Source organism: Moschus berezovskii, chromosome 4, assembly GCF_049115385.1.
Source record: "Moschus berezovskii isolate FMDL1 chromosome 4, NW_MosBer_1.0, whole genome shotgun sequence".
Lineage (NCBI taxonomy): Eukaryota > Metazoa > Chordata > Mammalia > Artiodactyla > Moschidae > Moschus > Moschus berezovskii.
In genome coordinates this window covers 43539475-43683653 of record NC_142463.1, presented here as the reverse complement: position 1 = coordinate 43683653, position 144179 = coordinate 43539475, and the positions used below count along the sequence as shown (strand labels likewise).

Genomic DNA, 144179 nt, shown 5'->3' with positions numbered 1-144179 from the left:
CGCCCCAAATATATAGGGGAATCAAATGAAGTGAAAGTTGCTCAGTTGTGTCCAACTCTTTGTGACCCAGGCCAGAGTACTGGAGTGGGTAGACTTTCCCTTTTCCAGGGATTGATCAGGGGTCTCTTGCATTGCATATTCTTTACCAACTGAGCTATGAAGGAAGCTTATCAAGAGCTGACCTAAAAGAACCAGTACATACTCTGCTACTCATTTCCCTTTTCTTGTGGATACATTTTCACTGGGCTCTGATCGAGAAAGTTAATTGGGAAAATTTTACTGTGGTACTCTGTCTTGTCTTTTACTGAAGTTATAGGGGGAAGTTGGTAGCAATGCCTAGAAGGTAGAGTGGGTGGAACTGGGAAATTGCTCTGTAAGATTCAGGCTGGTGACAATGGGGTTCTTGATTCCACCAGTTTATTATTCACTAGGCACTAGAATTAAATGTAATAATAGCTTGCATTTGTATAGTATATTCTAATTTACAAAGGGCTTTTATGACATTATCTCATTTGATCCCACTGACAACCCCTTAAGGTAGACAAGACAGGTATAATTATCCCACTTTATGGATGAGAAAACTGAGACTTGGAGAAACCAAATGACTTGACCAAGCAAACTCAGTTACTAAACTGGAGTCTGGGCTGGAAAGTGGGTGGGTGTTCTTACTTAAGAGACCTTCAACTTTGCAAAGGTCACACAGCTAAGTAGGACTTGAATCCCAGTGAGGCTGCCTCCAGAGGTTATGATTTTGACCACCATGTTCTACTAGTCATTCAACAGACATATTTTGAGTGTCTCTTTTCTTAGTTCCCTACTTACTGTCAATAGAATCCATGTACTCCTGCTAAGACTGGGATTCATGAGTGAAGGCATGCTTGGAAAAGACTTCCAGAACCCCCTCCATACCTCAACAAATATAAGCCTGTGTCCTAATCTCAGAATCCGCATTAGACCTAACTTCAGGGAAGATGAGTTAGGAGGAGTGATGGCCGAAGTCTCCAGGCCCTGGGCTAAGTCCAGCAGGAAGTAAGGAAGCCAGATGAAGGCTCTTCTTCTTAAGAGTCTTCTGTGTTGTCCTCTCCCTTGTCCTGTTAGCAGCTTGCAGCAGCTGCTGGCTAGTCTTAAAAATTGCCCAACCTGAGAAGAACGTGTCACAGAGTACACAGGGCTTCCTTGGGCCTGTACCCCTGGGACAGGCAGCTCAGCCAAGCAGCTCCATAAATAGCACTGTCATATGTGAAAGGGGAGGCAGGTCAGGAAAACATGCTGGCTCTCCTCGGTGACTGTAAACCACTGAGTCTAAGTGATGAGTCTGAGCGAAAAAGACAATTCCTATTATGCAGGTTTAACACTGAGGAGCCCCGCTGAGAACTAATTCGTGTTATAAGTTGTTTACAACTTTCTATTCCTCATTCCTTCCCTCCCTTTTCTTTGGTCAGTCCCTGACTAACATGCCTTTTCCATCTTGTCTGTCAGATGATATTGTATAAGAATCTAGACTGAGTTTTTCTATTTATAGAAGACAGTTGTGCTGCTTTAGCACAGGAACTAAAGTTTGGTTCCGGGTTATGTTACATGTAAAAAACTTACAGAAATGTGTTTGTTCTCAAATGTTCTCTCCCATTCCTATTTTATCACATCAAAGAGGCCTCTTTGAGTAACATATCCCTTTCCCATGTCCTTTTGAATTACAAAAAAATTTTCTTTTCTGATTGCAAAAGCAGTTCATGCCAGTAATAGGTTTCAAGGACTATATAAATGTATAGTTAAAAACATAAAAGTGCCTCTTAGTCTCCTGCCCAGAGATAACCACTGTTAACAGGCGATGTCTCTTTTAGCATGAAGGCTTTCACAATGATACATGGGAAATGTCAAGAATGCTGATAGTAGGTTTTGATAGAAGAGGGGGTAAGGTGCAAAGGCAGTTTCAAAAAAGGTTCAAAAGCAAAATGAAGAGGAGGTGGGAAAAGAAAAAAAAGTGAAGAAAATAAGCCCCAGTTTTTCAGCCTGGGTGACTGGGAAGAAGGTGTTGCTGAGGGAAAAAACAGGAAAGTTGTTTAGTCTGTTAGGCCTGGGGGGCCATTCTGGGTAAATTATTATCATCATTCTAGGAGCCACTTTCATACACACTTCAGAGCCCGTACTTAGCTTCCCAGATGTTTGTGTGCTGCTTGGTATTCCAAATCTAGACCAGTTAAGCATCTCAATAGGACTTAAAAACTGAGAGGGAGGGAGAAAATTCAAATGTAGAAAAGACAGAGCCACCTATATGAGGAACTTCAAATTTTCAATCATCACCTCTAAGCAGTTGCTTGGAACATTTTAGCACTGTCATTCACAATTTCTATAAACTTACTCATAACTTTCTCAAAGTTTAAATACTCTCTAATTAATGCAAAATCATCTTCAACAAAATGTAATTTGAGCCAAACAGATATCTTAAGGCCAGGGTAAGAGGTACACTGTTCTTAATTAAAAATGTGAATTCTGCCAGCCTACTTTGGGGATACAGTTCAGTTCATTCACTCAGTCGTGTCTGACTCTTTGCGGTCCCATGGATTGCAGCACGCCAGGCCTCCCTGTCCAACACAAACTTCCGAAGTTTATTCAAACCCATATCCATTGAGTCGGTGATGCCATCCAACCATCTCATCCTCTGTTGTCCCCTTCTCCTCCTGCCCTCAATCTTTCCCAGCATCAGGGTCTTTTCAAATTGGAGTTTCAGCTTCAACATCAGTCCTTCCAATGAATATTCAGGACTCATTTCCTTTAGGATGGACTGGTTGGATCTCCTTACAGTCCAAGGGACTCTCAAGAGTCTTCTTCAACACCACAGTTCAAAAGCATCAATGCTTCAGTGCTCAGCTTTCTTTACAGTCCAACTCTCACATCCATACATGACTACTGGAAAAACCATAGCTTTGACTAGACAGACCTTTGTTGGTAAAGTAACGTCTCTCCTTTTAAATATGCTGTCTAGGTTAGTCATAACTTTCCTTCCAAGGAGCAAGTGTCTTTTAATTTCAAGGCTGCAGTTACCATCTGCAGTGATTTTGGAGCTCAAAAAAATAGTCTGTCACTGTTTCCATTGTTTCCCTATCTATTTGCCATGAAGGGATGAGACCAGATGATATGATCTTAGTTTTCTGAATGTTGAGTTTTAAGCCAGCTTTTTCACTCTCCTCTTTCACTTTTATCAAGGGGCTCTTTAGTTCTTCTTCGCTTTCTGCCATAAGGGTTATTGATATTTCTCCCAGCAATCTTGATTCCAGCTTGTGCTTCATCCAGTCCAGCATTTCTCATGATGTACTCTGAATAGAAGTTAAATAAACAGGGTGATAATATACAGCCTTGACGTACTCCTTTCCCAATGTGCAACCAGTCTGTTGTTCCACGTCCGGTTCTAATTGTTGCTTCTCGACCTGCATACAGATTTCTCAGGAGGCAGGTCAGGTGGCCTGGTATTCCCATCTCTTCAAGAATTTTCCACTTTGGGGGTACATCATCTAATAATTACAGCAGACCAAGAGTCAAGCTTTTGATTCCATCACTCTTGCCACTATTAATGTTGCTGGTACTCATTGCTGTGTGTACAACTAGGCAAGTTCCCAATTTAGGATCTTGACAAACAGGTCTCACTGGTTCTTCCCTTCTTAATCCAGTATCCCCACAGGTAGTGTGTGTTATTAAGTAGGCTGTACCGATGCCAGTTCCTATGCACCTTGAATGAGGCTGGTGAGGATAAAGTCAGAGCTTGGCCCTGCTGACTGGACAGTGGGAGGGTAATTGCTGCTGACTTGCAGCAATCCTGGGAGACTCCTAGATCCTAGGAGACTCCTACTCCCTGGATTGCTCCCCTGGTGAGGTTTTCAGTGGGGCTGATGATTGAACTTGTCCTACCTTTTAATTATCACAAAAGAAAAATAAGAGCGCAGAGATAATATTGTTGCTGTTACTGGTTATTTAATTTAACTTTACTTTGTTATTTTAGGTTTGTATCATTGGCTTAACTAAACCAAAGCTTAAATTGTCTCCTCATAGCCCCAAGGGATAGAACAAGGATCAAAGAGAAGAAACGGAAAAGGAGGCAAGCTTTAGCATTTCTAAAGGCACCAATCAAAGAGTGAAGAAGCAACTTCCTGTAAACAAAGTTCCCTCTCTCTAATAGACGTCAAGTACTAGCAGAAGGAGCTTCTATGAGGATTTTGTTATCATCTGCACGGAAAGATCTGGGGTAAAGTCAGACATGACTTGGGCCGCAGAGCTAGTTGGCTAACTAGAGCGTTTACCAGAAGGTGGCACTAATTAAGTATAATCACCAGATTTCCAGGAAGGGTTATACTCTTTAAAAGCTCATAAATTGAATTATAAGAGCACCAAGATATGATTGAAAGCTGAGAGACATATACATGAAAACTAGTGTGCCATACACTCATTCCCTATGGGAAATGTAACTGCACAACATATTGGATATGTCAACCAATTGACTGCATTATCAGTTGTGGGGGCAAACACACACACATTTAGACACATCTACAGAATCCTAGAAATACACTGTCAAGATTGTGTATAATTAGGGATTTTATCACACTCCTAGTTCTCTAGGAATAGAACCATCCTCATAACATGTAAGACTATTGAGCGATTTTAGCATAGTCACCTTCTGGAATGTGTTTCCAACTTTCAACTCCAGTTAACTTTCAAGAATAGGCCTGCCTTTATGTGTGTAGTAGAAACATTTGTTTTGAAAGAGGTGGGTTCACAGTCTCTCTCTTAGGTCATTTCCTCAGTTCCTGAGCTTATGCCTCACATTTTGATTCTTGCTAATGCTCTTCTCAGACAGTTCTGAGTTGAGTCAACTTGTGAGAAAAACTGGCAGCTCACCCGCGTATTGACTGTAGGGTGTGTGTGTGCTTGGTCACTCAGTCATGTTCAACTCTTTGTGATCCCATGGACTGTAGCCTGCCAGGCTCCTCTGTCCATGGGGATTCTCCAGGCAAGAATACTGGAGTGGGTTACCATGCCCTCCTCCAGGGGATCTTCCCAACCCAGAGATAGAACCCAGGTCTCCACATCGCAGTCGGATTCATTACTGTTTGAGCCACGAGGGAAGCCCACTGACTATAGGGTAGTACTCAGTTGTTGAACGGGAACCTGTACAAATGATCTCTGTGGTCCTTCTCAACCCTGTGGTTTTACAGCTTCATGGACCTATTCATAGGGGAATGGAGGAAGGGATAGGAAAGTTTACAGTTGAGGCAGGGGACTAGGGAGAGGGTTGAATCTGATTTAACTAAAAAAAACTGTTTTTACTGAGGGCAGAGATATGGGATTATGTGTGTTGAATTTTCTCTACTTTCATTGCTCACAGGCACTTCCACATTTGGCAGCTAAAATCCAAGGAGGGTTTCCTATGGGACAAGCTAGGCAGCAGCTCAAGAACCGTTGTCTGTGCAGCAGCCCCACTGTGTAAGGGCCCACATACCTTGCACTGAATTATTGTAAACACTCTAATTCCACACAAAAATTGGTTTGGATACAGTTTCACTCAGCTAACCACCTTGCTCTATCTAGTCATTCCTTTGTTCAAACAGCTTTTACTAAGCACTAACCCAGATGCTGGCAGAGAGAAATAAGTTAGATACTGTCTACTCACAATCTAACGAAGAAGTAAGATATGGAAGGAATGGTTTTAAAACAAAAAAGTTTTGTGTTTTGTTAAAGGAACATGCAAAGTACTGGGGTAGTCAAAGGATGGAAGAAATCCCTCAAAGAACAGCTTTAGTTGCACCTCACAACAAAAAGGTTGTATTTTTATTTATTTCAGTGTACTATTTTATTCTTCTTGAGACTTCCTTTTTTAACCCAGGAATTATTTAAGTTGATTTGTTTTAAGTGCTTGGAGTTTTTTCTGTAATCTTTCGTTTATTTTGATTTCACTGTGGTTAGAGAATGGACTCTGTATGATTTCAATTTTCTGAATTTTGTTGAGGTTTGTTTTATAGCAAACCTCATAGGCTATGGTCTCTCTTGATATATAATCCATGGGAACTCAAACAGCATGTGTATTCTATTGCTGTTAGGTAAAAATACCCTATAAATGTTGATTAGATCCTGTTGGTTGATGGTGTTCCTGAGTTCTTTTATATCCTTGCTAATTTTTTGTCTAGGTGTACTATGAATTGTTGAGAGAAGTATATTAAAGTCTCTAACTATAATTGTGAATTTGTCTGTTTCTCCTTTCAGTTTTATAGGTTTTGCTTCACATATTTTGTAGCTTGTTGTTTCATGCATACATATTTAGCACTGCTGTGTCTTTTTGGTGCAGTGTCCCTTTTATCATTATTTATTGTCCCTCTCTGTCTTTGGTAATTTTCTTTTTACCGGAGTCTACTTTTTCTGACATTAATATGGCCAATAATGCTTTCTTTTGATTAATGTTTACATGACATATCTTTCTCTTTTTTCTTTCAACCTACTTATTTCATTATATTTGAAGTGAGTTTCTAGTAGACAACAGATTTGGGTCATATTTTTTTTAATTCACTCTGCCAGTCTGTCATTTGATTGGTGTATTTGGGCTATTTACATAAAATTATTGAGATGTGAGGGCTTAAGTTTGCCATTTTATTTTTATTTTCTATTTATTGTATTCCATTTCTGTTTTCTTTTTATATCTTTCAGTGGATTACTTCAACATTTTTGAGAATTCTACTTTGACTTTGGAGTGCTTTGGAGTGTTTTTTACATAGCTTTTTGATGATTGCTTAGGTACTATACATACATAAGTTATCTACTGGGAATATCACTTTTGGAGAAGAAAATGGCAACCCACTCCAGTAGTCTTGCCTGGGAAATCCCATGAAGAGAGGAGCCTGGGGGGCTATAGTTCATGGGGTCACAAAGAGTAGGACATGACTGAAAGACTAACACATATGAGAAAAAGGATAGATTAGATACTTAAAATCCAGATAGAGCTTTAAAAATTCCTAATTTTATCTGCATATACCAATCTGAAAAACTTTTAAGAGGAAATTTTAAAAACAACAAAATTATATTATTCAAATTTTACCTGATGATTTCATTTTTTTGCTAGTATTTCATGTAAAGGGAAAAAATGGGTCATAAATGACTCACACTGGATCATCAGACTGCAGGTACTTTGAGTAAGGCAACATGAACTTGCAATTTGGCCATATGAAAGATGTCTAGACTTGGATGTCAGATAGATGTGGGGTTGATACCATCTTTGTCATTTATAAACCATGTGACATAAGACAAATTACTTTTTAGATACTATGCTTGTATTTGTAAAGCATGGTCAATAATGTTTTCTGTAAAAGTGAGGACTAAACAATACATGACATATGTAAAAGGCTTAGCCTATAGAAGGTGATAGACAAAAATGAATTTCCTTGCTATGTTCCTGTTGATTTTCACAGACAGAAACCAAATATCTGTATTTAAAAGCATATGGATATTTCCAAACTAGTCCTCTCTCATCAACCAAGGCTTGTATTTATCGATACCAACTTAACGTATAAGTATGAGGTAGTCATCAGAGAGAAGTGTGATAGATAGTTAATATTTTGGTAGCATTAAAGAAGTCCCTTCTTAAAGAGCTTTTTTAAAAAAAACAAAAACATTTACTGATTACTGACTAGGTGATGAGCATGGGGTGGCATTTTGGCCATCTGACATCATGGCTTCCTTTCATTTCACCCACCAAGACATTTCCTAAGAGATAAAGGCAAAACAGGACCTGACCTGAAAATTAAGTCTGAGATGTAGATCAGAATTGCCTAGGTAATTGTTTGACCTGGAAGACATTATTTAGCTTCTCTATACCTCAGTTTCCTCATCTATTAAATGGGACTAGACCTCCTTTGGGGAAGTTGTGAGGGTAATTAGGTCATGTCCATAAAACAGTTGAGGTCTCTGAAACAAAGGCTTTTACAAACATATAAATAGCATGATTAATGTCATCATTGCCATTATTATTGTTGATGGGGAATAGTTTAACATACATGGAAACTGCAGAACAGGAAATATTTGTTACAGAGAACATGAATTGGAACACTTTTCAATGGAGTATATCTTACCTCACATTCTTTTCTGCTGGCTTAAAACATCCCACTCTGACAGAAGTACTTTTGCTCTTAGAAGGAGCATTTTATTGCTAGAGTAAAATGTGTGTGTAAAAAGTTCCATCAGCCATCACCTCTATCTTTCACAATGGTTAATAGTCTCTCAAGAGTGTCTCAGGTGGAACTAGAAAACTTTTTACCTTCCCTGTAATGCAGTATCTTCTTTAATAATCTAAACAGCTAAATATTAATATGTGCTTCCCTGGTGGCTCAGAGGTAAAGAATCTGCCTCAGCGCAGGAGACTTGGCTTCGATCCCTGGGTTGGGAAGATCCCCTAGAGGAGAGCATGGCAACCCACTCCAGTATTCCTGCTTGGGTATGGACAGAGGAGACTGATGGGCTACGGTCCATAGAGTTGCAAAGAGTTGGTCATGACTGAAGCAACTTAGCACACAATATTGATATAGCACCCAGTGTATTCCAGATACTGTGCTAAGATGTTATCAGCATTATCTCATTTAAACCTCACAACAGCCTAGAATACACTTTACTCTGACTTTTTTTAGTCTGTACTCAAATAGCACATATTTATGGGGGATTTTCAGACCACCCTATAGAAGAGAGTAACAGCTCCCTCACCCCAGTGCTTTTACTTGGGTTTTTTCCCATAGTTACCATCTAATATATTTAAGTTTCTTGGTATATTCTCTGTCTCCCATTAGAATGCAAGATGTATAAGGATGGGATTTTGTTTTGTTAACTATCCGCAACATCTAATACAGTCCCTGGCAGGCGGGTGCTTAAAAAATATTCATGAGCAAATTAATGACCCTATGAGTTAGGTAAGATTAAACTATTTTACTGATGATGAAATGGAGGCTTTGAGATTTACCCACAGTCACACAATAAACAGCCAAGCTGGGCCTGAAAAGAAATCTATCTGATTCTAGACTAATCACTTCTCATTGACCTAATGCTCCACTGGCTTCAGGGAAGATCACAAAGATGATACTTTATTGCTGTTTTGCTGTGGCTTCAGAAGAGTCATGAAAGTAATGAAAGTGAGATAAAGGCAAAAGATGTGTCTGTCAGATGAACTGGGGAAGATAATTAGATTGTAGTAATTGTCCTTTTCTCCCCCTTTCAACACATTTTGTATCTAAAAAAGATATATCAATCAATTTTCCCTTTGAGTCTAGCTAAGAAGATCTGTAAATATAGGGCCCCTTATTTCTCCTTTCCCTTGTCTACCTTCCATAACTTAGTCAGCAGTATGCTGGGGCTACAAGTTCCTACAAGAGACTGGGGTAGACCACTGGGATTTTCCTATTAGGATATCATTTTGTCTCCTAGCAAATTGGTGATAAATGCCAGTTCTTTAGTATAAAGACTACTCAAAACTGCAGGCATTGCAACACCAGAGAAAAATGACAAGATGAGTATCTCTGTATTTGGCTAAGATGTGTCCCCTCATTGTCTCTATACTTGGGTGCTCTTCCAAGTGGGAAAGACCAGAATCTAGGTCTGGGCATCTCTACCCTTAAGCCTTTATTCTCTTCAGGGAGGATGCCTATGTCTAAGCAAGAAGATCCCAATTAAAGTAAGGAGTATGGTAGAGTCAGGTCAGGAGAAAATGGATCTGATTCAGTAAGACAAAAGGAAGGCGTGTTGAGGAAAGGCAGCCCCAAGGAAGAAAAGGTAGGTGGACTCCTGGGATAAGACTTCAACGTGACAGTTTCTTCTCTCTCTCCTTTCTTCCCACTTCCTCTCCTAATCCCCTCCTTCCCATCCCCAGGCCACCACCGGTTCATTTTCTGTAACTCCCCACTACCCACCACTCTCCCTCCCTACTGTGCATTGTGAAAGGACTCCCTCAGACAGAAACAAGCTCTGGGGGAAGTACAAATGGCTAATAAACATTAGAAAAGCTGCCAACCTCTCTGGAAACCTGGGAAATGGAAATAAAACAAAGCTGATAATGCTTGGACGTTTTTAAGCAGAGGGGTGGTATAGTGAGAATACATGTATGTTTGTTTAACTTGAAATTTTAATGCAGTGTGTAATTTTTTGGATACAGCCCTGAAAGCAAATGATTTGATTTCAGGTTTTAAAAAAATATACCAACAAATGTGCTGGTGTTTTTGTGTTTAAAAATAGCATGGTATTCTTGTATATGGAAAACTAATTTTGCAACTACTAACCTTTATTTTTCCATAGGTGAAGGATTTCCTTTACCCTTGGGAACTTATAAGAGAAAAAACACAAATGATCAGCGATGAAAAAGCAAAGGGTAAGGCATATCTAATATGGTCAATTTACAGATTGTTAAGTATTACTGAAACAAATTTCACTCAGTTCAGTTCAGTTCAGTTGCTCAGTCGTGTCATAAATTCCATTTAATATGAAGACATATCTTTGGAGTAGGACTGGGGTTAACTGCATAACACCAACTTGCAGAAACGTTCTACAAGCTGAAAGTTTGTGGTGTTTAGTTTGGTTTGGTTTTGTAACTCATTCCTGGCAAGACATAATCTGATCTGAATTCATTTAGTGGCAAAACCTGAACTAAGCTCATATGTTATGTAGCTATTTATAGTCTTTATTTCCCACTTAGTATGAATATTCATACATTTTTCTGCAGAAATAATGTTTGATTACAATTATGGGTCGGCTGTATACCCCATTAGAGTGTTACATAATATACTTTATATGCACATATTATGGGCTCAGCAGTAAGAGATCCTATAATGCAGGAACCACAGGAGATGTGGGTTCAATCCCTGGATCGGGAAGATCCCCTGGAGGAGGACATGGTAACCCACTCCAGTATTCTTCCCTGGAGAATGCCATGGACAGAAAAGCCTAGAGGGCTACAGTCCATAGAGTTGCAAAGAGTTGGCCACAACTGAAGCGACTTAGCACTCACGCATGAACCTATTAAAATCTTTCCTAAATCTGAAAAATTCTAAATTCTGAAAACCTCTGGCTCCAAAGGTTTTGGATTAGGAATTGAAGGCCACCTTTCTCCACTTGGATATTAATAGCTGCATAACATTTTTATGTAAAGGGTTCGATGTTGGACATAATGATCTCTGAGACATTTTCCTTCATTAAGCACAATATTTCCCCCTTTTCAATGGGTAAAAACTAGTGTCTACAGAGGAAGAGCTTCCAAACACACAATCAGTAACTCATAAAGCTCAGGCCATCATTACCAAATTTTGTCTCTGATTCTGGAGAAATTTGGCCAGAGAGTGGCACCTATGCTGTCCTGGCCTGGATCACTTACTTCTACTGTCATAACTCTGAACTTGGCTTTGGTCCACTTTCTCTCAGAGACTGTTAGAAGCCCCAGCCACGTGTAGCTTTTGAGAATCTTGGTATATTTTTAAAAAAATGCTAAAATAGAGTTACAAAAATTATGGTCATGTTTCCATTAAGTAGTTTTTAGTAACAATTTTGTTAACATATGATAAAAGCTATGCACAAAATAATTATACAATTGTCTTAATAGGTTTATTAATTATTAAAATATTAATTGATAACACATTACAGGTGGTATATCCAGTAATGAAACACAAGTTTAAAACTGCATAATGAACATGACCCAATTTTAATTCTGCAAATATACCTCCAGGATAATCAAATATATAACCTCATTTGGAAATAACATCTAAAGTCTGCAATGAGACATCCCTGGTGGTCCAATGATGAAGAATCTGCCTGCCAATGCAGGGGAAATGGGTTTGGTCCCTGATCCAGGATGATCCCACATGCAGTGGGGCAATTAAGCCTGTGTGCCACAACTATTGAGCCCGCATACTCTAGAGCCTGTGCTCCACAACAAGAGGAGCCACTGCAATGAGATGCCTGTGCACCTCAACTAGAGAGTAACCCCAGCTCACCACAAATAGAAAGGAGCCAACATGCAGCAGCAAAGACCCAGCATAGTCAAAAATAAATAAATACAATTTTAAAAAGTCTACACTGGAGGGCTTTGAAAGGGAAGTCCAGGTCCTGTGTTAGGCTTCCTGGACTGTCTCTGGATTGTTTGCTTTTCTATTTTAATGCTGATCTGCCAACTGCAAAGAAATCTCAGTCTCTGAAGCTGCCCAAAGTTGGGTCTTTCAAGCATGGGGTTTCCCTACATTATGTATTTCTTTTGCTGATTTTATGTTATTCTTATGTTTTGTTCCGTACATAGTAGCAATAGAAGAGAGCCACACATATCAGAAGCCATGACTCTCCCTCCAGTCAAAAGGCTCTAGAATGCCAGGGACTTTTTTCAGACCCATGCCTAAAGTCTGTTGAAAAGAAGACTCTTCTGAGCCAAGTGCTGGACGGAAGACTCTCCTCTTACTCAAAATCCTTTTCCTCTTGGGTTGTTTCCTGCTTCTCACTGTAATTGTCTCCCTGACAGAGGAACCACCTGCCCTGCTTCTCTGGGGGCCAACTGACCTGGGGTTTTCGGTTTAACTACTTCATGCCTGTCCCATTTGGGATATTATTCCCTTTCTTCAGGCAAGGAAACTGAGGTTAAGAGAAATTATGTAGCTTTCCCAAGTCCTAGAAATTCACAAATGGCTAAACAAGGATGTAAAAATCCATGCTATGCTAAATAGGGCAAGCAGTCTATTCTTTCTTTTACAAAGGGTTTGTAACTGATTGTTTAATCAGTAACAAAATCATCTAACTCTACTATCCTGTGGCCCACATTTCTCTCCCTTAAAGAAATTCATGAAATACTTTGCTAAATGCCTTGAATTCCTTATGAAATATGTGGTAACTCCATTAAAAAAAAGAAATAAAATTAGTTCATACAGCAAGTATTTTTTGATGACCTGCTGTGTGCCAAAGCCCTGTGTTTATCATGATTATTCCTAATGAATCAGTGTGGGATCCAAGTGATCAGGTTTTCCTCTTTTAGTAATTAAGAAACTATTCTTTGAATATGATATTCTAGAATCTAGCATAGGATAATCACTGAAGTAACTAAGCTGTAGTTTGCCAAATTCAACTTTTTCACTTTTTAGAAAATCACACTATTCATGCATTCCTAGGAAACTTTTCCTTCTCTGAGTCTGATGTTGAAGCTGAAACTCCAATACTTTGGCCACCTGATGCGAAGAGCTGACTCATTTGAAAAGACCCTGATGCTGGGAAAGATTGAGGGCAGGAGGAGAAGGGGACAACAGAGGGTGAGATGGTTGGATGGCATCACCAACTTGATGGACATGGGTTTGGGTGGACTCCGGGAGTTGGTGATGGACAGGGAGGCCTGGCTTGCTGCAGTTCATGGGGTCGCAAAGAGTCGGACATGACTGAGCGACTGAACTGAACTGATACCTTAGAGAGACAACCAAAATGGTTTGGCTTATAGTTTTAACTTCTTTCCATAGCTGCAATAAATGTAATTGCAGAATACAGTTTATTTATATTTTGACTTTTATTTTTAATATAATTCCATTAAATTCTTTCACCTGTTTCTGAGGCATCTATACCGCCTGCCTTCTTCTCCCAGTCTGCCCAAAGGATTAACACCTCTCTGACCCTCGGTTCAGTTCAGTTCAGTCGCTCAGTTGTGTCCGACTCTCCGCAACCCCATGAATCACAGCACGCCAGGCCTCCCTGTCCGTCACCAACTCCCGGAGTACACCCAAACTCATGTCCACAGAGTCGGTGATGCCATCCAGCCATCTCATTCTCCGTCGTCCCCTTCTCCTCCAGCCCCCAACCTTTCCCAGCAACAGAGTCTTTTCCAGTGAGTCAACTCGTCCCATGAGGTGGCCAAAGTATTGCAGTTTCAGCTTCAGCATCAGTCCCTCCAATGAATATCCAGGATTGATCTCCTTTAGAATGGACTGGTTGGATCTCCTTGCACTCCAAGGGACTCTCAAGAGTCTTCTCCAGCACCACAATTCAAAAGCATCAATTCTTCGGCGATCAGCTTTCTTCACAGTCCAACTCTCACATCCATACATGACCACGGGAAAAACCATTGCCTTGACTAGACGGACCTTGGTTGGCAAAGTAATGTCTCTGCTTTTCAATATACTATCAAGGTTGGTCATAACTTTCCTTCCAAGGAGTAAGCGTCTTTTAATTTCATGGCTGCAATCAGCATCTGCAGTGATTTTGGAGCCCAAAAAAATAAAGTCTGACACTGTTTCCACTGTTTTTCCATCTATTTCCCATGAAGTGATGGGACCAGATGCCATGATCTTTGTTTTCTGAATGTTGAGCTTCAAGCCAACCTTTTCACTCTCCTCTTTCACTTTCATCAAGAGGCTTTTGAGTTCCTCTTCACTTTCTGCCATAAGGGTAGTGTCATCTGCATATCTGAGGTTATTGATATTTCTCCCAGCAATCTTGATTCCAGTTCGGTTCAATCCAGTTCAGTTGCTCAGTCGTGTCCAACTCTTTGCGACCCCATGAATCGCAGCACACCAGGCCTCCCTGGCCATCACCAACTCCTGGAGTTTACCCAAACTCATGTGCATTGAGTCGGTGATGCCATCCAGCCATCTCATCCTCTGTTGTCCCCTTCTTCTCCTGCCCCCAATCTCTCCCAGCATCCTGACCCTCAGTTCAGTTCAGTTCAGTTCAGTCGCTCAGTCGTGTCCGACTCTCCGCGACCCCATGAATCACAGCACGCCAGGCCTCCCTGTCCATCACCAACTCCCGGAGTACACTCAAACTCATGTCCACAGAGTCGGTGATGCCATCCAGCCATCTCATTCTCCGTCGTCCCCTTCTCCTCCCGCCCCCAACCTTTCCCAGCATCAGAGTCTTTTCCAGTGAGTCAACTCGTCTCATGAGGTGGCCAAAGTATTGGAGTTTCAGCTTTAGCATCAGTCCCTTCAATGAACATCCAGGATTGATCTCCTTTAGAATGGACTGGTTGGATCTCCTTGCAGTATAAGGGACTCTCAGGAGTCTTCTCCAACACCACAGTTCAAAAGCATCGATTCTTCGGCGATCAGCTTTCTTCACAGTCCAACTCTCACATCCATACATGACCACGGGAAAAACCATTGCCTTGACTAGACGGACCTTGGTCGGCAAAGTAATGTCTCTGCTTTTTAATATACTACCAAGGTTGGTCATAACTTTCCTTCCAAGGAGCAAGCGTCTTTTAATTTCATGGCTGCAATCAGCATCTGCAGTAATTTTGGAGCCCAAAAAAACAAAGTCTGACACTGTTTCCACTGTTTTTCCATCTATTTCCCATGAAGTGATGGGACCAGATGCCATGATCTTTGTTTTCTGAATGTTGAGCTTCAAGCCAACCTTTTCACTCTCCTCTTTCACTTTCATCAAGAGGCTTTTGAGTTCCTCTTCACTTTCTGCCATAAGGGTAGTGTCATCTGCATATCTGAGGTTATTGATATTTCTCCCAGCAATCTTGATTCCAGCTTGTGCTTCTTCCAGCCCAGCGTTCCTCATGATGTACTCTGCATATAAGTTAAATAAGCAAGGTGACAATATACAACCTTGACGCACTCCTTTTCCTATTTGGAACCAGTCTGTTGTTCCATGACCGGTTCTAACTGTTGCTTCCTGACCTGCATACAGGTTTCTCAAGAGGCAGGTCAGGTGGTCTGGGATTCCCATCTCTTTCAGAATGTTCCACAGTTTATTGTGATCCACACAGTCAAAGGCTTTGGCATAGTCAATGACCCTAGGGAAGCCCTATTCCTGGATCTGAGATTTATGTGTTTTATTGTATAAAATCAACCTTCTGTGTATATCTGAGCAGAGGATCCTTTCATAGACTTGTTGCCTTTAGCATTTTTTGGTTATGGCTACCTGCAGTTGTTTTGTGGGAGTGTTCTCATGATTCTATTGCTACATAACAAACCACCTCAAGACTTAGTGAATTGAAATAACGATTTATCATTGTTCCATGGGTTGACTGGGCTCAGTTGGGAAGTTTTCACTTAGGATCTCTCAGCTGGTTGCAATCAGTCTTCTAGGGCCAGGGTGGGCTTCATAGCTGTGGCCTGTGGAGTCATACAGAGCGCCACTCTTAGAAGGGCCTCATGCTTGGTTCAATGTCCTGCTGTTGCTATCTTGATTCTTTTAGTATTTTTTGAACAGGGAGTCCAGAATTTTCATTTTTCACAGGGCCTCACAAATTATGGAGCTGGCCCTGACTGAGGCTGCAGTCATCTAAAGACTTGACTAGGCTGGATGTCCAATGACTCACTCACAAGGCTGCTAGCTGCGGCTGGCTGTCGACTGGGAGTTCCACTGAGCCTGCCACCTGAAACACCCACACATGACTTCTCTGTGTGGCCTGAATTTCTCAGAGACAGTATCTCAACAGTGAGGGATCCAAGACATCCAAGAAAACGCTGAAATGTTTCTTATGACTCAGCCTTGGAAAAACCAGAATATCACTTGCAACACATTCGGCTGGTCAAGTAATTCATGAAGACTAGTCCAGACTCAAGGGCAAGTGCAATGGACTCCACCTCTTGATGGGGAGTTGCAAGATCACACTGCAGTAGAGAACATGGGATAAGACATTGTTTCGTTCATCTTTGGAAAATACACTCTGCCACAGGGCTATCTGGAGCACCCCATTGCTTTGACTTGAGTGCTCTGCCTCTTTCAGCCTTCTCTGAAAGCTCTGCCTTGTTGGTAGGCATTCATGATCAAGTGTGGGTAGACAGGACAGTTTTGGGATATCAGCCTTGTTTTTTGGTGTCTAATATGATTAAAACAGGACTTGCTAAAAAATCTCTTCAAACCAAGTATGTGCCTAAGGGATGAGAGGTGTTCTTAAGTGGGTTCTGATCTTGAGGTGGGGTAGAGGCTGCTAGGAGGACCTACTTTTTGAGATTTTGCCATAGTTCACGTTGAGTAAAAATACTGAGCTTTTCTAGATTACATTGCTAAATTTTGCAGCTTTCAAATCCAAGGTCTTATATTTGGGGATGAAAGAAAAGAAGGTGCAGTGTTTGATACTCCTTGGACAGATTCCAGTTCCTTCACTTAGTAGGTAGGGAAAACTGACAGCTTCAGTTTCTCTGTAAAGTAAGGCTAATGATAGTCCCTTGGGCTTTGCTGGTGGCTCAGTGGTAAAGAATCCACATGCCAACACCGGAGACATGGTTTCAATCCCTGGGTCGGGAAGATCTCCTGGAGAAGGAAATGGCAACCCACTCCAGTATTCTTGCCTGGAAAATCCCACGGACAGAGGAGCCTGGTGAGCTATAGTCCATGGGGTTGCAAAAGAGTTGGACATGACTTAGAGAATCAACACAGTGATACTCCCTTAGGGGCTACTGTGATGATGAAGTCAGATAATGTATTAGGTACTCAAATAGTTACCATTAAGTGTATCATTTGTCTTTGATTTAGGTTATTACCTTTTAGGTTCCCTTTACCAAACTCATGGTTGAGTTATTAGACCCACCTAGATTCTTTAGGGCAACTTACTGGTGTAGATATAATGTGAACACCCTAAGAGTAGCCTGGTCCTGCAGCCTCTGTACTAGAAGGTGCTGGCTTCCACCTTTCAGTGTTGAGGGCTGACAAAACTAGTAGTAGTGGTAATTCACATTTAGTGAGCAAGGAACTTAAATGTGTTAAGACTTTTGATTTAATTCTCGATCAACCCTCTGACTACTGTTTTATTTCTGATATTACAGGTGAAGAAATAGGTTGGTGAGAATGAGCAACTTGTGCAAAATCATCAAGAAGTTAAATAAGAGGGCCAGGATTAAAACAGAGGTCTCTCTAGCCCCAGAGCCTGTGTTTCATTGTTATATGGTCTCCCAGATGGATTAAAGTATTCATATATTTGAATCCTTTTTATGTGACCTGAGATCTCAGGCTCTTGTTTACTGAGTGATCTGGGAGCTTAAGACCCTAATATTTTCCCATGAAGTCTGGTTTTAAGACCTTTTTGGAGAAGAGTTCCTAAAAGCATCCAATTTTAGGCTGTTGGTGTAAATTTCCCTGGAGGATTATCTTGTGGTGGGCCAACCCCTCGGTTTTGTGGCTGGGTAGATTCCAGCAAGGCCTCTCATCTGACATTTGGCATTTTTCCTGGCAGGCAGCCAAGGGGACTGAGTATTTCTCTGTTTTATTTTACTTTCTTAACCATTTCCTCTCAAAATAAACAAAAAAAGAACTCATGGATTTTACTAGTGGAAATGCATCTTTAAAAAGCTGTTTGTGAGGGACATTTTATAGCTAGAGGGGAAAGGGGGTAAAAGGTGATTGAGGGAAAGGAGGAAACAGAGCCCTTAAAATTATTAACAGAATCCAGAATTCCCTTGAGCTAGAAATGTTCTAATTTTAAAAGCTGTTTAAATTCCTCAAAAGATATGTATTCTGTAAGTATAAATATATGGCCGGGCAACTCTTAATGAGCTATGGAGAATCCTTAAGGCTATTATTTATTGTGCTGTGTCCCTAGGGCTTTCCAGGTGGCTCAGTGGTAAAGAATCAGCCTGCCAATGCAGAACGCAGGAGACGTGGTTTAGATCCCTGGGTGGGGAAGATCTCTTGGAGGAAGAAAGGGCAACAAACTCCAGTATTCCTGCCTCCTCCCATGGACAGAGGAACCTAGCTGGCTGCAGTCCATAGGGTCACAAAGAGTGGGACACGACTGAGTGACTAAGCATGCACTCACATTGTGTCCCCAACATTTCCCTTTAGCAAATGGTTACAATGCATTTTCTTTCCTAACACTTAATTTGCAAACTTGATAAAAATGAGCAGAATTGGCTTAAGTTTGAATGCTTTCTCTTCCTTCTTCCTCTCATTTAGAAAGGTGCTAGTCACTATTCACAAATCAATGAAATGATTATTTGGCTTTAGCAACCCTCCCCAAGAAAAAATTTTTTCATCTCTGTTATCCTTTCCTTTTTTTTAAAATTGGACTTAACTACATGTCTTGCTTTAAGAGTTTAACAAGTATTAGCTCATTGAATCCTCACAATCCTAAGAGATCTCTAACAATTTATTGTTGTTCAGGTGCTAAGTCATGTTCAGCTCTTTGCGACCCCATGAACTGCAGCACACCAGGCTTCCCTGTCCTTCACTATCTCCCAGAGTTTACTCAAACTCATGTCCATTTAGCCGGTGATGCCATCCAACCATCTCATCCTATGTCGCCCCTTTCTCCACCTGCCCTCAATCTTTTCCAGCATTAGGGTCTTTTCCAATGAGTCAACTCTTCAAATCAGGTGATCAAAGTATTGGAGCTTCAGCTTCAGCATCAGTCCTTCCAATGAATATTCAGGGTTGACTTCCTTTAGGATTGACTGGTTTGATCTCCTTGCATTCCAAGGGACTCTCAAGAGTCTTCTCCAACACAATTCAAAATCATCAATTCTTTGGCACTCAGCCTTCTTTATGGTCCAACTCTGACATTCGTACGTAACTACTGGAAAAACCATAGCTTTGACCATACAGATCTTTGTCGGCAAAGTGATGTCTCAGCTTTTTAATTGTCTAGATTTGTCATATTTTCCTTCCAAGGAGCAAGCATTTTTTAATTTCATGGCTGCAGTCACTGTCTGCAGTGATTTTGGAGTCTAAGAAAATAAAATCTGCCACTGTTTCCACTTTTTCTCCATCTTTTTGCCATGAAGTGATGGGATAGGATGCCATGATCTTAGTTTTTTGAATGTTGAGTTTTAAACCAGCTTTTTCACTCTTTCTTTCACCTTCATCAAGAGGCTCTTTAGTTCCTCTTTGCTTTCTGCCATTAGAGTGGTATCATCTGCATATCTGAGGTTGTTGATACTTTTCCCAACAATCTTGATTCCAGCTCGGGATTTATCCAGCCTTACATTTCCCATGATGTACTCTGCATAAAGTTAAATAAGCAGGTAACAATATACAACCCTGATATACTTCTTTCCCAATTTTGAACCATTCCATTGCTCCATGTCTTATTCTAATTGTTGCTTCTTGTCCTGCATATAGGTTTCTCAGGAGACTGGTAAGGTGGTCTGGTATTCCTATCTCTTTAAGAATTTTCCACAGAAATCTCTAACAATTATACCCTTATTTAACAGATAAGAAACCCAAGGCTTCGAGAGGTTAAGAACCTGCCCCAAGTCCCATGGCTTCTCAGTGGGGTGATGGCTTAATGAGAGGACCTTTCTTCACACATTCCCAGGATTAAGACCAGGTTCTGCCACCTCCCAACATTTGCATATATTGCATATATATATCGCATATAAGCAATCCACAATTGCTTATATTGCCTGTAATATGCCTGAAGTTCTCACAGTATTTTAACCAATCCCAATGAAATCTGACATTATTCCCATGAGAAATTAAGTGCATTCCAGTTCCTAATGGACTTTCTATCTTCCTTCCTTAAACAGGCTAATGGTTCCTGGACTTTTGTTCCTATAGAGGTTGGAAAGGGTTCTATTTAATCATTTCTCACTTGACAGACACTCACACATAGGCTATACAACATAGAGTAAGAGTGTGGACATTGGTGCCACTGGAGTTTCTTTTAAAAATTATTTATTATTTTTGACTGCACTGGGTCTTCATTGCTCTTGTGGATTTTCTCTGGTTGTGGCGCTCAGGCTTAATTGCTCTAGCATGTGGAATCTTCCCAGACCAGGGATTGAACCCACGTGCCCTGCACTGGCGGGTGGATTCTTAACCACGGGACCACCAGGGAAGTCCTGGAACACTGGACTTTATTTGAATTTTGGTTTTGTCATTTACTTGCTCAAGATCACACAGTTTGCCATTGAATCTTTCTGTGCCTCTGGTGCCTTACATAAATTGGGTTAACGATAACACTGACCTCATAGTTATTATGAATTTTAAATGACTTAATCTACATTAAATAGATGTGCCTGGTACATAGTAAATGCTCAGTAAGCATGAAGTTTCACTCAACAGCTATTTAGGAAATACAAGTATGCTGCTACTGCTGCTAAGTCACTTCAGTCGTGTCCGACTCTGTGTGACCCCATAGGCGGCAGCCCACCGGGCTCCCCCGTCCCTGGGATTCTCCAGGCAAGAACACTGGAGTGGGTTGCCATTTCCTTCTCCAATGAGTGAAAGTGAAGTCGCTCAGTCGCGTCCCACTCTTAGCGACCCCGTGGACTGCAGCCTCCCAGGCTCCTCCGCCCATGGGATTTTCCAGGCAAGAGTACTGGAGTGGGGTGCCACTGCCTTCTCCCAGAGGCACTGGAAATAAAAGGACTTGAAATCTAATGGGAAATACTGGGCACACTCTTTCAAAAGATCCATTCAAGGGCTAAGCATCAGGCATAAGGGCTAAGCATCAGGCATAACAGCTAAACAAAACACTCTTACCACAAATATTTACAAACTATTAGAAGAGGCAAATAGACAAGTAATGACAATTCCGTGTAATAAGTACTGCAAATAGAGTAGAAATGAGTTATTAGAGGACAAGAGAGGGCAAGGGGGCAAGACATTTGAGCACTGCAGGAAACTTCTTACAGGAAGTAAACTCAAGTGGATGAGAAGGAATATGCCACATATTACTGGAACAAGGTGTGAACTGTAAGGTACATAAAGGGCATGGAGCATGTGCATAGGACAGAATGAGTAGTCTTATATGGCTTAAAGAATACAGTGCATGTGGTGGGAGGCAGGAAGGTGAGGAGGCTGGAAAGAAGATACATCAGGTTATTAAAGACCTTCAGTGTTTTGCTGAGGATTTGGGACTTTATTCTGTAAATAATAGGGAGCCATGAAAAGCTGTTGAGTCTAGGAGGAACAAGACCAGATAATCCAAATCTCTTCAAACCTGATGAGATTTGAAGTCAGGGTCACAGTGATACACCTAGAGAGAAATAAAGGCCTCACTGGAGTGCTGGCCACGGGCGTGGAGGAAAAGAGATATTTGAGAATTGTTAGAAAGTGATGAGTGATTACAACTGAATGGAAGGGCAGAATAGCCTACAATGCCATCAAAAGAGACATATGTCTTGCTATGATGGGTACTTAGTTGGACAAGTCTGAGTACAGGTGGCATAATGGAAAGAATTTAGTCTCTACCATTTGTTGGTTTCATGTTTAATGTTCAGTTCAGTCGCTCAGTCGTGTCCGACTCTCCGCGACCCCATGAATCACAGCACACCAGGCCTCCCTGTCCATCCCAACTCCCAGAGAAGTAGATAACCTCAAAGTTTGTTATACAATAACATAACCATGTAAAGCACCCAGTACGGTGCCTGACGCATAGTAAGCATGATTGTTGTATTCTGGGATCAGAAAATAAGAAACAGTCAGAGGTTCATGCTAGACGGCAGGGGTCCTTTGTCTTTTGAATGCCTTGAAAGTTTTCATTTAAAATAAAACTTTATTGGGACTTCCCTGGTGGTCCAGTGCTTAAGAACCCACTTTCCAATGCAGGGGATGTATGTTTGATCCCTGGATGGGGAACTGAGATCCCACATGCCACATGGATCCCACATGGAGCAAATAAGCCTGAGAGCTGCATCTACTGAGCCCATGCACTCTAGCACTGGTGTGCCACAACTAGAGAGTCCCCACACCACAGTGAAGATCTGGTGTGCTGAAACTGAGACCCAATGCAGTCAAAAATAAATAGATAGATATTTTTAAAAATTGTTACTGAGATACCATCAATTCACTCATTTAAAACTTACAATTTAGTGGGGTTTGGTATATTCAGAGTTGTATAACCATCACCACAATCTTTGAACATTTTTTTGGCCATGCCAAGTGCTTTGTGACTGTGTGGATCACAACAAACTGTGGAAAATTCTTAGAGATGGGAATACCAGACCACCATACATGCCTCCTGAGAAACCTGGATGCAGGTCAAGAAGCAATAGTTAGAACCGTACATGGAACAACATACTGGCTCCAAACTGGGAAAGGAGTATGTCAAGGCTATATGTTGTCACCCTGCTTATTTAACTTCTATGCAGAGTACATAATGCAAAATGCTGGGTTGGATGAAAGTACAAGCTGAAATAAAGATTGTTGGGAGAAATATCAATAAGCTCAGATATGGGATGACACCACCCTAATGACAGAGAAGGAAGAGGAACTGAAGAACCTCTTGATGAAGGTGAAAGAGGAGAGTGAAAAAGCTGGTTTAAAACCCAACATTCAAAAAACTAAGATTATGGCATCCAGACCCACCACTTCATGGCAAATAGATGGGGAAACAATGGAAACAGTGAAAGACTTTTTCTTGGGCTCCAAAATCACTGCAGATGGTGACTTCTGCCATGAAATTAAAAGACGCTCCTTGGAAGAAAAGCTGTGAGAAACGTAGATATTGTATCAAAAAGTGGAGACATCACTTTGTCAACAATGGTCTCAGTTCAGTTCAGTTCAGTCGCTCAGTCGTGTCCGACTCTCCGTGACCCCATGAATCGCAGCACGCCAGGCCTCCCTGTCCATCACCAACTCCCGGAGTACACTCAAACTCATGTCCACAGAGTCGGTGATGCCATCTAGCCATCTCATTCTCCGTCGTCCCCTTCTCCTCCCACCCCCAACCTTTCCCAGCATCAGAGTCTTTTCCAGTGAGTCAACTCGTCGCATGAGGTGGCCAAAGTATTGCAGTTTCAGCTTCAGCATCAGTCCCTCCAATGAACATCCAGGATTGATCTCCTTTAGAATGGACTGGTTGGATATCCTTGCAGTATAAGGGACTCTCAAGAGTCTTCTCCAACACCACAGTTCAAAAGCATCGATTCTTCGGCGATCAGCTTTCTTCACAGTCCAACTCTCACATCCATACATGACCACGGGAAAAACCATGGCCTTGACTAGACGGACCTTGGTTGGCAAAGTAACGTCTCTGCTTTTTAATATACTATCAAGGTTGGTCATAACTTTCCTTCCAAGGAGTAAGCGTCTTTTAATTTCATGGCTGCAATCAGCATCTGCAGTGATTTTGGAGCCCAAAAAAATAAAGTCTGACACTGTTTCCACTGTGTTTCCATCTATTTCCCATGAAGTGATGGGACCAGATGCCATGATCTTTGTTTTCTGAATGTTGAGCTTCAAGCCAACCTTTTCACTCTCCTCTTTCACTTTCATCAAGAGGCTTTTGAGTTCCTTTTCACTTTCTGCCATAAGGGTAGTGTCATCTGCATATCTGAGGTTATTGATATTTCTCCCAGCAATCTTGATTCCAGCTTGTGCTTCTTCCAGCCCAGCGTTCCTCATGATGTACTCTGCATATAAGTTAAATAAGCAAGGTGACAATATACTAATCTATGATTTTTCGCAGTAGTCATGTATAGAGTTGGACCATAAAGAAGGCTGAATGCCAGAGAATTGATGCTTTTGAACTGTGATGCTGGAGAAGACTCTTGAGAGTCCCTTGGAATGCAAGGAGATCAAACCAGTCAATCCTAAAGGAAATCAACCCTGAATATTCATTGGAAGGACTGATGCTGAAGCTGAAGCTCCAATACTTTGGTCACCTGATTTGAAGAGCTGACTCATTGGAAAAGACCCTGATGCTGGAAAAGATTGAGGGCAGAAGAGGGTGACAGAGGATGAGATGGTTGGATGGCATCACTGGCTCAACCAACAGGAGTTTGAGCAAACTCTGGGAGACAGTGAAGAATAGAGAAGCCTGGTGTGCTGCAGTCCATGGAGCTGCACAGTTGGACACGACTGAGTGTGGCTTGTGGGATCTCAGCTGCCTGAGCAGGGATTGAACCCAGGGCCATGGCAATGAAAACACTGAATCCTAACCACTAGACCACCAGGGAACTCCCAAATTTTAGAACGTTTCAATTACCCCTAAGACAAACTCCATACCAATTAGCAGTCACTGCCCATTTGTACTGAAGCCCCTCCGCAGGTGTAGGTTGCCACTAATCTACTTTCTGTTTCTGCAGATTTGCTCTTAAATTCTTCAGAAGATCTGCTAAAAGCAATGTCTATTCTGGGAATATGCAAAATTTTGGATGCAATTTCTAGAGAAGCAGAGGCCTCATTTTAAATTTAAAAGGAATACACTCAATAAACTCAGACCCAATCTCTACCAAGTTGGCACTAGAGAAAGAAACTCCCTGTGGTGATGGTGGATAGTAAGGTCTTGTAGCTCTCACTCCTGTGTCTCTGCCTAACCTGAGATCTCTGCACATATACAATTTGCTCCAAAATTTTTACATATAATCTCCACATGTGAATGTCAGCCATAAGGCTCCATCTCCCTCATCCTTACAATTTGTTTCTTCTGGGACCAGCAGAAACCTAAAGATTCCAGTCAGCAATTAAGAGTGGTGTCTCTGAAGATCCATTTAAGGTATTGTGATTGTTTTCCACTTGTTAAGTCCTCTTTGCAACCCCATGAACTGCAGCACACCAGGCTTCCCTGTCCTTCACTACCTCCCAGTTTGGTCAAACTCATGTCAACTGAGTCGGATAAAGGCTCCTATTCATTGTTTATTATATCTGAGCATTGTGCCTATCAGTTCAGTCGCTCAGTCATGTCCGACTCTTTGCAACCCCATGAATCATAGCACGCCAGGCCTCCCTGTCCATCACCAACTCCCGGAGTGCACTCAAACTCATGTCCATCCAGTTGGTGATGCCATCCAGCCATCTCATTCTCTGTTGTCCGCTTCTCCTCCTGCCCCCAATCCCTCCCAGCATGAGAGTCTTTTCCAGTGAGTCAACTCGTCGCATGAGGTGGCCAAAGTATTGGAGTTTCAGCTTTAGCATCAGTCCTTCCAATGAACACCCAGGACTGATCTCCTTTAGAATGGACTGGTTGGATCTCCTTGCAGTCCAAGGGACTCTCAAGAGTCTTCTCCAACACCACAATTCAAAAACATCAATTCTTTGGCGATCAGCTTTCTTCACAGTCCAACTCTCCCATCCATACATGACCACAGGAAAAACTATAGCCTTGACTAGACGGACCTTTGTTGGCAAAGTAATGTCTCTGCTTTTTAATATGCTATCTAGGTTGGTCATCACTTTCCTTCCAAGGAGTAAGGGTCTTTTAATTTCATGGCTGCAATGAGCATCCGCAGTGATTTTGGAGCCCAGAAAAATAAAGTCTGACACTGTTTTCCCTGTTTCTCCATCTATTTCTCATGAAGCGATGGGACCAGATGCCATGATCTGTTTTCTGAATGTTGAGCTTCAAGCCAACTTTTTCACTCTCCTCTTTCACTTTCATCAAGAGGCTTTTGAGTTCCTCTTCACTTTCTGCCATAAGGGTAGTGTCATCTGCATATCTGAGGTTATTGATATTTCTCCCGGCAATCTTGATTCCAGCTTGTGCTTCTTCCAGCCCAGCGTTCCTCATGATGTACACTGCATATAAGTTAAATAAGCAGGGTGCCAATATACAGCCTTGACGTACTCCTTTTCCTATTTGGAACCAGTCTGTTGTTCCATGTCCAGTTCTAACTGTTGCTTCCTGACCTGCAGACAGGTTTCTCAAGAGGCAGGTCAGGTGGTCTGGTATTCCCATCTCTTTCAGAATGTTCCACAGTTTCTTGTGATCCACACAGTCAAAGGTTTTGGCATAGCCAATAAAGCAGAAATAGATGTTTTTCTGAAACTCTGTTGCTTTTTCCATGATCCAGCGGATGTTGGCAATTTGATCTCTAGAATGCAAAAGTAGGAAGTCAAGAAACACCTCGAGTAACAGACAAATTTGGCCTTGGAGCACGGAATGAAACCGGGCAAAGGCTAATAGAGTTTTGCCAAGAGAACGCACTGGTCATACATAGAAAACACCCTCTTTCAACAACACAAGAGAAGACTCTACACATGGACATCACCAGATGGTCAATACCAAAATCAGACTGATTATATTCTTTGCAGCCAAAGATGGAGAAGCTCTATACAGTCAGCAAAAACAAGACCGGGAGCTGACTGTGGCTCAGATCATGAACTCCTTATTGCCAAATTCAGACTGAAATTGAAGAAAGTAGGGAAAACCACTAGACCATTCAGATATGACCTCAATCAAATCCCTTATGATTATACAGTGGAAGTGAGAAATAGATTTAAGAGACTAGATCTGATAGATAAGAGTGCCTGATGAACTATGGACGGAGGTTTGTGACATTGTACAGGAGACAGGGATCAAGACCATCGCCATGGAAAACAAATGCAAAAAAGCAAAATGGCTGTCTGAGGAGGACTTACAAATAGCTGTGAAAAGAAGAGAAGCAAAAAGCAAAGGAGAAAAGGAAAGATATAAGCATCTGAATGCAGAATTCCACAGAATAGCAAGGAGAGATAAGAAAGCCTTCCTCAGTAATCAATGCAAAGAAACAGAGAAAAACAACAGAATAGGAAAGACAAGAGATTTCTTCAAGAAAATTAGAGACACCAAGGCAACATTTCATGCAAAGATGGGCTCGATAAAGGACGGAAATTGTATGGACCTAACAGAAGCAGAAGATATTAAGAAGAAGTGGCAAGAATACACAGAAGAACTGTACAAAAAAGATTTTCACGACCAAGATAATCACGATGGTATGATCACTCACCGAGAGCCAGACATCTTGGAATGTGAAGTCAAGTGGGCCTTAGGAAGCATCACTATGAACAAAGCTAGTGGAGGTGATGGAATTCCAGTTGAGCTATTTCAAATCCTAAGAGATGATATTGTGAAAGTGTTGCACTCAATATGCCAGCAAATTTGGAAAACTCAGCAGTGGCCACAGGACTGGAAAAGGTCAGTTTTCATTCCAATCCCGAAGAAAGGCAATGCCAAAGAATGCTCAAACTACCACACAATTGTGCTTATAATTATCTCTAATTTTTCAGTTTTATGGATACCACCTGCACCTGTATTGTTTTGGGTTCAGTTCATTGTTTTGGGTAGCTCCCGGTAACTGTATCACCACAAAGAAACCTTCTGCCAATAATCTTTGTTCAATATTGTTATCTCTGACCTACTTCACAGAAGCCAAGGAGCACCGAGGGGGAACTTTTAGTGAAAAAGAGCAATGTTTGAGCTCCTGCTGGATCAATAAGAATGGCTTTGTTCTCTCAATGCCTAAAGTATCAGGTTAAAATTTCAAGATGTTTTATATGGCTTATTTAGAATAAATAAGACTTTGATTACAATATATTTTAATTTTTAAGCTTTATTACCATGTTCAGGGAATTCTTGGCAGAGAAAACTGGAAGCACTTGAAAGCACACAGACTAAATTACCTTTGTATTCACTGTAAGATTCGTCTTCCAGTTCACCATGCCAATCTCATGCTCATTTGCCACAGACACTCAGACTCTTTTTAATGTATTTATTTTTAATTGAAAGATAATTGTTTTATAGTATTGAGTTGGTTTCTGCCATATATCAAAATGAATCTGCCATAGGTATAAGAAATTGTTTTTGCTTTTGTGTTTCGTCTTGGAGTCCACAAGCTCCTTCCTACTCCATATTTTCTTACTTCAGTTTCTTCGGCTTCTTCTTTAAATCTTTGTAAAGCTGGTTTATTCTCATTGTTCAGACCTTAGCTCAGAAGGCTTTCTGACCACATAAGACAAAAAAGTTGTCCCTCCCTCACATTGTGCTCTCAAAGTACATATTGCTCTCTGAAAATGATGTCAGTGACATATTTATTTACTTGTTTATTCACTGCTTCTTTTTATCCGTGTGTAAACTCCATGAAGACCAAGGCCTTGCCTGTTTTGTTCATAACAGAATCCTTAGGGCTCAGAACAGTGCTAGACACACAGGCAGATGTTCAATAAATAGTTGTTGATTTAAATGTTTATTTTCAGAATGAATAAATAGTAATAAAGGTGAAATATATTTTCGGTTTCCAAAGAGGTATACATACATGCAGTTGGAACTTCACTGAATGTTTTTAAACCTAAAAACTTGCTACTTATTGTAATGTCCAAAATGTTTTTAAAAGAGTAAAATGAAAAATAAAAATCTTTTTATTTTCTTCTAAAGTTTTTCTTTTGGTTTGACATATTCAAAATTAATTTAAATTAACAGGAAGGGGAATACATCAAATAGAAATTAATTTTAAGTGGATTATACTACTAAATGTAAAATCCAATACTACTTGAAAAATCTGTAAAACTTAGAATAAAACACAGGAGTAAATCTTTGGGATTCTGGGTTAAGCAAAGGCTTCTTAGATGTGACAACAAATCCACAAGTGATAAAAGAAAAACAGGCATTGAAACATGTATATTATCATACGTGAAACGAATCACCAGTTCAGGGTCGATGCATGTTACAGGATGCTCGGGGCTGGTATGCGGGGATGACTCAGAGGGAGGATAAGGGGAGGAGGGAGGTGGGAGGGGGGTTCAGGAGGGGGAACTCATCTACATCCGAGGCGGATTCATGTCAATGTATGGCAAAACCAACCAATATAATATTGTAAAATAATTAGCCTCCAATAAAAAAAAATTAAGAAAAAAAAGAAAGAAAGAAAAACAGATAAACTGGACTTGATCACAAAAGATCATATTAGATTAAAAAGCTTTTATGCTACAAAGGACACCACCAAGAAAGTGGAGAGTCAGCCCACAGAATCGGGACAAAATATGCAAATTATATAACTGATAAGACCCTTCATCTAGAATATAGAAGAATTCTTACAATTCTATAATTAAAAAATAAATGTAACTAGCCAGAAAATAGCAAGGATCAAAATAGACATTCTCCAAAGCAGATATACAAATGGCCAATAAGCATGTTAAGGATGCTCAAAAAGCATGTTAAGGATGCTCTCTAATAACATTAGCTATTAGAGAAATACAAATCAAAACTACTGTGAGATACCACTTGACACCCATTAGTTCAGTTCAGTCGCTCAGTTGTGTCCAACTCTTTGTGACCCCATGAATCACAGCACGCCAGGCCTCCCTGTCCATCACCAACTCCCGGAGTTCACTCAAACTCATGTCCATCAAGTCGGTGATGCCATCCAGCCATCTCATTCTCTGTCGTCCCCTTCTCCTCCCGCCCCCAATCCTTCCCAGCATCAGAGTCTTTTCCAGTGAGTCAACTCGTCGCATGAGGTGGCCAAAGTATTGGAGTTTCAGCTTTAGCATCAGTCCTTCCAATGAACACCCAGGACTGATCTCCTTTAGAATGGACTGGTTGGATCTCCTTGCAGTCCAAGGGACTCTCAAGAGTCTTCTCCAGCACCACAGTTCAAAACCATCAATTTTTCAGCGATGAGCCTTCTTCACAGTCCAACTCTCACATCCATACATGACCACTGGAAAAACCATAGCCTTGACTAGACTTTTTTGTTGGCAAAGTAATGTCTCTGCTTTTTAATATGCTATCTAGGTTGGTCATCACTTTCCTTCCAAGGAGTAATTTCCTGGCTGCAATCAGCATCTGCAGTGATTTTGGAGCCCAAAAAAATAAAATCTGACACTGTTTCCACTATTTGCCCATCTATTTCCCATGAAGTGATGGGACCAGATGCCATGATCTTTGTTTAGGATGGATTATAATCAAAATACAAATACCAGATGTGAAGAATTTGGAACTCTCATAATTGTTACTGGGACTGTAAAATGGTGCACCCACTTTGGAAAACAGTCTGGCTCCTCAAAATGTTAAACATAGAGTTACCACATGACGGAGTAATTCCATTCCTAGATATATATCCCAGAGAAATGAAAGCATATGTCCACACAAGTCCTGTAAATATTCACAGAAGTATTCATAAGACCTAAAAAGCAGAAATAACAAAATGTCTATCAACTCGTTAATATATAAATAAAATACAATGGAATATTATTCATTCATAAAGAGGAATGAAGTACTGATACATGCGACAACATGGATGAGCTTAGAAAACATTGTGCTAAGGGAAATAAGCCAGTCACAAAAGATCACATGATTCCATGCATATGAAATGTCCAGAACAGGCAAATCTACATATAGTCAGAGCTATGTTTTTTCCACCAGTCATGTATGGATGTGAGTTGGACCACAAGGGAAGCTAAGCTCCGAAGAATTGATGCTTTTGAACTGTGGTGTTGGAGAAGACTCTTGAGAGTCCCTTGGAATGCAAGGAGATTAAATCAGTCAATCCTAAAGGAAATCAGTCCTGAATATTCATTGAAAGGAGTGATGCTGAAACTGCAGCTCTAATACTTTGGCCACCTGATGCAAAGAATTGACTCAGTGGAAAAGACCCTGATGCTGGGAAAGATTGAAGGCAGGAGGAGAAGGGCACGATAGAGGACGAGATGGTTGGATGGCATCACCAACTCGATGGACCTAAATTTGAGTAACCTCTGGGAGTTGGTGACGGACAAGGAAGTTTGGCATGTTGCAGTCCATGGGTTTGCAAAGAGCTGGACACAACTGAGTGACTAAATTGATGAGACAGAAAGTAGTGGTTGCCCAGGGCTGGGGGTTGAGAGAACAAGGAGTGACAGTTAATGAGTATGAGTTTCTTAAAAATGTTCTAAAATTAGATAATGGTAATAGCTGCATCACTCTGTGAAAATACTAAAAAAATAAAACCTTCGAATAGCACTCTTTAGATAGGTGAATTATATGGTATGCGACTAATTCTCAGTAAAGGTGTGTGTTTTTTTAAGAGTACAATGTAGGGGAAAAAAGGAAGTTTAAAATCAAGGGTATTAATCTTCAAATAAAGATTGAGGTGGCAAAACATAGAGAGTGTAATTTTTAGTTTTTGATAGCCTAAGTTTAGCAATGGCAACCCACTCCAGTGTTCTTGCCTGGAGAATCCCAGGGAAGGGGGAGCCCGGTGGGCTTCCGTCTATGGGGTCACACAGAGTCGGACACGACTGAAGTGACTTAGCAGCAGCAGCAGCAAGTTTAGCAATAGCCAAGACTTGCCATATTATATTTATCATACCATCCTCAGACAGAGGATTTGACATTTTCTTCATAAGAACCACCTTTATTGTTTTTGTTTTAAAAATGCATTATATACTCAAAGTATACCAAAAATTAGATTCTCTTAACATTTATATGATACCTGTATCCAGTGTCCCCAGAGTACTAGAATAATACTTTCTTTTGCTATAGGTGGTAGCCATGTAAGGATGAAAGACTTTGATTCCTCTATCATGTTACTCACAAGTATAACAGGTCAGTGCTCAGGCTGTGAGATCAGACTGTTTGGACTCTTCTGGGCAATGTGAATTTGGGAGAGGCACTTAACCATAGTTTCCTCAAGTATAAAAGGGGAGTAGTAATATTTACTCCATAGTGTTGTTCTGAGAATTTAAGGAAATGACTCATCTAAGGTATTCAGCGCAGTGTAAAGTGCATAGCAAATGCTCAAACTGTAGTCCTTGTCAGTAATTATTATTAGAATATAGCAACAGTAACAGTGGGTTGAGATCATTTAGAAATGGGTAAAAACAAGCTGTAATGTGGTTGATAACTGAGTACTAGCTTCCTAAAAACAAGTGAGGGATGGAAGGAGGTATACTATTCCCTTTATCAGTGTCATTAACATTAAGCAACTATATTGTATATTCAATCAAGACACTTGGCTAGTTTCCAGCATTTATTGCTAGAGGACTCTAGAGAGCTTGTTATAGATAAGGTTGTAAAGTTGCACAAGTATTTTTCAGAGAACAATATGTGATTCAAGCACTGCTACAGAGAGTTGATATTTTAGGATACATTTCTAATCAGTGATATCTTATAACTTGACAGTTTACAACTCCCGCCTTTCAGTTGAATAACAGGTCTGCCAAGAAATCTCCTTTTCCTTCTCTCTTGAGGTTTATTTGGCCAATATTTTTTCTATTAAGAGTAGTAGGAACTTTTAAATATTCATAAAGAAACTAACTTCTTAGATGGAAACATTTGCAAAAATAATTACATATAAAATAAAATCGATTGTCAGATGTAAAAGAATTGGAATTTTGATCTTTACTTGTATACTTTAAAAATGGGCTTTAAAACTTCTCTGGAATCACCAAAATTCCAGGAGAGACAAAAGGGAGAGAAGGAAGTTGAAAAATGCTAAGAAAATTGATAGCCATACAATTTCATTACATATAGCTTCTTTTTAAGTATTCTTGTTGTAAGAATGCTTGCTGGTCATAAAGATCTGTTTGAAGAAACCAGAAACCTGTACCTAGAATAAAAATGACTAAGGACAGGATTGCCCCACTCCCCAGACTGTGGTGGTGGTGTTTAGTTGCAAAGTCCTGTCCTGACTCTTCTGCAAACCCATGGTAGCAAGCAAGGCTCCTCTGTCCATGGGATTTCTCAGGCAAGAATACTGGAGTGGAGTGGGTTGCCATTCCTTTCTCCAGGGGATTTTCCTGACCCAAGGATTGAACCTGCATCTCCTGCACTGGCATGTGGACATGTTACCACTAGCCACTAGGGAAGCCGTTCCAGACTGTGGTAGGAGTGGGTAAGTTACTTAGTCTCTTTGTGCTTCTTTTTTCTCATCTTAAAAAAGCAATAATACCTTTCCCACAGAGTTGATGAAAGGATTAAATGAGATTACATAAAGTGCACCAAGTACATAATAAAACATCAAGTTTTAGTTCTTGATATTGCTGTGGCAGAGGCCAGAAAGTGGCAAGAAAAGGAGCTGTAGCAGATGTCTCAAAGACGCAGATATTAACAAACCCTGAGAAAGAGTTTGTTAAAGTATGGTGATCTTCCGAGCTATTTTCAAAGGGGCATGAAGAGTATGATCAAAATCTCCTTGTCCTTTGTCTTGGTAAAAGTCATAAGAGACAGAGCTTATGGAAGGAGATAGGGTCTGTGTGTGAGATGGGGGAGTGTGTGTGGCAGGGGCTGAGGCCACAGAGAAATACCTGACTTTAAGGAATAGGGGCTGTATTTGGAAAACCACTAGGCTTGCTGCCACATGCCTATAATATGACTTTTATTTTCTCTGTTAAGGAAGTGAAGTGAAAGTCCCTCAGTCGTGTCTGACTCTTTGCGACCCCATGGACTATATATAGTAAATGGAATTCTCCAGGCCAGAATACTGGAGTGGGTAGCCTATCCCTTCTCCAACAGATCTTCCTGACTCAGTAATCGAACTGGGGTCTCCTGCATTGCAGGAGGATTCTTTACCAACTGAGCTATGAGGGAAGCCCTCCCTGTTAAGGATTTGATTTCAATTCTGCTCAGAAATCGATAAGATTACATTCAGCCATGTTACATACCCTGCCTGACATACAACAACATTTCAGTCTTATTAAACATTGGAAATTAATTCATATTGATTCATTTCTATCAGAAGGCAGAGTCTGGATTAAAAAATTGATGTCAAGTGTCTCACAGTGGAGTTAGAAGACTGGAGTTAACGTCTGGCATGTAAACTTTTACAGAGTGAACTTGATAAGTCATTTCAACTAGGAAATGGTTTCACCTGTGAAAAGGGAAAATTATTTACCTAACAAGTTGTTGTCGACATTAAGGTTATTCATAGTACCTGGAACATAGAGATGCATTTTTTATATTCTGCGTTAATAGAAAAAGGTTTAAAATTTACGATAATACATTTATCCTCACGGTGTTACCAGTATGCTTGAATACGCATGACACTCTTTTAGTGGACTTTAATATTCTCAGCTAATACCAATGCGAATTAAAGACAATTCTTTGACATATTTCTCTCCCCTCACTGTACCTCTCAGCACATCACACATTCAGATGCTCTTCAGATAACATTTTAATGTTATTTCTTGAGTACCTTTTCAGTTCAGTCGCTCAGTCGTGTCCGACTCTTTGCGACCCCATGGATCACAGCACGCCAGGCCTCCCTGACCATCACCAACTCCCAGAGTTCACTCAAACTCATGTCCATCGAGTCGGTGATGCCATCCAGCCATCTCATTCTCTGTCGTCCCCATCTCCTCCCACCCCCAATCCTTCCCAGCATCAGAGTCTTTTCCAGTGAGTCAATTCGTCGCATGAGGTGGCCAAAGTATTGGAGTTTCAGCTTTAGCATCAGTCCTTCCAATGAACACCCAGGATTGATCTCCTTTAGAATGGACTGGTTTGATCTCCTTGCAATCCAAGGGACTCTCAAGAGTCTTCCCCAGCACCACAGTTCAAAAGCATCAATTAACACCCAATCCCTGACTTGCCGGGAACTAATGTCAGTCTAGACTCTAGAAAGTGTTTCTACAAACAATGCCTTTTGGAGGTTTTCCCAGTGTCTGGCTAGTGCTGCACTGCCAGGAGTTAACAATTAAAGCACCGGTCGCAAGACGGCATTTCTCATCCAAGAAAAGCGCGCAACACTCACTTTGCTAGTTCAAGTTGTCTTTTAGATTAATTCTGCTGCTCGAGTTCAAGTCCCCGCGAGAGGAAGCGTATTCCGCCTCACATTAAACAGAGACGCTTCGATTCATTAGTAGGTCTGCAGGAGGGCAACTCCAGCAACTGAGCAGCTAGGGATTTGGAAGAGAGCGGGTTCCGCTTTCGCGAGGCCAGTGAGGCACCTCAGCAATCTGCCAGCCCTGGAAGTTTGTGTGTCTCCACTTGTAAGACTGATAGTCACCTTGACCCTCCCGGAGAGGTGGGGAAAGTTAGTCCTGGGCCGGAGGCGGGGAGTAAAACCGAAGACTGAGAACTTTCGCGAGCAAAACACGCCGTCACGTTTTCCTGTTTTCAGCGCAGCAAGAGACCCAGAGTTTAAGGGTGGCGATAGCAGGTGGCAGGACTCCGCCCACCACCGCGCTTCTCGGTGAGGTCCCGCCTCTGAGGCGCGCGCGAAGAGTTGTTGAGCCGTGTATTCTGGGAATTGTAGTCCTGGTGCCGGGAGTCGCCTCAGGAAAAGCGACTCTGGCCTACAGATCCCGTGGTGCCGTGCGGCGCTGGCCGCTGCCGGATGTGTGCCTAGCGCCGGAAGAGAAGACAGCCCCCCTCTCTCGGCCCGGCCATCTTGTGGGAAGAGCTGAAGCAGGCGCTCTTGGCTCGGCGCGGCCCGCTGCAATCCGTGGAGGAACGCGCCGCCGAGCCACCATCATGCCTGGGCACTTACAGGAAGGCTTCGGCTGCGTGGTCACCAACCGATTCGACCAGTTATTTGACGACGAATCGGACCCCTTCGAGGTGTTGAAGGCAGCAGAGAACAAGAAAAAAGAAGCCGGCGGGGGCGGCGTTGGGGGCCCTGGGGCCAAGAGCGCAGCTCAGGCCGCAGCTCAGACCAACTCCAATGCGGCGGGCAAACAGCTGCGAAAAGAGTCCCAGAAAGACCGCAAGAATCCGCTGCCCCCCAGCGTCGGCGTGGTTGACAAGAAGGAGGAGACGCAGCCGCCTGTGGCGCTTAAGAAAGAAGGTAAAGCAGTGGTAGAAGGTGGGAGACACCCGGGATGGAGGGAAGGAGCGAGGAGACTTGGGGCTAACACTCGCTTCTGGGGCTCCGAGGGTTCGCGGGAGACTTGGCCACCGATATCCCCGCGTTTCCTTCAACGCGACAAAAGCCAGGTCCTGCGAAGGTGCTCGGAGCGTGTAAGCCCAAGTTCAAACCGCCACCTGCAAGGATACTGGAACCAGCCCTTCCCGCCTCAGGTCTGAGCCGAGAAGCGTGGTCGGGATCCTGGCAGGCTGTTGCCTTCCCGCCGGATTCCTCGGCGGGCGAGCGCATGGACCGAGGCTCGGTGAAGGGAGCCACTCCTCGGAGCACTTGTAGTGAAGCGGGTAGCGGGGGCTCCCCCCTCAGTCTGCTGCTCTGAGGTGAGGTTGTCTCCTTTAGGCTCCTCTCTTGCCGTCTTGTCCCAGCATGGCGCGGGGTACGCCCGAGAAAGAGGGTCGAGTTTTCTGCCTACGCACACACCCCCCGTCCGCATGTTCCAACCTCTCGGATATTGTGGAATAAGCTGCCGTTTTAGGTGCACACGTGCTTTATTGTCCACCCCTCGCCCCCTCAACTGTTACAAACTTAATAACTTGCTGGAGTGAGTCAAGCTGTTGGGAGAGGAATTTGGCCACTCGGGATTGACCAGAAGCGGGAATTCTGAATGAAAACGTGTTGGCAGGAAATCCTGGAACTCGTTCTCGAGTCAAGATCTTTTTATCCACCCGGTCGAACCCCCGCGCGCCCCCGCACGCAGTGCCTCGTGTGGTGTGCCCCTGGCCTGAGCCTCGTGGCTGTCACAGCGGTAGCCACCGCAGAGTCCTTTTGAGTCTGTGCTTTTTCTCCCCATGTGCGTGAAGCATGGTCGGGATTTCATTGGCGGCTAGTAGCTGCTTCCAGGTCATTGTAAACTTCGCGGGATTGCCTTGAACTTGGTGTTTGCACTCTCCCTCATTCCTGGTTTCTCTTTGGTGGTGGGTGAGAAAGCATAGCAGTGAGGAGTAAGGAAAAATCTCAAAGATCCTAATTAATTAGATGTAGGACCTAAGCTCTGAATCATAGAGATTACCTCTGTGTGTTGAAAGTTGAAATTTTGCCACGTGCTTCAGAAAGGAGTTCTTGGCTTTAGTTGAATTTGATAGTGTTCAACTGATTTAAAAATGAAAACAATTGTGTTAGGTTTTCATTTAGAATTGTTAAGAAATATAGAGAACTTTGTGAGGCTTGGGATGAAGAACCTAGGTGGTAAATAAAACAATTAAAATTACAGGTTGGAGAGGGAAGCACAGGTTGGAGTATTAGAAAGCATGCATCTTTGAGGCTAAATACTCAGCTAGTCTTTATAGCAGGCTCTATAGGCTGTAGCACAATGTAATAAATCATTTAATTTCTATGTTAAAGAACACAGACTTGTGTAGTCATTTAAACTGTGCTCACATTTACCTCCTTTATCACACTAAGTCAAAGAAGGTACATGAAAAAATGGAATCTGAAGTGTGTTCACTCGTTTTGAATGTTCAAAACATGAGGTGTGCTTTAAACCCCTCAGTTTGATCATAAAGTCCGTTTATGAAATAAACTTTTACCTGGAACCTAGTATTTTAAATTATAAAGTTATTTCATGTATTTATAAGCAGGATTGCATTTACCATTCAGTGGGCTTCCCTGGTGGCTCAGAGGTTAAAACGTCTGCCTCCAATGCGGGAGACCCGGGTTCGATCCCTGGGTTGGGAAGATCCCCTGGAGAAGGAAACGGTAACCCACTCCAGTATTCTTGCCTGGAGAATCCCATGGACGGAGAAGCCTGGTAGGCTACAGTCCACGGGGTCGCAAAGAGTCGGACACGACTGAGCGACAGAACAGAACAGAACAGTCTTTCCTTGGGAAAATTTCCATTATTAGCTATCAACATTTTCCTTAGGTCAGCATTTCAGAGCACACTTAACCTTAAATTGGCTAAAACACAGGTTATAAAAATGTTGAATGAAAAAAATTCATTTTGAGAGCCTACTATGTAGCAGTCGTTTCTGGGCATTAGGGAACTATAGACCTGTAAACAAACTCCTGGACTCTTGTAGTTCGAAGGATTGTTAACCTGATCATGTGTTCTGTGCCTTTGAATAGAGGTCCTGGCACAATCCTAGATATGCTTCAGGTAGGTATTTACTGTTTATATTCTATGAATTTTGTAGTTTGTCTTTTGCCCACTTGAGGAACTTGAAAATTGACACCACTGAACATCAATAAGGTCTATTCTCATTTGTTTTTTAATGTTGAAAGCCTGGAATATAGTGAAAAATCTAGAGACACATTTTAAAATGTCAATTGCTGGGTGGATTTGTGAGTGTTTTAGATTCTGTAAGCCTGATACTGAATATTGGAGTAGGGAAGCAAGCCATTGTTCATTTGGGTGTGTGAGGCTTGGATATTATAAGAACTGGTTCCGTAGCTCCACCCCATACACTACCTCTGAAGAAATTTTTTTTTAAATGCCTTGATGTAAGGTCTAACATTTGTGGTCTGTCCTGAGAGTTTGTGTGGAACGGACCTTAAAATTTCATTTAAAAGGTTGACATTTACCGTTTGACTGCAAGCAGCTGAGCAGTTGGGTGCATCTTGGTGGTGGTACACTTTCTTAGAAAGAACCGGAGTGAACCAGCTTAATATCTTGTTGTGAAATCAGTTCCTCAGGTGACTGTCAGAAATTGAGGTGTGGGAATTAGAGCATACCTAAAATTTTAGTCATAAATTTAACCATCAGTCTACTTATTATTCTTAAGGCCACCATGGGGGCTTTTGGCCTTTGACACAAACAGAAAAAAGGTAAGGAAGAGGGAAATCAGTAAATGCTTCAGCCATCATTTAGTGTCACAAGTTTCTGTTTCTTACATCTTGCTTAATTTGTGTATGTGGTTTTTAAAGATTTTTTGAAAACGTAATAAGAGCAAATCAAAAAAAATTTCTCTGTAATAATAGCTTCTGGTTGCATCACACATTTTAAGTGTGTCTTAAAATTAGGTGTGGTATGTGTGTATATGTTTACATATATACACACATATATATATAAACTGCAGTAGGAAGAGGGTTAAGTAGCTATTTTCAACCTGGAGATGTAATCTTTTTAAAAATTCTTTATTGAAGTATACTTCATTTACAAAATATGTTAACTTTCTTCTGTACACTGAAGTGATTCAGTTATACATGTGTGTGTATATAATCTTTTTTAATATATTCCCTTATGGTTTGTCACAGGATATTGAGTATAGTTTCCCATATTATACAGTAGGACCTTATTACTCATTGAATATAATCTTAAATGGCATTTGCTTTCCCTTCAGATTTGTAATTTCATAAAATTATCAGTCTTTTTACTCTTTTTTCTTCTTCAGATTATGTAAAATAAAATAATGCCTTCACTGTTGGTGTGTGTTGTGTTTTTTTTAAGGGTCCTTATCTGGTGATTGTGTTGGTTTGCTTGACTATTATTTGTAAATGGCTACTGTTATTAATCGTTTTTACTATATCATTTGCTTAAAATTTCTTTGAATTTAGAATTTTAAATTAAGAGGTGGGCATCTTGAACAGTGAGAGAAATAACTAAATGACTTCCAGGTCAGTTACAGAGAATGCTTTAGGGGGAGAAATGGTTTGGCAAACTAAATGGAATTTTGAAACAAGTGTATTTAAATAGAAATTTTTCTGAAGTACTTCGTTAAACTTCAGAGGTGCCCAGTGTTAGCCTTTTTCAACAGAAAGTGCTAGTAGTGGACTTAAAGAGTAGTATTTTTTTTTTCTAACAGTCTAGGCCTAAATGTTTTGTGTTGCAAAGATGATTTGCTTATATAAGTTTTGTTTTGTTTTTTAATCGTTTTAGGAATAAGACGTGTTGGAAGAAGACCTGATCAACAACTTCAGGGTGAAGGGAAGATAATTGATAGGAGACCAGAAAGGCGACCACCTCGTGAAAGAAGATTCGAAAAACCACTTGAAGAAAAGGGTGAAGGAGGAGAATTTTCCGTTGATAGGCAAGCTTGTTTCTTAATCTCTTCATGTATTGTCAGTTTATAGACATACATCTTAACACATATAAGTTGAGCATAATTGCCAGGAAGCAGTGTGGCTGATTAATTTTATCAGTTTTTTCAGCAGACCCTGTGAGTGTGTGTTATTAATGACAATTTGGTTACAGTTTTTGGTATTCAGACTTAGATTTCTTGTAGTGAAACACTTCAATTATGCAGGTTAGATGTGTTTATTTTAATTTTTAATATATGAGTGAATAGCAGTTTTATTAGATTATAATGTGAAATGAGTAACAGTAGAAGAGTATATGCATTAGTAGTAAATGAGAATGTCAAAATAATTTTCTTACTGTGGGGAATTTCCTAGTTCTGATTCCCTTTAACTGTTTAGAAATAGACTATTTTGAATTTTCTAAAACATATTTAACAGTTGGGATACGAGCCAGTAAATATGTTCCTGTATTTTTGAGTCTTTGACTTTCCCTCATTCTTTTTTCCAGAAACCTTAGAAGTATATAATATTTTTCATTTGTTGTAGACCAATTATTGACCGGCCCATCCGAGGCCGTGGTGGTCTTGGAAGAGGTCGAGGAGGTCGTGGACGTGGAATGGGCCGGGGAGATGGCTTTGATTCTCGTGGCAAACGTGAATTTGATAGGCATAGTGGAAGTGATAGATCGTAAGTCTTATATTGGTTTTTATTATACTTTAGTATTTGAATCTACTTCTTTAATAAAACAAAATTTGAATTTCTAGAACTAAAGAGTATTATGTTAACTCAGTTTTGTTAGTTCTTTTTCACATTACAGTGGCCTGAAGCATGAGGACAAACGTGGAGGGAGCGGATCTCACAACTGGGGAACTGTCAAAGATGAATTAACGTTGGTATTCCAGTTTTTTAATAAATAATTTTAATGAAATTGTATAGTTTACTTTTGAGGTTTGCTCTTATTTCTGTTAAATATTTACTTGTCCTTGGGACAAGAATGGATGCTGTCATCTCAGCTACTTCCTTACAAGATGATGGGTGATTTTTTTTGGATATGTTAGGGTTATAATGTGTCGAATGACCAATTTTCCTCTGTTTCAAAAGTATGTGATACTTTTCATAACGGTGTATCACTTTGTTATTTGAGTATTCTGCTATTGTATGTTTCTTATTTTATAATTCTTATTCTAGCTATTGACCCTTTGGTGATTATAAAAACTTGAAAAGCTGGTGGGGCTTTATTTTAGAACTGCTGCCTTTCTACTTTTTGAGTAATGTGTTTGAGCTATAACATGGATCAGTATATATTTTAAAATTATTTTCTTAGTGTTCTACAGGGGAGTAAATTCAGTAGGAAAAAACTGGGAATGTGAGAATTTTAAAATACTTCTGTATAAAGACTCTTTTAACTACATGTAAATGGACCTAGATGCCTTTTTTTTCTTTCTTTCCTTAGAGAGTCCCCAAAATACATTCAGAAACAAATATCTTATAATTGCAGTGACTTGGAACAATCAAATGTGACTGAGGAAACACCTGAAGGTGAAGAACATCCAGTTGCGGACACTGAAAATAAGTAAGTGATTTTGTGTGTGGTGGTAATGCTTGAGCATTGCAATGTTTGGGGTTTACCAAAAAAACAATCTATAGACTTATGTTGTTAAATATTTGCTTTTTAATAGAGACTTTATTGTACTCCATTCTTTCAAATAGTAGAGGAGTACTTTACACATGTAGATGTTGGGCTGTTTGAATTTGCCATTGGCATCTTAAAAAGATAAGGGAGATAATGTATTTTACTAAAACCTGTTAGCCCTGAGCACAAAAATTAGCTGTTTTAACCTGAGAATTATTTGCAACTCATAGTTCAGAGTACTTTGGACTCTATAGCTGTACACATTTTATACTGAGACAGTTTAAAATGAGAAAATGTGACTATTAAAATTGGTTCCTCCATCTCTTTGAAGGTTTTTTCCGTTGACATAGAATGTGGAATACAGCATTATTGGCTTGTTTTAAAATGTGTGAGGAGAGCAAAGGCCAGAATATGTAACGTTTCACTAGATTTCTTATTTTTTGAGTTTTTAGGTACAAGACAGTTTTGAAATTGTTCAAGGCTTGGAGAGTCTTAAAGTCTCAAGTTATTCTGGTAGAAATAGTTTTATGCCTTCCTCTGTCTTCCATCAATACAAGCAGAAGTTATATGTCAGTCATTTCTTTCAGTGTATAGTTTAAAGTCTTGCATTGCAGATTATTTAGGTGAGTAATTCTTAATCAAGGCATAATCAAATCATTTAGGGAGGGGATGCTTTTCTAAATTCTTTTTCTCCAGAATTGTTCTTAGAGTGAAGCACTATTAACGATTAGAAAGTCATATTTAGTGGATTTGCTTAAATAAGGAATAATAATTGATTTATTATTAGAGAAAATTACTATTTTTAGTTATTACTAAAAATATGTATATTTTTTAGTTACACTATTAGTTATTTTCGTTATTACTATTAGATAAAAATATATGGTGTGGAGTGATGTGTTGAACTTCGTTTTATTTTATATGAAACTGAATATTTTGTGTGGTAAACAATGGAATAGGTAAGTTAAATGGACCTTATACAACACTTAATTACTTTACAAAGCTCAGCACAAATATTGTTCCGTTAGTGAAGAATCTTCATTTAGTTAAATGAGTAAATATTTAATTTGTTTAAATATTTAAACATATTTAAATCACTTTAAGAGTAATCTGCCAAGATTATAACTGTTTATACATACAAACAGTTATGAAAGAGATATATTGGTATTGATAGAGTATTGGAAGCAAATTTTAGCTCAGTTCCCAGGACTGAAATTGGGGTTCTAGGTATTGAGCCTAAAGACCATGATGATGACATTAGCTTACATATGCAAGTGTAAATGTAAGAAACACAGTTTTGGCTGAATTTGATTGATTCCTTTAAGTATAGTTCTTGAGTTTTTCTTGTTTCATTTGATTCTTAAACAACCCTTGAAGGTAGATGTCATGGTTTCATGATGTGATAAATGTATGCTGAGTTCTTTTCTTGACTAGGTTACAACTTATGAGTAACTGGGACCTTTTTTCTATCTTTAGTTTTCTGATCTGCAAACTGATGGGGTTGGACTTGATACTTAAAATTGCATCAATTCAGTATAAATTTGGTCTGGGGAGTTTAAGATGAGATTCGTCAAACAGTAAAGAATAGCATGTATGGGAGTTATTTGAGCTCAGAGGCTAACTGAATCACCTACTATCTTTGGAAAGAAGCAGTGCTCCTAAAATAGCAAACTTGTTTGGTGACAATTGAAAATTGAGATTAAATAGTGAATTCGTAGGTACGTTTTATTTGTATAAAAAGGAAACAGGATACTTTATAATAGTTATTAGAAATAACACAATTTGGTATTAAGTATTGAAAAACAGTATTTTATAGAAAGTTCCATTACTAGTGAAACTAGTTTCCTATTCATGTACACACTGGTTTGAAAGTTTGAGTAAGTATAAAGATTGGATTTGTAGAAATTAAAGGTTTGCTTTAAATGTTATAAAAATGGATGAGAGAACAGTTCTCTTATATTCTTAAATATAAAACTTGGTTGTCATGGGCAGCCTAGATGATTACCTTCATGTGTGTTATGAATTACATATTATGGAAATTAAAAATGTGTTTTAGCAGAAGCTAAATCAGATTTCAATCACATACTGTAAGTTTTAAAAACAGTAGTGTGGTTTTAAAAAATGTGTTCTAGGTTTAATAAAGCCAGTTCAAGATTGTGTTACTGATAGATGATCATTTAAGAGTTTATGAAGATGAATTGTATGTTCCTTCGTTATCCTTATTTTCACTGATTCAACAGTGAATTCCTGGTCTCTACCAAGTCACATGTTAGCCATTGGGTTACAAAGAAAACTGATTCTTCTGTCCTTGGATAATCTAGATGATTACCAACCAGCTAAGGTTGGTATTTCCTCACTTAACTTATAAGTTCTGTGATTTTATGAGCCCCCTACCAGGTGTAATACTGAAACATCTTCACACAGGGAGAATGAAGTTGAAGAAGTAAAGGAAGAGGGTCCAAAAGAAATGACTTTGGATGAGTGGAAGGCTATTCAAAATAAGGACCGGGCAAAAGTAGAATTTAATATCCGAAAACCAAATGAAGGTGCTGATGGTCAGTGGAAGAAGGGATTTGTTCTTCATAAGTCAAAAAGTGAAGAGGTAAAGTGAAGTTTTGTGGTGTTTGAAAATGTTCAGATTTGTCTTGAATTGCATATACAATTTTTGTTTTAAAATTTCACATGGGTAATCTGTTTATAAAGTCTTACATACGATTATTTGAGACAGATATTGCCCCCAAAGGAAAATAAACTTTTCATTATGATATATTCTTAAGAAATTATTCTTTTAAAGTTGTAATCTTTTCTAAAATCTTACTTAACTGGGAGTCATTAAGACTTAGGTTGAAAGGTTGGCATTTTTTATGTGGTATAGCTTTAAACTGTCTGCCTATGCCATATATAAATAATATCCAGGAATCTTTAGTAAATCTTCACTGAAGAGTAATAGCTTGTGAAGACCAGAGAATTTATGAGTTTCCTTTCCTTAGGAAACAAAGCAACTAATGAAAATACTTGAGAAAGATGCGTGACTTTTGATTTGGTAGCTTTTAAGTCTTGGGGCACACATTCTTAGGGGACTATCCCACTGCTTTATCTTTTTAGGGTTTATGTAAGTATGAGCTTTTAGTCACAGTTAAACTGAAATGTTATGAAGGCAACCTATAATTTAAAAAATACAGTAAAATCTTTCTACATTTTAATTTTCTAAGCAAAAAAATAATTGTGAAACAAGCTTGGAAATATTCTGCACTAAAATAGAAGTTTAGAGATGATTTTTTAAACATGGGCATCATGAAAGTAGTATAAATGAGACAGTCTTGTGTCATTTCCTATCGGTAAAGAAAAAACATTTTGCTTCATTAGAATGCTTTGGGTTTTTTGGTAGTTCTTGCTGGTAAAGTTGCTTTGTGTACCTGTAAAATCCAAAGAGAATCTTGATTTAAAGAACCATAGAAGTTCACTTTGGGGGGAATTATTCATTTGAATTAATTATTAAACTGCTTAGGATAATGTAAAAAAAGTACTTTGGTACCTTTGAGACAATTATTCATAAGTTTTTGGGGGTCCCAATAGAACTTTTCTTCAGAACAGGACACAAACATGAAATACTTTGATATAATTTTAGATTATATCATTATCATTAATACCCTGCAACCTCTTTATGCATTTTATAGACATCTGGTTAAGTATCCCAGCTTTAAGTATTTTATATTGAGCTTTTCGGAAATAATTATTACACAAGGTGATATATATATAAAATTAGAATTTTATGAAAATTATAAAATGTGAAATTAGTTATGAATAACCTTGAAACCAGGACATTTTCATTATCAACCACTTAGAAATGCTTGGAACCTCATAGTTAGGCTGCTTTTGTGATGTTGTACTTGGAATCTGGCCTTATTGGCATATATGGCCTTATCACTTGAATACAGATTGTCTCTGATGTAAAATTTTTGGGTTTGTTTTTTTTTTTTTGCTTTTCACTTTCAATACTACACTTAATAAATTACATGAGATATTTAACACATTATAATAAAGGCTTTGTGGATTTGTTTTAGATGATTTTGCTCTCCCGTTGGGTAATGTAGATATCCGCACATTGAAGGTAGGCTAGGCCAAGCTATGATGTGTTCGGTAGGTTAGGTATATTAAATGTATTTTGGACTTAAAGATAATCTGGGGTTTATCAGGATGCAATCTCATTGTAACTTGATAACAGGTCTTTAAGTTTGTTGTATACAGTGCTTTGAGTACTCTCTTTTCTTTTATTATGCTTACCTTCATCTTCACAGTAAAAATGAAGTAGTTAGGGAAAAGAAGACACTTTTTTGAGAAATGGAGAACTGAATTGACAGCTGAGACCAAATTCTTATTTCCTTAATTATTGCACAGTGCTATAGAAAAAAAAAAACAACCCTGTAAATTGATCCTGGTAGTTTACTTGAAGATTAGGGATATAACCTGAATATCCAGGCTTCCTCTTAATTACTGTAGTAATACCTTCAGGATTGTTGTCAGTAATATATCACCTTAAGCTTTTTTGCTTCTTGCTTTAGAAATTTGTAAATGGTTTTAACTAATAAATTGATAATGTTGTTTTGCAATAGCTAACATTTAAAATCAGACACTTCACTTATGTCATTGACTTATTTGCTAGTGATTTTGTATTTTAGGCTCCTTTAAAGTTAATATTTTTTAAACATTAAAATTAATATTTTTACATTAAAAAATTGGAAAATATTTTTTAAAACCTTTCTTTTTAAAGAAAGATACAAAAGGGATGTAATTTAGTTTGGGTATTAGATGATTAAAGGAATGAAAATCTGTTTACAAATAAAGAATTTGTACTTGAAAAGGTAATTATTAACAGTTGTAATACTACAAGATGTTTAGAATGAAATACCCTTCAGAAAAGAGGATTATACATATATTTAGAAAAATTAAAACATACTTTAGGATGTTTCCAACTAGAAGATTAAAACCCATTCTCTGAAATGTACAGAAGAAAATCAGGCATTAAGCAGTGTGAGATTGCTTGGCATTTTTGCAGAGTCTGTCATGTGGCTTGGGATCTGAATTTCACAAACATGATGACTTCATTTGAAAGAAGATTCCTTTGGTAAATTTAAGGCATGGTTTTATTTGTGCAGTTTTTGAAGGTTGTTTATGTAACATGTTTCACTTGAATCTGTAGTTCTCCAGTTTATATGAAAGAACATGTTTAAATATAAACAGAAAAGCATTTTGAGAAGTCTATACACAGTTTCTTCCCCAAGTCATAGCTGGTATAGAGCAAAAGTTCTCTTTAAAACTTAATGAAGAGATTCAGTAATGTCTCTAACAGAAATATATACCATCTATCTAAAAGTCTTCATCAGAGGTTCAGATTGGAATCCTAATCTGAAGGGCATATTTTCAATGTATTTATTCATCCCTGATGGCTCAGAGGGTAAAGAATTTGCCTGAAGTGCAGGAGACCAAGCTTCTATCCCTGGATCGGGAAGATCCTGGGAGAAGGAAATGGCTACCTCTTCAAGTATTCTTGCCTGGAGAATCCCATGGACAGAGGAGCTTGGTAGACTACAACAGTCCATAGGGTTGCAAAGAGTCAGACACGACTGAGCAACTAACGCTTTATTCATACTTGACTGCTAAGGATTATAATTCAGTAGGTTTGAGATGGGGCCCAGCCACTTGAGTGTTTGTGATATAATCAAGACTTGCTAGTATCACCTATAATTAAAGTTAAGGGAATACGAAGTGTAGAAAAGTGATAGGAATTCTTCCTGCTAGATGACTGTAGCTGATCCTAAAGCTTGCTTACTACCTGTTGCTACATTTTTCCACACAAAGGACAGGTTGTAGAAAGCTCATTTAGAAATATTCAACATTACTTTCCTATTAATCAAATCACCCAGTGGCCTTCATTTGAAATTTTAGGCTCACGCTGAAGACTCAGTTATGGATCACCATTTCCGGAAGCCAGCAAATGATATAACATCTCAGCTGGAGATCAATTTTGGAGACCTTGGCCGCCCAGGACGTGGTGGCAGGGGAGGACGAGGTGGCCGTGGGCGTGGTGGACGTCCAAACCGTGGCATCAGGACTGACAAGGTAATTTTAAGACATGTTCTACCTCAAGTTGTAAGTAACTTGAGGGACCTCTTTTGATGGATGGCTGACCTAACTCCTTTTGGGGACATAAGTAGGAGAAAAAGGTTGGCATGCGTTTAAGAAATTACATTTTAGGTTATATTTTTGTTTAAAGCACTTAAATGACTGTATAGTGCTGCCAGTGGTTAAGTTTATCACCCTTTATTGAACACTTAATTTAGTGCTTGTCATGGTACTGTGCTTTTAAAAAAAAAAAATCGCATTTTATAGAAGATGAAATTCAGGTGCAAGGAACCAAGGTAATTTTTTGGTCTTTGTCTACCTGAAGTGCCAGATATCAATAATTGTCTTGACAAATCTTCACTGCTTTTTAGAGCTCAGCTTAATAAAACCTTTGTGTCCGATATATAATTGTGTGACACTGGTTGGTTGTTGATTCCTATTTTGTTCATGAGAGCTGGTCTCTTAGAGTTGGGATTCATTTTTGTCCTATTTTTTGTGATTTCCATTGCCTTGCACTGTGTGTGACACAAAACGAATTTTTCTGAAACATTTTGCTAGAAGCCCTAGTAATTGGTAGTTTTGAATTCTGATCTGCTTGATCCCAAAGTTCATGGTTTATTGATGAGATATTATTAAAGTATTAGTGATAATTTGAGTTAGTTCATTGTGTCTTACAATCTATTTCAGAACCAACCATAATGTCCTGAATTCTCAACATCTGATAAATTGGCACCCCATCTGCTTGATTGAGTCTGACATGTTTAATTATAGTAGTAACTTAATCTAGATTTTATGGTCACCCATAACAGTGTAGTGATATTTTGTTTTTTCCCTCTGTAACATGGGTTCTTTCTAAAGGCCAGTATTGTGTATATGGATCTTTTCAATACTTTTTTGTTTTGTAGTTTGTATTTTGACTGTAAATAGCCATTGAGTTTCTTCCTACCAGTTACAAATATGCTGCTTAAATAATTGGTTTCTTAGCCTGCTTTCATTGCCATTCTCATTATTAGCAAGTGGGGAAAAGAAAAGAATATTGAACAACAGTGAATCCACATACGTACCTTGTGTGAATCTACTAGTGTGATTTGTTAGAAAAACAAATAACCCATGGTGTCACTAGGAGTTTTCTCAGATCTTGATAGAAAATTCAGGACAGGGCTCATTGCAAATATTTGTAGTCCTGTTTTTTGTTTCTTTAATTTTACTGGAGTTTATGATGTTGTATTAATTTCTGCAGAGTGGATCAGTTCTATATACACATATATTCACTTGTCTATATACACATATATTCACTTATTTTTAGATTCTTTTTATATATGGGTTGTTACAATACAGTCAGTCCTAATTAGTTACCTATTTTATATGTAGCAGTATGTATATGTTGATCTCAGTCTCGCAGTTTATTCCCCTCAAGTCCTATTCTGATCCATAATTTTACCTTTTGAAAGTAAAAGCTTTGGCATATTTTACTTATTGTAATAAAACTTTGTGGGTTTTTTTTTTTTTTTTAAAGAATCTGTCTAAATGTAGACACTGGAAGTGTATTAATAAGATTTGAGAATCATTAATTTTGCTTGTTTCTTTTTCAGTCAAGTGCTTCTGCTCCTGATGTGGATGACCCAGAGGCATTCCCAGCTCTGGCTTAACTGGATGCCATAAGACAGCCCTGGTTCCTTTGTGGACCCTCCTCTTTGAGGCTTGCATGCTTAAGGATCCCAAACGACTAAGAAATTTAAAAAAAACAAAAAACAAAAAAAAGACTGTCATTCATACCATTCACACCTAAAGACTGAATTTTATCTGTTTTGAAAATGAACTTCTCCTGCTACACAGAAGTAACAATATGGTAGTCAGTTTTGTATTTAGAAATGTATTGGTAGCAGGAATGTTTTCATAATTTTCAGAGATTATGCATTCTTCATGAATACTTTTGTATTGCTGCTTGCAAATATGCATTTCCAAACTTGAAATATAGGTGTGAACAGTGTGTACCAGTTTAAAGCTTTCACTTCATTTGTGTTTTTTAATTAAGGATTTAGATGTTCCCCCATTACAAACTGGTTTTAAATATTGGACATAATAATATCAGTTTTAATACCTGCTTTGCATTTTCACACATGGTCAGCTGGGACATGTAAACTTTGTCAAATTTTATGCTGTGTGGAATACTAACTACTTTATGTATTTTAACTTAGTTTTAATATTTTCATTTCTGGGTATAAGGTCTTTTTCACTTCTCATGATAGCTGTTATATATGCTAAATCTTTATATACAGAAATACCAGTACTTGAACAAATTCAAAGCACATTGGTTTATTAACCCTTGCTCCTGCATGGTTCATTAGGTTCAAATTATAATTGATTCAATTTCAATTATATTTAAAATATCACTTGCCCATTTTAAAAATCAGTCTAGACACCTTACTGGTAAAAGTTGTTCAAGCTACTTGTTGATAGACACGTACTGTCAAGTGAAGTAGTTTTATGGGTGTTGGATTTTTCCTCCTCCAGTAGGGTGGGTGGAACAAGTTAATCTGGCTAATGTGTTTACATTTAAACTACTCTGTAAAGTAAGTGGCCGCTCAGTATGATTTGTATGTGTGAAAAGTCCCAAAATCAAAATTGTACATGCATAATCAACCCTTTAACTCTTCCTTGTTCTAAAGAAACCAAAGGGCACTGGTTAGTATGGTAAGGTTGGAAGTTGTTAATTTCTGGGATTTGGAAAGTGGACAGCTTTACTTTATAAGGTTGGAACAGCAGCACCATCCATGAAATGAAAACCAAAAATTTTACTGTTTCCAAATTTCCTCTATTGCTATTAATTTTGGTCTTAAGTTGATTCTGTAGAAGGTAACAAGTATCTTTTTACCTCTTCCTCTGTTACAAATTAGGGTAATAATGAATTCTTTGATCAAGAGCATCACCACTTACTAAAACATACACGGAGAGAATAATAAACAGCCTTTCTAGGATTTTTTTAAGTCTTCTGCAACATTGATTAACAGGAAAGGGGCTTTATTTTCAGATTTAAAGATCTTTTTGTCACTATTAGTAATTTTCTATCTATGTGGTAATGTCCAATTTTAAAAATACTTGATATAAGACATTAAGTCATAAAATGTCTGTTTAGCTCATTAGTTTTCCCCTATACTTCTAAAGGAGAAACCATACAGTACAAGAGTTACGCATTGGGATTAGATTAATTGATCTAGTGACCTACTAGTTTGACGTTTTAGGAAGGAGGTAATTGGTTTTTTAAATGGTGGATAAGCTTGTGCTGGTGTTTTGGATCTTATGATGCTGAGCATGTTCTGCACTGGTGCTAATGTTAAACATAATTTTATATTTACAAACGTATCTGCTACCCAGAGGCAAGTATTAATTTAGTCCATATGGACTATTGACCCCTCTTGAGATTGCAACATACACATTCCTAAACATCCCCCATACATAGTGTGTTTAAAGTATCTTAACTCATTTTTGGACACGAACATGTAATAAACCTGATTTCTAGCAACATAGAAAACACCTATTAAAAAAACAAGTTCTACTCATTGTCAGCATTGCTGGCATTCTGTCACTAGAGAATACACAGCAATATCTGGTATGTTGCAAGCTTTCAAGATAGCCTGGATTTTAAAAGTCAGTCCATTAGTTGTATCTGATGGATGTAAATTTGCCTCCTAGTTCACTTTGTGTCACGAGCTAAAACTGTGAACCTAACTTTCTCTTATTGGTGGGTAATAATTGAAAATAAAGATTTTATTTTCATGCTCACTTCTTAAAAGTCATAAAAGCAATCAAATAGGAGCCTATTTATCGTCACGTGTCTTCTGACCTATGTGTGTACCCCCAAGGGTAATGTTCATATTTCATTTTTTCACAAACAGGCTTGTTTATATGGAGTGTTTGTTACCCTAGTCTGTCAAATAGCAATTGGGAGAGTACCTATTTTAATTATAAAGTTTAATTCTTGTAAAATGAATTTCAAGGACTGACATGACAATTGACATTTCTTGTAGGAAACTCCCATGTTTGAGTGAAGGTTATGTTGGGGGTTTGTCTTTTCACAAATGAGGTAATAATGGTTGATAGAATGTTCTAATGAACTTCTGTCTTGATGCTTTTAAAGTGAAATAGTGGTACAGTTTATATTTTCTATTAAGATATTTTCAGTTTACATGGAGATGATGGAGATAAGGTCTCTTATAGTTAAATATTTTGAGACCTTTGTGCAGTTATGAAAGATTTTAAAATGTATCACCAGGCATTATACATCTAAGTTACTTTACTCAGTTTCCTTTTAAAAAGTGGAGGCAGAACATATCTCGAGTTGCAAATAAGTAATATGTTTGGGTGTTTTTGGTGTTTTATGGAGGGAGAATATTAGGTATTTGTTTTTATTGTATTTTTCTAATTGCTATAGGTGGTTGGAAATAGCAAGTTTTTGTTATACGCTTTTAGGGAGTTGCATAGAAAGTCTGAATACTGTATATTAGGTTTTTTAAACATATCTTTAAGAGACTAACATACGGAAAGAACCAACAAATATCAAAGGGTTAAAAAAAACTCAGAAATGTGGAGCTGCTAGAACCTGAATGATTCTGACTTTAAGATCATTATCATGTATGCTAGTGGACATCTAGAACATCTATCCTAATAAATTCTTAGGCTCTTGGGTGCCTGCAACTCTGCTTTATAAAGAAAGCAATTAAATGCTTAGAAAATAGATTCTAACCCAGATGTTTGTATTTCTACTGAAATAAATAGAACACTTAAAATCTAGTAACAAGTAAAATCCCTCATCAGATTTTCAGACCTGATGAGCTAAAACATTGTAAAATTGTCAGATTTTATCATTGATCTGTATATCGTCAACTTTCAGAAATTTGGGCTCATGATTTTTTGCTCAGTCTAGGTTTACCTCTGACATGTTCTTTCAACTTGAGAATCGATATGATGATCAAATATGGGGGTTATATGAGAAATGATTGAAATGTGATTGAGAGGAATTCATTAAATCATTAATGTAAGGAAAGGTAACCTAAAGTATAAGCTTGATTTCAGAAAGTGATTAGGATATAAATTATTAAAACCATTAAGATTTTGTCCATGGTGGGAAGTGCTAACACTGGAAGTGAGTATCATTTAAATTAGTGCTACATCTAAGCCAGAGGTCAACAGATTTCAGCCTGTGGTCTGTTTTTTGTACAGTTCCTGAGCTGAGAATGGCTTCAGCCTTTTAAAAGTGGGCGATGTATATAGTCCCCAAAGCTTAAAAAGTGGTCCTTCACAGAAAATGTTTGCTGACCCTTGGTCTACACCATCACTTAGGTCAACATACGAGTTCTTTTTAAAAAGTTACAGGTTCAGATTAAATCGCCCTATATGGGAAGTTGTGAAATTTGAAGTGTTTAAAAATTTTTACTTCACCTCTAATCAGAATAAGGGCAAGATATTCAATAGCTTTTTAGTAAAGATTTATTATTTTTTTAGAAATTATTTAGTTTGCACCCTAAATATGATTCTGAAAGCTGTTACGGAAAGTATAATTTGCTAGACTAAGACACTTAATGGCATGGTTACAGGTTTTCACATTTAGTGGCAATTATCACTTAATGATATCTTTCTGTTGTGCTGACTGTGCCATAAAATGAGAAATAGAAGTATTTCACATGGGTAAGAAAACAAATGTCAACTTCATTGGTTGAACTGGGGCATGAATTAATGGATTCTGAGAATTGCATTTCTCAGCTTAATTAGGATATCCATTTAGGCAGAATCTAGCTTTTGTGTCATTACTTCTGTCTTAACTGGGAGTCAGTTCACTTTGAAATGGAAAGGAAGGGTGAGAAATGGCCCATACAAGTTAGAAAATGATTTACCAAATTATGTTTTTGTTGGAGGTATTAATTATGTGAAAGTCAAATTTTGTGACTTTGTGATTTACGTGAAAGTGAAAGACTCAGTTTTGTCTGACTGCGACCCCATGGACTGTAGCCTGCCAGGCTTCTCTGTCCATGGAATTCTCCAGACCAGAATACTGGAAGGGGTATCCTGTCCCTTCTCCAAGGGATCTTCCCAACCCAGGAATTGAACTATAGTCTCTGGCATTGCAGGTGGGTTCTACCAGCTGAGCTACCAAGGAAGTCCCTAATTACATGCTGCTGCTGCTAAGTCACTTCAGTCGTGTCCGACTCTGTGTAACCCCATAGACGGAAGCCCACCAGGCTCCCCCGTCCCTGGGATTCTCCAGGCAAGAACACTGGAGTGGGTTGCCATTTCCTTCTCCAATGTGGGAAAGTGAAAAGTGAAAGTGAAGTCGCTCAGTCGTGTCCGACCCTTAGCGACCCCACGGACTGCAGCCTACCAGGCTCCTCCATCCATGGGATTTTCTAGGCAATAGTACTGGAGTGGCTTGTGGATTGCCTTCTCCCTAATTACATGCTGCTACTGCTGCTGCTAAGTCACTTCAGTCGTGTCCGACTCTGTGCGACCCCATGGACGGCAGCCCACCAGGCTCCGCCATCCCTGGGATTCTCCAGGCAAGAACACTGGAGTGGGTTGCCATCCCTAATTACATAGGTAGTGTTAAATCAGTAACATTAGTCCCTTTTGCTGCCTGTTGGAGAGGCTATGACCATTCTGGTGCACTTGAATGTGTAGTCTAAGCCTTGTGCTTGGAAAACATAAAGAATACTTGGTGATGATTATTCTGATGATACCTCCAGTTCATTGTGAATTTTTCAAAACTAGACCACCTAAAGTGATAAGAATTGCTCTGAACTGATCTTGGTTGTGGCTTTATTCCTTAAATAGCTGCATAAATGTTACTGGTATGGAAATGTGAAAAGTGAAGGGCTAGTTAATATTTAGGACTTTGTTATTTGGAGAACTGAGCTGGGAGAATGAGCAGTAGTTCGTTTGGACAGTATTGTTTACACCTTAACACTGTAATTGCAATCGCAGCTGCCTTCTCTTACAGATTTTAGGACCAAAAATGCTTCAATTGAAGAAATGGTTTTCATTTACCTAGAATGGAGATGTATAAAATGATCCAGTTGAACTTGGTTCTTGTTATTGCCCAGAATTTTGTCAGTTTGGGACTGAAGTTTTCTTCTTAGCTGATGAATAATGTCAGAAATTTTATTATGGGAACTTTTACATATTGAATTCCTTGTTTCACACCTTGGGTGTAATCACAGTTGTTGCTTTATTTGGCAGGCACACTGACAAATAGTGACAAATGTTAGATAAGCACATGTTTAGACATTCTGTCAATGCTCGGGATGCCAGAGGTTTGGAAATTATCTAACACATCAAAGAAAATGGTGGCTTCCTCTCCACCCCCAACTGCATTTCATAGCTGAAAATATTTAGGTTTACATGACTGTTGAATTAAACACAGGAACTTTTCTGTTTAGAGATAAAGTTGGTTTGTCTTCTCTGGAAATTGAACTTCCGGTGAAGCTTGCACATTTTTTTCCCCCAACAAAAAAGGAACACCTTTTCCTAAAAGCTACAGAAAATTTGATTTCAGCTTGATACTGTGTACTTGTTTATCAAGGCTTCACTTAGGTGCTACAGTTATAGTAACTTTAAAAGGCCATGGGAAGACTGGATTGGATAAATTCTGATAGAGGTGTTTATTGGTCAGTAATCATATGAAGAAAATCAACATACCCAGCCAGGTATATTGTGTGTGCTTCTGACCACTATTTTGTTCATAACAGTATCCATTGAAGATCGAGTGGCACTTTGTCACTGTATCAAGAAAATGCAGTAGACAAGTGTTTAACATTTGGATTGGTCCACACCCTGCTTATTTAACTTATATGCAGAGTACATCTTGAGGAACGCTGGGTTGGAAGAAGCACAAGCTGGAATCAAGATTGCCAGGAGAAATATCAATAAGCTCAGATATGCAGATGACACCACCCTTATGGCAGAAAGTGAAGAGGAACTAAAAAGGCTCTTGATGAAAGTGAAAGAGGAGAGTGAAAAGGTTGGCTTGAAGCTCAACATTCAGAAAACTAAGATCATGGCATCTGGTCCCATCACTTCATGGGAAATAGATGGAGAAACGAAACAGTGTCAGACTTTTTGGGGCTTAAATATCACTGCGGATGCTGACTGCAGCCATGAAATTAAAAGACGTTTACTCCTTGGAAGGAAAGTTATGACCAACCTAGACAGCATATTAAAAAGCAGAGACATTACTTTGCCAACCAAGGTCTGTCTAGTCAAGGCTATGGTTTTTCCCATGGTCATGTATGGATGTGAGAGTTGGACAGTGAAGAAAGCTGATCGCCGAAGAATTGATGCTTTTGAACTGTGGTGCTGGAGAAGACTCTTGAGAGTCCCTTGGACTGCGAGGAGATCCAACCAGTCTATTCTAAAGGAGATCAGTCCTGAGTGTTCACTGGAAAGACTGATGCTAAAGCTGAAACTCCAAAACTTTGGCCATCTCATGCGAAGAGTTGACTCACTGGAAAAGACTGATGCTGGGAGGGATTGGGGGCAGGAGGAGAAGGGGAAGACAGAGAATGAGATGGCTGGATGGCATCACCGACTCGATGGACATGAGTTTGAGTGAATTCCGGGAGTTAGTGATGGACAGGGAGGCCTGGCGTGCTGTGATTCATGGGGTCACAAAAAGACACAACTGAGCAACTGAATTGAACTGAACTGAACTGAACCCTCCACTCAGCCCTGCATTTTGAGTCAGAAAGTAGAGCTGCAAGTCACGACTGAAATGGAGAAGTGCTTTGGATGCTGTATAATGCTCAGTGAGAATAAAAATCATCTGAGAAGTTCTCTTTGGGAGAAAATGGACAGTTTATTAAGAGAAAATTACCATTGTACTATTGCTTGAAGAACTTAAATAATCAGCACCTCCTAATGACACCCAAACATGGATGTTCCTCCTTAGCTTTTTTTTCAGCAGCATCAATTTCTTGTTACTTAAAGTTATTAAACTTTTATCTGCAGATTTTTAGAGGAAAAATTTTGAGAAGTATCCGTAGCTGGAGAAATTATTGGCTAACTAACCTTTCTAGATATTTTTAATCTATTGCAAACACATGAAAAGTGGGTGTTTTAACAACAACCAAAAAGTCTCTATAGAGCCGTTCTGAAAGTTAACCTGCCACAGACCAGAGGGATCTAAAGGAAGTGTTTATAGGACTGCAAAGGAATCCAGTCATCCGCAGTTGCAGGAGAGGAAACAGGAAATTGTGGAAAAGAAGGCAAATGGTCTTTTCCCTCTGTGATGGAATAAGGTTAAGATTTCTTTTTATAAATGAAATCTTGTGACATCCAGTTTTCATCTTGAGATTTTTGGCTAGGGATGAGGGTCATGAGGTTCTTAGGAAAAACCATGTTAATGCAGGTTACGATCTTTCTGGTGAAAATCCAGGACCTATGAGAAACAGACTCCATGAGAATCTCGTAACAGCTTTTACAGTATTTTGTTGGGTCCAATTACCTGTGGGTAGTATTAAAATCTGAAATTGGAAAAGGGGAGATACGGACTCCACCTGACATTCTCTTGCCTAGGCAAGGCCAAGTTCCTTGTGGAAGAATTCTTCACAGTCGTGGAAATTGATAAGTGGCCTGAATTAATTTAAAGGGAACTTGTGGCATCATATAAGTGTATGTTTCTTAGAGATGTGATTGAAATCTCAGCCAAATTAAGAATGGTTTTGCCACTTTAAAAGGACCATCAACAAAATGTGGAACCAGTTACCATAGAATAAAGGAAAGGCATTTATGTTTCAGCAATTCATATAAGCAACACAGCTGAATAAAAATGGCCCTAATTCCTTTTTACTTAAGAAACAGCCATGTTTTTAACAAATCAGGTTAAGTTGGATGGAGTTATAGATATTTTAATTAAAGAGAGAACACACTGTTCTGGTTACTTTTCTATTTGAAAGGCATAATGTTTTTATTCATAGTTTTAAATACTTTCCAGTTTCCTTTAAATAATGGGCTTTCTCAGAAGTGTTACTTCCCGTGTGTGACCTACAGTGTGCCTTGTAAGATTTAGATAGCTGAGTAGGTAAGTTAGCAATCTTAGTGCCAGATTTGTCCTGGTGTCATTTAAGATTTTCCTGCTTTTTAGGTAGGTTCCTAAAGAACCAAGAATGCTCTAGAACTTTAGAAGTATGGAAATGCCAGTTTTTTATTATCTAGTAACAATAGGTTCAAAAGATTTTTATGGAATCACAGGTATTGTCAACTACAGTCAGAATCCCAATTGATAAAAAATTTGTTGTGCAGTCACTTGCATAGAGAAGAATTAGAGTAGTTGAAAGTTAGGCTCTAAAACCAGATTGTGCTATCAGGTTCTAATAGTATGACTTGGGTTTAGTTAACTTGTACCATAGTTTTCCCATCTCTGAAGTGGAGAGAACACCTGCCTTAAACTAGTCATGGTGAGACCTGAGTTACACCTCTTGAAAACTGCATGGACTAAGTACTATGTTAAAGGTTGTTGATCATTATTAACAATTCCTGTAAGAATGGGAGTAAAGGCAAAAATTGGCTTGTTATATAAACTTGTATTTCAAAGATCCATTGCTTTAGTTACTACTCTAACATCCATCCCCCTCTAGTCAATGCTGTGATAAAGCTTTTATTCACTTTATGATATTTATACAGTTTTGGTCTACATTGCTAGGAAAGGAGTTCCTGACTCATTTTACTGCATATTGCCCAGCTAGCTGCCTCCAGAAAAGAGCCAACCTACAGTACTCTTAGCCAGCTAATTTTTAATGTTTCTAATTTGATAAGGAGAAAATGGTACTTAATTTTTATTTCTTCGATAAAACAGGTAGGTATTTCATGCTTATTGGGTATTTATATGAATTTTGAGTTGCTCACTCAGTTCATTTTTGTTTGAAGTGTTGGTTCTTTTTTCATTGATCTGTAAGTTATCTTGGCATATCTTGAAAATATTTTTATCTAACTTGGGTGTGTTTTGCAAAGTTTTAATTGGAAATTTATTGTGTAGACTGTGATGTAAAAATATGACTTGTTTCTTTCCATCATCAGTTGGCCACCTGATTAAATTCCTAATCTTTTTTTTTTTTTTTTAGGGTGAAGAAGAGGACTTTCTAATCTCTATTCTAGAGAGTGATTCATTTGAGGGTTTACCTATTAGCCTTTCAAAAGGGTGGATAATGTGAATGTCCTTGAGTCCTGCAGGCTAGAAAGAAGAACAGGGTTTCTTCAGAAAGCTTGAGCAGTGATACTGGGACAGATGACAGCTACATCAGGGGGAAGAAAAAGAGCCTGATGGAGAAAACCAAGAATCGAGTAAGGGGTACTGACTAGAATAGAATGTGCCTAGCTTGGCATCTCTTTCACTGGTGTCTGGGCATTGGTGAGTTGCAGCTGTAGGCTATTCATGGAAGCTGAGAAATTGGGACAGGGTGGAGGGGAAAAGGCACTAAAGGGAAAGAATTAGATAACAACAGCTTGGCTTTCCTATTGCCTATAAGGAAGACAGAGGCCCAGGAAATGGAGTTTCTGGCTTCTGGTAAAGAGGGTCTTTTTAATGAATAATTGAAGGTAATGATCTTTACACACAAATTGGTAGAGATGCCTGTGAATTCACTGAGAATGAACTTGAACTTTATTTGTAGTATTTAGGTCCCAGAGAAGTAAGGAATTTGATAGTTTTAATAGAGTGGAGATTTCTGGGTTGGCTTTTGGGATGTATATCAGGAATGAGGATTTAAAGTATTGCTAATTTTCCTGAGGAATGAAAGCCTGGCTATATGAATATTGGTAAGCTCTACTAGGCTTGGTAAATGAGGCAATCTGATCTAGGAGTTTTACTTGTGTGTGGGCAGGAAGGAAGATTATAAAAACTATTTGGAGCAAGGGCAGAATGAGGTTACCTATCCTGTCATTCACAGAAAGAGGGCATTTTATCTGTCCTCTTTAAGTAGCCAAAGGCATGTTTAAATATGTTTTTGGTAGCTCAGCAGTAAACAATCCACCTGCAATGAAGGAGACTTGCAGGAGATATCGGTGTGATCCCTGGGTCAGGAAGATGCCCAGGAAGAGGAAATGCAGCCTACTCCAGTATTTCTGCCTGGGAGATCCCATGGACAGAGGAGCCTCGTGAGTAACAGTCAATGGGTTGGCAAGAGTCAGACACAACTAAACAACAACATGTATTGCAGTAGTGCTGTCAGTCAGTGGTAGGGTAGAATGGGGGTTGAGAATGAAGAGGATTACAAGCAAATGCAATTGTGTCAATAAACAGGAAGCAGGCATAGCTGGACTGCCTTCTAGAACAAGGAACAAGGTGGAGGCGGTGGCAGGAGACATCTTGTAATTTATATTGATAACCTACTCTGTCAATTGGACTCAGATTGCTGTGATCCCTGCCTTCAGGTTACTTACAGTCCAGTAGAGAAAAAGTGCATTGTACAAGGGGAGTGCTGAGGAGGCTTCTGCATCCTTAGAAGGAGACTTTTCTTTTAAGAAAACAATTGATGACTGCAATACCACCTGGGGCTTTAAGGGAAGGGACAGGGTGGTGGTGGTGGTGGTTTTGTTGCTAAGTCATGTCTGACTCTTTGCGACCTCATGAACTGTAGCCCGCCAGGCTCCTCTGTCCATGGGATTCTCCAGGCAAGAATACTGGAGCGGGTTGCCATTTCCTTCTCCAAGGGAAAAGATGTGGGTGGTTAAAAAGGAGACTGGGACCTGTGTGTTGAAGTGGGAGGGGAAGAGTGGCTAAAATGGCTATTAAGTAATCAAATGAAAGCAAATACAGGAACAGCAGGTACTGCAAGAAATAAAAGTTGGCTCTTACTCTCAAGAGGTGGCAGTTTGGACTGCTGCTGAGGTGGCAGCTTTGTCATGACCTATTGCAAATAGTCAAACAAGGGGCTCCACAGCCTGGTGCAGACAAGCCAGTGCTGAAGCTGCAGAGATGCAAGGAACCATGCAGTGGGCATGCTAAACAGCAGCTAAACAGAGTAGAACAGATACGTAAGGAAGAAGCTTAAGCTTTTCAAATAAAGCCTGGGAGGACTAACTACGTTATGGCAGGAAGCATGGATGAAGAGTTACACATGACCTAGCAGAACTTGTATCTCAGGCCCATGGGACATACTGATTAGACATAGATGCGGTCTATAGTAGCAACTTTATATACAGTTGACCCTTAAACAGTGTGATGATTAGGGGCATCGACTCCCCTGTGCAGCTGAAAATCTGCATATAACTTTTAGTTGGCCGCCTGTATCTGTGGCTCAGCATCCAACAATGGATCATGTAGTACTGTAGAATTTATTATTTTTAAAAATATGCATATAGGTGGACCCATACAGCTCAAACACATTATTCAGGTTCAACTATAAATGGTTGTTGAATGAGTGGTCCTCTGTACTGTTTGCCATTGCTAGTAAGAGTTTTGGTTTCTACTCTTGCCTTTCTCCTTTCTGGACAACATAGACAAGAAAGTTGCAAGAACCCAGACTGGAATTTCTAGGTCCACACAGCAGAGGATGTAATCTTTAGGCTCTGCAGAAGGCAAGATGAGGTATCTGGATTTGATGACAGCCAACTCTCAGTTCCTGAGATTCACCCTGAGCTGGCTTACCTGCCCTCTAGCTGCACCCAGATCTGACGGGAGCACCCAGAGGTGATGACCACTGGAGCAGGTGGCTGGGTAGACAGGACATGCCTTGCTGGTTGGAGGTACATCAGCTTTCCAAACTTCACACTTTGCCACTCAGAGCATGAGGGAGCCACACCCCATCTTTAACTGGTCCAGAGTCAACTTCTCACCACAGGAGAAGGTGAGTGGGCGAAGGGAACTTGAGGGGAAAATGGAAAGAGAGATGTGCTGAGGCAGTTCTTCCAGAGGGTCAGTTATGGGATCCTCATGTGAAGGGAGATAATCCATGTTTGAGGGTAAGTAGCCCTCATGGGTAGGAAGGTAGTCCACTGGGAGGATGGTCAAGGGGCTGGCTGGGTTTCCCGGCTTTGAGTCAGGGCCCTTGCTCCCGAGAACCTTGTACAGATCCACCCCTTGTCCTGTCTCTGCTGTGATAGCTCTCAGAGGTGGTGGGCTCGAGGCGCTGTACCCTGTGTCTTCCTCAGAGGGATAGTGACCTTGGACTCCTTGTCCCTTTTCTGACCAGCTGGGGTGATGGGGAGGTCTGAAGACTGGTGTCACTCGACAAAGGACTTCGTTGATAACCAGGGGCTCAGGTTCTTCAGGAGTGGGCCAGTCTGTCAGGAGCCTATCCAAGGCCAGCTGTGTCTTTTCCTGAGAAAGGGAAAGAAGAGGCTCATATGGCTATGTTGAGTAAGTAGCCTTGACAACCAACTTGGTCAGGGTTCCAAAAGGCCTCGCAGCCTGCACTGCCTAGTCAGCTTGAGGCAGAACACTGTGGGCCCTTAACTTTGGGAGGTAAGAGAGGCAGTTAACATTGTTGGTGAGCCGTGGACTCCTCTCAGGCCCCAGCAGTGAGTGAGTCACTGTCCCACTCAGCCATTAGCTAGACTGTTTCTGGTGAGTCAAACTATACCAGCTGCTTTTCCTCTAGCATAGAAGGCACAGTGGGTGCAGAGGAAAGGCTGAGCTTGCATTTGTCTGGGGAGGAGGCATGGAAGATTTTAAAAGGATGACACTAGAGCTGAATCCTGAGAGGTGTATAGTTTTTCCCAGGTAAGGAGCTGGTGGGGCAAGGAGGATTGGTCTACTCTGGAAGCTGCTAGTTCTTTCTTAGGACAGGCACACTAAGGCTTTAGAAAGAGGAGGTCACATGATGAAGGGACTTTTAAGGGATATTTAAGAGTTTGGGCTTCGATACAACTGCTGAAAGGTTTTTGGCAGGGTAATATCCTTGTCAGTTCTGCTCTTACGGAAGACTCCTCTGGAATAACTTATTTGAAAGAAGTTTTCATCCTTTCCTCACTATAGCTAATTTTGTCTGTTACTCTTCTTGCTCTGTCTTTCTCAACATCTAGTTGGTTATATCTCCTTTCCAAGCTTACTATTGATTCCTGAGTCCAAGTTTAAACACTTTATTAACATTTCTTTTTATAGGCGTTATTGGGCTCTCCCCATACTTGAAACTTTCTTTTATGCTGCTTGCTTGGAGAGCTCCAAAGCCCACTTTCAGGAAGCCCCTAGTGACTGTTTCCCACACTGTATTCCTACAACAGCAAAGAAGCCAGCTGTTAGGTTCTTGGCACAAGATGCTTTATACTCTTATTTGAAAAAAAAAAAAGGCAAAACCTGCCTCCCCACCCCAAAACATGTCTGTCAGCTGCAATCAGGGACCAGATCTTACAGGAAGAGGGTAATAAAAATGGCCTTTGTCTAGGGCAAACCCTGAGGACTAATCTCAGCTCTGAGAATCTACAGCTTGGGAAAACTCAATACACCTCTCTGACCTTTAAATCACTTATCTGTAAGATGCCAAGCTGTGTGAGGATGGTATGATCTATACTGGTCACTGATGTCCCCTCCCTTGCCTCGAGCATGGCAAGTGTCCCAAAAGTGAATAACAATGCTGTCTCAGGGCAGACTTCTACAAAGGGCCCTGAGCCGCCATAGGGTAGGTGTGTACTTTTTTTTTCCAGAAGCTGCTCTTTTCCTTTCGCTAAGCAAACTGGCCCTGGCACATTGGTCTGGCTTGGAACATGTCTGGCAGCTGCCAAAACGCTGTAACCACCGCCATGGAAGGGTCACAGAGAGTGAGGATCACCTTGTATTCATAAGGCAAGACTGCCTTTTGACAGTTCTGGCAGTACCAACAGAGACTGTACCTCAGAACTTTTACAGAGCAGGCTCCCTGGCTGACAAGTCCTGGGGTGAGGACTCTTGGACCAGTAATAACTCAGGTATATCACGGGAACTATTTTAAGCTTTTACAAGCTCAAAATGGATAACATCCCAGTATTCCCTTTATGCTTGGGCCTTTTCCTCTCGAGTTTTAAGACCATGTCTTTTTGGCCACATTTTAAGAAATGGTAGGGGGCTTACCCGGTGGCTCAGACGGTAAAGAATCAGCCTGCAATGCAGGAAACCTGGGTTCAATCCCTGGGTGGGGAAGATCCCCTGGAGAAGGAAATGGCAATATATTCTAGTATTCTTGCCTGGAGAATCCCATGGACAGAGGAGCCTGCGGGCTACAGTCCATGGGGTTGCAAAGGGTCAGACATGACTAAGCAACTGATAACTTTCACTTTCAGGGAAATGTAAAGTCTGAGAACTCAAAGCACATTTTGTTGGAGGTGAGAGACTATTGTTTCTGATGTCTGTCCCAGTCTGTCACCAGGAGAGCAGTTTGGGCCTTTAAAAATAGTCTACCCCTGCAAGGGTCAAGTGACATGGGGTTCTGAGGCTGCCACAAGGTGATGGCATGTTTAATTTTTTTTTTTTCTAATTTATTGGGCTTTTTTTGCAAAAGAAATATAGGGACATAGTCTTGCAAAAATTTTTGTTCTGTTCACAGAGAATTTGTAATAAAAATTAAGTGGCCTTCATGCCTTCAACCGCCTCCCCAAAGACAACCACCATTACCAATTCATATTTAGGCTTCCAGAAATATCCTGTGTACATGTTGGAGAGTGTGTGTGTATAATCACCTTCCTTTTATACAAATGAGAATCCACTTTAGACAATTATTACAAACTGCTTTTTTTCACCTTTAAATATACTAGAGACTTAGATACATACAGATCTCAGTTTTGTTTTTAGTACTTTCATAACCTCTTGCTGTACAGATATACCCAAATGTTTAACCTGGCCCCCTGGTGGCAGGTTACATTATGTAATGTTTGGCTTCTATTTATAACGCTGCAATGAAAATACTCATACTGTACAACTTTGGGCATGTGTGTGGCAATTTCTGTTATTGTTTCCCTGTGTTACTTTCTCTAACCCTTTATCTCAGCACCTCTTCTAAGCTTTTTATGGGCTCTTCAGTGGCTCTGTATGCTTCTGTGTCTCCTCACACCCAGGCAGTGGCAAACAGAGACCATGACACCAAAGCCGCCAGCGTGGGAGCCAGGTGTCCGTGACTGACCCAGAGCTGCTCCCCACTGTGCTATTTCAGGCTTTCAGGACATGGGACTATGGCATCTCGGCACTGGAAGAGAGAGACCTTAGAGCTCAGCTTATTTCAACTCCTGGTACCTGAATCCCCTCTAACACTAGCAGTGGCATCCTTATTGAGTACATTCCCATAGGTCATTACAGTATTGCCTCCAAGTGAGGGTCCAGTGTGGGAACACCTCTTGAATTAGTCTTTTCAGCTCAGAGGCGCTGACTGCTGGAAACAGCTCCCTCACCCTGTGCTGAAGATCTTTTAGAACATTTAAAAGTATAATGGCAGACAGCACATCCTACTTATATGTGAACCCAGGATCCACCTACTAGTTGACTAACACTGGACAAGTTCCTGAGTCCTCTGTGCCTCAGCTTCCTTATTTGAGAAATGGGGACAATAACATTATAACTTCATAGAGCTGTTGTACAGGTTAGATGTTAATACATGAAAAATTTTTTACAGTGCCTGGCATAGCAAATGTACATTATATTTTATATATAAACATGCTGCTGCTGCTGCTAAGTCGCTTCAGTTGTGTCCGACTTTGTGCGATCCCATAGACTGCAGTACACCAGGTTCCCCTGTCCCTGGGATTCTCCAGGCAAGAACACTGGAGTGGGTTGCCATTTCCTTGTCCAATGCGTGAAAAGTGAAAGTGAAGTCGCTCAGTCGTGTCCGACTCTTAGTGACCCCACGGACCGCAGCCTACCAGGCTCCTCCGTCCATGGGATTTTCTAGGCAAGAGTACTGGAGTGGGGTGCCATTGCCTTCTCTGATATATAAACATATTATTGTGTAATATTGTTATATATCATAATATTGTATATAATTATGTCATAAATACTCAAATATACATCATATACATGCATACATATATTATTGTTATACTGTTCTTGCTGTTGTAACTTAACAGGGACAAAACTCCTCAATAGAGAAAGAAGACTTCAAGAATAAATCTTCCTGGGAAGAAAATGAATGATCTTTGCCTTGTATGATCCATGTGCTTTACATGGCATCTGACTTAGTCTTCACAACAATATATATGAGAGATATTGTCAATTCCTATTGTATGGAGGATGAAACTAGGGCTCATGTCATCAGACAAGCTCCTCAGGGATCACTGACATAGTAAGTGGCCTTATTTCAAAGGCATTAAACTGTGGTGACTTAAATTCCTACCGAGGCAGACACAGCTGGGACCAGCTCTTTCCCTGAGGAGCAGCTGGTACCACTGTCTTTTGGCCTGAGGAAGGCTGTGGATGAGAGAATGCATGGGTGACTGAAGAGGAAGCGTCTTGGAGGAACCGGGCTCTAAGACGTGAGAGCGTGGGGCTGCTAAGGCCCCAGGCGATGGGACGAACATGGGCTACCCCCGACCCCCTTTATTCCCCTTCAGTGCATATTCTGGCTCCACATTCAGATGCCTTCAACTTCAAGGTCCTTGGCCAGAGACCTCTTACCCGCTGTGAGGTGCTTTCCCCTCCTGGGACTGTGTAGCAGCAGGTCCCTGCATGTCCTCTGCTCCCAGCACTCTCCTGTGCTAGCTGAGCAACCTCTCCTGCCTTAAAACCTTTTCCTTGCACAATGGAATGACTTACTGGCTTCCTGCCAAGACCAAAATAGTCTGGGCTGTATCTGTTCTGAGCTCACAAAGGACTGGGAGCATCACAGTAAAAGCTTCAGTGCTCTTGAATTTGGATGAGCCAGTGCTCACCAAATACACTTGCTTTTTAAATCTTTTTTTGAAGTAAGCTGAGGTGAGGCGGGGAACATAATGCATAGATAGGAATGGAAAATTTTGGGGTTTTAGTCTTGGTCATAAGCTTCAGGGGCTTCCCAGGTGGCTCAGTGATAAGAGAATCTGCCTGACAATGCAGGAGATGCAGTTCGATCCCTGGGTTGGAAAGATTCCCCAGAGTCGGAAATTTCCAACATTCCTGCCTAGAAAATCCCATGGACAGAGGAGCCTGGCAGGCTGCAGTCCATGGAGTTGCAGAAAGTTGGACACGACTGAATGAGCTTGCAGGCATAAGCTTCAGAAAATTACTGTGCAAGGGGGTGATGACTCTGATGGTAACCTGGTATGATAAGCAGCTTATTCACAGGATCTAAGCACCTAGATTTCCCTGTAACTACAATGGGAGACTTAGATGTACCGATCACCAAAACCCCATCACCAGACTGGCCACCACGGCTTTACACCTTACCTCCACTATAGGATATTTCTTGGCCCAAGTGCTATTTGCTGGATCTGGAATTTCCTTGCTACACCACTGAGGTCTGAGGGCCAAAAGGAGAACAAATACCCTGCAGGTAAAGACAACATAACATCTGGTTAAGTGTGCACACTGTGGCATGGGAACACAGGTTCTTAGTGAAGTGATTTCAGTGCAGGATTATGCAAATGAATAAAATGTAAATACTGCAGGAGAAAGATGTTGCCTCACCTAAGGCTGGACTAGTTTTCTGTGCAGTCTGGACAGATGATAAAGCTCGTGCTACAACCACTTAGGGTTTGCTAAATAAACTATGGAACTTTCCCTCAGTATGATCTTTAGCTATCACTGAGCAGCCAAGTACTCATTCAACAGACATTGACTGAATCCCTAATGTATGACCAGCACAGTGCCACATGCTGCGTGGATAAAACAGCAAATAAGAGGACATGGTTAATACCCTTGGGGAGATTACTGTTTAGTAAATTAGAATGTTTATAAAGAGCTTGTAATGGCAAATAAACTTTTTTGCTAAAAGTAAATGAGTAAAACAGGATACAAGTGGTATAAACAGCTTGGACATAACCAAGCTTTTTTAAAAAAAAAAGCCAAGAAAAAAATACCATATGGAAATATCCAACAGTAGTTGTTTTTGGTGATCAGAGGGTCTTTTATTTCTTGCCACATCTCTGGGTTTTTGAAGATACTTTACGATGAGTTTATGATGTGGAATAAAAAAAAATCCAAAAGTTTCTTACATGCACATGACTTAACTGTTTTGGCTTTTTTTTTTTTTTTTAATTCAAGAGCAATATGAAGCAGTTTTAAAGACGTGGCTTTAATAAACTTTATTTAATAAGAAAAGTGAGCTGCTGCCATGTATTTAGCCCTTTGAAATGAGATGAGGCCATATGACTAGGTTTATGTTTTTGTTTTTTTCCCCAAAGAAACGTGAACAAAGGATCCTGTGGCCTAGTATAGGTAATGCAGATGAGGAAAGTACCCAAAGGATTGTGGGCCAATAAAATGGAAGACAACTGGATCCCTAAATGGCTGTGTGGAGCAAAGCTGATGACCAATCGGGATGACACACCTTAGAATTATTATACAGGAGAAAAATAAGCTATTCTATTAAAGCCACTATATTTGGAGGTTCTTTTTTTTTCTTTAACAGCAGATGCCTCCACCCTAACTGATACTGTTTCCCTCAGGAGGATGCATGGGATTCTAGTTGACTCTCTGAGTTCAACTTTTTCAAAGTCTACCTAAAAAGAGCTCTGCTTTGAAATATGTATCACATATGAGAGAGCTTTAATAAACGGAAAGCCTTTCAAATAAGTTCAATGGCCAGTAGAAAATGATTTTAAGGGAGCTTTAGTTTGACCTCTTCTACTTTATACAACATCTGAAGAAAACTATTGAATAATTCATTTTAAAAATTCTCCATACCAAATGGTACATGTTTAAAGTAATTTTAGAAACTATAGTTAAACAGAACTAAGATCACCTATGATTCTATCCCCCATTATAACCACCATTAATATTTTAGTGTATATCCTTGGGGAGGAGTATATTAACTGCCATCCAGTACACGTTTTCCCCTATTTCTTGGAAGGGAACCCTGCTTTACTGGGACAACAAGGAGCCCAGCTAAACGGTCACAGTTTTAAGCATCTCTTGCCTCATCAAGTTCTGGCCAATGAGATTTAACGAAAAGTATCACGTGTGACTTCTTCACATGAAGGCTCCTGAAGAGGTAGGTATGGGCACTTCCCTTCTCCCTGGAGTTGTAGAATGCAGGCATGATGGCCACAGTTCCTGCAGCCGTTGGGTCATGAGATGAACTTGAGGATAGAAGCCCATGTCAGGACAGTGCAGCAGAAAAAGGAGCCTAGGTCCCTGATGACTAGGGAGCTCCTACACCAGTCGTTACCTGAGTTTACTTCCTTTACCTGAGTGAGACGCTTAGCTCATCTGTCATATTATTTGGGCTTTTTAAGTTATATACAACCAAATTTAATGCTCACTAATACATCTTACATGTCTGTGTGCATGTGTATATGCGCTATTTTTTTTTAAAAATGAAAGTACATTTTGTTTTACAACCTGCTCTTTAAAATCCCATATAGCAAATATTCATATGATTTACTTTTCTTCTACATCTTTAATGAATGCATAATCTATACTATATGGCATAAAATATATTGTGATTTATTTATCCAGTTCCATGTTTTCAGGCATTTAGTTTGCTTCAAATTGTTCTCCTTTTATGAACAATACTTCAGTGAATATATTTGCCACTAAATATTTGTATATACCTATGATATACTTAGAATAAATTTCTAGTTAAAAATTGCTAGGGGAAAGGTTTAATATTTTAAAAAGTTAAACATATACTGTCACTCTAAAAAGCTGAATATAGATAGTCTGCTACCAGCAATGTATGAGAAAACCATTTTTTTGACCCATAGCAGCAACAACTATTATATGAAAAAAACAAACAACTTTTACCAAAGTTGGCAACGAACTTACTTTTGTCGGAAGCAACGCATTGAGAGAATGCCCACCATGATGACAGCCATGCAGATACTTGGTGCCACAAATGCGCTCCAATTGACTTTACCTGCAGCAAAAAGTGAGCAAACGCTGTGACTGGGTTTAGAATGAGTTTAGAAATGTCCTCAATGAATATTTCTAAATACTGACTGTGGGATCTCCCCAGTGGTCCACTGGCTTGCAGACCATGCTTCCAATGCAGGGGGCCCAGGTTTGATCACTGGTCAGGGTACTAGATGCTGCAACTAAGTTCACATGCCACAACTAAAGATCTTGCATGCTGCAATTAGGACCCAGCATAGCTAAGTAAATGAGTAAATAAATAAATACTGACAGTTGTGTGAACTCCCTGGGCTTTACAGCTCCTGCATAGCTGGACTCAGGCACAAGGCTGACTCACTTTTGCCCATTCAGTTAGGGAGAAAGGGCACAAAGGGGCCAATTCTATGGTTCTAACAGAGGAGCTCCAATCATACAAGGGCTCCTTCCTCTACTAGGGGCAGAAGGAAAGGGAGTGTGGTGTACAAAGCACTGGCTGTGACCTGGGAGCCCTGGAGTCTAGTCCTGGCTCTGCCACTGGACCTCAGATAATTGATCTATAAATGGTGGATGATAACATCTACCTTGCAGGTTGTTGTGAACATTAGAGATGGTGTATTTAAAGCACATAGCCATGGATCTGAACATACAAGCCCTCAAGAAATGGTAGCTATTAATTTTACCAAGCCATTGAACAAGTCCTCTAACTTGGGTCTTTGAAATTGTTCTGATTCCTTCCTATAAACAGTATTTCATTAGGTATTGGAATTTTTCATTAATTCATCCAACATTTATTGAGTGTAAACCAAGTAACAGGACAGGTTAAATGCTGGAATACACAGATAATAGGACATGGGCTTTGCTGTCTTAAGTCATGAAGATAGTCCAGATGACAGATGTATAAACATGTAAACAGTACACCATGATGCCATGCGATACATGTAAAAGCATATATGAGGCACTGTTGCAGAAAACAACACGGGAAACGGTTTCATGAGCAGCTCAGGAAGGTTTCCCCAAGGGCAGGATGTCAGAAGTTTACAGCTGGATGGCTAGAAGTCAGCTACGTGGACAAGCTAGGGAAGTGCAGGCAGACTAGCAGACTAGGCATGGAAGGAGGAAGCAGAGTGTGCTTCAGCAACCACAGATAGTCTGGTCTTGCTTTCTAACAAATGATGAGTGCATGGCAGAGGATGGAGCTCGACAGGTGAACGGGACCAGGTCATGCAGGGACTGGTAACAAAGCAGTTTGAATTCTAGCTTGAAAGCCCTTGGGGACCATGGATGGGTTGCAACAGGAGGCATGTCAGCAACAGGGATCTTGTAGAAAGATTATTCTTGTAAGAGAGTGAAGAACAGGTTGGGTGTGGGGAGGGTTGCAGGGGGCACTAGAAGCCAGGGACCTGCTGCTCCCATGAGAAGGGTTGTTCCTAGGGCTGAATAGGGGAATTCACACTGGCAGCCTTGTTACCACCCCACACAGCTGGCACACACAATCTGACATTTCTTTAGCATCTGCTTTGCTTTCTGGGCAGATGGGACAAGTCTGGAGTACCAGCAGCAGAACGATACTGAGTCCTTAATCCAATTAACTGCTCACAAGTTTACTTTCATGGGAGTGCTGGGAGATCAGTTGAGTTGTCAGTTTTCCCAGTGGAGAAGTATCTAGCATAGGGTCCTGAATGATTAACTTGGTAGTCCTTGTCACAAACAAGAATAGCTTGTTTTATACTTGGAGCAGATGTAAAAGGCACTGCCAGAGAGAACAGTGTAACTTAGCTGGTAGGAGAGAAACCCATGTTAGCTGGGCCACTTCTTCACATATTCAGATTTAACTTAAACTCAAATCTGAGTCTGATTTGTAGTTCTTCCACTTGCCATCTCTATGGCCCTGGGTCATTGTTCTGTACCTCTGTTTCCTTTTATAGGAAAAAGACACCCTAATCCCTCATTCCGTCATTCATTTCATATGGAGTGCCTGGTAGTGTGCCTGGCAGTGTGCCTGGCATAAGCATGTAACACAGCTGCAGTCAGGATTAAATGAGTGAAAGTATGTGTTACATGAGTTGAATCATGTCCTCCCACCCTGAAATTCCTATGTTGAAGTGTTAACTTCCAATATCTCAAAAAGTGACCTTATTTGGAAATAGGGTCATTGCAATATCTTAAAGGCTATTAAGGTCAGACTGGAGTCGTTCAGTTGCTCAGTTGTGTCCAACTCTTTGTGACCGCATGGACTGCAGCATGCCAGGCCTCCTTGTCCGTCACCAACTCCCGGAGTTTACTCAAACTCATGTCCACTGAGTTGGTTATTCCATCCAACCATCTCATCCTCTGTCGTCCCCTTCTCCTCCTGCCCTCAAGCTTTCCCAGCATCAGGGTCTTTTCAGATGAGTCAGTTCTTTGCATCAAGTGGCCACAGTATTGGAGTTTCAGCTTCAGCATCAGTCCTTCCAATGAATATTCAGGACTGATTTCCTTTAGGATGGACTGGCTGGATCTCCTTGCTGTCCAAGGGACTATCAAGAGTCTTCTCCAACACCACAGTTCAAAAGAATCAATTCTTCGGCATTCAGCTTTCTTTATAGTCCAACTCTCACATCCATATATGACTACTGGAAAAACTATAGCCTTGACTAGACGTACCTTTGTTGGCAAAATAATGTCTCTGCTTTTTAATATGCCGTCTAGGCCGATCATAACTTTTCTTCCAAGGAGTAAGCATCTTTTAATTTAATGGCTGCAGTCACCATCTGCAGTTATTTTGGAGCCCCAAAATAAAGTCTGTCACTGTTTCCACTGTTTCCCCATCTATTTCCCATGAAGTGATGGGACCAGATGCCATGATCTTGCTGAACTTTAAGCCAACTTTTTCACTCTCTTCTTTCACTTTCATCAAGAGGCTCTTTAGTTCTTCTTTGCTTTCTGCCATAAGGATGGTGTCATCTGCATATCTGAGGTTATTGATATTTCTCCCGGCAATCTTGATTGCAGCTTGTGCTTCATTCAGCCCAGCATTTCTCATGATGTACTCTGCATATAAGTTAAATAAACAGGGTGACAATATACGGCCTTGATGTACTCCTTTCCCTATTTGGAACTAGATGAAAAAGATCTTCACGACCCAGATAATCACGATGGTATGATCACTCACCTAGAGCCAGACATCCTGGAATGTGAAGTCAAGTGGGCCTTCGGAAGCATCACTATGACCAAAGCTAGTGGAGGTGATGGAATTCCAGTTGAGCTATTTCAAATCCTAAAAGATGATGCTGTGAAAGTGCTGCACTCAATATGCCAGCAAATTTTGAAAACTCAGCAGTGGCCACAGGACTAGAAAAGGATTTATTCCAATCCCAAAGAAAGGCAATGCCAAAGAATGCGTAAACTACTGCACAATTGCACTCATCTCATATGCTAGTAAAGTAATGCTCAAAATTCTCCAAGCCAGGCTTCAACAGTTCATGAATCACGAACTTCAAGATGTTCAAGCTGGTTTTAGCAGAGGCAGAGGAACCAGGAGCTAGAGATTGCCCCCAGATGTGAGGTGACAGTTGTGGAACAGATTCTCTCACAGCCCTCAAGAGAAGTCAACTCTGCTGACACCTTGTTCTCAGACTTGCAGCCTCCTGAACTGTGAGGAAATTAATCTCTGTTGTTTCAGCTACTTGGTTATTGCGCAAAGTTTCCCGCACACAAAATACAGTGTGCAAAGTGCTTAACACAGTGCCTTGAGCATGATAACTATCTGATATGCAAAAGTTGTTTAAAAAAGTAAGATCATGGCATCCAGTCCCATCACTTCATGGCAAACAGAAGGGGAAAAAGTGGGGGCAGTGACAGATTTTATTTTCTTGAGCTCCAAATCACTGTGGACAGTGACTTCACCCATGAAATTAAAAGATGCTTGCTCCTTGGAAGAAAAGCTATGACAAACCTAGACAGCATATTAAAAAACAGAGATATCACTTTGCTGACAAAGGTCCATATTGTCAAAGCTATGTTTTTTCCAGTCATGTCTGGATGTGAGAGTTGTACCATAAAGATGGCTGCCAAAGAATTGATGGTTCTGAACTGTGGTGTTGTAGAAGACTCTGGAGAGTCCCTTGGACTGCAAGGAGATCAAAGCAGTCAATTCTAAAGGAAATTAACCCTGAATATTCATTGGAAGGACTGATGCTGAAGCCAAAGCTTCAACACTTAGGCCACCTGATTGGAAAAGACCCCAATGCTGGGAAAGATTGAGAGCAGGAGGAGGAGAGGGCAACAGAGGATGAGATGGTTGGATAGCATCATGGACTCAATGGACATGAGTTTGAGCAAACTCAGGGAGATAGTGAAGGACAGGGAAGCCTGGGGTGCTGCAGTTCAAGGAGCTGCAAAGAGTTGGAAAATAAGCAAGAGATGTATCCTTGTTGGGATTATGCTCATCTTTCATTGAACAGATAATCAGAGGACAAATATTGTGTGCTGGGTGGTGTTCCAGACCTTGATAATAAGTGATAAACAGACACTAGTTCCTGCCTGTTGGATTCAGAGTTTTGAATAGGGGTCAAGTGTAGCGCATTATGAAGAAAATATGGATGTGCATTTGGGAAGACTTTCTGGAGGAGGCAATATTTTTGCTGAGTTTTGAAAACTGAGTAGAGACTGTCTCCAAGCAGATAATGAAATGGTAGGGCACACTGGTTAGAGGAAATGGCAAACACAAAGGTGTAGCAGAAAGCAAGTAATTAGTGAATTAAAGAAAGTCTGATAATCTCCATATCACATAATGGGAGTATACGCCTATGGAGGAATCCTGTGGACTTGCCCTCTGTAAGGGTGGTTCTTACCTTGCAGACAAAATTCTCTTTCATTTCCTTGGGGGCTTTCGCCAGCAGCTGTCAAAGCTGTCATCCACAGAACATATGTCACTCTGGGCTGCAGGCTGTCTATGGGATATGAATTTGGGGAGATCCTATAGGGAATTTCTGAAACGAAGATAAATATAAAGGAGGAAAGGCATTCATTAAAGGAAAATACTTGAATGTGGGCTTTTATTCATATTTATTTGTTAATGCTTCATTTAACTTGAAAAAGAAAAGCACATTGCTGTTTTAAAATAGTCCTAATTCATTAGTACTTAATACTTTAAAAGACCCTAGACACTGTCATTTATGAAGGGCCCATGTCACAGCATATCAAAAGAATTAAATTTTTTTTCTGTGATAAAAATCTTTTCAAAGAATGTGTATTATTTTGCTTTTGAAATTGTTTAGCTGTAGTAACTCCTTTTATTTCCTATAATTATAATGTTTCTGATATTTATCAGGTATATTTGAGAACTCCTGAGGAGGAAATTAAATGTACAAATTGTTTTCAAAAGAATTTTCAAGAAATTCCATTTCTTAGAAATTTGTGCATTTATCAATTAATGAAATAGAAATTTAAGTTACATTTATTAATTCTGATTTCTTTTTTTTTTTTTTGATAAGTTCTGGGTATTGGTCTTGGTGGATTTAAGCTCTGATCTGCTTCAATTTGACATAAAATCTAAAAAATGAGAGCAATAGTACTTAGATTTATTTTGGTAGTTTAAGCATAGATTGTCAATTCTTTATACTTTCAACACCCCTGCAGGTTCTCAGCAGGGAAGATTTGGTTTTTGAGCAATGTGTTGATGCTGTTTTTCTCCTCCAAGAAACATGAATGTCAGTAGCATTTAGTAAACAGGCAGTCTCCTCCTCCAGGGATCTGCTGGGTGTGAGTTTCAGAGTGAGCTCTCAACAACTGAGGGGAACTGTAAAATTAAGGCTGGAACTTCCACAGCAAGTAACTTCCTTACTTGCTCAGCAGACTTCCATGTGGTGATCAAAGTGGAAAGCAGCACTCAGCACTGTGCCCCAGCGTCATTTATGGGCTTACAAATCCCAGGGTGGGGCTTCCCAGGTGGTGCAGTGGTGAAGACTCTGCCTGTGAATGCAGGAGATGCCAGTTTGATCCCTGGGTTGGGAAGATCCCCCGGAGAAGGAAATGGCAACCCACTCCAGTATTCTTGCCTGAAAAATTCCATGGACAAAGGAGCCTGGTGGGCTACAGTCCATGTGGCCGCAAAGACTGAGTGACTGAGCACACACAAATCCCAGGGCAAGTTAGATTTCCCCCCTGCTTGCTGAATTTATTTCAACAGTCATACATATTTATTACTCATACAAGGTACTAAGACACAGAGTATGCCTCAAAGAGTTCACCATCTATTACTAGTACTAGTAGGGATAACAGACCCCATGACACTCCCACACCCCTGCTTACTATGGGTGACCAGCAAGACGGAGCCCAGTATTATTGCACTCACTCTGCCCAAAGGAGCTAAGGCCTCAGCAGAGCATTTAACAGCGGTGACTATCAGAGTAATTCCTATATTTTACATCCTGAGAAAAAGTACCATGTGGAAAATTCCCAACCCTACTTCAACCTGATGAAATTGCTTGCAGAGACTTCAGCTATATGATTAGACTAAATTGTATCTCATTCCCAAGGCAGGGGACTGAAAAAATTATTTGAGAGAGACTTTCTGCTCATCTTGCTGCAGCAAAGCATGCATGGTGAGCATCAGGGAGTCAAATGAGACGCTGGAACACAAGGGAAGGGGTTTGAATAGTTTTCTGGGCCAAAAATGTTTACATACATGCACACGCGCACACATGCATATATTGTATATATTTGAAGAATAAAAACAGAAATTATGGGAGGAGGAGGGAGGAGAGTGATGGTGTCAGCAATCTGGTTGGCAAATAGGCTGAGTTGAGTAATGTGAGAAAGAAGTCATGCAGGAAATACTGGTTCTGCTGCTTCATCTGGGCTGTGATCTGACAGAGATAAAGGAGGCCATTCAGCCCTTGGGTCTGAAACTTTTAGGCTGAGGTAGTTAAATGAGAAAAGCACCAGTTTAGGGAGAGGCTGCTGCTGCTGCTAAGTCACTTCAGTCGTGTCCAACTGTGTGACCCCATACATGGCAGCCCACCAGGCTCCGCCATTCTTGGGATTCTCCAGGCAAGAATACAGGAGTGTGTTGCCATTTCCTTCTCCAAAGCATGAAAGTGAAAAGTGAAGTGGCTCAGTTGTGTCCGACCCTCAGCGACCCCGTGGACTGCAGCCTTCCAGGCTCCTCCATCTGTGGGATTTTCCAGGCAAGGGTACTAATGGTTGCCAATTATCTGAAAAGTGACCAGTAAGAAGTGGTACCAGGCAAAACTGTTGTTGTTGTTTAGTCACTAAGTTCTGTCAGACTCTTTTGTGACCCTGTGGAATGTAGCCCACTCGGCTCCTCTGTCCATGGGATTCTCCAGGCAAGAATACTGGAATGGGTTGCCATTTCCTTCTCCAGGGGATCTTCCCGACCCAGGGATTGAACCCATGTCTCCTGCATTGGCAGGCAGATTCTTTACCACAGAGCCACGAGGTAAGCACACCAGGCAAAATGGTTGCATGGTTACTGGAAATTAGCTTTGATCTAATCATCTGCATTGGTTTAACAAAGTGCAAGGCAGTATTCAACCATTTGTTACTCAAAAAATGCTATTCTTATTAAACACCTACTGGATGCCTGACTACTGCAAGTCAGGGGGAGACGATGGTGACCTAATAATCATGGCTTCTGTCTTCATGTTGGCAAAAACAGCCAAGAATAATAAGTAGACTGTGTGTGCCTGTAGGGCAGTGCACATGGCAGTATCAACACACTTCCAGAGGAGTGGCAGTGCAGTGGAACTGCCTGGGGAAGCAGACACCCTGCCCCAGTGCTACACTTCTCTCCTGTCCAGGCAGGTGAAGTGTTCTTACTGCACCCTGCTTGTGCTGTTAGGGGGCAGGCCAGAAGACACCTAAGACAAGGGTCCTTCCTCCTGGGAACTCCATGCTCCTTTTGCTGTTGTGGAGCCTTTCTGGTTTCTTTCTCCCTCCTCCCAACCTATTGCCTCCTACCACTCTCTAGAAACTGCACTTGTGGATTCGCCAACAATTTCTGGTTGCCAAATGCAACAGGTAGTTGTCAGTCTTGATTAAAGAATTTACATCACTTCTGTGTACTTTTCCATCACCCTGGGTAGACCGTGAGCTCCCTGAAGACAGGGAACAGGTCTTATTCATCTGTAAGTGCTAAGAGGGAAACTACCTAAACTGGTACAAAATAGAGTTTTGAATCTGCACCTTCTTCCTTTTAAATTTATTTTAAAATACCCTTACACAGACTTCAGATTCATCAGATTTGTTGCAAATAAGGTAGGTAATTTCTTCAACATCTACAAGAGCAGATTTTAGAACCATCTAACCATGTTGATCTGTTATAAATAGACATCTCAGTTTAAATTCTAAAAAAATTAACATTTAAGAGGGAGCAAATTTCACATGAAGCATTCCAAATGGCCCAGGATGACATCAATTGATGAAGTGCCTTTGGGGGTACATTTCAAAACTGACTTACCCCGACAGTGGGGAGAAGTTATGTTCAGTGATGTGCTGCATTTAGAAATTGTGGATTATTAAGCGGATTGTTGTAAGGTCTCATAGTGGAGCACTATAGAACTGTTAAAAAGAAGAATGAGACAAGTCCACATGGACTTATGTGGAAAGATCTCACTATGGATTGATGTTTTTTGTTGTTTAGTTGCTAGTGCGAGGCAAAGTAAGATACAGATCAGAATACAGATGGGTATCCCAAATGTACACTAGTATATGCATTACATTTTCTTCTGGAAGAACACATGAAGAACTATTAACAGCCTAAGTATAGAGGAAGGGATAATTTCCACTTTATATCTTTCTGAACTATTTGAATGGTTTTACCATATATAAGTATTACTTATATAATAAAAAATTAATTAGCTTTAAAAGCCATAACTTTTAGAAAAGCAATACTGCAGATCTAAGGTCAAGAGAGAGGACCAGTTCCTCAAGTTTACCAGGGAAAAATCACTCTGCAGGCAGCACTCTGGCACCTATATGGCAGGTCGGCTTTGTTACATTCTTCTTGGACCCAATAATTCTCACTAAGGAATAAAATGGTTGCTTCTTTATGATAAATGCTCCTGAAAGAACTCTGGCTGCCTATAAATATGAAAGGGAGGTTCAAGCCAGGAAAAAAATAAAACAAAACTGCATAAATCAAAGATTTAAACATTAAATCTGGCAAGTGATTTGGAGCTGCTCAGTGAATGAGTGATGAAATCACTTGAGATAATGCTCTAGCCAGAATTTAATTGCTTTAGTATTATTGCATAATTATGGGTCATAAGGAGTTACTTAAATTGTATTTTATCCATTTAAGGAGAAAATAACATGCTATGATGGTATTTCCGAGTGTGGGGATTCAAAGGTTCTCTAAACGCATTCCCTGCAAACCTCAAGGGTCTATATAATGATATCCAAGTGCCTCTATTGCTTTTTGACATGCTGTCCCCATGTAAGTGAGCTCCTTGAGAGCCTCATTCATTAACTTCATTTCTTCCATTTGCTTGGCATGTAACACATATTCAGTAACTTTGTGAGTGTGTGTTTAGATGTCTTTTATTTTTCTTCATTCAATTAACTTTACAAATATTTATTGAGCACTAACTAAGCACTAGGTACAGTGCTAGCACTTGCACACGCTTGTGTTTTCCCAACATCTAAACAAGAAATGCCCTGTTGCCTTTGTCTCTCACACATACCACAAAGCTGAGGCTGGGAGTTGGAGTCCCGTTCCTTCCAATATATCCTGTAATGGAGGATGCAGCCCATTTGCTCCTGGGCTGGAATTTCGTCCCATGAAATTAAAACGCTCCCCTTTTCCTCTGAAATGGCATTAATGTGGGGGCCACTCAGTGGTGCTGTGAAGTAGAACATAGGAGGCTTTTGTCACCCTCCAAATCCAAACCATTAAACTAAAGCACAATTGGACAAAAGATCCCAAGACTCACCTTTGTGCTCGGAGTTACCCCAGGTGGAGTTGTACCCTCCCTGGTCCCCTGCAAGCGCATGCACGCGGATTTCATAACAGACGTAGGGTTTTATGTTTTCTGCAAGACATAAAGACAGAGGCTATTCCAGCTCAGAAAAAGGTTTAAACAAAACCACACAGCTTCTGAAACAAAACTCACTTTTAAGGAAAAACTTCGACTTCTACAAATAAATTATTTGCTGTTTACAGCAAAGTAAGGGTGGTGTTTTGTAGGCATAGCACTTGAACGGCTCTTCTGATTCCCCAGATACTTATCATGATCTGACAGGGCAGCGTAGGTGACACATTCTGGTGTGACTAGTCAGGGTGCTGCTCAGTGTAACCTACCCCTCTGCCCCACCCTGCCAGCCCCCAAACCCCCGCCATGTTCCACTCAGATCTCAGCTGCTTCACAGCTTGGCAGACTGGGAAGATACCTGGGGATGGTTATACCCCTTCCTATCTTTTAAAGTGCTACACTTTGCAGTTTTCTGTCAGTCATAAGGTTTATTGGCACTCTCCCCTGCCCAAACTCCTTATTTCCATGAATCTCAAATGTCAACTTCCTATAAAGAAAAGGCCCCTCTCATAGATACTGCCTGTGACTTATCTTTAAACTCCCAATGAAAATTTAAAGGAAAAAGATTACTTCTATGAGGTAACTAACTGTAGTCTCACATGGTCAGAGGAAGGACTCTCTCCCACATTGTTCAATGCCATGCCGTCGTAGGTAGATCGGGTCCCCTACACTGACAATTGATTAGGGTTTCACATTTTCTTTTTGGGAAGAGAAATTTTATATCAGAATAATTTACTACATAGTGTGTTTTCTATAAAAATCCATTATCCCTTAAATATTCCAGCAAGTAGGCAGTACATAAAGCCCAAATGTGCAACTACTACTGGACGAAGGAGCCTGGTGGGCTGCAGTCCGTGGGGCCGCTAACAGTCAGACACGACTGAGCGACTTCACTTTCACTTTTCACTTTCAAGCATTGGAGAAGGAAATGGCAACCCACTCCAGTGTTCTCGCCTGGAGAATCCCAGGGACGGGGGAGCCTGGTGGGCTGCCATGTACGGGGTTGCACAGAGTTGGACATGACTGAAGCGACTTAGCAGCAGCAGCAGTGGAGGAGGGCAGGCTTCCCTTGTGGCTCAGATGGTAAAGAGTCTCCCTGCAATGCAGGAGACTGGGGTTCAATCCTGGGTTGGGAAGATCCCCTGGAGGAGGCCATGGCAAACCATTCCAGTATTCTTGCCTGGAGAATCCCATGGACAGAGCAGCCTGGTGGGCTATAGTCCATGGGGTCACAAAGAGTCCGACTCTACTGAGCGACTAACACGTGGAGGAGGGAAGAAAACGTGGCTTCATAACTTAGCTGACACTTTCTTTTTTATGAAGGGTAGAGGCCGAGCAAGCTTGTTCCCCGATTCTGACCTTGATAACTCCTCCTGTTTTCCTGGCTAATTCTTACATGTGTGTGTATGTGTGCTCAGTCAGTCATGTCTGACTCTGCAACCCCATGGACTGTAGACTGGAGGCTCCTCTGTCCATGGAACCTTCCAGTCAAGAATGTTGGAGAGGGTTGCCATTGCCTACTCCAGGGGATCTTCCCAACTCAGGGATTGAACCTGCCTCTCTTGGGTCTCCGGTATGAACACACCCTAATCACTGTCTGCTCCCCACCTCAGAAATTCCTTATCCTTGCTGCTGGTGGATGAAGCCCACACTCTTAACATTTTCATTTCTTTTTAGAGTCCGGCCCTGAGTTCCAGGCTTATTTCTCAAGACTCCCATGCATGCACATACACCTAGCACTCCTGGGCAAAGGCTCTGTCTCCCTATTCATAAACTGTCTCTCAAGTGGTTTTACTATGGAAAGCTATTTTCACCTATTAAGTCTGGGAGAAGGCAAACACTAAATGATCAGCAATGAGAAGTAATCATAGAGGAACTATGATGGGAGCATACAGAAGATGAGCCCCAATAGCTAGGCATGAGGAAAGGTTTTCTAGACACCATGAGGTCTATGTATCTGTAAAAGGAGTGGTTATATAATAAGGTCAGAACTGTTTTCACCTAGACAAGACAGGACTGACAGTCTCTAGCCTAGACCCCACCAACTAATAATCCAGGAGTTGAACTTCACTGTAGCCATTCCAAAGCACCCAACTCTGCCCCAGCTAGATGCTGGGAAAAAAGTGGTAAGGGTCTTATGGCAATGAGTTATCTTACTGATTGGAGAGGGTAACTTTGAATTCATGATAAGTTTGAATTAGTTAAATTCTAAGTGTTTATTTCCAGAATGTTACATCAAAACAAACTCATAGTTAATCAAGTGTTTTCAGGTAGGAGAATGACTTGAATTAATAGTTAATCTCATCCAGTATTATTGATTTTATTCAAATGAATATGCCTGAAGTGCTTAAGAACATTTTAGTTTCCTAAGTATGGAAAAAATTCTCTCATGTCATTTATTTTAGGCACTGTGTATAGAATTATTAGAATTTCTAAAGGGAAAGATCTGTAGGGACTGTATAGTTCAAACTATCCCAAAGGGGTAAATCCTAATATAATAAGTATTTACAATTACATAGCAGTTTAGAGTTCAGTATCTACTGTTTCATCTGATTTGATGGACATAACAGTCATAAAGGGCTTCCCAGTTAGGTCAGTGGTAAAGAATATGCCTGCCAGCACAGGAGATTCAGGAGACACAGGTTTGACCCCTGGGTCGGGAAGATCACCTGGAGGAGGAAATGGCAACACACTGCAGTATTCTTGCCGGGGGAAATCCCATGGACAGAGGAACCTGGTGGGCTACAGTCCATAGGGTCGCAGAGTCAGACATGACTGAGCACACACACACATACACACACACCCTTTAAGGAACATTGATTCCACTTCAGCAACTCTAGGGACAGAGAACTCACTGCCTTCAGGGGCAATCAACTGTCCTATTAGAGACCATCAACTATAAGGGAAGTACTTTCTCAAAATTGAGCTGACATCTGTCTTCTTACAATTTTTATGCAGAGGGCCTTCATTCTGCTCTCCGGCACAACAAAGGACACATTCTCTTTCTTACATGCATATCGAAGCCAGCAAGAGTCATCAACCACCTCCCACCCCAATCTAGAATTCTCTTCTACACGCTAAACGGCTTCCCCATTAAAAGTTCCAGACCCTAAAGGCTTGCTCACCTTCCTCTGATGCTCACAGGGTTATCCAGGCAGAATTCTCTTTAAGTACGGTGATTAAAACTGAACACAACCCACTAGAAGTCTGAGTAGCTAGACTCTAAAAGAGGCACACAGTATTATCATGCACCAAGCTCTGTTTCTTTCATCTGTGAAAATCTTGTCTCCTTAAGCAGGGTGTGTATATCCTCCTGGACAGGTATAATGGTTGTCATGGTGTAATGAAACTATTATGGAATTTAGAGCTTCAAAACCTATAAAAATCTTAGCTCCGTCACATATAATAATAATAATGATAGCTAGATTATCGAGCACTTAAAATGTGTTAGGTACTGTTAAAAATGTTTTCTCTTTCAATTAGTCTTTACAATAAACCAGTGAGGTAGGTAATATTACCCCCATTTTCCAGATAAGGAAACTGAGGCACAGAGAAGTTAATTGGCCCTGGATCATACACTTTGATAATCTGGCTGCAGAATTTTTCATCACTATGCTGAACTTATACTTTAAAAATCACATTGACATTTTTAACACATTAAATTAACACATCCATTGCTATACAGAAAACATATTTATCAACATTTTAGAGGAATACATCTCAGTGCTCTGTGGTAACCTAAATGGGAACGAAATAAAAAAAAGAAGGGTTATATATTGGGTTGGTCAAGGTCCATTCAGGTTTCCTGTAATATAGAAATATATGTATAGCTGATTCACGTTGCTATTAGTAGAAACTAACGCAACATTGTAAAGCAACTATATGCCAATAAAATTAATTAATTAATTAATTTGGGGTGATCTGCTGACCTAGATTTGTATTAATAATCTTATGATGATTTTGATTAACTATAGAACAACAGTTAGTAGGAGAAAAATAGAAGGAGGAAAATACTGTAGTTTCAGCTTCTGAATGTGTCAGCACATGTGCATGCACACACACACACACACACACACACACACACACAGACACACGTGCCTTGTTCGTTGAAATTCATCCTGGAAGATTTTCAAGCAAGTGACCATCTAACTAGCTTAACTCTAGCATGCAAATAATACCATTTCTCTTTGGGAAAATTAAAATAAGAAATTTCCACTAACCAGTTTTTGGTAACATTCATTGGTAAGTAAGGGAGGCCTTTGAGTATTTCAAACACAAAACAATATTAGAAGCTGACAGTGGCTCACAGAGTAAGACTTCAGAGTTTGTGAATTAAGAACTTGAAAAAATAAAGAACTTGAGATGTTGCCCTTTAATGTTTGTTTGGCAAATGTCAGCCACTTGCGGTATGATTAGGACTAGATCTCTCTGACAGATTAAGGATTCTTTTCACTGGTTAGAAATAGCAAGCCCCACTTAGGGACTGCTTCTATGACAGCAGAAGGGTAAGCATCAGACTCTGATAGGAGGAAGACACACAGCACAGCAATCATTTGTTAAAATGATTAAACAAGCCTTTGGCCGCCTTGTTTTCCAATTGTCCAATGTTGCTTATAGGCTTCCCAGTGGTAAAGAATTCACCTGCCAACACCGGAGGCGTAGGTTCGATCCCTGGATCTGGGAAGATCCCCTGGAGAAGGAAATGGGAACCCACTCCAGTATTCCTGCCTGGGAAATTCCATAGACAGAGGACCCTGGTGGGCTACAGTCCATGGGGTTGCAAAGTGTCAGACAGGACTTAGTGACTAAACAACAAGAACAACAGTGTTGCTTATGCATAGGATTAAATGACTATTTATGAAATTTCTTTTCAGTTTAAATTCATATTGTATGATACAGAAATTTAAGATGTACTCCAAGGATAAAATGAAATGAAAAAAAAAAAAACACTGATCAACTTCTGTCCAATCCTTTGAATGCATTTTCAGATGCTTTCTATCACTTGATACATGTAACCACTGACAGATTTGGGATTTGAGGATGAGAGAAACCAACTGTCATACAGATAATTCTGGGTTTATTATCACACAAATAATAAGTAGCAGAATTGGAAATGAAAGATCTCCTGGTTTCCTCATCTATAATAATGGGGAAAATAACTCTTGCTACACATGGTTTTTCTCACAATTAAATGAACTCCCAAATGTAAGGTGTCCATCACACTGACTGGCTACTACTTAGCTCTCAGCCATGCTTGTTGGGTTCATTATTTACTCATCATATATGGCACTGTCCCAGGCACATGAGTTTTCCATAAATCCTAGAGGTTTTAGTCAATCATTGGGTCTTCTATGGCTGCAGTGGTGCACCCTGATGGGCTCTAGGTCATCACTGCCCCCCTTCTCATGCAGCTGTAACTGAGAGCATGGCTCTGGCTTCCTGCCTGAAGTTTCCTTGAAAAATGTGAACTTAGTAACCCTTGAGAAGGAAGGTGAATATTAAGTACCTGAAATCATAGCAGACAGGTTGTAGGGGGGACTCCACAACCAGCCAAGAGGGGGCTGCATGTCACCCCCCGGGTGGAGCTCCCTCCACTCCACCACGTATTTCTGCACAGCAGTGGCAGCTTTCTTTGGAGGTGTCCACGTCACCATTAGCTTGTCCATGCCCTCTGACTTTGCAAAGACCTGTTGAGGAGCCAGCAACTCTTTATGGGGAAAAGTGGGAGGGAAAAAAAAAAATCACAGTGGAAACAGATATAAAAAACAACCACCCAACCCAGCAAAGTTGTAGCAAGAACCAATTTCTTTTAATGGACTTCAGGTTCACAGATTTTGTTCATCCAGCTTCTCAGTTCTTGGGAGAACAGGCATCGGTACCAGGACCCTATGTAGTGTTATTTATGGAATTATTTCCCCTATCTTCCATTTCACTTTCCATTTCTGTGTCCCCAAAGGAACCTGCTCTAGTGATCTATAATAGGCATCCTTCTAACCTACCTCCTATATGTTTATTTACATATATGTGTGTCCTTGAGAATTACTGTTGCTCAGTTTGTGTGTTGTATTTTCATGAAACACATTTGGAATAAACCTAGTGCTTTTCCTAACTTTTCCCACTCAACAATATGTTTCTAGGATACATCTATTCTGCTGCTATATGAAAATCAAGCTCATTCCTTCAGGTTACTGCCTCAACATGTTCTTTGTGCAGTCTCCAAGTGACAAGCTTTCTTCCAACTCTTTGCCAACACAAACAAGGATGCAAAGAGTGTCGCTCTCATCCTCTTACACTGTTGGTGAGAATGTAAACTGGTATAGCCACTATGGAGAACAGTACAGAGGTTCCTTAAAAAACTAAAAATAGAGCTACCACATGACCCAGCAATCCCGCTCCTGGGCAAAGATCTGGAGAAAACCATAATTTGAAAGGATGCACGTACTCTGATATTCATTGCAGTACTATTTACAACAGCCGGGACGTGGAAGCAACCTCAGTGTCCACTGACCCAGGCATGGATAAAGAAGATGTGGTACATATACACAACGGGATATTACTCAGCCACAAAACAAATGAAATAATGCCATTTGCAGTGACATGGATGGACCTAGAGATTGTCGTACAGAATGAAGCAAATCAAAAATAGAAAGACAAATATATAATATCACTTATATGTGGAATCCAGAAAAATGGTTCACATGAACTTATTTGCAAATCAGAAATAGAGTCATAGATTAGAAAACAAATTTGTGGTCACTAAGGAGGAGGGATGGGATGAATTGGTAGATTGGGATTGACATATACACACTGCTGCTGCTGCTAAGTCACTTCAGTCGTGTCCGACTCTGTATGACCCCATAGACGGAAGCCCACCAGGCTCCCCCGTCCCTGGGATTCTCCAGGCAAGAACACTGGAGTGGGTTGCCATTTCCTTCTCCAACATATACACACTGCTATATATAAAATAGATGACTAATAAGAACCTATTATATAGCACAGGGAACTATACTCAATGTTCTGTGATGACCTAAATGAGAAGGAAATCTAACAGAAGAGTATTGCTAAGTCGTGTCCGATTCTTTGTGACCCTATGGACTGCAGCATGCCAGGCTTCCCTGTCCTTCACTATCTCCCAGAGTTTGCTCAAACTCATGTCCATTGAGTCCATGATGCCATCCAACCATCTCATCCTCTGTTGCCCTCTTCTCCTCCTGCCCTCAATCTTTCCCAGCATCAGACTCTTGGAATCAAATGGGCAAAGAATTGGAGCTTCAGCTTCAGCATCAGTCCTCCCAATGAATATTCAGGGTTGATTTCTTTAGGATTGACTGGTTTTACCTCCTTGTTGTCCAAGGGATTCTCAAGAGTCTTCTCCAGTACAATTTAAAAGCATCAATTCTTCGGCACTCAGCCTTCTTTATGGACCAGCTCTCACATCCAATCATGACTATTAGAAAAACCGTAGCTTTGACAATATGGACCTTTGGCCGTAAAGTGATGTCTCCACTTTTTAATATACTGTCTAGGTTTGTCATAGCTTTTCTTTCAAGGAGCAAGCGTCTTTTAATTTCATGACTGCAGTAACTGTCCACAGTAATTTTGGAGCCTAAGAAAATAAAATCTGCCACTGTTTCCACTTTTTCCCCATCTATTTGCTATGAAGTGATGGGACCAGATGCCATGATCTTAGTTTTCTGAATGTTGAATTTTAAGCAGCTTTTCCACTCTCCTCTTTCACTTTCATCAAGAGGCTCTTTAGGTCCTCTTCACTTTCTGCCATTAGGGTAGTGTCATCTGCATATCTGAGGCTGTTAGATTTTCTCCTGGCAAACTTGATTCCAGCTTGTGATTCATCCAACTCAGCATTTTGCATGATGTACTCTGCTTATTAGTTAAATAAGCACGCTGACAATACACTGTCATGACGTACTCTTTTCCCAAATTTGAACCAGTGTGGACTGGATATATGTATATGTATTATATAACTGATCACTTTGCTGTACAGAAACTAACACAACATTGTAGAGCAACTATACTTCAGTTTTTTAAAACAGACTCTCTCTACATATAAATGCACATAATTTCTCAGTTATAGACTAAATTCACCCATTTCCCTAAATATGGTCAGACTGATCTCTAAAACAGTAAATCAGTTGACCCTCCAACAAGAAAGGCGTGAGAGTTCTCATTTCCCCACCAACACTTGGTGTTTTCTTTTTCATTTTCCCAAGCTGGCACATGTAAGGCGGTATTTAATTGTGGTTTTATTTTCGTTTTCTGATTTCTTACGAGGCTGAGCTCTTCACATATCACTAGCTGTCTGACTTTCCCCTTTTCATACCTCACTCATTTTTTTTTTCTGTTGTATTTCCTGTCTTCTTCCTGATTTGCAGAAATAACTTTTATATTCTAGATATTAATCACTTGTTAGTTTTCAACACTAAAAATGTCTCACTCCAGTCTTTCAAGTCTCTGTTAATTTTATGATGTGCTTGTTGAACATAAATACTTACTTTGATGTGGATAAATTCACCACAGTTTGTGTATTTTGAGTCTTGTTTATAAAATCCTTCAATTCTGGGGTCACAAAGATACTCAACTACATTTCCTCCCATTTGCTTTTGGTTTTATTTAATACCTTTCACATTTAGGTTTTTAATGCAAATCTAGCTAAACGGTGTGTGTGTTTTGTTTTTCTTTTTTAAGGAAATAAGCTTTATCATTTTTTCAAAACAACAGGTCAGTTTTTCCAAATGTGGTATCACCCCTGTCACACACTGCTGCTGCTAAGTCACTTCAGTCGTGTCCGACTCTGTGTGACCCCATAGATGGAAGCCCACCAGGCTCCCCCATCCCTGGGATTCTCCACACTAAGCTCCACATATTCATGGGTTTGTGTGTGGATCAGTTTCTTCACCAGAACACACTGGTCACATTACAAGGCTCTGTGACACCTGACTATTTGGTAGTGAAAGTCCCTCCTCATTTTGCTCTTCTTTTTTTCAAAGTGATCTTGGGTATTCATGAAACTTTATTCTTCCACATAGCTCTTATAATCAGTTTATGAGAGTCCTCAAAAATTTCAGCTGGTATTTTTATTGGAATTATATTAAATTTACAGCTCAGTTCAGGGAGAACTGATATTGTTACAATGTTAAGTTGTCCCATTTATAAATATGATGTTTCTTTGAAGTTGTTTGGGTCTCTTTTTATATCTTTTAATGGAGTTTCAAAAATTCCTCCTTAAAGTTTTAATGTGCTTTTTAAGGTTAATTCCTAGACATGTTATACTATTAGTTTGCTATTTAAATGGCATTTTATTTTCTACTTCTTTTCCACTATGAATCTGTGTGCGTTATTCTTATTCTAGCCGACCTGCTAAACTCTCTAATTAGTTCTCATAATTTGTCTATGGCCCTTGTTAAATTTTCCATGTAATAATCTTATTAGCTGTACACTTAAAATCTCTTCTTTCCAATCTTTGAACAAATCTCATTTCCTTTTTTTAAAATCTTGTTGCTAATTTTAAAAAGCATGTTCCCACATATCTTTATTAAGATGATGCTTGCTGCATGTTTTTGGTAGAAAATCTTTAAAAAGCTAAAAAGTTTTCCTTTTTTTATAGCTTTCAAATACATTTTATTTTTATAAAATACTATTTATTTACTAAAACTTTTGTTTCACTAAATACATTTCTATATCTGTTAAGAACATATCCTCATTTTCTCCTTCAGTATTAAGGTAGTGAATTACATTGATACACTTTTCTGATACTGATCCATCTTTGTATTCTTGGGGGCAACCCCTGCTTGATCACTCTGCACTCATTATCTTTTCTTCTTTCTTCTTAGAATAGACTTATTTTTTAAAGCAGTTTTAAGTTCACAGCAAAATTGAGTGAGAGGTACAGACATTTTCCACACACCCCTGACCCCATACACGCATCACTTCCCCCATTATCGGACATCCTACACCAGAGTAGTATATTCTGTAAGATGCTTCATAAATATTTTCAAATATTTTCCCCTTTCATTCACGTTTTCTCTTACTGGGGCTCCTTTTAGGCAATTATCATCACTTTGGCCACCTCATGCGACAAGTTGACTCACTGGAAAAGAGTCTGGTGCTGGGAAGGATTAGGGGCAGGAGGAGATGGGGACGACAGAGAATGAGGTGGCTGGATGGCGTCACCGACTCGATGGACATGAGTTTGAGTGAACTCTGGGAGTTGGTGATGGACAGGGAGGCCTGGCGTGCTGTGATTCATGGGGTCGCAAAGAGTCGGACACGACTGAGCAACTGAACTGAACTGAACTAATTCTTTCAATGTCTTAAGTCTTCTCATTTTTCAAACTCTTTTTTCCTTTGGATGACTTTTAAGTTTCTCACCCAATCCTCCCCTCACTCACTCACTCTTCAGATAAGTCTTTTCTGCTATCCAACCCATTGGGTGAGTTCTTTATTTCAACAACTGAACTTTTCATATTGAATCTCTATTTGGGGCTATTCCACAACCACCTGTTTCTGATTCATGTTCCCAGTATCCTCTCTTATCTTTCTAAGGATTCTTATTATGCTTACTCTAAATTCTTATTTATTCAATTATTTCTGGTTGCACTGGGTCTTCATTGCAGTCAGCATGCTTTCTCTAGTAGCAGTGAGCAGGGGGCCACTCTTAGTAGCAGAGAAGGGCTTCTCTCCTGTTGCCAAGCAGGGTATCTAGGCACATGGGCTTTAGTAGTTACAGCACATGGGCTCAGTGGCGCATGGGCTTTAGTTGCTCCACAGCATGTGGAATCTTCCTGGACCAGGGATTGAACCCATGGCCCCTGCATTGGGAAGAGGAGTCTTATCCACTGGACCACCAGGGAAGCCCTTATTCTAAACTCTTGCTCTTTCTATTGTGCTGATTATGCGTCCTACCATACAAGTAGTCCCACTTGGTGCCTTTCCTTCCCAGAACTGTGCCCCTCAGATTTCTCCTAATTTTCTCCTTTGGGGTCATGTTTTATTTTCTTGGATTGATCAGCAGCCTTGACCTTCATTTTTCTATGAGGGGAGTAGTGAAACCTTAGCCAGAGCTTGTGCTTACCTCCAGGTAAGCTTAGGTGAGAAGAAGGAGCTTTTCAGAGTGGAGAGCCAGAGAGTCTATAGTGATGCACCCTGAGCTCTGCTTGGCTCTTGGGAGGTGCACCTGACAGCTCCAGAACCTGCCCGTGCCTCTGTGCCTGACACTGCTCTTCCTGGGGGAGTGGGACTGTCATTCTCTTCTATAACTGCCAGGCCATGGGGTTGGGGGGCAGGAGAATATCACAGGCACTCTTCGTTAGGTTCCAGGGCTTCCTCATAGTCATTCTGCCCTGCCCTCCAGACTTTCCGGCCCCATAGTAAAAATACCTGGGTATCAATACCAAGTAAAATACCATAGTGAAAATACCAAGGCAACAAGGGGGAGAAAAAGGAGTGCAACAAGCCAGTGCTAGCTCAGCCCTCTCCATTCCTCACTATTCCCCACTCACAGGTACTCATCTTGTCCTGTCTCTCCTTAGGCGTCGTTGGGTGGGTTTGGTACCTCTGTGTTAGCTATCTTGCCAGGAACTGGAATTCCCCAGCCCTGGTTGTTTGTCTTCATTTGCCTCGATACCTTATTTTCTGGCTATGCCACAAATTTGTTTTTGTTTTGGAGAATAAAACGTATTCATTCAGTAAATATGTATTGAGCATGCAGGGTTTGAAAGACTCTTTGCCAGGTGATGGGCTAACACAGTCAATGAGCTTTCCTAACCACTGCTCTCATTGCAATTAGCTAAGTAAATCAACTTGGCATTGCCCAGTTTCTGAGTCACCACACTTGCCGGGAACCACCCTGAATTTTCTCCCCACTGTGTTTACCAGGGCATGCCCTCTCTTTTAGAACTTGGCTAACGACGAATCACCTGCCTGCTCGGATCTTAATTTAAAACAAACCTCGCCTGCATACCTGCACTCCTTTGCCTGGCTAACACAAACTTGTCTCTCTACTCTCTGTTCACACGAAGCCTCCCCTCCATGCCCGTGCTTCTACTTTTCTCTGTTCCTCGAGGGCCCTGTGCACATCTCTCGTCTCACAAATATCCTGTACTGCAGTTTTTTTTTTATACGATTGCCCCTCCCACTGGACAAAATGTTACTGTACTTTTTACCTATTGCTGAACTCCAGTTACCTTATATAGTAATCTCAAAAAATTTTTGTTGAATCAATAATGCAGAGGCCTAATGAATGTGTCATTTTGAGAAGCTGTTTTCAAATCTAAGTACATAAACTGGAATGGGCCCAGAAAATTCAAGACGCTTATATCCTCAAGACCCATCTGCAGTGAGGTTTAAAGAAGTAAGGTGTTTTGACATACTACTTTTTAACAAGAGCAAGATATTAAACAGTGGTAAGATCTTGATCTTCCCCTACAGGATCCCTTTAAAAAATTACATATACAGTGAAGAAGAAAATTTGAGTATAAAAATCACCTGTAATACCACAATGTAGATATGACTTCTGTTAATATTTCCATGTACATTCTTCTAGACTTCTTTACTGTGCTAAAATGTCTATTTGTGTAAATACATATTTTAAATTGCATTATGCCATGTATATTTTTGAAAGCCTACTTTTTCACTCATCATGTGCATCTTTCCACACCAATAAAAACACAGCTACAATATCGCTTTTATGCTGAAGTGGGATTAAGGTGGGTGAAGGTTATGATATATTTAACCAATCCATCCTTTATTATAAAATTTTAGGCTGTTTGTAGTGTTTCATTATTTCAAAACCATTTCAACAAAAAAACCATTTTAAAACCATTCAACAAAAAAGCTTACATTTTTTTTAAGCTCATGCCTTATTATTTGCTGAGGATGCATTTTTAATGGCACAGTTGCCTGGTCAAAAGATACATTCATATTTGAAGATTTTTATGTTACAAATTCCCACATTTCTCTTCAGAAAGTTGTACCAATTCATGAGCTTCCCTAGTGGCTCAACAGTAAAGAAAGTTGTACCAGTTCACACAAAAGTGGCTTTTCCCCAAACTTTCACCAGTATAGGTTATGTTGATGCTACTTACTCTTTTTCATTTTGATTTGATTGCTAAGGTTTTTTTTTTTCTTTCAAAACTTGCATCTCATTGATTGATAGTTAGGCTGAACATATTTTTGTATCTTTATTGTTCCTTTTATTTTTAAAAAAATGTTTGTTTATTTATTTATCTGACTGCCCAGGTCTTAGCTGCAGCATGCAGGATCTTTTAATTGTAGCATGTGGGATCAAGTTCCCTGACTAGGGATCAAACCCTGGCCCCTTCCATTGGAAGAGTGGAATCTCAGCCACTGGATCATGAGGGAAGTCCCTATTCCTTTTAGTTTATATTTATTTTTGAGTTTCCTGTTCATATCCCATTATCTCTTATTTATTTGAAAAGTTATATGTATTTGCCAAAAATCTATCATATACTTTCCCTAAATTTCTCTTTGCATTTTACAGCCTTATTTACAGTGCTTTTTAAGAATTCTTACTTTACTATGCATAAAGTTTAAGCTTTTTTCCCATAGGTAATCCATTTTTTCCTTCAGGTTTTTCTTAGATGCTTTCCCCACATGAGGGAGAGATTACCATTTACCTACCAAATACCCTCTTCTCATCTTCTCTAGCAAGAGAACAATGTGATTCTGAGTCTCCTTTGTAGTTGGGTGTGACCAGGTGACCAGTTAGGGTCAATACTACAAGTGTTGTTGTGTGACCTGGGGCAAAACTCCTCAAGAGTGACAGGTGAGGCTTCTCCCTTCTTTTCTGCTGCCTAGAAGGAGACAGCTGGAGCTCTAGCAGTCATCCTGGACTATGTGGCAGTGGGTGCAGAAGGAAGGAGGCTGGAGTCCTCATGTGTACAGCTGTCACACCAGCCCTGGGCTGTCTACCTCCAAACTTCTCTTCTATAAGAGAATAAGTAAGTCACTATAGTCAAGCCTCTAGAAAGAGCAACTCTTACTCCTAAAAGCAATTCCTAACTCATATGCTGACCCAAGGTTATATCAATGTTTATTTGTATTTTTATCTACTATCTCTACCTTTACAGATATATAACTGAAAAGACTTATAACCAAGATTCAATAGTATATATAAGATGATAATTCTTGGTAGAAGCCCCTTCAAAATAATAATTGCTAGGCTTCCCTGGTGGCTCAGTTGGTAAAGAATCGGCGTGCAATGCAGGAGACCCTGGTTCAATTCCTAGGTCAGGAAGATTTGCTGGAGAAGGGATAGGTGACTCACTCTAGTATATTTGGCTTCCCTGGTGGCTCAGCTGGTAAAGAATCTGTCTTCAATGTTAGAGAACTGGGTTCAATCCCTAGGTTGGGAAGATTCCCTGAAGAAGGGAACAGCTACCCACTCCAGTATTCTGGCCTGGAGAATTCCATGGACTGCAGAGTTGGACACGACTGAGTGACTTTCACTTTCAGACCCCCGTGTGGATAAACTGTTACACTGAATTTTAAGGAAGAATCTATACAGTTTTATTCTATCAGGCATTTTTTGGAAAAAGTTAGGCCAACAATCTTGACTAAAATACTTTTATAATACAGATCTTGAAAATAGTTTTAGTATCTATTTTCTTAACTAATTATCAGCTTTAACCCTGACAAGTTAGTTTTCAGAGGATGTGACTATAAAATATGTCTACCTAGTTGGGAGGTTTTCAATGTAGATAACTGGATACATATCTAAATTTGAATAATAAAGAGCTATAGTATAGCAATATTGTACTACAGTTCCTTATAGCCAGAATTTCATTTTAACACTATTGGTTTTAAAACATGTTTTGACTATAGGTATACTTTTTCTAGAACTTGACAACACATATTACTCTTGCTCATGGAAAAATTAGCAAGATATTAGTGTTCAATTTAATGTAATGAATATTTCCTTAACTAATATTTATTGTTTATATGTGTGTGCACGCTCTCAGTCATGTTCGACTCTTTGTGACCCCATGGACTCCAGTCCACCAGTCTCCTCTGTCCATGAGACTTCCCAAGCAAGAATACTGGAGTGGGTCTCCATTTCCTACTCCAAGGGATTTTCCTGACCCAGGGATCGAACCTGTGCCTTTTACAGTGGCAGGGGGTTTTTCATCAGCTGAACCACCAGGAAAACCCCAAACACCTATTATGTATTTATTAGTCTCTGTATTTAAACTCACAATGACCTGCAATTCAGGTAATATAATCCCTAGTTTAGAGAGGGGGAAATTGAAGCTCAGAGGTGTTAATTCATTTGGACACTCACTGGCTAACAGGAAATTTCACACAGCCTCTGAAACCTGTTAATTTCAAAGTCTAAACTCCTGTGCTGCTCATTCCAGGCCCTGAGCTGGGCCTGAATGAGATAAGAGATTAGGAAGACAGTTGCCTGCAAACAATATTAAAGAAAATTTGGTACTTACCTGCCCCACACAGATCTGTTATGTTAATACGAGTGGGCAGGGAACTGCCTTTCGAGTTAGCTGCAGACACAGCCACAGCCCAGTTCCCAGTTCTGGGAATGACCCAGGTCCAGGAGGTATGTTCTGTGATGTTCTGTAGTGTGATCTTCCCTCCTGCCACCTCCTGCAAGGTAACTTGATAGTGGAGGATTTTTCCTCTTGCTTCCAATAGACTCAGATTCTGCAACAAAATACATTTACATACTGTGTACTCTCAGACAAGGTCACTGGATGCTCTATGCTAGGACCTCATGACTGCCTGCAGCAGGCAGCTTACACTAGAGTGATCTTTTTATTTACATCTTTTCATTTCTTCCACCACACACTTTTACGCTCCGTCAAACCCTACCACTTATAGAAAAAAAAATCAGGTAACATTTTTTAAAACTTAATTCTTAAAGAATTGTTTGGGAACAATCCCAGAAAGTAAGTATAAAACTAATTCTTTGTATTGTAACACTGTTAGAACAAGGACCATGAGAAACAGAAGCACTGGAAATGGAAGAGCTGCCCAAGCCTGTGCTGGCAGTGCCTGTCCCTGCCTAGTGCAGGGAGAGAAAAGCACTGCTCACCAGACGTACGCGCCACAGTTTTCTTGGCAAGGCTCTTCCTTCCATGGGGTGTGGGGTGGCCTCAAGATGCTGAAACGCACACCTTAGGGTTGGCAAATGTCCCTTTCTCTGGCTTCCTGCTGCTAAGCCATCTTTTAATAATTTTGTTTCCTATGTCTTCTATCTGTCAGGAGAGGCTGGGTTAACATGAATATGTGCTTCATTTAGAATTTGTATCTTCTACTTTAAGTGAAAAAACTGGCCTTCTGATTATAATTTGGCTTCTGAAAGAATTAGCATGCTGCGAGAGGATGCTCCTATCTGCTGACTCAGGCCTTCTGGTTAGCCCAACAGCTGCAATTCTCACTATAAATTAATGCATGAACATCCAGCTTTTTTATATTTCAGGCTCTTGGAGCTTGAATGATGCAGGTCATGTCCTAGGTGCCTTTCTGGATCCACAAGGGCCAAGACGAGATCATAAAACATGGTCAATGCAATGGGTGAATGCCATGTGGCTGGGGGCATTTTGGGGTGCATGTTCAGCCTTTCCCTATAAGACATCCTGTGTCCTGGCAAGAACCAACAAAGTTTTGGTGGGGCAAGTGTCCATCACAGCTGATCTTGTTTGGATTAAAACAAGTGAGTGCTTTTGACATTGTGATGTTCTGAACTGTTATTAATAAACATGCCCTTGGCCACAGAAGGAAAAAAAAGATAAATTAAAGCAAAAGCTGGGTAGGGAAGACCATTCCCTCAGTTCTCTCTTACTCCATCCTTCCCTACCTGTCTTTTTGATAGCTCCAGAGGGTAGCACCCAAATGTACTTCCCAAGGGTTGGTGCTCACAAAGCTCCCCATTCTTGCCAGGGACCCAGGAGGCAAATAGGGAAACAGTCTCTATTATGGCCCTCTCATTGTCCTTCATAGACACCTTGGCAATCTCATGCAATCCAATGGTAGAATGCTAACAGAAGGGGGGAAATGTTGAGTCCTCCTGGGTCCAACGAACCTATGTAGTGACTGCTGTGGAAATCTATCTGATCCCAGTGATCTGGTAAGCAGAGGTGTGGGTTGATGAGTGAAGGAGGGCAGCGAAGGGCCTGGACCTATCTTGCATTTTCTCTTCAGATCCCATATTTTTGAGCTGCAAATATCAGTGAGAATGTGAAGATGGGGCCAACAAGTTAGACAAATGAACGTGGTATCCCTTGACTTATGCTTGTATAAAATGTCAAACTCAAGTTTGGGGATACAGGTTAACATCAATCAGTTAACTAATCTCCTCAACCAAACTGGAAAATGGACCTAACTTGTCTAGCAGGGTCCATAGAATAAAAGATTCAGTGAGTTCAATGAGCCAGTGGGGAAACAAGTATTTAGCCAGCAGGGCAGTCAGTCTCCTGAAGCACCTGAAAACAGTGTGATTAGGTTAGTTAAAAAAATTAGGTAACATCAAGTTTGCAAATCATGTACATAATCCATCACCCGTGGATTACACCTGGCTCTGAGGGAACGGAATAACAACCGAATTAAATAATGGAATAATTATTCCAGTTATAATAATAGCTGGAATAGAATAATACCAGAAGAACAGAACTGGAGGGGATTCTCCAGATGAACAATTAATTCAGTGTTTCGTTTTATCAACGGAGGAAACTAAGTCCCAGGGACACGAGATGATTTGCTTAAGGCCACCCAAGAGACAGATGGAGGAGCTGAGAGTGGAATCAAGGGCTCCCGACCTCTGGACTCATGGCCCCTCTACTCTGACTCGCTACTCCTTCTGTTGGCAAGCCTGAGACAGTTGGTGAGTACAGGCGCCGTACTGCATAGTTGGGTCCTCAGTCCCCCTTCTGGCCTCTGTAATTGTGCGGCTGTGGTATGCTCTGATGTGGAACATCAATAGTGGGCACGAGGCTGGTAATTTGGGGAGGGTGGAGATCCAGAATTCTTTCTCCAGAGCTGACAGGCTCTGAGTCAGAAGGGGACAAGTTCTGAAACAAAAAGCACCGTGACCTGAGGAGCCAGCTGGGTCTTTTCAGATAAACTTATTTTTTCCCCTAGTGTTTATTTGGGTGGGTGAGAAGGGGGAATCTATCATCTATTGGGCCATACCATGAGTCAGGAGCTCTACAACAAGTGTCACATTTATTCTTTATAACTCCCCATTCTGATGAGGGTGCTAAAGCTCAAGAGAGGTTAAGAAATGAACTCGTCCCCATAGTAATGTGAGATTTTAGTGCGCCCCCTGGTGGATGTGAGAGATGAAGGCGATACTCCTATTGAGCCTGGGGTCCCTGTGAATATCACAAAGACGGTACTTCTTGTCCCTTCTTGGACAGTGCTAAGAGCAGATTTCAGCCAGTGATATTACTGTCGTCACCTTCTTCTACTGGAGAGAATATACTAAAAAGAAAAATTTGTCCACTGCTTCTCTCCCTTCAGTTTTCTTTCTGCTCTGTCCTGTGGAAAATGAACTAAACTTAGTGAACTTAGCCTTTCTGACTTTGGTTTGTCCAAGAAGCAAGGAGTGAACAGCTCCTTATAAACCATTATAATAATTCTGCTCCCTGAAAAGGCTTTCAAAAATAACTTGGTGAATGCAATCCAAGAAAGCACAAAGTCTGATGCATTTCAGAATGCACTGCCCCGTTTCTGTTTTGAATTGTATTATAGGAAAGGTGTTTCTGTGAACTGATAAAGCATTTCCTCTTAGGACTTAAAAAAAAAATACTGTACTGACAATAAAGTAATATTTTACTTCTGAATTTCTCTTGAGGCAAAAAATAACTTTAAAAACTGTTAAGAGTTTAGCCTCAAAGAAGAGAGCCTGTAATCAAGACCCCTTGGAAAGCTGGGGAGTTTGAACACTTGCTAATCACAGCTTTATCTGTGAAGATTTTTTTTCCTTTTGGGTTCTGGAACACTGCTGACTTGGTTCTTGTTATTAGGACAGACCTTTGACTTTTCTTTTCCACCACTTAGCAGCTGTGTGACCTTGGGCAAGCTATTTCAACTCTCTGAGCCTCAGTTTCCTCACGTGTAAAATGAGGATAATTCTTTGTGCAGCACAGGTGTATTGGAGGACTCAATGACCTAAGGGAAGCAGACTGTTTCAAAAGAGTGTTTGGTGCATGACAGATGTGAAGACACTTGGTGGATATTCTTTACTCACTCTAATATAAAAATCATCGTGATTGGCACTTTACCCTTATGGCTCTTCTATAAATCCTCTATTATTCTTAACCTGGTTTATACCACAGCTCTCTGTGGAAGTCTCACCAATATCATACAGTTGATTACAAAGTATACATACCATTTGTGGGTTTAAGCCTGAATACCTTGACTTTTCAACTTACGACTGCCTTCAGCAACCGTAGTTCAAAGTAAAGACAGTCTTCACCTGGAAGTTTTAAAAATCATTGTACTGGAAATTTCTATCTGTGGATCTATTTTCCGCATTAGCCTGTCAGTTCATTTTTGCATCCTCAGTGTCATGCACAGCGTTTGCCTCCTGACAATGACCTTGCAAACACTTTTCACAATTCTTTTCTTTAGTTTCATATCAATCTCATGTAGTATATGCTATTATTATCCACACTGTGCTCATAAGGCTCAGAGAAGTTGAGCACCATGCTCAAGGATGCATAGTCAGCAAGTGGTAAAGCTGGAACTTGAACCAGGTGGCACAGCCTCTCTACCTGGAGGATGAAGTCTTAAACTGCTGTCACGCTGGCACTTGGACATTCCCCAGGTGTTAAGTTACTCTGAACTGATTTACCTTCTGGCAGCTACCCTGGCATAATGATTTCTATCTTGTTTTATAGCTGGAAAGCAGCAAAATAATGGAAACTTTTTAAGTGTAAGCTTTAACTCCCCTTGCATCTGTGTTTTCTATGTTCTGTTAATTCTCTACTGCTTACTCTTATCTTTGTCACTGACCACATTCTTCTATCCAACCCAAATTCCCTGCATTGCAGCTGGTATAGCATGTGTGACCAGCAAGCAAGGGAAAGCAACCTGTTCTGTCTGAAAGTATCTGCAGCAATTCTGTGCCAGCCTGTGTTGGGACAGGGCTGGGAAAGGGAAGGAGACAGAGTTGAATACCTCAACAAAACTGATCTTCCCATCTGCTGCTTTTGTATTTAAATATTGATTCTGATGTTGCATACCTCCTATAATTATATAAGACTCCTGGCAGCCAGTCTTCCCTGGGGATTTACAATAGACCTTTGTCCTCCATCAATATAAACCAGGTTACAAATAATACTTTCTGCTTTTATTGAATCCCTTTCATATGAGGAGGCCAAAGAATTCATGGCTTCAGTGCAATGTGATACAGGCTGCAACACGTCATTCACCAAAGACAAAAGACAGGGAGAAAGAAACCAAGTGAGTGTACTAAACAAGCTGCTTCTGGTCTCAGCTGTCTCTCTGAAGCTGTGCTGTTAACTAGTATGGGGCTGGCCCTTTTCTCTTTCTCCTTGTCTTCTATGGTTTGAGGGTAGCTATTTATCAAAACGAATTACTTCTTTTAACAAGTGAATCTTTTCCCCGCTCAATCTTTTCCCAGCTTTCGGAAACAAGCGTTTCCCCATCTCTCCTGTCTTGCTTGTCAAGGCTTAGGAACCTTGCTCACTACAGGAGGGAGCCATGTAGCCTATTCTGACCTAGGATGGGGTGCCATCTGGAGGGTGAGCTCTTGGCCTCTGTGCCATACTGGCACTTAATAGACACGTGCATGCGTGCGTGCTCAGTTGCTCCAGTCGTGTCTGACTCTGCGACCCTATGGACTGTAGCCCGCCAGGCTCCTCTGTCCCTGGGATTCTCCAGGCAAGAATATTGGAGTGAGTTACCATGTCCTTCCCTGGGGATCAAACCCGAGTCTCCTGCATTGGCAGGTGGATTCTTTACCACTGGGCCATCAGAGAAGCCCCAAGATAGCTCATTAGTAACTTTTAAATTGATTACATGTTGAAATGATAACATTTCCAATAAACCTGTGTTAAGTAATACGTATTATTAAAATTAACTCCACCAGTTTTTTTAATGTCCTAAAATGTGGCTACGAGAAAGTCTGAAATTACACATAGGGCTTGCATCTGTGGCTTGCTTTATACGGGGTTGGCCAAAAAAGTTTGTTCAGGTTTTTGTGCCCTCTTATGCTGAATGAACTTTTTGGCCAACCCAATATTTCTATGGGATAGCACTCCACTGATGTGATTCTTTACATGCCAAAGCCATGTCCCCCTGAGGTCTTCCCGGCCAATGTTCTCCCACCCTTGTCCTGACTGATTTGTTCTGGGGAGCTCCAATATTACCTTCTTTTATTTTTTTAAGTCAGAAAACTGTAATAACACCTGGACAGAATCAATATAAACAATTTAAGGGGAAGTTTATACATTATATTTCCTAAGACTTTTAAATATTCCAAAAGATTTTATCCTTAAAACTCAGTTTAAACAAACAAAAACTTCACCCTATTTAATCCTCAGCAACTAGACTGCTGACTGATTTTACCCACACCTCCAAATCCTTTCAACCAAATAAACTAACAAGCAGACGCTCACATGGATTCTGACTGTAGGCCTATCTTTCCATGTGTGGACCCTCCCGTCCCTTGCGTCTTCCTGACTGTCTCTTTAACTGCAGTGACTCACTGCCTGAGCTTCACTTCGGTCTATGGTTCACAAAGTTAGTCAGCTGCACAGAGAATGGAAGATGCTGAAACCGCCAGTATCACCTTCTGAAAGGTCCTCTCTGACTCCTCACCCCTCCCCTCCCTGGTCATAGTCCCCTCAGCTGAACCTTGAACTCCTTCTTAACACTTCAAGACCCTCAACATCCCCTCTGCATTGCTGTCCTCCTCTGCTGGACCGTGAGCTCAAGGACACAGAGCCTGCACCTGGCTTGTTCACGTCCATGTCCCTGCATACAACATGGTCTCTAGGCCTAAAGAGGGGCTTTAATGTACTTATTTGCTTGGATGAACAAACGAGGGAGTGAGCGAATGAAGAAGGGGATTCAGCTCCATCTGCACACAGACATCTCTCTTCTAGACCCATGGTCTAAACCTGAACTTCAGGAAGTTTATGATTAGCCATGCTCCAGACAGTGAGAGGACTCTGAAGAAACCGACAGAGGAAACTGGAAAGGGTAATGTGGCTTCACCCCACTGTCACATCTTTTCATACATCATCCATATATATATTCAAAGTGATTTTCTTCTTAAAGGATGGAAGCTGAATTAACTGAAGGAAAAGTGCTGGAATCACAGATGGAAATAACTGGTCAAGGCAAAGAAAATGATGTGAAAGTGTGTGCAGAAGGGGATGTTGAGAGAATGTGAGGGAAAGCATTGGTGACCCCTTGTGAGGGGCTCTCATTCGACACTGGGGCTGTTGGCTGTTTCTAACACCGCATTTACTCTTTTGACAATACCCCAGTGTTTCTGCTTTATTCATAGAGTAGGTTCAACTTTTTGGCTTCAACATAGAAAGTACTTTTTCTCTTAAAAGCAACTATGGGGACTTCCTTGGTGGTCCAGCAGTTAGGACTCCGTGCTTTTACTGCAAGTTCAATCCCTGGTTGAGGAGCTAAGATCTCACAAGCCGTGTGGTGTAACCAAAAATTTAAAAAAAAAAAAAAAAAAAACTATGGCAAAAAACAGTACAGAATATTTTTGAGGAAATGTAGCTTTTAGGAGAAACCAAGGTGTGGGAAAATGAGGAACCACATAGGAATCAGAACAACAGTGGACTCCTCAACACACTCACACTCACATTCACAAATAGACACACATGTAGAGGCTCACATTCACATCCACCCCCCACACTCACAGACCCACACATATTCACCCACACTCACACCCACGTACACCCCACACCCCCATCTTCCACACACTCACACCTTTACACTCACTGCAATGGTGATTCACACATTGGAACTTCACACCTATGTGATGGTGTCAGGAGGTGGGGCCTCTGTGAGTTGATTAGGTCATAAGGGTGGAGCCCCCATGGATGGGATCAGCACTGTCTGAGACCCCGGACAGCTGTCTAGCCCCTTCCACCATGTCACCATGTGAAGACACAAGAGAAGTCTGCGACCCAGAAGAGGGCCCTTCCCTAACCATGCTGGCAGCCAGGTCTCAGACTTCCAGCATCCAGAACAGTGAGAAATTGATCTCTGCTATTTACAAGCCCCCGAACTATGGTATTTTATTAGCTGTGACTAAGACACTCACATACATGCACAGCAAACATGCCTGCGCACTCACACACGTCCTCATATCTACACACCCACACAATCAGATCCCTCCCACAAATACAAAATTCACATGCTTTCATACACGTTTACACTCACACACATGCAACACACATGCAGACACACCACTCCAGACACGACACTCACACATCCTCACCACGGACCCGTCTCCCCTCCCTCCACCCCCCCGCCCCCACCCTCCACACACACCTGGGCTGCATCAAGTGGTTCTCCTCTAGTGTAAACATACTAGAGAAATGAAAGGTCATCTCTCATTTCCCCAGCCGCAAGAGAAACGTGCTCTCTCTGTGTTCACAGGCTGATGGGGTTTTACTTGGGGCTTCCTTTGGTGCTGAAGCCCTGAATTCCCCTCTGCAGTGGCGGGGTGTCCCTTTCATTGGGTTTCCCAGTATTGATCAAAGTTAGAAAAGAAAAATCACCCACCACACGCATGTCTTCGCTTCCCTTCCCCAGTGAGGTCTGACGGCCCCACCACAAAGCACCTGATCTGGGTGCAGGCTGTTCTGAGGTTTTGATGAGTTCCTCTTGTCACAGCACTGCCCTGTCAGCTCCCAATCCTTCCTGAGAGCGGCAAGAGGAATCCCCACTCAGAGGAATGGGAGAGGGGTGGTTCCAAACAGCAGGGCAGTATTCCCCCCAGGATGGGCTCCCAGCAGCAGGCACCACATTACAGAAATCCTTGTGGGAAATCACTTCCCCTCCCCAGACTGCAGTTTCTGTGTTTGTAAAATGATTGCTGGAACTGCATGCTGCTTAAATGCCCTTTGGCCCTAGAGGTCTGGGATTCGTGGTTCTGGGGCTCAGAGCAGAACCACTCATCTCAGTAACTCTGGTCAGGGTTTAATTGCCACTTCCTGTAGGGCCATTGAAAAAATCCAGGATTCAACAGAAAAGGACTAAGTCCTGTGTGTGCATGTGCTAAGTCACTTCAGTTGTGTCTGACTCTGTGTGAATCTATGAGCTGTAGCCTACTGGGCTCCTCTGTCCATGGAACTCTCCAGGCAAGAAAATTGGAATGGGTTGCCATTTCCTTCTCCAGGGGAATCTTCCCAATCCAGCGTTCAGAACCCAAAATCTCTTATGTTTCCTGCATTGGCAGGAGGGTTCTTTACCACTAGCGCCACCTGGGAAGGACTAGGGACTAAGGCCTGTACAACCCTGTAAAACAAGGCTGGCTCCAACTCTCCTTTTTCGCTGAAGGTTTTGAAGGTGCCCTTTCATGACCACCATCTAGCACAAGCTTGTAGAAGATTCAAGTTTTTACATTTTTGGTTTCTTATTCAAATCCGTTCCAGTCCAAAAGATCTTTCTTGGGCCCACAATTTTGGCTCTACAATAGAAAACCTTTCTAACTTATAGACAAGAGATGCCATCAAGGTGGGCTGTCTCCAGAGCAGTTCTTCCTGTCCCAGAAGGTCCCAGCAGAGACATCTGTCTGTCCTGGCTAGACTAGGAGCAATGTTCATGAGAGACAGGGTGGAACAGAAGAGTTTTAAAGCCTTTTTGAATTTCAAGACTTCATTTTAGAACCTAAAGCTTTGTAAGAAACAGGGACAAGATTAAGATGAGCAGCAGAGAGGAATCCGCATATGGAAGTTTGTTAAACATTACCTGTTGACTAACAAATCGTTATTTTGACTTTGCTCTGAGGCTGGTTTCAGGGTGCCCTGCTTACGCCTGTTCTAAATGCTCTTTGTGACAGAAAGAAACACAGGTCTAGCACTGGGTATGTTGCTTACACTATTATGATAAAACTCATGCTGCAGTACCATCTAATTTTTCCTTGGCAGCCCCAGTGATTTTTCTAGGTTTGCACCTTCTCATTTACTTGTGCCTCCACCCCCCACTGCAGGTACTTTGATCATTACCCTCATTCTACCATGAGAAACCCCAGAGTTGAGAGGAATGAAATGGGACCAGAGCAGCTTATTTTCAGATAACTGTAAAGGACATTTTTGGAGAAGGGATCTTTACGGGATGAAGAATTTGCATTTTAACCAGTTGCTTACTTGTGAAAATGAAAAGCAACAGCCAGGAACTGAGCTAGGTTCTTCTATACTATTTACAAATTTATGGTTGCTCTAAATGCCTTGCTTTCAGAATAATCTTGCTATTAAAAATTCATTTTTTAAGATAAAATTTAAGCTGCAGTTTTAGTTTCAAAATGAAGAACTTGATTATGACTCACCAAGCTATTTACAGTCGTCTCCTTTTATACCAGAGATTTTATGTGTGAGAGAGAGAAAGGGAAAGAGGGAGAAAGAGCTCATTTCTTAAAATTGAAGAAGACTGTCATTATCAAAATCGATCATGCTAACCCCATCAGAGGACTTTATTCCTCTGACTTCTGGTTTCATGCTTGTCAGCTGCATAATTCCAAAACTGTTTATTTACCCTTAACTGGAAGACATGTCGTAAAAAGGACATAGGTTTTGAGAAATAAAACCTCTTCTTATAAACACACCAATCAGTAGCTCAATTCAAACAGTATATATATTTTTGGGGGCAAAATGAGTCATACTGTAGCAGAAAGAGCTCTGGATGGGGTTTTAGTCCCAGCTCTGCACTTAGTAGGTGGTTGACTTTGTGGAAAACCTCCTTTTTTGGACTCTCAGTTTTTTTTCATGTGTTAGTGGGGATACTAGTATGTCTCTCTTAGGGTTTTTGTAAGGGTTAAGTGAAATGATAATGCCAGCTTTCAGCACTCTGTGAAACTTTTACATTATGTCATAACATTAGGCCTGATTGTTTCCTGGAAGGTTGTCCTGTTTACCACTGTTTTACTACTATTCCTGAGGAAAGGCTGTTTTCTATTTCTGTTCCTCTTATTTTCTACTATTATTAGTATTCCTGAGGTAGAGGAGCTTACTTTCCACCCGCTCACTTTTCAATGACCATAGAAAACATATTCCTAAATATCTATATCCACAGCTTTACTCTCCCCTAAAATGAAAAAGTGAGGTGGTCACTGCTGGGCATATTGTATCTGTGGGGTGGGAGGAGTGGAAGAGAGGAGAATAGAAGAGAAGGTGTGGTGAATGGGGTCAGAGGGTGGGCACAGTTTGGGAGGGGAAGAGACCTTGATCTGACTGGAAGTGGATGAGGGAAAGATATGATTGTGTGGAGGCAGGAAGTCAAGAGTCCTCACCCTTATGTTGGAAAAGTAAATGACACAGGGTCAACCATCATGAAGATCTGGCTGAGAAAATGAGTTCCAACACAGTCTCTGAAGCCTCATATCAAAGCAACTATAGAACAAATTCTTCGGCCTTAAAACTTACCATTCAAATATGTAATTCTCTTCATATGTCAATTACATCTCAATTTAAAAAACTAAATATATAGTTCTCCTGAATTTTAAGTGGACACTGCAAACTTACCTTCCAGAAAAGAGAAATTTGTTGTCTATTGGAGTCAATGTGCTGTCTCATGTACCAGACATCTAACATCCCAGTAGGCTCTGTTTTGAAGGGGAAAAAATCCACAGCTTCACATATATATACATACATACAAATACACAATGTAAAAACTTTAAAAGTCAATTGGTTATTGATTAAATGATTCTGGGAGAGTAGAATTATAGGATAATCTCAATTTTCTTCGTGTCCCAGTATTTTCCTTTTTCTTTTGTTAAATAATGAACATGCTTGACCACAGAAGTCAGAAAAAACAAAGTGCTGTAGTCCATGGGGTCACAAAGAGTCAGACGTGACTATGTGACTAAACAACAACCTTATAAACAAAGTTTTAAAAATGACAAGGGGACATTACATTCTTAACTTACCCTTAAACATGTATTAGTAAAATAACTCAAAGAAAGTATACACGGTTAACACCCTTTTTGTTGGAATGGATAAAGAATTCTCAACAGAAAAACAGACATAAATCATGAGGAAAACATTTTTCAATCCTGTAAAATACAAAACACAAAGGCTGAACTTTGTGTTCATCTCCATTCCTGAATTTATGCTGGAGTATAATTATTTGGTTTTATGACCATCTATTTGTAAGGAAGTCTGTCTCATTCATCTTAGTATTCCTCATATCTAGCACAGTGCTTAGAATGTAACAGGCTCCCAGTTACTCTTTGTTAAATGATGAATAACCAAATAAACAATCCAGTCAATATCATCTACTTGATGCTGAAAAACAGGCTGAACTAGTAGAAGAAATAACCACCAATCCATAAAACAGTAGTCAAATACGACCTAATTTAATTTGAGAAAGTCAACTGAACATATTTTTTGAAAAGAAACTGAATAATCAACTCCTGTGTCTAAGTGTGTGTATGTATGTGTATTATGAGTGGGTGAAATAGTTTTATTTACAGCCAGTTTTATTTACAGTTTTGATTTACAGCCAGGGGTGGAATCAATAGAAGCAATCCCTGAAAACAGGCTTCAATTGCGCCAACCTAACGTGTGTAACAGTGACCCTCAGAGTATATTAGGGTGAAGCTATCTTGGGGTTCCTTCTGGAGCAGCAAGCTCTATTTAACCAGCTGGAAATTCCCAGAAAGCTAAGTCCCACCTGGACGGCAGAAGACAAGCAGCCAGGAAGGGGAGAAGAGAAAGGACAGGGAGGGGGCACATGTCCCAGCACATAGCACGGGCAGGCCCCATGAGGGCCCATTCAGTGACATCTCACGTCCTCCTCAGCCCCATGACACACTAATTCTGGTGCAGTGGTTAAAGTGTGAGCTCCAGAGCCAGGCCCTCTGTGGGCAAATCCAGGCTTCATGATCCTGAACAATGCTAACCATGTCCTTAAGCCAGGTTCCTCATCGGTCAAATGAGGATCATAATTCTACACATCAGATGGGGCTGTTGTGAGAATTTAAATGGAACGTAAGAGTGCTCACACAAGTTAAGCACTCAGTAAATTTAGCTGCTGTTGTTTTCTTCACTTGAAAACTGAAATTCAAAGAAGTTAAGGAACTTGATCAAAGTTCCAGAACTAATTAGTGGAGAAGCCAGGCTTTGAACACAGCTTTGTTTGGTCTATGATCTCTGCTCTGCATCATGCAGTTGCCTGACTCTGGGAAGGCTTACAACGTCTCTGTAAAACTTATGTCCTCCATTAGGTGTGCCTCTTTCATGTTCTAGTCTTTTCCTTTCTTACTTCCTTTTCCTGCCTCTCTCACCTTCATCTCTTTTAATTTCTAAACATTCACTTCTTCCCTTCTCTTCCGACCAGTGGCAGTATTCACCCTTGCAGTGAGGACTTAACGTTAAGAAATGTGTACAGAAGACATTCTGAAAGTGCTCTCTATCCTTCAGGATTACAGGGACCCAGGAATCAAGCTCAAAACTTTTTTTTCCTGCTAGTCCATACATAAAAAGGAAAACAGCACAGGCAACAGAAAGGAAGGGGGCCTGGCGTTTATTGACCACCTACCATGCACCAAGTAATCTTTGGACACTATATATCCATGCTCTCACTTAATCTTCACACAACGCAGAGGGAACATATGATTAGGCCTGTTCTGCAGCTGAGGAAAAGGAGGCTGACAAAGGTCAAATGGTTTACAAAAACTGCAGAGATGGTAATGGCAAAGCTGAGAGCTGGGCCCAAGTTTTGCTGTCTCCAAAGACCCTGCTCGTCCATTACCGTTCACCGTGTTGAGCAAAGATCTGAACACTCCACACACTAGATGATCCAGACATTGCCTACATAATCAGGATTTGGAAACTATGGTGTGCTCAGTGTCTAGGCCAGTTGACACGTTCCATGGTGCTACATGTCTTCAGTTAATTACATAGAGGTAAGAGATTTAAAGGGAACACTCACCTCTCATTACCACTCATTGCCTCTACAACCTACCAGATTATTACAGAGCTAAGAATCAAATTCAAGAGTCATATTTTCTTCAAAAGATAAATTGCAAGTGAAGCGGAAATTTTAACGGTGCCCACCTGCAGCATAAGTCTCTATGGGAGAGAAATCATTAGCCAAATCTGTTTGGGTTTCAAAGTGTAAAACCTCATGACTAGAAATGTCAAACTACTGCTGTGTAAAGCAATATAAGGGCTAATATTGTAGAGAATCTTTGACATTCAACTGTCAAAATCACTTAGGAGTCCTAACCTCGGTGTTATCAAAAAGTCAGTTAAAAGTACCATTGGCAGGTGAGAAAAGGAAAGACAAAGGCCATATGTCCCAAGTGACACACACAAAAAGGATGAGTACAAATGATAAAAAATATGAATATTGAGCAATGGAAGTCATTTCTCCTGAGATGAATGTACTATCAATGTGAAGGGAAAAAACTGGGTTAAAGAGGAAGGAATCATCAATATAAAAAAAAGAGGACATCCTAAATTAAGCAGAAGATCGGCCTAACTGCCCTCAAAGGGTTCTTTCAACTCTGGTGGTGCAGGTTTAGTTGTTCAGTCTCGTCTGACTCTTGGGGCCGCATGGACTGTAGCCCGCCAGGCTCCTCTGTCCATGGGATTCACCAGGCAAGAATACTGGAATGGGCTCCCACTGCCTTCTCCAAGGAATCTTTCCCACCCAGGAATCAAACCCGGGTCTCCTGCATTGCAGGCAGATTCTTTACTGACTGAGTTACAAGGGAATCCCAAGATTTGAGGATTCAATGAAACAGAACGTGTGGTAAGTAAATCAGGGCTACGCCATGTGCTGCTTCTGAGATTAGCATCCATCTTGGAAGCCAAGGCCAAGTGCAAGGGTGTGGATGAGAGCAACTGAATTGCAAGTAGACAGCAATCCCTCCACAGAGGTTTTAGCATGCAGTGGGGTAGAGTAGAAAGATCTCTAATAACAGTGAAAACAGAGAATTTAACACAAAGTGAATATGAAAAAGGAGTACCTTGAGAGATTTCAGGTAGTGGACTAAATTGAACCCATGAGAATATTTTGATCCAAGCCATGCTCCAAGCAGGGAAAGACAGAGCTAAGTAAGTCATCCGCCACCTTGGTTCATCAATGTCCACTCTTTGGACTGTGATACACTTTTCTAAAATCTAGTTTCAAATAACTCAAATAGATCCACAGATTCACAAACACCTACATGATTAAACAAGTTTCTTGGTGGTAGACTCTTGCCTTCATACGTTACCGCGCCTCTTAGCTTCGTACGTTACCACCTGCTCTGTCTCCATGGGAAGCCCTACACAGACTTCCCCACCCCGCCTCCTCATTGATAACTTTCAACACTTCATTCACTCTCTCCTTTCTGTCACTATTTTTGGTGGCTCATCATCCACAGGGGTTGCTCCTTCCCAATGGCTGATGCTTTAAGTCCCTGCACCTGCTCACTTCAAATGATCTGATGCTCTCAACTCATGTCTTTGCCTCACACTTCACTGAGCAAAAGGAAGCGATCAGGCAGGGATTCCCTAATATTTCCACCATGAAAACTTTCAAACTTCCCCATCATTTTCCTAACACACCACTTCTACTGATTTTACTGTGGATGAAGCATTCCCTACTTCCATCACAGACCTACCCCTTGAGTTTTAGGTCCCATCCTCTTGCTTCATCAAGTATATCGCTCCCACTATTATCCTATTTTCTGTATCATTAATCTCTCTTTCTCTTCTGGGTCCTAAAATCACCTTGTAAATATACTTTATTATCTCTGATCCTAAAAAAAATTACACTCCAGTACTATTGCCTAGAAAATCCCATGGATGGAGGAGCCTGGTAGGCTGCAGTCCGTGGGGTCGCTAAGGGTCAGACACGACTGAGCGACTTCACTTTCACTTTTCACTTTCACACTTTGGAGAAGGAAATGGAAACCGACTCCAGTGTTCTTGCCTGGAGAATCCCAGGGACGGGGGAGCCTGGTGGGCTGCTGTCTATGGGGTCACACAGAGTCGGACACGACTGAAGTGACTTAGCAGAAAAAAAATTAAGGAATTTCTTAACGCTACATCCTACTCCAGCTACTGCCCAACATCTCTGCTCCCCTTCACAGAACTTCTCGAAGAGTTGTGAATCGTCACTGTCTTTATTCCCTCACCTCACATTCACTCTCATTCACTGCCCCCACAACTCCACTTATGCTGCTCCCGGTCAGAAATCAATGCTGCTTTGTCAAATCTGATGATTACTTCTCTGTTCTCATTTCACTGGATTTATTGGGAACATCTGACATAGCTGAAAAGTCCACCATCTATTTTTTTCTTTTTAAGAAAGATAATCTTTCAACATCCAGATCACAAGTGAAGAACCTATTTCTTAACAGAAGCAGGGATGTTTCCTCTATTCTAAAATCAATGGAGGCATCATATTAGAGTGCTGATGGGGAAAAAATGTGAGTTGCAAAAGATTATATACTGCATATAATTTTGATCAAGCTTAAAACAAGCAACACTAATCACTGTTTAGAAATACATACATTTCTGAAAACTATGAGAAAAGTGTGATGATGACATAAACACACAATCCAGGATAGTGGCTACCTGTGGGGAAGTGTGACGGTAAGAATACATCAATAATTTTACAGCATTTAACTTGAATGATGAGTTTGTAAGTGTTCATTTTGTTGTTATGCTTTGTAATGACAAAGTAGCTTAAACTAGGATAGTCAGAGTAGCAATGGAAGCAATGAATAGACTTTGAATATGTTTAGGAGACTCAATGCTGGTATGAGGGAACGAGAGAAAAGGAGAATTTAAGGATAATTTCTCCATTTTTTGACTTGAATAACTAGGAAGATGGTGGAGCCATTTACCACGAAAGGAAAGACTGAAACAGAGGCATTCTTAAAGCATTTTGCATTGGAGAAAAAACAATCTTTTTAGGCTATTTGAGTTTAGTGTATCCATTGATATCTAAGTAAAGATGTAGAATAGGTGACTGGAATACAAATCTGAAGTTCTGGAGAGACTCCAGAACAGAAACTATATTCTTTCTTTCTCTTTACCTACCTATCTAGTTTTAGAGCCATGAGATTGAATGAGGTCAGCTGGGAAAAGAAGGAGATCCGATACAAAGCCCTATATATTGAGATTAAGAAGAGAAAGATGGCCAGCATACAAGACTAGGAAGAACTGGCCAACAGGATAGAAGAAAAATCAGGAACAAGAGATTTCACAGAACTCAAGAGAAGCAAGTACTTCTAGGAGGTAATAGCTCTTTCCTTCTACTGCAGTACCTTGGAGATTGCATGCTCCAGAAGGTAGAAGGCCGTAAGTTTCCCTTTGGGCTTTGCAGCTTATTATTGGTGCCATCTCTTCCAGGAATTTTCCCTGATGTTCCAAGATAGACTGTAAGTCCCTGAATCTGAGGATCTGACTGGTTATCATTGTGTCTGAGTACCTGGTATAGTTCCTGACATATATAAAATCTCTATAGACCATCCAGAGAGGTTTTTTACTCCCCACTGGCTTCTTTTGGAGGGTTTCATGAAAAGCATTTCTTCCCATTGGAGTGATTACCATCTTGTCAAATAATTAAGCTTAAGCATTTAATTCTTCCAGGGTAGGTGTTAAGCTTAGAAGGGGCCACAAGAAGAAGAAAAGAGGGTAGGGACACTCATTGGATCTCAAACATAACATTTTCCCTCTAATGAAAATGTTTGTCGCTAAGTCCCTTCAGTAGGTAAAGAACCATTCATTCTCATTTCTTCAGGTCTTAGGCAAAAAGGCACAGCATGATATTTTCAAGTTTAGCTAATTTAGGAATCAGCAAACTATGGCCCATGGACCAAATCTGACTGGTTCCCTATTCCGTGTTTCGATACAGCCAGTGAACTAATAATAATAGTTTTCACATTTTAGATGGTTGACAACCAATCAAAAGAAGAATCCTTTTTAGTGACATAAAAATTTTATAAAGTTCAAATTTCAGTACGCAAAAATAAAATTTTGGATACAGCTTTGTCTATGTATTTCTAGACTGTCAATGGATGCTTGCATGTGATAACAGCAAATTTTAATAGTTGTGACAAAGATCATAGGTCTGAAAATAATAAATATTTTCAGCTTTGGATCTTTATAGAAAATATTTGCTAACTCTTAAGCTAGACTTACCATCTTGCTTGCTAACAGATGGTAAAATAACCTCTAGTATTTAATTGTTCACACTGGCGTGCTGTGATTCATGGGGTCGCAAAGAGTCGGACACGACTGAGTGACTGAACTGAACTGAACTGAACCTATTCTAGCAATTGTTTAAAATCACAAGTGAATGAACAATTGTCTAGCTTCTCAATGGGAAGATGGGTGGCTGCAGCTATGTTTTTTCTCTCTTTGGGGATCTCTTACCAATTATCTATGCCATCACCATGATGGGGGAGGACTCCTCCTTTACTGCTCTGGCACTAGTATGAGCATTTGCTGCTGCTGCTAAGTCGCTTTAGTCATGTCCGACTCTGTGCGACCCCATAAATGGCAGCCCACCAGCCTCCCCCGTCCCTGGGATTCTCCAGGCAAGAACACTGGAGTGGTTTGCCATTTCCTTCTCCACTTCCTTTATTAACTGTCCACAGTCAAGTTAACCAAGACCAAACATACAAATAACACTTTGAAAAATGATGAAGAATGAATAGGCAGAAACACTTAATTGTTAATATAGCTCTACGGAATGGTTCATTCACCTTTATTTTGGAGTCTCCTCCTGGGTGCTCAAAATGATGAGGAAGCACTGTACCCCAACACCTGGGCATTTTCTCAGGCATAGACACTATGCAACCCAAACTCAAGACTGTTTTCCCACTAGAAGCAAAATATGACTGCTCAGAAGCAAAATATGACTGCTCGTTTCCCAGTATCAGGCCCACATTTGATGTATACTGATTGCTGGGCTGCCTTCCTAAGCATAGGAATGTGATCTGTTTCCTTCCACCCCTTACTTCGTGGTCATTTTTAAAGTGTTCTTCATGGAGGACTGTGACAAGAGTTTAGTTTAATGACATGGGGAAGGGCCACATGGAGTGAATAATGCCTCATTCTCTGCTGACATGCTATAAATAACTGCACCCAAACCACTAAGAGATAACATATTGTACTGTTTTGAGTAGCCAAGGCTGCAAAGAAAGAGCTCTATCATAATAACATTGCTCAGTTTTAGACAGTAATTAAAAAAAAAAAAAGCTTACTAGTATTTTTTTTTAAATGCCAAGTTATATTTGCATACACATCCCAAGGGTTAAAAGGAAGAAGTGTTTAAAAAAATTTCACACCTTTTAGGTTTACATCAGTTGGTGTTTCATACAGAAACTGATGACAGAAACAGTGGTAAGAGGTGAAAACCATGAAGCTTAGAGTAAGAGAAAAGAGATCTTACAACAACCCACAGAAAGATCAAACACAGAAAAGGGAGATTCAGACAGAGAGGAAGTCAGCAGAGCTTGGTGAACGCGGTGTATTTCGGAGTATGGGTTTCTCTCTTTGTGAATGCTTGTAACTACTCTGAATAAGCCAGCTTCCTTGGTTCAATTCATAACCATCCACGGGTTCATAAACACAAGTTGCTGCATTTATTGTTATGGTGGTGGTTCATTTTATAGGATATGAGAAAGTTACCATTTTGCCTTGATGGGTTTTTAATTCAACAGATAAACACTTGAAAAAAAAAGAAAACACTTTCACACATCTCTAAACAGGTCATTATCAAGTGTGAGTAAAAATGACAAGAATTTATGAGCCCAGAGTTTCCCTATTTTATATTTTAGCTTAATGTGATACAACTTAACTTCTCAGACTATATATTACCTTGGACTTGGACATAAAATGTGGCCTATTTACAAGAATTTTATCTGTATTATGTATACATTCTAATCCATAAGGCATTTTAAAAATGCATCACTTTGACATATGTAACAAAAGGATAACAGGAGTAAGCTCTGGATTCTAAAACTGACACACATTTAAAGAGAGAATAGTGGCTCAACATTAAGAGATTATTATCATAAAATGAGAGGAAAAATTATAATTTGTTGAATGAATTCATTTATAAACATTTTTAGAGAAATGAAATTACTGTTAAGAAGAAAGGAAATGTATACAATTATTCTATAATTTATATATTATCTATTTGATTAATAGTTTACATCCTTGAAAGTCATTCGGTGTCATCAGTTACCAGAAATCACTAGTAGCTCACAGAAAATGAACGTAGCTTAGTCGTGAGGCTAATTTACATGCACAAATATCTGTAAGTTTCACAAACAAGCACTTAGTTTTTCTGACATTAATGGTTGAAAATCTCCATATTATAAAGCAATGGATTATATGCCAATTATTTTTCCTCTGAGACAAATTTAGACAAGTTATGAAGTTGTATATTGTATCACTAACTGAGTGCTTTCAAAAACTAATACTCAAACAGCTATTTCTTATGTCTCCAAAGATTTAGAAGAGGCACAAAGTTCATATAAACATTTTTACTTTAATAAAATATTTGAGTTTACTTCAATAAAACTGTCTTCCCAATCATTGCCAAAAATAAAAAAGCTCATCAGACAAAAATATATTTGACCTCCTATTCATAGCTATGGGCAGTCTATGGTACTCATGTGAGCAGTGAGTATCAAAGTTTGAAGAAGTGCAGGGCTGCAATATTTGGAAAGGAGAGGATTGTTGAATGTTAAACTTTATTTTTAAATGTTATGTCTCTAGAGACTACCTTTTCCCAAGCTTTTAGTATAGCTTATAAAGCCATATTAATTTTCATAGAAGGCAAGATGCATCAAGATTTAATGATAAAGGAACGAAATTAATTACTAGCCATAGCTTTGTGGAATAAGAGAGAGTAACTGAGATAGTAAGTGAAATAGAAGTAAGAGATAAAATCAGACAGAGGCACAAAGCTTGTAACCAATGTGAAAATATATGACAAACAGGAGTAGGACTTAACTAATGTCAAAATTTTCCAAGCAGTATAAACATATCTCCCTGGACAGCTTCAATACTTCGGCTGATGTCAAAATGAGCTTGTTCATCAATGCACTATGTTTTGAGTAGTGTCAGTACTTTAGAGTCCAGTCTGAGGAAATTATTACATCTTCCTCTTTCTCTCTCTTGTCTTTCATTCCCTCTACCCACCCCTCCATCCCCACCCCCCCACCTTTTTTTGGACACATACCTTCTTCTGGTGTTCGTGTTCGCAAAGATTCACTCCAATCACTCCAACTACCTTTATAAAGATGTAGCTTAGAGGAAATCTGAAATTCATATTCTGTAAAGGGTTTCAGATCCAGCAAGTCATGTCTTCCTTTGGCATTTGTGGCATTAACCTTGAAACCAACAAGATTTTTTTAAGTGCCTGTTAATACTAAATTAATTAAAATAAAGGTAAGAAAACCAAACTAGATAACCCTTTTTACTTTTCAAGTCTGTCATTCAATGAGAAGAAATATAATGACTGGGTTACTGAATACATGTGATGTTAATCTGAAACGATAGCGTCTCATTAGAAACAGAAAGACAAAAAAATTCGTGGATCTAACAACCCATCTATATAGATTCCAAGGGGGATCCAGAAATCAGCTATAAAACAAGTAAAGACTGAAAACTACTCGTTTTCAAAAAGACCTTGGAAAAGTTTGTTTCTAACTAGATATTATTTTTTATTTGGCCACAATTAGAATGCAATGACGGAGAAGGCAATGGCAAGCCACTCCAGAACTCTTGCCTAGAAAATCCCATGGATGGAGAAGCCTGGTTGGCTGTAGTCCGTGGGGTCGCTAAGGGTCAGACACTACTGAGCGACTTCACTTTCACTTTTCACTTTCACACATTGGAGAAGGAAATGGCAACCCACTCCAGTGTTCTTGCCTGGAGAATCCCAGGGACAGGGGAGCCTGGTGGGCTTCCGTCTATGGGGTCGCACAGAGTCGGACACGACTGAAGTGACTTAGCAGTAGCAGAATGCAATGAATGTTTTAACACAGACATAAAACTGGCTCCAAGGAGAAAATTTTAATTATATAAGAAAATTATTAAATGTCATGCTGCAGTCCTTAGGGTTGTAAAGAGTCGGACACAATTTAGTGACTGAACAACAACAACAATATATAAAAATTTAATTATTATACTTTTCTATATGTGGAACTGGGGCTTCCCTATAAAGAATCCACCTGAGTTTGGTCCCTGGGTGAGGAAGATCCCCTGGAGAAGGGAATGGCAACCCACTCCAGTATTATTGCCTGGAGAATTCCACAGACCAAGGAGCCTGGTGGGCTACACTCCACAGGGTCACAGAGTCAGACGTGATTGAGCGACTAATATTTGAATAGGGTAAAAGTCACTCAGTCGTGTCCACCTCTTTGTGACCCCATGGAATAGTCCACGGAATTCTCCTATGTGGAACTGATCCTTTGTTATTATTATAGGCACTGTATTTTACCAAAATACTGGAAAGAATAATAATCCTACATTTTTATTGTAAAAATTTAATGTTCAATATTACATCAAAGTGTAAAGTTTTATCTTTGGAATATTCAGTTTAGATAAGCTTCTGAACATTCCCTAATATTTCTTTTTCCAATAGGTTAAAAAATTACTAAAATGTGAGACTTCCCTGGTGGTGTAATGGCTGACTTTGTGCTCCCAGTGCAGGGGGCCTGAGTTCCACCCCTGGTCAGGGAACTAGATCCTGCATGCGGAAACTAAAACCCAGTGCAGCCAACTAAACATATAAATAATTTAAAAGAAATTGCTAAAAAGTAATATTGGAAATAATAATGGAAGTAGAACAACAAGGAAAAATGAATCATTTACTTAGAAATAAATCATAGAAAATTAGTGTGGGTTTACAGAAGCTTATGGCTTAAAAAATTTCAGCATCAGTGATCAAATTTTAGGATATTTGTTTTCATTTTTTTCTTTTTTTAGACACATGGTTTATGGGATTTTAGTTTCCCCACCAGGAACCAAACCTGGACCCTTGGCAGTGAGTGTATGGAGTCCTAACCACTGGACTGCCGGGGAATTCCCTAAGATACTTCTCAATAAACAGAAGTGTAAATGATTGACTGATATGTCTCACATGTATATGTGTACTTTGGGGCTAAACATTCTTAAACTCTGTATTTTGCTGGTATGAAAAAAGACATCTGGGCGGTGCTACTAAGAATTTCTCCCTGGTTTCCCCTTCACTCTAGAGACCATTACCATATTCCAGGATCTGCTGTTAATGGGCCGATATCTGAGTCGATTGAGCAGCACCAGTCCCTCATCTCTCCACAGAAGGGTACACCTGTTCACGGAAGCATTTACAAATTTGATTCTGATGTCCCACGGAGGAAGAGGCCTCACTGGTAACCAGGACAAACAAAAAAGTGTGATTCAGGCTCCACGGCTGGAAATTGTCTTATAATTACATGAGCTATAAAGAGTTGAACAAGTCTCATTTCTAAAATGCACAGCCTCCAACTTGGTGAAACAGACAAGAGAGGATTCCCTGGCTTTTCGAAGGAAGAAAAAATTGGATTGAATTCTAAATCATTAAAGTAATTCCCTTTAATCTACCCTCATTTTTATACAGATAAACTACCATAAACATCACTGATAATTTGGATTTCATTTAATTCAATGATTTAAAGAAAACCAATGTGCCAAACCCAAGTTTCAACGGCTGAGAATGTAGAGGTGTGGCTGGTGGTGATCACATCAGAAGGAGAAGAAATGTTGGTAGGAAGAGCCATAGGAAAGACACACAGCAACAGAGGAATAGAAGAGAAGAGGGAAAGAAGGTAACTAGAGATAAATGGTCAATATAAAGAGAAGGAAGGCAAAATGGGAAAATTGTGATAGCAAAATGTATAGTAGATGCTAAGGTACATCATTTACTATACTGTACAGTATGTATGTGTGCAATGAGATGCTTTGGGAAGAGAGAAGAGAGACATGTGGTGTGAAGCCAGAACTTCAGGCAGGTCAGAAGCTCAGTGTTACCTGGGAATGCCTGGAATTGGCCTCTGATTCAACTGGGCCAATTACATTTGCTCAGAAATGTGCTGGGACTGGCTAACTCCAGCTCCCAAGCTGATGAGAGGGGGTGAAGGTAAGTGCTCTCTGAGGAAGATGCATTTGGTACATCGATACACTTTATAGTTTGCACCTGGCTGCTTCAGCCCTGCAGGCCCACACGCAGCCTTATCTTTTAGAACAATGGAGTAGCCATGACCCTGAAAAGACACCTCCACCATGAAGGGCTTACACTGAGCTTCTTGAACAACCTCATATGACCCTCTCCTCACTCAGAAAGTATCACTGGCAGCCTATGCCTTCACAGGATCGAAACCAGTGGGCTCTTATTTCTCCAACACAGAGAATAATGTTGCATATTCCATCTTATACAACCATGTCTCTTTAGCGCTAGAGACCCACATCCTTTTGCTTACATCAAAGACACATCTATCCTTTGCCAATGCCTACTGGCCACGCCCCACGAACCACTCTCCTTTTTGAAACCATCACACAAGTGATTCTAAAAATAATGTTCACAGGCTAAGATCAACACCTAAAAAAGTGAAATTATACATACCTATGTCCAACAACGTGAATGAGGATGGAAATGAAGAAACACTCCCAAGCCTATTGACAGCAGTGACCTTGACTGTGTAACTAGATGCACGTGATTCAGGGGTCAGGTTGATTCCAAGGTCCAAATGATCACAGTAGTGATCATTACATTGCTTTTGCCAAGTGAAATTTTTTGGTCCGTTTAACCTGTAAATGAAAGATGCTTGTCTTTAGCAAGACACTTTATGTGCCATTGCCTCCTTTTAGCACAAAGGAACAAAATGTTCAAGTACTGAAAATCCTTGATATGTTTTATTAGGGGATATACTACGGGAATATTTGTATTCTGCGGTCATAGGACCACAGTTCACCCCTCTTTTTTTTTTGATAGGTCTGAAATGCCTTTGACATTCATATGGTTGAGTAATGATTTCCACACTGCGTGCACGTGTGCCCAGTCATCACACTCTCCACGACTCCATGGACTGCAGCCCGCCAGGCTCCTCTGTCCATGAGATTTTCCCAGCAAGAATACTGGAGTGGGTTGCCATTTCCTCCTCCAGGGGATCTTCCTGACCCAGGTATCAAACCTGCCTCTCCTGCATTGCAGGTGGATTCTTTTTTTTTTAATAATTTTATTTATTTTTGTTTGTGCTGGGTACTCGTGGCTGCATGCAGACTTTCTCTAGTTACAGTGAGCGAGGGCTACTCTTTGTTGCAGTATGCAGGGTTCTAATTGCAGTGGCTTCTCTTGTTGCAGAGCACAGGCTCTAGGGTGTGCGACTTCCATAGCTGTGGCATGTGGCCTCAGTATTTGCGGCTTATGGGCTCTAGAACATAGACTCAATAGTTGTGGCAAATGGGTTTAGTTGCTCTGAGTCATGTGGGATCTTCCTGACCAGGGATCGAACCTATGTCTCCAGCACTGGCAGGCAGATTCTGTACCTGCTGAGCCATCAGGAAAGCCTTGAATCCCTAAATCATGGCTGACCTCTTCACTCCTTAGGACAGAGTCAATCATCCAGAGGATCCGTGGCCACCTTGGCATTTACTTCACAGAAGTGCCAGATCCAAGTACAGATCAGAACCCAAGGCCCCACTTCCTTTCCCCTATCTCCTCCTCACTTGGTCACAGCCCTACCAGCTAGATCTCTGGATGGGATTACAGAATTAATTCCAAAGGAAAGAATTTCCCAGACTCTCTCCTTTTGTAAACTCTCAGGTCAGATTGTTGCTGTTGTTTAGTCACTAAGTCGTGTCCAGCTCTTTGTGACCCCATGGACTGAAGCATGCATTCCTGTCCTTTACTCTCTCCCAGAGTCTGCTTAAACTCATGTCAATTGAGTCGGTGATACCATCCAACCATATCATCCTCTGTCGCCCCCTTCTCCTTCTGTCTCAATCTTTCCCAGCATCAGGGTCTTCTCAAATGAGTCAGCTCTTCACATCAGGTGGCCAAAGTATTGGAGTTTCAGCTTCAGCATCAGTCTTTCCAATGAATATTCAGGACTGATTTCCTTTAGGATTGACTGGTTTGACCTCCTTGCTGTCCAAGGGACTCTCAAGAGTCTTCTCCAGCACGGTTCAAAAGCATCAAGTCTTTAGTGCTCCACCCTCTTTATGGTCCAACTGTCACATCTGTACATGACGACTGGAAAAGCCATAGCTTTGATAATGTGGACCTTTGTTGGCAAAGTGATATCTCTGCTTTTTCATATGCTGTATAAGTTGGTCATAGCTTTTCTTCCAAGGAGCAAGTGTCTTTTAAAAGGTGTTTTAAAAAGAAAGTCCTCCAGGGCTAATGAAAAGCTACCACAAAAAAGAGTCATTTTTATAAACCATGACCCAAGATTCCGCAACTGCAAAAGAGAGACGTTTAACCCTAGAGAGAAGCCAGTTTAACCCTATACAGCAGTGAAGAACATCCATAATGTGGGCCTTGGATGCCCTGAAGAGATATCTGAGTCAGTCCTCAGGCCTAAGACATAAGTTCTCGCACTTTAGATGAATGAACCAGTTTTACTTGATGAACACTAGAAATTTTTTTAAGTATATAAGTATCTGGAGGTGTTTATTGCTTCTTCTCGTGGTAAAACTAGAACTGTTAGATACTTCTAAATGTCATCTAAGAGAAGACCTACCAAAAAGCTGCAAATATAGTCTTACTCACTGTAAAGTGTATGCAGTATACAGGTGGGTGTCTCGTCCTCTGTCCCAGGCACAGATCACAGTTCCACGTTCTCCCTTCTGTATACAAGACAAGTTTCGAGGCTGTTCTGGAACAACTTTTTTAAAAAAAGAATAGAACTACCTATTTTAATCAGCACACGTGATATTTCAATTACATTATTGTTATTTGCCAACAAGATAACAATACTTCCCCTATGTCTCCCGTACCCAGATGAGCTGGGAGCTATTTCAAATCCCATCAAGTTCAAATGTGCCTCCTAGGCATGAATTTGTTCTAACAACAATTGTAATAATAATGGATATGGATCAAACACTTACTATAGGCCAAGTCTATACTAAGTATTTAATGAGTGGTTTTTCTCAATCGGACATTATAGCAGCTACATCAAGTACATACTATTATTATCTTCATTTTATCAAAGAGGACACTAAGAGATGAAGTATCTTGCTCAATATTACAAAACCATGAAGTGGTGGAATCAGGGCTCCAGTCCAGGAGTGGCTGACTTGAGTTCAAGCCTTTCACCATCATATTCTACTATTTTCTCTGACAAGTGAAAATTCAGTGCTAGTTCCAGTACCGTGGGTGATGATGAGTTTACATTTTTAGAATGAAGCTCATTCAAATATTAGAAACTTTTAAAAATTAGGGGCTTTCTTTCTCCATTGACTTGAAATTTATTGCCAAGGCATGTCTATCCATTGGTCCTAGTCATGTCTTCCTAGGATGTACCACCTAAATCTAATTTCTGCAGCATCACCTGAAGCACTTAATGAATATTTATAAATTAATTCTTTACATACACAGACATTGAAAACCTTCCACGGATCAGGCAGCATTAGGTGTGGAAATGCAAAAGTGTACAAGGTAGACATGGCCCCTTCTATCATAAGGTGTGCATTTTTAAATGAAGCCACTTCATAGTCAAAGATAGAACTTTAACCCCCATTGCTACTCTTACTCACAGCAGTACATGGTATCATCAATTTCTGTCTGGCTAGGGTGGGAGCTTCTGCATTAAATCAGGTCACATCTTGACATTTCTCACTGCCAGTTATAGGCCAAGCCGGTGATTGCTGGTCCACCTGCTTTCCAGCTTCCAAAACTTTGTTGCTGTCTCCTCTCCTATTCTTTTTGTCCTTTAGGGTTTGTGCCTCTAGAAAACTTTCTTTACTGCATCTTGACTTTATTTCAGGGGGAATGAAAGTAAATACATGTGTGCAAACCACCATCATTTCTCCACTGCTTCATAGGATCTTTTGATGACCAAATGAGATAGAGATAATATACCTGACACTTTTGCATAATGAAAAAGTTAGTCTCACTTTCACCTTTACTCCTAAAAGTTTGCAGAGGCATCTCATTTTAAAGACCATAGCTTTTACCCACAAATCAAATCAACTTATTAAATGTGAGTTCCCTGGACCATGACATCAAGGTGTCTACTTCAGGCTGGGACATGGTTTGGGCAGAGACTGTCTGTCCCAGGATAAACCAAACCTAATTCTCTTCAATATAAATGTATAATAGCTGAAGCTAAGAAAATGTCAGAAGTCAAAGCCTATGAAGTAAAAATGGTTTACTATGTAATTATTATTTGTATTATGTATGTAAATATTATTTGCATTGTTATGTGTATTATTCTCCTTATTTTTAAAAGCCTTACTTACTATATGAAATAAAAAGTCTTAAAAAATAGCATTCAGAAATATCAACAGCTAAGCATATATTGAAAACAACTAAGCAAGAATCTACTGTCTTTCACTTATTTCCTAGGTTGTCCAAATAAGCTGTGGCCCAATCCTCTGAGGTTAAGTAGAGCCCTGGTTGTTTAGTTACTACACAATCTGGATGAGCTCTGAGCAGCAGAGAAGCACAAGCCCAGGAGGGGGCCAGAAAGAAGAGGCTTCGAAGCCATCTACCCATTCCCAATCCTGAAGAACAAGTCCCTTTTATGACAGGTCTACTTGGGGTATGCAATGTCACTCTGGACTACCACTTATCACAAAAGAGAAAACGGGCTGCTCATTCCATCACCAGATAGAATTAAACTCACTGCACCAGGTGAAACCAACATTCATTGTGTCTTTTCTTGGAATTACTAGTCATACTCAGAAAAAGGTGTTGCTTCCAGTCAGTTCTTTACCTCAAAGGTGCTAAACTTGTTCAAAGAGCAGTCATTTGATGGTGTGGTTACCACCTGAGCACGCTGCACAAGCAACATTCCAGCATCTCTGCCCAAATGAACTACACCGGGGCAGGCGTGCCTTACCATCTCCATAGATCTCCTGATGCTATGCCACAGGTGCATGCACAACCTCTGGATGGAAAAGGAAACAAATGAAAGGGGCTGTGGCACTCTCATGCATCTGAGCAAGGATAGGAAATGGAATGGAATGGCTTAAGGACATCTGCAAAGATACTGACTTCCAAGGCTACTGTTAGCTCCCTAATAAACCCACCTGCAGCACTGTGAACACTTGCAACCGACATCACAGAGCTGAGAATGTCTGATACCAATACAGTATGCTGGTCTATAAGATGGTGAATTACCTGGATAAAATATTCAGGTGTTCGCAAGACAAGGGAGGTGATGACAAATGGTATTTTTAAGAAAAAATTTGATTTTTTTGATTTATAACCAATACTTTATTTCCTCTCAAGCAAAACATGCTCAGCCATTTAGCATACTGCATACATAAAGAAAAGAGTAAAACCGATGGAACTGCAAACCTAGCGCTCATCACTTAAGTGCCTCCTATGTACCTGGTACTAGATTAAGCACTTTGCATCCAAGGTATCATCTAATCACCACAACCATCTTAGGAGGAAGGTGTTAGTATCTTCATCACGCAGATGGAGAAACTGAGGCTGAGAGAAGTGAAACTGTCTAAGAGTCCACTGCTAGTGGCTGGGTTGGAATTCAAAGCCCATGCTCCTTTTACTACATCACAGGCTGTCAGAACTGAGTGTTCATAACCCATCAGAGCTGTGAACAGGAGCCCCTGAGCTGGAGGAGGAGTATGAGACCTAGTTTATGCCTCCACACCCTCAGTGATTTGCTTAGATATGCTTGGTGTTCTGCTCAATGCTTGTGGTGGCCCTCTAGGAATTACTGCCTGGCACCAACCATGTCCTTATAGATCAGGGATCCTCAGTCTCCAGGATCTAATGCCTGATGCACTGAGGTGGCACTAATGTAATAATAATAGAAATAAAGTGCATAGTAAATGCAATGCGTTTGAATCATCCTGAAACCAGCCCCCTACCATGGTCTGTGGAAAAACTGTCCTCCATGAAACTGGCCCCTGGCGTCAAAAAGGTTGGGGGCTGCTGTTTCAGGTCACAGAGAAGAGGCTCCTGTCTTTCCTGATAAGTCGCACTGAGCTCTGTACCACTCTCGTTATGACAGGGACCCTGTCTGTGCATCTTAGCCAGCCTGCAGCAGCAATTCCTCCTACTCTCCACACACCTCTCACCTGCCAGTTTGGAGCTTCCCAGGAACCAGAGAGGCACAGCGTCCTCTGGGATGGCTCAGGGCCTTTGTGTACTCACTGGCTTGCAGGGCTGGGCCTTCAAGGCTGCAGACTGCAAGCTGCAGGAAGGTATGCTGCTGGCTCACCCTGTGCACTGTGCCTCAGGTTGCAGACGCCAACTCTGACATCTTAGTTCTTACCTCTGGTGGCAGCGTGGAGAGACCCGTGGTACAAGCTAGCAGTGTGGGGGAGTTGGTGCTCTGTGGGTGAACTCTGACCTACACCAGACAGTTCTCTCTTTCACCTGTCACTCTATTGCCAAATGTCCTTTCTGGGGACGTCCCTAGTTACCAAGCAACCAGCTGTATCTTCTGGTGATGCCATGGCCAGGTCAGTAACTTAACCACCTCATGTTTGCTCCACTTTTTTCCTGGTTCACTCCCTCACTCCTGCTTCCCTGGAACCGGACAACTCCTCTCCCACTCTGAAGTCTTAGCACATCAGTTTTGTCTCAGGCAGTTTTCTAGAAAACCCAGGGAAAGGTCCTAAGTATGATGATAGTTCTCTCTTAACATCTGCTCAGTATGATAATCAGTGGTCAGAAGTGAAGTAGATGGAAGAACTATTTTTTTTTTTTTACATTAAGTCAGAGAGGGGAGAAGTGTTCAGCCTTGGGTATCAGCCTGGACTACATAAGTCAAAAGAGACATCTCTTCTTTTTAAGAGGCTGTGGCTTTGAACAAACTCTTGTAAGTCAAGAAGGCACATAGATTCAGATACAAAAAGCCCTTTTCCTGATTTTGGAGTCCAAGGGAAACAGGTAAATGGTCTTAATGGCCAAAAAGAGGAGAGAAAGAGAGAGATGGGGGAGGGGAAGGATGGTAAGGAGAGGGGAGAAGAGGAAAGGTGAGGAGAGGAGAGGAAAGAGGAGATTTACTAAATGAGATCCCAGTTCTACTGATTTCTGGACTTAACACATTGAGGTGCTCATGCTACTAGGAAGATTAAATATATCCTTGAAGTGGGAGAAGAAAGAACACTGTCCTCTACTTGGATTTCTGCTTAATACATGCCAAATACCAGAAGATGACCAGTCTTTAGGAACTCGGGATGGACTGCTCACCACCGACGGAGATCTCTGCCCCACATATTCGAATCTCGTCACTGCTGCTGCAGGCCAGCTTGCAGACAAACAGGGTTGTGCCCAGGGGAAGACCTGTGACTTGAGAACTGAGGGAGTGACCATTCTGAACACAAATTCTTCTGTCGAACTTGTAGAGGATTAACTTGTTAAAACTGGAGGATGGCAAGCAGCCTTGTTTGGGCTTCAAAGAGCAGGAAATGTTGACAGCTGATCCTAATGAAATGACATGGGAAGGCTGCACAGTCACATCCCCTCTCTTGCACACATCTGCAGTAAGATACAAATGCAAAAGATGAGTCGCACATAAGAAACCTATTTCAGTTGGAGGGTCTGTGTAAATTTCCCAAAGCTGGATAAAACAAACCCCAGCAAATCATGGAAATACTCATAAGCTACGTTGCTCTGGCTCCATTGGTGAAGCACAGTGAGGACAGAAGGGAACTATATTAAAGTCTAACTGTATTTGAATGAAAGTATACGTCCTTTTCAAAACAGTAATACTATAACCAGAACTATAAATAGGAAAGTGGTGAGAAAAAAGGGTTGGAAGCACCTTCAGGAACACAGTTCTAGGAAAAACCAATCTCTCTTATATGCAAATTATTCACCAAACTACAAAAAAGTACTTCCCAGAATAAATCACACTTGTTTCCCTGCCCATTTATGATTTATAACACTTACTTCAATACTCATACCAAAATGATTAAAAAGCTATCACAAATGCTTAAAAGGCTACTACAAATGTTAAAGGGCACATCTGGGAATAATCCCCTCTCTTGCTATATTAGGGGAATAAAGTATGTGTAATCCATAGCATTATTTTATAATAAACAGAAAATATTCAGGGGCTCTAGTATGTTTGTAGTTGGAATCAGGGATGGAAATTAGGTCTTACCATGGTATTCCTCCAAGATGTAAGACCCTAGGTAGGATGAACCACTCCCAAGCTAATACTAAAGTACACAAATGTATTTTTATTTTAAGAAGAGTTCTCCGTGTTATTTTCCTTATGCCAGGTCCCACAATAAACTCTTAAAGAGAGGTCATTCTTACTCTCCAGGTGGTTCTGTATATGTAAATACAACAGCTAATCGTGAATTAGCAGTTTTTGGTAGTACTCAGTAACTGTTGATGAAAAAAACCCTTATAGATTCTCCCTGAATTTTTAGATATGATATAAAGCCTCCACTGAAAGTCTTTTTTTGTTAATTGTAAAATTGCTTGGATCAACTACCATAAACAAATTGGAAAAAGTTACTTAAGTCAAATAAAGGAAACATTAAATATTTATTTTAAATGAAAAGTTTCCATTTTTAGTTTCAGAAATAAGTCTCTTTCTCTCTCTTACTTTTATGTTTGTTTTTTGTTTCTTTGATCCTAATGGGGTTAGAAAGTAAAAAATAAGATGCCAATAAAACAAAGAAAATGACAGCCATTAGTTTCTTTTTTTAGCAGAGCTGAATCCATCCATGAATACTCTGTTAAAATTCACTATAACATAAAACATCCATTCATGATTCCTAGCCTGGTTACCTAGTCACTTTCTTATGAGGAAAAAATATCACTGGAGTTTCAATCATTAATATAATGAAATAAAATGCATATTAGTAACATACTTAGAACCAAACTTATCCACTTAAACTTGACAGATTGCCTTAAAAAGACCAACTATCAGAACGTTTACTGCAAATACATATTTCATCTGTAACTGAGGATTTAAACCAAAAATTCCTTCACAGATTAGATTACAGAAATATCTTACCTATTTTTGCCTTAACTAACAGCAACGTGATAATAAAAATAAGTGCCAGTGAGCACCCGCTAACTGTATGTGCCATGAACAGTCAATTCTGGAATACACCTCTGTATGTTTCCCTGTGAAAGAAGACAAATTCATTCATGTTAAGTACATTCAGAAAATATCACAACCAAAACAATTCAGAGGGCTTAAAATCCTCCTTTAATTTTCTCTGTGTTGTTAAGGGACTTTTAAAAAGATGATGTTTAAAACCAATAAACTAAAAATCTTAGCCACCTCTAACCCCCATGTCATTTAAGCTTCTTGGCATCAGCAAAGAGTAGGCGAAGAGATCTGACATTTGGAGTCCTTTGGAACTGGGTTTCGGAGAAGGCAATGGCACCCCACTCCAGTACTCTTGCCTGGAAAATCCCATGGACGGAGGAGCCTGGTAGGCTGTAGTCCATGGGGTTGCTAAGAGTCGGGCACGACTGAGCGACTTCACTTTCACTTTTCACTTTCATGAATTGGAGAAGGAAATGGCAACCCACTCCAGTGTTCTTGCCTGGAGAATCCCAGGGACAGGGGAGCCTCGTGGGCTGCCATCTATGGGGTCACACAGAGTCAGACACGACTGAAGCGACTTAGCAGCAGAACTGGGTTTAAATACTTTGAGCCTATGGGCAAGTTACTTAATCTTCTGAGATTCAGTCTCACACAAAGCTTTTTTCCTTCCAAACAAGTCTGCGTCATCATAGTCAAATGTACTAGTGTTAAAATTCCAAGAGTAGTGAGAATTTCTGATCTAGTCATGTGCTCCTGGAAGTAACAGGAGATTAAAATGTGGTTCATAACCACTACTACCCCCCACACTCCAGAACTCAGTAAAAGACTGATTTCCTTGTCAGTAAGAAAAGAATTCCAAGGGTTCCAAGGGGGCTGTTCGGGTTTTCCATAAGTTCAATTTTACTTGTTTGCTTGTTTATTCATTATTTATTTACTTTACTGAGTATTTTTATCTTAAATGATTTGGCAAATGCAAGTTAGTGATTTCTGTTTGTTTCCAAATATAAACATAAGGAATGGCTCTAGCAAATTCTCTAAATTCTATCAAAAGTGGGCCAGAAATTCCTGAAAAGCTGTGTGATGTTGGGCCATTTGCAACCAGCCAATGCAAATGTCCACCTCTTATTCCCATGCCCAGAAATGTGCCAGAATGCCACTGGAGAGCCTCAGAAAAGTTCACTTATTCATTCAACAGTGATGGTGACCTTTCAGGTGCCAGGCACGGTGTTCAGTGCTAGAGATACTACAGTCCAGCTCTAGTGGGCTTCCTGGAAAGTATCCCTTAGATTTTTGACTCCTGTACTTCTAACTTAGTCATTACTCAGGGAAGCCTCCAAATAACATTAGCATCTTTTCAATAGTCTTTTCTGGGGGCTCATCCTTTTCCTCCTGACTTGAAAGTCTTGGAGGACCTCAGCACTTAAGACATTTTCTTTTTCTCTATTTCTACTCTCTCTTGCGGGATTTCATCTGGTCTCTTGGCTCTCGACACCATCTGTATGCTAGACTCTCAGATGCTTATCTTCAACTCAGACACTGCAATGAGTGCATCTCCTATGTCTGTCTCCTGGGCATTACTTCTCAGATGTGACTGCTCCATATTAATATGTTCAAATCGAACTTTGTTCTCCTTTCTCCAAACTGGTTCTTTCTCCAGCCCTTTCTACCTCCGTGAATAAAATTTTTATCCTGTGAATTGCTAAAAATCCTCGCTGTCATCCTTCATTCCACCCTCTCACACCCCACAGCCAAATCACCACTAAGTCCTGTCAGTTTTACCTCCCGAATACATCACAGATCAGTCCTTTCACCGTCCTCACCCCAGTCCAAACCTCAATTGTCATCTCTCCCCCAGAGGACTGCAGTAGTTCCTTAATGTGTCTCTCTAGTCCATCCCTGCCCCTTTCTAAGTCCTGTTCACATAGCTGGCTACCTTTTAAAAACATAAATTGGATTATGTTCCCTGCTCTGTACCACCTCTATATAAAACCCATCAGTGGATCCCCGTTGCTGTTAGAAAAAATCCCAAGTCCTTACCATACATGACTATCTCAGCACTGGCTGGCTTCACGTCGCCTGTCTTGCCATCATTATTTGCTCTATTTTTTTGCCTTGCTGCTTTGCTTCATTCACATTGGCCTTCAGACTGTTCCTTGAACAAGACATGCCCTCTGCTGCTCTGGGGACTTTGCACTTTCCATTTCCTCTGCTAGAATCCTCTTCCCCTGGCTCTTAGTGGCTGACTGACTTACATCCTTCAGATCTCAGATCATGTGTCACTTCCTCAGAGAGCCCCTCCCTGACCACTCAGCCAAAGTGGTCTTGCCCAGTTCCTTTCTATGCATCACTTTATTTACATCATCAAACAATCTCCTGTTTGATTGCTTATCAGTCATCTACCTTTCTGTTAGAATTTAAGTCACCATGAGAACTGGAACACTGACTGTCTTGCTCGCTGCTATATGTGAGCACTTGGCCTTGGAAAAGAAAGGCCTCATAAGCGTTGAAAGAAAGAAGGGAAGGAGGGAGGGAGGGGGGAAGGAACATGAGTTATAGAAAATCCCCTATAAACATCCCTTGTGGGCCCTGCAGCATAGTGGTCCATCAAAGATGTCCATGTTCTAATCCATAGAATCTGTGAATAAATACATTGTGTTACATGAAAAAGGGACTTTGGAGATGTGATTAAAGTTAGGGACCCTGAGGTACTGTGATTACCCTGGATCAGTTCAGTTCAGTTCAGTTCAGTCGCTCAGTCGTGTCCGACTCTCTGCGACCCCATGAATCACAGCACGCCAGGCCTCCCTGTCCATCACCAACTCCCTGAGTTCACTCAAACTCATGTCCACAGAGTCGGTGATGCCATCCAGCCATCTCATTCTCCGTCGTCCCCTTCTCCTCCCGCCCCCAACCTTTCCCAGCATCAGAGTCTTTTCCAGTGAGTCAACTCGTCGCATGAGGTGGCCAAAGTATTGCAGTTTCAGCTTTAGCATCAGTCCCTCCAATGAACATCCAGGATTGATCTCCTCTAGAATGGACTGGTTGGATCTCCTTGCAGTATAAGGGACTCTCAAGAGTCTTCTCCAACACCACAGTTCAAAAGCATCGATTCTTCGGCGGTCAGCCTTCTTCACAGTCCAACTCTCACATCCATACATGACCACGGGAAAAACCATTGCCTTGACTAGACGGACCTTGGTTGGCAAAGTAATGTCTCTGCTTTTTAATATATTATCAAGGTTGGTCATAACTTTCCTTCCAAGGAGCAAGCGTCTTTTAATTTCATGGCTGCAATCAGCATCTGCAGTGATTTTGGAGCCCAAAAAAACAAAGTCTGACACTGTTTCCACTGTTTTTCCATCTATTTCCCATGAAGTGATGGGACCAGATGCCATGATCTTCGTTTTCTGAATGTTGAGTTTCAAGCCAACCTTTTCACTCTCCTCTTTCACTTTCATCAAGAGGCTTTTGAGTTCCTCTTCACTTTCTGCCATAAGGGTAGTGTCATCTGCATATCTGAGGTTATTGATATTTCTCCCGGCAATCTTGATTCCAGCTTGTGCTTCTTCCAGCCCAGCGTTCCTCATGATGTACTCTGCTGGATACCCAAGTGAAAATCTGCTAGTCTCTTAGTCATGTCCGACTCTTTGTGACCCATGGACTGTTGCCCCCCAGGCTTCTCTATCCATGGGATTCTCCAGGCAAGAATACTGGAGTGGGTTGCCATTCCTTTCTCCAGGGGATCTTCCTGACCCAGGAACTGAACCCGGATCTCCTACATTGCAGGCAGATTCTTTACTATCTGAGCCACCCACAAGGGTCCAACCTAATTGTATGAGTCCTTAAAAGTGGATGAGGGGGGCGAAGCATTGGTCAGACAGCTGTGATGTGAGGAATGTGGCTGCTGCCTTTGAAGATGGAGAAAGATGGGGCTATGGGCCAAAAAACATGGTGGCCCCTGAAATCTGGAGATGAATCTCAGTTTGCAGAAAATATAACATGTATTCTCTGGGTCTCAGTTTAAAATGCCTGAGAAACACTGACTTAAATTGAAATCTGACAGTTTAGCTCTCTCTAAATCATAAAGGCCAAGGTCATAGCATTCGGTGGCCTCTGTGACTGGTAATTCCTGTCTTCATCACCAGCTACAACTACCACTCCTGACACTACTGCCTAGTAACACCGAGCTGCTCCTGGTTCCCCCACACATCCCATGCCACTTCATGCTTCTGTGTCTTTGTTCATGCTATTCTCTTACCTTTCCACGGTTCTTGGACTCCCTAAGTCTTACTCATGTATCCCAACTCAGCTCAGACACTTTTTATTCTGTCATTTACTCAATAAATAAGAATTAAGCAGTCACCAGGTGCCAAGGACTTGAGAGTGGAGAACAAGACAGAGTTTCAGCTTGCATGGAGCCAACATTCTGGAGTAGGTAGACAAAAAGTAAATAAATAACAAATGGATACATTCAGATTATGACAAAAGATTAAGAGAGGCTAAGGGGAGAGAGTCCCTGGGGAGCAGAGAAGCTGGACAATGAAGGCTTTTCTAGGAGGTGAAACTTGAGCTGCGATTGGCATAGGCCAGCTGAAGGCTCAGAAAGACTTTTCCTGGCAGAATAAATATTGAATGCAAAGCCTGAAGGCAGAGGAACAGGCTTGCTATGGTTGAGGTATAGAAATAAGGTCAGAGTAGTTGGGGAAAGTAACTGTGTGTAGAGTTATATGAAATGAAATTGTAGAAGAAGGCAGGAGCCAGATCTGCCATGGATTTGTTTGCCATAGAAAGGAGCCTGGATTTTACTGTCCAATCAATGGGAAACCACTGTGTATAATTAGTGGTTTTATTTATTTATTTAACTGGGTTTCAGTTAGGGTGATATAAGATATGAATTATATAAAACATACACACAAATACAAAAGCAAACAGAAAAACTAGTCTTGACTCAGTGTATAGAGGCTGGAGTAGAAGCAAGCAGACCAGTCAGGAAGCAGCTGGGAACACCTAGGTAGGCCAATACTGGTGATGTGGACCAGAGGGACAGCAGCAGAGATGGAAAGACGTAGCCAGATCTTACAAGCCTTACTGATGTCTTTTGGTCAGACTGTATCTTGTATTCTACTTGTATCTTCATAGCATTCCGGCATCCTCCTATCTTAGCACCTGCCATAGTAAGTAGAACTAATTTCTTTAGGTATCTGCCTGTCTCCTCTATTATCTTGCAAGCTCATCATGGGCAGAAGCCACAATTTGTGGCACACAGAAGACAGGTGCTGGCGAATTCCCTGGTGGTCCAGTGGTTAAGACTCTAGGCTTCCAATGCAAAGGGCACAATTTGATCCCTGGTGGAGGAACTAAGAGTCATGTCACATAGCCAAAAATAAAAAGAAATATTTAGGACCAACATCGTCCACATCCAGATGCTGATGTTTAAAAATAAAAGACACATGCTGAACTGAATGAAATTTAAATGGTTTTTCTGTTTTTTACTTACTTCTAGTTAGTTTAAAATAACTACAATACATTAAAACTACATTAAATCTCATTTTGCTACCTTTTGTTGTAGTTATCTTAGTTCAGTTTGAAATTAGCTAATTTTCATTAAACTTTGGAATATTCTGGCATAAAGGAAATAATGGTTTGACTAGAAGATAACTGAATGAACAGATATATAGGGATTAAAGGTTTCTGCTTCCTAACTGCAAAGGGTGTCCACAGGGTATTATTTTTCAATGTGCATTGCAACTTATGAAGCTATAACATTCTCCAAATAGTAAAATATTAGTTGGTTATAATAAGAATTTTAAAAATGTACATATGTATATGAAATATATATATACACCTACATATGAAATAGGCAAAATAGAGGATTTGAGTTTACATAGTACACTGATCCAAACACAAACATGCTTATTTTCTCTGAATGACCAGGTAAAACAATTTCTTCATTTATAAGAAACTCACAACCCCAAAGACCTTCACGTAAATGAGGTATCTTCCAATAAAATGAAACCTTCTATCAACTGTAAACATCCTTCATACAGCCTGCCTGGAGGGTCGATATTAAAACTACAACTCTGTCTTGAATCAGAAAATCAAAGTGTGCTGTCATTGACTCATCACTCAAGTGGTGACAGTTTCCAGACAGTGAAAACAATGTCTCAGTGAGGGAGGCAGGGACCAGCCAGAAATACAGCCACTGGTAGGAGAGCAGAGAAAGAATTCCCCCTCCATGAGCCTCTCCCCACTGCTCCAGGAAGAAGCACAAAACAAGCAACTACTTCAGAATCATATTTGACTAGGCTAGGAAAAACCCTCACCACAGGTGGTAATTTCATGTAGGCAGGAACTCTTCCCACTTCCACATTGCTTTTCTTCTGCAGCGCCATAGTAAGCTCAAGGAGCAGCATGGTCCAGTGGAAAAGAAAAAGGCTAGAGAGTCTCAGTTCCACTGTGTGCTGTTAACTGTCAGGGGGCCATTTACTCATCCATGCCAAGAGTACAGGGATACCTACCTAGACCAGGTTACTGGGGGGATGAATATGTCAGTGTCATGGACTCCTGAGAATATCCAGCACAGGGTAGGCACTCCACTGAGACTAGCTCCCCCTTTCCTTCTGGATCCAGGTTTTGCATCTCTTTTATAAATCGCTTATGACTTTCAATGTACTTGAATTGTATGTTTTGTTAGACTAGTTAAAAGGTCATATGTTAGTTAATCTTAACCCTGGCTATCAAAGAACTTAAGAACTCAGAGGAGGAAGGAACCTCAAAGATTAGCTAATAACAACCATGCCCTACTGCTCCCCTCCCCTCCCAACAGCTGACATTTGAGTCTGGGCCACCACAGAACAAGAAAGTGATTGTTCTGAACACGCATGAAGGCTGTCTGCCTTACAAATACAGACCGTTAATTACCCAGTTGATTTGCTGAGGCAGGGTACAAAATCCTTCTCTTCTGCTGGCAAAGTAACGGACAGGCGTGTCTTACTGGTGGCAAATCAGTATATAAAGATAACACTTTGGAAGTCATATATTCTACATTCCTCATTTTATAGGTGGATAAACTGAGCACTAAAGAAAAGAAGCAACTTTTCAAAGGTCACATTAATAGCAGAATCCAGATCAGAATGAAGGTCTCCCAATTTCTAATTCAGCATTACTTCTTGCAGGTGCAGTTGCTTCTAATCAGTAGCAATAGTAGCAGCATAGAACTAGGACTAATATAAACAACGTTCTTAATACTAATAGGAATTTGTTTGTTGATCTCTTATTATGGTCAATGCACATTACATCCAGTCTTTATGATACCATCTAGTAAGGCACTTACAGAGCCTAATGCTTTAGTGTTCAGAAGGTTGAATCACCTACTTCCCTCAAACAAAGATCAAATGACAAAACCCAGTGTATGTACAATATGTATTCACTTTTAATGATCTATTCCACTGTAAGAATAGAAAAGGAAAAGTCCACCAAATAGCTAACTTGAAACTCAGCCTTTGGAGTCAAACTTCTCCTCAAGCCTTTCACAAGTGATGTTATGAAAAAGAGTTCCTTACCCAAAGCATCATCTCCATTTTGCTTCTAAGACTACCATTTGTTGAAAAGTCTAACAAGCCATAATATGGACAAATCCTGGCCCACAAGCCCCACATTATCAAATCAGCCCCTTCATAATGTCACGTCAGATGGCTTAATGTATGCACGGTCAGCTGTGTCTGACTCTGTGACCCAGTGGACTGTAGCCCTCCAGGCTCCTCTATCCATGGGATTTCCCAGGCACGAATACTGGAGTGGACTGCCATTTCCTCTTCCAGGGGATCTTTCCAACTCATGGATCAAACCCATGTCTTCTGCGTCTTCTGCATTAGCAGGCAGATTCTTTATCACTGTGCCACCTGGAAATCCCAGATGGCTTAAAGGGGAAGGAAAGTAACCATGTCAATCCTCTCTGCTTTTTCTTCTTTTTAACCAACAGTTCCAACCTCCATTACATGAGCCAAATTGGACACACACCTGTTTTTCTTTCTCATGCAGCTGCTGACGCTCTCTTGAACTTTGGCTTATTTCACCGGTAAGCATCTGTAGTCCTAATTTTACCCATGTACAGGAACTTTCTTGCCTTCTTCTCTTGAATTCAGGGGTTCCTTTCTCTCTTTTTTTTTTAAATTTCAGAGTGCTTTCTCCTTTCCGTCTTTATGATTTCTTTATCATTTTCCTTAAAAAAGATCCCCTTTGCTTTTCTCCCTTCTTTCCTATTTTTCTAGAATGTTCTATTTCTCAGTCCTATTTATTTAATTTCCATTTCAGATATATCACACTGGACATAACAGGCAGGCTCCAGACATGTTGTGTGTAAACAAATTACATTTAAGACTTATTAGGGAATCTTATCAGGACCCAACTGCAGAATCATGTGTACTGTGAACTGTCTTATAAATTGAACAAGCACTCCTAAAATAGAGAAATAAAAAGGAAATAAAAGAAGAAGACATAAGACTTGGATGGAGTCTTGAAAAAAACAAGGTACTTTCAAATCAACATGTTATTTGCAGTGTTTTTTATTTCTTCGTTTAGCTCCACAAGGCTACAACTTTCAAGGCACTTGTTCAATTAAGCTTCAACGATCCAACCATCTCTATTTTCACTCTCTGCATACTTCAAGAGTTATAAGCAAAAGAAGCCATCTTTTCCTGGAGAGGATGGTATTCTGAAAACAGTATGGTATGTGGGGCCAGAGGACCATCCTGGGGCTGGGTGCCATCCTGGTTTTTCCACTTCTAATCGTGTCATCATTGCAAGTAACTGAAAAATGGCAATCCATATTTATCGAGAAAATTAAATCTCTCTCTCTCTTAACTTTTCTTCATTGGTTTATTGGAAAGGTCTCTCCTTGGACACATTCAACCTTGAAGTCTCTATTTGTGGGCAATGGCATGGGAGTGGCAGGCTTATCCTTGGATCTTGTAAAATCTCGGCAAGTTTTGTAACATCAACCCCTGAATCTTTTCTGAGTACTATGAGGCATTAAAAACATTAAAACACATTATGATTATTTTCTTCTAAGAGCTTTCTAGGAATTTCACAATTATCTTAATATCACTGGAGGCACTCTAGGTGGGGCTGGGGGGACTAAGACTAGTGATCACCATGCTACAATACTCCTCAAGGTTTCTTCTATAAACTGATAATTCAGCCAAAACCTCTGCACTAATAACCTCATGTTTCAGTATCTCTGCCTGATATTTCACTTAATATTTTCCTTTTCTTCTGCATATTACTGCAAAAGAGATGTAAATTAAGATTCTAGTCACAATAGTCTTTTATAGGAATTTACTTATTAATTTACCAAAATGCAGAGTTTTTAATATTTGCTTTCCTACTAAATATAGTTAACTATTGGTATCTCTATTCTGCTGCTGCTGCTGCTAAGTCACCTCAGTCGTGTCCGACTCTGTGTGACCCCATAGACGGAAGCCCACCAGGCTTCCCCGTCCCTGGGATTCTCCAGGCAAGAACACTGGAGTGGGTTGCCATTTCCTTCTCCAATGTGTGAAAGTGGAAAGAGAAAAGAGAAAGTGAAGTCGTTCAGTCGTGTCTGACCCTTAGTGACCCCACGGACTGCAGCCCACCAGGCTCCTCCATCCATGGGATTTTCTAGGCAAGAGTACTGGAGTGGCTTGCCATTGCCTTCTCCATCTCTATTCTACAAGTGGAGAAATCTGCAAGTTGATCACAATAATAAGAAAAACAAGAAGTAAATTCAGAATTAGATAAATTAGAACTACCTTCCATGCTTGAGTTTCCTCAATTATAAAATAAAAATAGCACCTACTTCACAGGATTATTGTGGGAGTTAAATGAGAAGCTCTTAGCAAAGTGCCTGGTATATAGCAAGAGCTCAGTAAATATTATCATCCATTATTATTCTTATTATAAGAAAAAAGATAATATCACTTACTTATCAAGGACATTGTTAGAATTAAGTTAGACATCTTGCTTTTTGACCTCTCTTTTGGCCCATTCATCTGGCTCACCACTGAAGGATTAGTTTAATTAAAACTAGATCCTATACCTGCTACATAAAAAGTGATTTTATGCCACCTATCATTTATGACAATGTGGCTCAGTCATAAAGAATCCATCTGCAATGCAGGAGGCGCGGATTCAATCCCTGGGTCGGGAAGATCCCCTAGTGAAGGAAACGGCAACCCACTCCAGCTTTCTTGGCTAGGAAATCCTATGGACAGAGGAGCCTGGTGGGCTACAGTTCATGGGGTTGCAAAAGAATCAGACATAACTTTGCAACTGAGCATGCATGCAAACAGTTTTAACTTGAGGACAGGAACTGAGACTTACATTTCTTTATATTTATTACAATGATGAGCACAATGTCTTGAACATAACAGATTTTCCATACATACTTAAAAAACATTGTTACCATTAGCAAAGAGCACCACAATGTTCCAAGGACAAAGGAAACTGGACAAGGCTTCTTTGGGATTTGGCTTTCTTTCTTTGGGATTTAGCCTACACAAATGTACATGCAGAAGTTAAGAGCAGTGATGCAAGTGTAATTGCAAAGATGACAAATAACTGGCCAAAGAACAAAGCAGGTGCAACAACAACAAAAAGTCCACAATTGAAAAATGATGTACAACATCTACTGTACTTATAGGATTTTTCTCCCTCAAAAATCTCATATGTGCTTTAGAATTTTTCTACACTGTAACTCAATTCTAATGCAGGAAAGATTCAGAGCTTGCCAAAATTTGGGGATTTATGTAAACACCATGACATTCAAGAAACGATACATGATAAAAGAATGTTGCAAACTCTTTACCAGTCTTTTGTGCCCAAGAAAGTGACAGTAATGAGTGGGGAATATCACATTAAAATGGAGGGGAAGGGTGTCAGCTCTCAGGCACTTTTAGTTATATGCTGGACACAGAAATAGGGCACTGTACCATTCCTTGCTAATGGGAACTAGAATCTAATGTTTGTTTACCCAAGTGGAAGTGGATATAATGTTCTGAGTCAGAGGTGCAAAGGCAAGAAGCACAGAGTCTGGAGCCAGAAACCTGTAACCCACTATCTGTGTGAAAGTGTGAAAGTTTCCACATCTGTAAAATGGGAATACTTATAACTGGTTCACTGGGTTTTTAAAGAGTTATAGACTATAATAACAATGATGCCCAAGGGCCAAGTACATAGAAGGTGCTCAACGATTTTTATTCACATGGGACATACACAGAAGGGATTATAACAAGCATTTAGAATTTTTAAAAAGGCTAAAGTCTAGTTTTGCCCTGTTCTTTACACTATACCATGGAAACAACTTTTTGCATGGGTTTGGATTGCTATTCATAGAACTGAGATCTAATCATAGGGATACATAATCTTTTTCAATGCTATTATTTAGTGCCCTTCAACCAGGTGATAAGGGCCTCTCTAAAGAGACATCTCACAGATGAGAAAAGAGTCTGGCCAGGCGGCTGGCCCCAGAGCATTCTGCTAGTGACTGGCCAGGTGGGGACTCTGGGTCTATAGAGGCCCCAGACAAGTGCTGCGAGAAAAGGAGAATTCACCCCTATGCAAGACCAAGTGAAGATTCCCCAATATCTTAATCACAGAAGGTCCGCTTTCGAGCCCCGAGTCACTCCCGTGGGCCTTGTCCAAGGCTAGAGGGGTGCCCGCTGCCCTTTCCACAAGCCACCCGCGCATCCTCCACTGAGCACGCCCACCATTCAACCAGCTCAGTGGAGGATGGATCTGAGCGCCCCCTCCCCTTCATCTGACCTCCAACCCCAACCCGGCACCCCCCTGCGAACAGTCCACCAGGACTTTGGTGAGGAGGGGTCGCCTCCAACCCCCCTCCGCGGGAGAAGCGAGGCACGCAACCCCACCGAGCCCCGGTCACTCACCGCGCGCGTCGCCTGCCCGCGGGCCCGCTGCGGGGCGGCGCGGAGCGGGTGGCCGGGGAGCTGCGGGGCGCACGTGCCGCGCCGGCCGAGCGCGCTCCCGGCGTCCGGGTGCCGGCGCCACCCCGCCGCCGGCCCGGGGGTGGGTGCTCCAGCGCCCGGGGGCCTGAGGCGGGCGGGGCCCGGGCCGTGGCGGCGCCTGGGCCAGTCGGCGGAGGGAGGGCGGCCGCGCGGTCAGCGGCGGGAGCCGGCCGGCGCGGCTCGGGCTCCTCCCGGGCGGGCTGCGTCCGTGCGTCGCGGAGCAAGGTGATTACCGCTCCATACCTCTGGTTCCCCTGGGGTACGCGAGGGTAGGAAAGCCTGGCTCATCAGCCTGAGCGAGGGCTCACCGGGCTGGGGAGGTAAAGTAAGCGCCGGGCTGTGAGAAGCACCGCAGAATCGTGTTCTTGCCACAGGAAAGCGGCACTTGGTTGACACTCTTTAGAGAACTTTCCTCAGAGATTGCCCAGCGCTTACGACACCGCGGTTTCCAAACGGGGCTGTGTGAGAGACTGGATGTAGGAAGAAAATGCTAGAACTTTCATTGGTGTTTGGTAACTATAAAGTAAGGGAAAATGTACATTTAATAGTTGGCATGACCCCGACCCTAAATGGTCCCATGTTCCATATGGTTTGTTTTTTTTTAAAACATTTATTTAGTTGGCTGAATCAGATGCGGACCGCTAGTTGGGCTATGTGGGATCTAATTCCCCCTCCAAGAATCGGACTGGACCCCCTACAGTGGGTACCTGGAGTCTTAGCCACTGGACCATCAGGAAAATCCTATGTTCCATATGTTGTAAATGGGGTTCTGAGGGAAGAGGGAAAACTGCCTAAAATGCAGAGGGGATGACAGAGGTGACTTTACTTAAGACAATATTTCATTGAATCTAGGAAGTCAACTGTAAGATCGTTTTTTTATATATACTAGGAAGAAATAAAAAGAACTGTCACATAAAACTTATGACATAATGCTTCCTTGTCACTTAGGATATTTGTAATTACACTCTGATTTTAAAAACACCCTTTTTAGGCTGATTAGATATATGTGTTTATTATTTGTCACTCGCTCATTCGAAAAGAAAAAATTAAATTTAAAATAGTCTTTAGATACCTTCACATTCAGTGATCACACTCCTGACCACTTTTTGGGTTTCACCTGATATCCTCCTCTGTGATATGAGTGTTGATATTGAAATCATATCAACATATGATATCTGTGTTGTGATATAAGAAAGCCGCATTTCTTACAAGAACGTCCCACTGTTACTCCTGGGATGTTCTTCCCTTCCTCTGAAACCAGTCCAGGCTCACTAAGCATGTGAAAAGTTAACTACCTCACCGTACTGCTTGGGTGGTAGGCATGCCACTTCCCAATTTTGGAGCTGTTAAATATGAAAAGTGTGCATCTTAGAATTGACAGTGTACAGTTAGTTTTCTGAGACTGTGACATTGAAGTTTACACACTCCAACAATTTGTCTATGTGAATATTTTGATAAAAAACAAATCCTTATATTGTAGAATCTTAACATCACTGTGTAGTGAGATAGTGACTGTGAAAATTATTTGCAACAAAGTTAAAAGAATTCAATAATTTTTTTTTAACCAAAGAAGGCAAATATTTTAAACTTGCCTATCTTTTCTGTAATGATATGTCTCTTAGTAGTATATTACCTAATAGACTCTTCTGGAAAAAAATAAAAAACAAGGTTTGTTTGTCCCTTCAAATAAATATACATTTCCACACTGAGGGAGAAAGTGCTATAAAGAGAAAATTTGGAAACAAATATTTCAAAATATTACCATTATTAGGGGCTTTTTTTTTGCTAAAAATTATGTAACTTCATCTGTCACCTACAAAAAGGTGCTTTAAAATACTTACGAACAAGTATTTTATATCTTGTTTCAATCTTTCAATTGAGTGAGTGAATTTTGAACCCTTTGTTTAAAAGTATGAAAATAGAGCAGCTTCTACTCAGTTTGACAGGACAACTAATCAGTATCAGGGGTAGTAAAATTATGGTAACCAAATGTTAATAATAGGCTTGTATAATTCATGAATTATGGCTTATTTATCTCTTATTTTTAGTGAGAAGAAATGATTTTTATTTTGTCAATAAATTATCAAAATGTATTTTATTCTATCTCATTTTAAAATTAGTTTATATTTTAATGTACATTTTATAATATATATGTTGTAACTGTGTATTTGCAAAATATCCTTATTATGTATATTTAAAATTTATAAGTTAATTAAAAAAACTGAACATATATTGGGGATATATGCACAAATCCCTTTAATTTTAAAAGCCATGCATGGACTAAAATATTTAAAAACCACTAGTCTGTTAACCTCTAACTGCAGCATGTTACAAAATTGCTGAGTCAGATACAAGATGGTGTTCCAGTGCATCTGAGCCATTTTCTGTAGGGGAACAGATGAGAGGTAATGGAGGAAGAACTTGAATTTGTTAAGCAGCAAAACAAATTATGAGAGAACTTTAAGATGCAGGCAACAATGATAACCATCATCATTCTCTTTTCCCAAGATGCAAATAAATCAGAAGATGACTAATCTTACATAAGTATTATTAGAGAAATCATCTTCTTTTAAATCCATCAGTATATCATTCAATTAAATATATCCCTAAATTAAATATTGAAGGAAGGCTTGTGATAATAGTTACTAATAACAGGGGTGCTCCCATCCTCCCTGAATCCTCCTTGTCACTATAAGCTCCGCAAGTGCAAGGACCACACGTCTTATTTACTCTCTTATCACCAGCACTTGGGACGGTGAGTGGTACAGAACAGGGGCTCCACAAATATTTGTTGAGTTGAAGTGACTTGTTCTGGAGAAATCTCATTCTCTGAGTTCAACCAAGATTATAAGTGATGTTGAATCTTCAAATTTGCAACAGAATTTTTAAAAAAGAATAGTTGGAAAATTATATAGTTTGTTTTTTTTGGTAACTCAGTGACCCTTCCATATGGAATCTAACCATCAGTCAATATCTTTCTGTTTTCTTTCTTCATTTCTCTTCCTTTTCTTCCTCCTTCTTCTTTTAATATCTGGGGAGTTTCCCTAGTAGATACATGGTGGTTGTCTGTGGTTACCTGTCTAGTTAGAGAAAAGAAAATCTTGCTTCTATATTTTCTGAGAACAAACCCTAGATAATGAAGAAAGCCTGGTGACACAAGAACCTGACATACAAGCCAAATTATCCATGTATGATGATTAGGATGATTTTTAAGTCTGTAGATGTGAGATAGATGATGCACTTGCAAATCAAAAGCTCAATTAAGTGAATAACCGCAATGACAAATACTTTTCTAGGAAACACTAGTTCAGTTTCCATTTCTAGTATTTTTCCATTCCTTTAAATGTCTATTTTAGTTCATTGTTGATACCAAAAGTCCTAAAAATACTTTCAATGTGCTATGAATAACAGTGTCATTTGTCAATAAATACTGAGATGGTTGCCAACATAGTGATTTAGTGTATCAGAAAAATGTTGGCACCAGTTAAACTTGGTAAGAAGTTTCAGACATACATTTTTAAACTTTTATTTTAAGAAGGAGATTAGAATCTAAAATGAATTATTCATCCTTACTACTTCACTTTGCAGAAGTTCCATTTCTGAAAGTTTTTGTTTAGTTATCAATTTTACTCATCTATCCAAAGCGTTACATTTACAGAACCCAAATAAAACCCCTAAATATAATTGTACTGTCATATGTTGAAAGG

The 144179-nt window shown here is 40.5% G+C and overlaps 2 protein-coding genes across 7 annotated transcripts; one reads left to right on the top strand and one right to left on the bottom strand.

Moving 5' to 3' along the window:
- The first annotated feature begins 35898 nt into the window (after window positions 1-35898).
- SERBP1 (SERPINE1 mRNA binding protein 1) lies at window positions 35899-51894 on the top strand. Of its 4 annotated transcripts, none has more exons than XM_055401491.2 (8): window positions 35899-36326; window positions 40219-40369; window positions 40905-41045; window positions 41176-41247; window positions 41812-41931; window positions 44413-44590; window positions 47935-48108; window positions 49704-51894. In XM_055401491.2, exons 1-8 carry the CDS (start codon window positions 36014-36016, stop codon window positions 49758-49760), a joined length of 1206 nt encoding a protein of 401 aa, XP_055257466.1. In that variant the 5' UTR covers window positions 35899-36013; the 3' UTR covers window positions 49761-51894. The 4 variants fall into 4 exon arrangements, with proteins under 4 accessions (XP_055257466.1, XP_055257465.1, XP_055257468.1 ...); XM_055401490.2 differs by having other exon boundaries at window positions 41158-41247; XM_055401493.2 differs by having other exon boundaries at window positions 35900-36326; window positions 41857-41931.
- Window positions 51895-61876: 9982 nt separating this feature from the next.
- Window positions 61877-140851, bottom strand: IL12RB2 (interleukin 12 receptor subunit beta 2). 3 transcript variants are annotated; one of them, XM_088835374.1, is made up of 16 exons: window positions 140395-140851; window positions 128426-128538; window positions 126643-126930; window positions 122023-122137; window positions 119875-120059; window positions 118500-118642; window positions 116470-116620; window positions 106794-106873; window positions 95535-95754; window positions 85565-85765; window positions 79960-80058; window positions 79711-79869; window positions 74857-74994; window positions 69959-70049; window positions 67418-67517; window positions 61877-62416 (listed from the first exon to the last, which is right to left on the bottom strand). In XM_088835374.1, the coding sequence occupies exons 2-16, from the start codon at window positions 128499-128501 to the stop codon at window positions 61877-61879; spliced, it is 2586 nt and encodes an 861-aa protein (XP_088691500.1). In that variant the 5' UTR covers window positions 128502-128538; window positions 140395-140851. The 3 variants fall into 3 exon arrangements, with proteins under 3 accessions (XP_088691500.1, XP_055257464.2, XP_088691501.1); XM_055401489.2 differs by lacking the exon at window positions 140395-140851 and adding an exon at window positions 130505-130709; XM_088835375.1 differs by lacking the exons at window positions 79711-79869; window positions 140395-140851 and adding an exon at window positions 130505-130709.
- Window positions 140852-144179: the final 3328 nt, after the last annotated feature.

Excerpts from the sequence above, each read along its gene's own strand:
- SERBP1 (XM_055401490.2), top strand. The coding sequence starts at position 36,014 with ATGCCTGGGCACTTACAGGAAGGCTTCGGCTGCGTGGTCACCAACCGA. Across the intron at positions 41,932-44,412 it reads GTTGCGGACACTGAAAATAA|GGAGAATGAAGTTGAAGAAG; the intron begins GTAAGTGATTTT and ends ATCTTCACACAG. Across the intron at positions 48,109-49,703 it reads GTGGCATCAGGACTGACAAG|TCAAGTGCTTCTGCTCCTGA; the intron begins GTAATTTTAAGA and ends TTTCTTTTTCAG.
- IL12RB2 (XM_088835374.1), bottom strand. The coding sequence starts at position 128,501 with ATGGCACATACAGTTAGCGGGTGCTCACTGGCACTTATTTTTATTATC. Across the intron at positions 126,931-128,425 it reads GTTAGTTAAGGCAAAAATAG|ATGTGTGCAAGAGAGGGGAT; the intron begins GTAAGATATTTC and ends ATCTTACTGCAG. Across the intron at positions 67,518-69,958 it reads ATGCGTTGCTTCCGACAAAA|GGTATTTGTTCTCCTTTTGG; the intron begins GTAAGTTCGTTG and ends CTTTACCTGCAG.